The sequence below is a fragment of the Nicotiana sylvestris genome, chromosome 3 (assembly GCF_000393655.2).
Source record: "Nicotiana sylvestris chromosome 3, ASM39365v2, whole genome shotgun sequence".
Taxonomy (NCBI): domain Eukaryota; kingdom Viridiplantae; phylum Streptophyta; class Magnoliopsida; order Solanales; family Solanaceae; genus Nicotiana; species Nicotiana sylvestris.
Window position 1 is genome coordinate 81,564,584 of NC_091059.1, and position 144,179 is coordinate 81,708,762.

The window sequence follows — 144,179 nt, forward strand, 5'->3', positions numbered from 1 at the left end:
GGTCATGCCTAGTAGAGTCCTTCTTATCGGTGTGTAGTCGACCACATCTATAAGTTGGAGGCTGCTTGGGCATTTAGGAATAACACCCTTCTTTGATATTTTGGATTGTGCGGTACAACTTGTTATGAAACTATTCCCTCTCTAATTAGTGTATTGTCCTATCTTTCAGTAAATGGCACCTAAGAAGAAAGCGAGAACTGGCCAAGAAGCCAATGCCACCTCAGGAGTGGCTGATGATTCATTGCTTAACACTGTGGGTGAGGGTAGTCGCCCTACTATCACCCTGCCTGGTTCTTCTATTCCAGAGCAGACTATCCCAGTTCCTACACCTACGGAGGGTACTACTATCCCTCCCATTGATACTCCTATTCCACCTCCAACCCCAGCTTCTGGTTCTGGTATTTCTGATGGGGATCTTTGGGGAGCTATTCAGATGTTGACCCAGCTAGTGGCCTCTCAGGACCAGAGGTCAAATGTTGCGCCTAGTTCATCTAGCCAGCAAGGGGATTCCACCAGTTCCTGGGTGAACAAATTTCTTCAGTTATACCCTCCAGTATTTATGGGTGCCAATCCAGAAGAAGACCCTCAGGATTTTATTGATGAGATGCATAAGACCCTCAGGGTTATGCGTGCAACTGAGATAGAGGGAGTAGAGTTGGTTGCCTACCGTCTTAAAGGGGTGGCCTATTCTTGGTTTTAGTTGTGGGAAGATTCCCGTGAGGAGGGAAGCCCTCCGGCGAGGTGGAGCGAGTTTGATGCTGCCTTTATAAGTCATTTCCTGCCTGCTGAGACAAGGGCAGCCCGTGCAACAGAGTTTGAGAATCTGAAACAGGGTAGCAGAAGTGTGTGGGAGTACTATATAGAGTTTGCTTGCATGTCTAAATATGCTATTCATATGTTGCCCACAATGGAGGCCAGGGTGCGTCGGTTTGTTCAGGGCCTAAATCCTTTGACTATTAATGATGCTTCTACAGCTGCATTGAATTCTGACATAAATTATAGGAAGATGGTGGCATTTTCTCAGGCCACATAGAATCGTAAATTGAAGAATAGAATGGAGAGAGAGGGTAACAGAAATACTCGATCTACGGGCAACATGGGTGAGTCATTTGGTGGGGGAAGATCAACTTTCAGGGGAGGATAATCAAGGTTGTCCCAGTCTGTTGTATAGTCTTCAGCCACTGCACCGTCATCAGGGCCCAGCCAGCAGCAGTAGTGGAGTTGTTTCAGGCCCAGTCAAAGCAACAGAGGATCCTATCAGCAGGCTCAGTCAGGAGAGAGATCCCAGAAGCAGCAGAGGTCTCCATGCCCCAAGTGCGGGAAAATGCACTCAGAGGTTTGCTACTTGGAGTTACCCGTATGTTATGGATGCGGAATGAGGGGCCACATCTAGAGGCATTGTCATACATCCCGCCAGGGAGCGGATAGGGGCACAGCACAGTCATCCCGTCCAGCAGCTGCTACATCCTCAACCCCCTCTCTAGCTCGAGGTGCCCTAGCACCCGCAGGGCGTGGTGTAGCTAGGGGTGGTGCGCAGAGTTCAGTAGGACCTAGCCGGTTCTATGCTATGAGTGGTCGCCAGACTACAGAGGCTTCTCCAGATGTTGTTATAGGTATTCTGACTGTCCAATCTCATGATGTGTATGCACTTATTGACCCCGGTTCCACCTTGTCCTATGTTACCCCTTTTGTTGCTATGGAATTTGGGATAGAACCGGATCAGCTTCATGAGCCATTTTCTGTGTCTACTCTGGTGGGTGAGTCTATTACGGCTGCTCGAGTTTATAGAGGATGTGTTGTTACAGTACAGGGTAGGGATACCATGGCCGATTTTATTGAATTAGGGATGGTCGATTTTGATGTAATAATGGGAATGGATTGGCTTTATTCATGCTTTGCCAAACTTGATTGTCAGACTAGACCATAAGGCTTGAGTTTCCTAATGAGCCCGTTGTTGAGTGGAAGGGAGATAATGTAGTGCCTAAAGGTCGTTTTATTTCATACCTTAAGGCCACAAAGATGATCAAGAAGGGGTGTATCTATCATTTAGTTCGGGTTGCGGACACCAATGACGAGGCACCTAGCCTTGAGTCTGTATCAGTTGTGAATGAATTTCTGGATGTCTTTCCAGATGAGCTCCCTGGGATTCCGCCAGACAGGGAGATTGATTTTGGGATCGATGTGAAACCAGGCACGCAGTCTATATCAATTCCACCTTATAGAATGGCACCGGCAGAATTGAAAGAGCTAAAGGAACAATTCAAGGATTTGCTAGAAAAGGGTTTCATCCGGCCGAGTGTGTCACCGTGGGGTGCACCGGTCTTGTTTGTAAGAAAGAAAGATGGGTCGTTGCGGATGTGTATTGACTACCGGCAACTCAACAAGGTCACAATCAAAAATAAATATCCTCTACCAAGGATAGATAACTTGTTTGATCAATTGCAAGGTGCTTCGTGTTTCTCAAAAATTGACTTGCGGTCTGGGTATCATCAATTGACGATAAGGGAGCAGGATATTCCAAAAATAGCTTTCAGGACTCGGTATGAGCACTTTGAATTTATGGTAATGTCTTGTGGGCTAACAAATACCCCGGCAGCTTTCATGGATCTTATGAATCGAGTTTTCAAGCCTTTTCTAGACTCCTTTGTGATAGTATTCATTGATGATATTCTTGTATATTCCCGAAGTCGAGAATACCATGCTAACCATCTTAGGGCAGTTCTACAGACTCTTCAGCAACATCAACTGTATGCAAAAATTTTGAAATGCGAATTCTGGCTCGAATCTGTCGCATTCTTGGGTCATGTCGTCTCCAGGGAAGGAATTATGGTTGATCCTCAAAAGATTGCAGCAGTGAGGAATTTGCCCAGACCTACCACTCCAATAAAGATTCGCAGTTTCTTGGGTTTGGCTGGGTACTACAGGAGATTTGTGGAGGGGTTTTCTACTCTTGCCTCTCTATTGACTAAATTAACCTAGAAAGTAGTTAAATTCCAATGGTCTGATGCTTGTGAAAGGAGTTTCCAAGAATTGAAATCAAGACTAACTATAGCACCGGTATTAACCCTGCCAGAGGGTATAGAGGGATTTGTAGTGTATTGCGAGGGTTCAAGGATCGGGCTTGGGTGTGTGTTAATGCAACACATCAAGGTTATAGCCTATGCTTATAGGCAACTCAAGAACCATGAAAAGAGCTATCCAACCCATGACCTAGAGCTTGCGGTAGTGGTGTTTGCACTAAAGATTTGGCGACATTATTTGTATGGGGTGCATGTGGATGTATTTACGGACCATAAGAGCCTTCAATATATTTTCAAGTAGAAGGAGTTGAATCTCAGACAAAGAAGATGGCTAGAGTTACTCAAGGACTATGACATTGATATTCTTTATCACCCGAGAAAGGCCAATGTTTTGGCAGATGCTCTTAGTCAAAAATCCATGGGAAGTTTGGCTAATTTGGAGGCATATCAGAGGTCGTTGGCTAGGGAGGTTCACCAGTTGGCTAATTTGGGAGTTCGCCTTGCAGACTCTAATGAAGGAGGGGTAACCGTGCAGAATAGGGCTGAATCATCGCTCGTGGCAGAGGTTAAAGAGAAGCAATTCAATGATCTGTTGTTAGCACAACTGAAGGAGGAGATTCATAAACACAAGACAATAGCTTTTTCCTTTGGCATGAATGATGGTACCCTATGGTACCAAGATCGCCTATGTGTTCCGGATATTGACGGTCTTCGGGAGAGGATCATGGTAGAATCTCACACTTCCAGGTATTCCGTGCACCTAGGTTCTACGAAAATGTATCATGATCTCAGGGAAGTTTATCGGTGGATGACATGAAAAGGGATGTGGCGGACTTTGTGGCTAGATGTCCGAACTGTCAGCAAGTGAAGGCCGAACATCAAAGACCTGGTGGATTGGCTCAAAGCATAGAAATTCCAATGTGGAAATGGGAGATGATCAACATGGATTTTGTGGTAGGGTTGCTGCACATTCTGCACAAGTTCGACTCAATTTGGGTGATCATGGATCGACTCACGAAATTAGCACACTTCTTGCTAGTTAGATCTACTGACACAGCGGAACAGTATGCTCACTTGTATATCAAAGAAATAGTCAGGTTGCATGGCACTCCAGTCTCAATCATTTCAGATCGAGGGGCTCAGTTCACTACCAACCTTTGGAAGAAATTTCAGCAAGGGTTGGGTACGCAGGTAAATCTTCGCACAGCTTTCCATCCTCAAACCGCAGCGCAAGTAGAGGGGACTATTCACTTGCTTGAGGACATGTTGCGTGCTTGTACTCTTGATTTCAAAGGTAGTTAGGATGACCATTTGTCACTCATAGAATTTTCTTACAACAACAGCTTTCATGCTAGTATCCAGATGGCACCATTCGAGGCACTGTATGGTAGGAGATGTATGTCTCCCATTGGGTGGTTCGAGGCTGGAGAAGCAGAATTGATAGGGCCGGACCTTGTCCATCAGGCTATGGAGAAAGTCAATATTATTAAGGAGAGGTTGAAAACTGCTCAGAGTCGCCAAAAGTCTTATTCGAACATTCGTCGCAGAGATTTGGAGTTCAAAGAAGATGATTGGGTATTTTTGAAGGTTCCCCCCATGAAAGGCATCATGTGATTCAAGAAGAAAGGGAAACTAAGTTCGAGGTATGTTGGACCGTACAGAATCATTTAGAGGATTGGTCAGGTGGCATACAAGCTTGAGCTGCCACCTGAGATGTCGTTGGTACATCCGGTCTTCCACGTGTCTATGTTGAAGAAGGTAGTGGGAGATTCGTCTTCCATTGTGCCAATTGAAGCTATTGAGGTTAATGAAGAACTATCTTATGAAGAAATTCCAGTTGCCATTCTTGATAGGCAAGTCCGAAAATTGAGAAATAAGGAAATGCCTCCGTAAAAGTGTTATGGCAGAACCAGCAGGTTGAGGAAGCCACTTGGGAAGCCAAGGAAGAAATGAGAAAGAAGTACCCACATTTGTGTGAATACTCATGTAATAGCTTTTATGCATTTGGTTCCGATGAACTCTTATCTTTTGATTTGATCTATGTTAAACTATTCCATTTTGGTTATATATGTTGCCTATGCGGCCATGGTTTGTGTTGTACAAGTTATGTTATGTCTATGGAACATGTATATGCTGTTAGGATATGTATCTGGGGCCCTCTGACGGATGGATAGGCCTAGTTACAAAGGAAACTCTGGCGAAATTTTCAGAAAGGTAAGGACTTAGCCAAATTCGGGGCTGTTGATATATTTCATGATGTGAAAAAAAAATTGAAGTTACATAAGGATGGCTAATGAATGAACCTTGATCCTCATTCGAGGACGAATGATCCTAAGCGGGGGAGAATGTAAAGCCCCAAAATAATTTTGCTAAGTAATTTAAGATTTCGTGGTGCCAAGGTAGGCTAATTGTTTTATCTCGTGTGCAAATGAGGATTCATGATATAATGGATATCCATTGGATATGTTAATATTGTATAAGTTATATTATAAGTGATTTGGGGTCTAAGGAGAGGCCTAAGTCTAAGCCAAGTTGGAAAATTTCATAATGGACTAAAGTTGTGAATGAGTACGCACAAGACCTCACTTTGGACAATCATATCTCCAGTTATATAAGGTGTTGTGTGATTCACAACCTATCACATTAAAGCTCTTTGAGTCTAGTTTCCAATGCATCAAACCGTTTTCAATTGGAGGTGTATAAAGAAAGTTATGACCATTTTACCGGACCTGTGTCAGATGCGGGTCTGCGGCGCGATCGCGGGAAAACTGATAATTTCTGCCTCCGAGCGCGGCCAGATAGCAGTAAGAGCATGTCCACCACGTCCCGGGCGCGGTTTGACAGCGGTCGCACGCCTGACATCCTTATAAATACCCCAAGACCGGGTATGGAGAATCTCTAAGTCATTGTTTTTAGCTAGGGCTTTCTCTATCAAGGGGAATCCGTCCCATACTTCCCCCCTATGATCCAAGGTAATGTTTTTGGAGTATTTTGAGTTAATTACTACTCCTAAACACTTATATTAACAAGGATTGATCTTGAAAATCCATAGATTCCCATTCAAATCCCTAAATTGATCAAGAATACTACAAGTAGGGATTCTCAAGATTCTTACTACAAGAGGTATGTCTATCATCTCTAACTACTCTATGGTGATTATTTATGTATGATATATACGTTAAAACTCATGGGATGGTGATTGGAAGCCATAGGTGCCTAACCTAGGTTGTGTTGGTGTTGAAGGGATTGTAAGATGGGTTATCGAGGTATGATTCTTGGGTGTAATAGTATTATATATCCATGCATTTACAAATTAGGTTTGTGGGAAGATTGTTGGACATAAATTAGTAAATATTGGGTTGGGGAATGAAGGAAATCTTGTAAAAGAGATACGAAATCAAGATGCTCAACTAGTATTTGATAAAATGCTCAAATGAGTTGAAACCAGGAATGTCTTCCTAATTTGTGTTCAATTTTGTCATTTCTCAAGTAGATTGGGATTGCTAGAATTTCCGGAACATCGTAGTAACTTAATGAAAGATTAAACAAGGTATGTATGGCTAAAACCCCCTCCTCTTAGAAATTGAGCTTCCATGGTGCCCCTGTAAATGTTGTAAGTTCGAAACGCGATTGATGCAATGCTTGTTATGTTAAGTGAATTGATGTTGTGAAAATGTATGTGGTAAGTACTTATTTATGTGTTTAATGTGCTATTCTTGTAAATGGAAGATGTGTTGAGAACATGATGTGTGTGCTAAATGCCTAACTGTCATGCTAAGGTTACTTTGGAACTAATATGCCAAACTTGATGAATTTCCTTCTATGCTTATGACTTAAATTGCTTTTGTATATGCCTATGACTTTAAGTGGCAAGGTAAATGTTGAAAATGGGAACAATGTCAAACGTGAGTTATGAAATGTGGAAATTCTGGCCCCAAACGCCGGTAAACTAATACATTTGTCGCCAAAGATTGGTATGAGATGAATAACGAAAAATGGTAACGTCTCGGGGAGACGGCTTAGCCGATCGGGCCGTGATCGTACACTATGATATATATATATATATATATATATATACACACACATGGTGGTAATGTATTGATGATCGAAACTAAAAAGTGTGAATGAAATAATGGTAACGTCTCGGGGAGACGACTTAGCCGATCGGGCCGTGATCGGACTCCGCTCATAGAAGCAGTGGTAATATGGATAATGATGCAATAGTGTGGGATGCTCCAATCGAAAATTGCAAGAACTATGTGAAAATCGTGCGAACCTCCTCATATTGACGGCATGGTGCTTATTTGATACTTTGTTATCTATACGATTTCCTCTTTACTCTTATATGGTTGTTCTCTCTAATAGAATGGTGTTTAGTTATACATACTAGTACTATTCCATGATACTAATGTCCCTTTTGCCGGGGACGCTACATTTTTAAATAAATATAGGTGGCTCCATAGCGGATAGTGCCGATCGTGAGTAGTGGAGCATCCTTTTCTCAAAATCTTGGTGAGCCCCTTCCTCTTTCAAGGGGTCATGTTGTACACCTTTTGTTATAGATATCCATTTTGAGGTATAGCCAAGGACTTGTTGCCGGCATTGTTATCCCTGTCTTTGGTATCCCTAGAGGCTCCGTAGACGTTTGTGTGGGTTATGTACGGGTATTGGATAGGTCAATCAACCATGTTGTAAACTTGTACTCTTGCTTTCTTTTAAACTATAACTGTATGGAATCTTGGACACTTAACTATGATTTAGTGTTGTGAAATAAAATGAACTAAAATGTTGAATGTACTATCTTTCCTTGTCTAAATAAATGAAAGCATAGTTTCTTTATTTATATTGAGTTGGATGGGTAGTGTTTGATAAGGCTTGCTCAATTGGGTTCACTCGATTGAGCGTCGGTCGTGCCTCCCGAGGTTGGGTCGTGATGCTATGGGGGGAGTACCCTTCGCGAACGCGTCCAGGCCTCCCAAACGCGTAGATTTGATGGCCTGGGGAAGGGATTTTAAATTTACTCTACGCGAACGCGACCACCTGACCGCGAATGCGGCCACCTGACAGCGAACGCAAAGGCTCTAGGAGCTGAAGGTCCGCGAACGCGAGCCTTTGAGAGAGAACGCGATGGTCAGCTGGGCTTGACCCATCGCGAACGCGATGAAGGCCTGCCCAGTTATTTTAAAACAGTAGCAAAACGGGATTTCTTCAAAACACCATAATTTTTTCACTTAAACTTAAACTTGGGTGATTTTTGAAGGGAGATTTTACCACAAAACCATAGGTATGTATTCTTAGACTTGTTTTCTTCAATTTCCATTAACACCCATTAGATTTCTAGGCCTAAATCATGTTCTTAAGGGTAGAAGACTGGGATTTAGGTACAGTTAGGGCTTTTTGAATAATTGGAATTTAGACCTCATTTTGGGGTCGAATTCCAAAACTAATTACATATTCGAGGTCGTGGGTGAATGGGTGATCAGGTTTTGGTCCGAACCTCGTGTTTTGACCAAGGGGGTCCAGGGTCGCTTTTTCACTTTTTGGGGAAAAGGATAGAAAACCTATAATTAAGCATTGGGTATGAATTCTTTAGCATTTATTGATGTTGTTAAACCAATTTGGACTAGATACGAGTAATTTGGAGGCGAATTCTAAAGGAAAATCGATGTTTGAGGCATGAGTTGGCCGTGGAAGTTTGAGGTAAGTATTTGGTCTAACCTTAGCTTGAGGGATTAAGAGTTGTGTCTTATTTTCTATGTGTTAATTTTGGAGTACGACGTATAAGCATGGTGACGAGTATCTATATGACGGTGTCAAGCATGCCCGTGAGTCTTGTATTGTAATCGTTGTGACTCCATTATGGTTTATTCGTGCTTCATATGAGGATTATCATTATTGTTCCCTTGCTGGGATGTTGTTGAGATATTATTGTTCCCTTGCTGGGATGTTGTTATCATATTATTGTTCCCTTGCCGGGATGTTGTTGTTATATTATTGTTCCCTTGCCGTGATGTTGTTGTTATATTATTGTTCCCTTATTGGGATTCTTTTATGATTGGTGTTGACAAATGAAAAGGGAGCGGGTTGCACGCCTGCAACGGTACTACATGAAATGGGAGCGGGTTGCACGCCTGCAACGGTACTATATGAAATGGGAGTGGGTTGTACGCTTGCAACGATACTATATGAAATGGGAGCGGGTTGAATGCCTACAACGGTACTATATGAAAAGGGAGTGGGTTGCACGCCTGCAATGGTATCATATGAAATGGGATCAAGTTGCACGCCTACAAAGGTATTACATGTGTACTTGTTTCTTATTTCCTTATCTTTTGCTGGTGATTTATTTATGGCGTTTCTTACATTTCTCTACGGTTATTCTGTTGTTATCTGTTACTCCCCGCAGCATGTTTCCCCCGCCTAACATTAGCTATAATAATATGTTTTTATATCTACAGTATATGATTTAACTGCACAGGTTTATTTGGTAGTCTGGTCCTAGCCTTGTCACTACTTCGCCGAGGTTAGGCTAGGCACTTACCAGCACATGGGGTCAGTTGTGCTGATACTATACTCTGCACTGTGTGCAGATACTGATACCAGAGCATTTGGACTGCAGTGAGGGTGCTGTCTTCGGTCCACTCAAGCGACCCGAGGTAGTCCTGCAAACGTCTGCGTGCCTTGGCATCTCCTTCTATTATTTCTCTTTCTATTTTTACTTATTCAGAGACAGATTTGTGTATTTCCATTCAGACCTTATTTATAGTATTCTTAGATAATCCGTGACTTGTGACTTCAAATTCTAGGTAGTATTGTATTTCAGATTATGTGGAAAATGTTTGGTTAATGATTAAGTTTTCGTCTTCCGCATTTCTGGTTATTTAGTTTATTCCGCTGCTTAAATTACTTATTACTTTGAATTATTGAACATGCTTAATAAAAAGGGAAATGAATTTATAATACTCGGCTTGACTAGCTTAAATGAGTAGGCGCCATCACGATTCCCGAGGGTGGGAAATCCGGGTCGTGACAAGTTGGTATCAGAGCTCTATGTTACTTAGGTCTCACAATTCACGGACAAGCTTAGTAGAGTCTGAGGGATCGGTACGAAGACGTCTGTATTTATCCTAGAGGCTACAGAGTAAAGAAAAATTTCACTTCTATTCTTCCCTGTCGTGCGATTTTGTTCTCTCAATGCTAAATTGAAACCTCTACTCCTGTCCTTTCGCGAATGGCAAGGTCACGTACCGCTTCTTCAGCCGAGCAGTAGCACAGACTGGTGATAGATCAGCTACGTTTTCAGAGGCTTTGTGGAGGTTGGATAGGTTTCACCAAGCTCTTCACTACCACTTACAGCGGTGCATCTTCTGAGGATCCCCAGGGTTATTTAGACAGCTTTCATGAGGTTCTCAAGAACATGGGGATAGTGGAGACCAAAGGGGTCGACTTTGCTGCTTTTCGCTTATCTGGATCCTCCAAGACTTGGTGGAGAGATTATTGTTTGGCTAGACCAGTTGGGTCACCAGCTTTGACTTGGGATTAGTTTTCTCGGCTATTTCTGGAGAAGTTTCTTCATATCACTCAAAGGGAGAGCTATTAAAGGCAGTTTGAGCATCCTCAGTAGGGTTCTATGATTGTTACTCAGTACGAGACCAGATTTATTGACTTGGACCGTCATGCTCTTCTTATACTTCCCACTGAGAGAGAGACAGTGAGTGAGGAGGTTCATTGAGGGACTCATTCAGCATATTCGATTGCAGATGGCTAAGGAGATAGGGACTGAGATTTCTTTCCAAGAGGCGGCCAATGTGGCTAGGAGATTTGAGATAGTTCTATCGTGGGGGAGTAGTCAGGGGTCGGTCAAGAGGCATCGTCATTCGGGCAGATTCAGTGGTGCATTATCTGGAGGCAGAGATTCTTTTGGTAGGGGCCATCCTCCCAGGCCGTTTCAGTCAGCACTTCAGGCTTCTTATGGTGCCCCAGGTGGTTGTGGTTCTCACATTCACTATTCTAATCAGCAGTCCTATAGTGCATCACCAGCTCCTATCAGTACACCTCCGCTTCAGAGTTTTCAGTGTCCCTAGATCCAGTAGCCGAGGGTTTGTTTTACTTGTGGCAACACGAGGCATATTGCTAGATTTTGCCCTCGAGCACCGAGCAGTTCTCAGCACCAGGGTTCCCGTGACATGGATCAGGCACCGAGTGTCCCACCGACCGCTCAGCCAACTAGAGGTGGAGGTAGAGGTATTAGAGGTGGAGCTCAGGCCGCTAGAGGTAGAGGCCAGCCAGTAGCAGGCCGTCCCAGAGATGTAGTTCAGAGTGGTGGGGCCCAGCCCCGATGTTATGCTCTTCCATCTAGACCTGAGGCTGAGGCTTCCGATGCAATTATCACATGTACTGTTCTGGTTTATAGTAGGGATGCTTCAGTGCTATTTGATCCAGGGTCTACATACTCTTATATGTCATCTTATTTTGCACCGTATTTGATCATGCCTAGTGATTCTTTGAGTGCTCTTGTATATGTGTCTACACCGGTGGGTGATTCTGTTGTGGTAGATCGTGTTCATAGTTCTTGTATAGTTGTGATTGAGGGGTCTTAAGACCCGAGTAGACTTATTACTTGTGGACATGGTTGATTTTGATGTCATATTGGGGATGGACGGGTTATCACCTTACCACGCTATCTTGGACTATCATGCCAAGACTGTGACCTTAGCCTTGCCAGGTTCACCCCATTTAGAGTCGAGAGGGAATCCTGGTCATTCTACCCGTAGTGTTATCTCATAGATGAAGGCTCGGCGTATGGTCGAGAAGGGGTGTTTGGCCTATTCGGCATATGTTCGTGATTTTAGTGTTGAGGTTCTTTTATTGATTTTGTGCCTGTAGTTTGTGAGTTTCCTGAGGTATTTCCTTTAGACCTGCCAAGGATGCCTCCCGATAGGGATATTGACTTTTGCATTGATTTGGCTTCGGGCACTCAGCCCAATTCTATTCTACCGTATCGTATGGCCCCGCCTGAGTTGAAAGAATTGAAGGAGCAGTTGCAAGTCTTGCTTGATAAAGGCTTTCTTAGACCTAGTGTCTCGCCTTGGGGTACGCCGGTATTGTTTGTTAAGAAGAAGGACGGATCGATGAGGATGTGTATAGATTACCAACAGTTGAACAAGGTTACAACCAAGAATAAGTACCTATTGCCAAGGATTGATGATTTGTTTGATCAGCTTCAAGGTGACAAGGTATTTTCGAAGATTGACTTAAGATCTGGCTACCAGTAGTTGAGGATTAGGGCATCCGATGTCCCTAAGACAGCTTTCCGCACTCGTTACGGGCATTGTTATTTCTTGGTGATGTCATTTGGTTTGACAAATGCCCTAGCAGCTTTTATGTATTTGATGAACCTAGTGTTCAGACCTTACTTGGATTCATTTGTGATAGTCGTCATTGATGATATTTTGATTTATTCCCGCAGACGGGAGGAGCATGAGCAGCATCTGAGAGTTGTTCTTCAAACTTTGAGAGATAGTTAGTTGTATGCTAAGTTTTCGAAGTGCGAGTTTTGGTTGGGGTCAGTTGCTTTCTTAGGTCATATGGTTTCAGCAGAGGGTATTCAGTTAGATCCAAAGAAGATAGAGGCAGTCAAGGACTGGCCTAGACCCGTATCAGCTATAGAGATCTGGAGTTTCTTGGGTTTGGTAGGCTATTATCGTCGGTTTGTGGAGGGGTTTTCATCTATTGCAGCCCCGATGACTAGGTTGACCCAGAAGGGTGCCTAGTTCAGATGGTCGGACGAGTGTCACGCTTGCTTTCAGAAGCTCAAGACAGCTTTGACTTCGACACCAGTATTGGTTTTGCCCACAGGTTCAGGGCCATATACAGTTTATTGTGGTGCATCTCGTATTGGACTTGGTGCAGTGTTGATACAGGATGGCAAGGTCATTGCTTATGTTTCACGTCAGTTGAAGATTCATGAGAAGAACTACCCGGTCCATGATTTGGAGTTAGCAGCCATTGTTTACGCGTTGAAGATTTGGAGGCATTATCTGTATAGCGTGGCATGTGAGGCGTTCACGGATCATAAGAGTCCTACAGTATTTGTTCAAGTAGAAGGAGATAAATTTGAGGCAGAGAAGGTGGTTGGAGCTATTGAAAGACTATGATATCACCATCTTATATCATCCAGGGAAGGCCAATGTGGTGGCTGATGCTTTGAGCGAAGTCAGCCGATATGGGCAGTCTTGCGTATATTCCGGTCGGTGAGATACGTTTTGCTTTGGATGTTCAGGCTTTGGCCATTCAGTTCGTGAGGTTGGATGTTTCTAAGCCCAGCCGTGTATTAGCTTGCATAGTCGCTCATTCTCCTTTGTTGGAGCGTATCCGAGATCAGCAGTATGATGATCCTCATTTGTGTGTCCTTAGGGACACGGTGCAGCACGGTGGTGCCAAGAAGGTTACATTAGGAGATGATGGGGTTTTGAGGCTACATGGTCGAGTTTGTGTGCCAAATGTGGATGGACTTCGAGAGTTGATTTTAGAGGAGGCCCATACTTCCCGATACTCTATTCATCCGGGCGCCGCTAAGATGTATCAGGATTTGCGGCAGCATTATTGGTGGAGAAGGATGAAGAAGGATATTGTTGCGTAAGTGGCCCGGTGCTTGAATTGTCAGCGTGTAAAGTACGAGCATCAGAGACCTAGTGGTTTGTTTCATAGAATTGAGCTTCCTAAGTGGAAGTGGGAGCGTATCACTATGGACTTTGTTGTTGGACTCCCACAGACTCAGAGGAATTTCGATGCAGTGTGGGTTATTGTTGATAGGCTGACTAAGTTAGCGCATTTCATTCCTGTGGCACTCTCATATTTTCTGAGAGGTTAGCTGAGATCTATATCCGGGAGATTGTTCGTCTTCATGGGGTTCCCGTGTCTATCATTTCTATTCTAGGTAAGAAGTTTACCTCGCATTTCTGGAGAGCCGTTCAGCGTGAGTTGGGCACACGGGTCGAGTTGAGCACAACATTTCATTCTTAGACGAATGTGCAGTCTGAGTGTACTATTCAGATTTTGGAGGATATGCTCCGAGCTTGTGTCATTGACTTTAGAGGCTCGTAGGATCAATTTTTACCTTTAGCAGAGTTTGCCTAGAACAACAGTTACCAGTTGAGCATTCAGATGGATCCTTATGAGGCTTTATATGGTAGGCGGTGTCGGTCGCCAGTTGGATGGTTTGTGCCGGGAGAGGCTCGGTTGTTGGGTACAGATCTAGTACAGGATGCCTTGGACAAGGTCAGGATCATTCAGGATAGGCTTCGTACAGCTCAGTCCAGGCAAAAGAGTTATGCCGACCGTAAGGTTCGTGATGTGGCATTCATGGTTGGCGAGCGAGTGTTGCTTCAGGTGTTGTCTATAAAGGGCGTGATGAGATTTGGAAAGAAGGGTAAGCTTATCCCTAGGATCATTGTCCCCGTTTGAGATTCTTGATCGAGTGGGAGAGGTGGTGTACAGACTTGCGTTGCCGCCGAGCTTATCAGCCGTGCATTCAGTGCTTCGTGTGTCCATGTTCGGAAGTATTACGGTGATCCATCCCACGTGTTAGACTTCAGCACTGTCCAGTTGGACAAGGACTTGTCCTATGAGGAGGAGCTGGTAGCTATTCTAGACCGGTAGGTTCGTCAGTTGAGATCAAAGAGTTTCCCTTCTGTTCGTGTTCAGTGGGGAGGTCAGCATGCTGAGGCATCGACTTAGGAGTCCGAGTCCGATATGCGAAGTCGTTATCCCCATCTTTTCTCCGACTCAGGTATTTCCTTCTTATGTCCATTCGAGGACGAACAGTTGTTTTAGAGGTGGAGAATGTGATTATCCGAAAGGTCATCACTTATTTTAGAAATAAATTCTGTGTTCTGAGGCCTTAAAACCTCCTTTTTGTCTCACCTCGATTTGCATGCGCAGTCCGGGCATGTATCCGGAAAGCCATTATGTGAAAATCTATGAAAAATGATGAATTTTGCTTTTAAAATAAATTTAGGTTGACTTCGTTCAACATTTTGGGTAAACGGACTCGGACCCATGATTTGACAGTTCCGGAGGGTCTGTAGGAAAATGTGGGATTTAGGCATATGCCCGGAATCGAATTCCGATATCCCAAGCCCGAAAAATGAATTATTAAAGAAAATTATTTTCTAGAATATATATGAGTTTTTGGAAATTTGAATGTTTTTGAAATTGAAGGTATCGGGCTCGTATCTTGGTTTCGGAGCCCGGTACATGTGTTATATGGCGTTTAGATTGAGCCTGTAAAATTTGGTGAGAAATGGACTTGAAATGACCTGAAACAGACCCTCGTTTGTGAAATTTGAAACTTAAGTGTTCTTGAGATTTTTCTTTGATTTTGATACTAAATTCGTTATTAAAGGTGTTAATTTGGCGATTTGATTGCACGAATAAGTTCATATGATATTTTTGGGTTATTATGTATGTTTGGTTTGGAGCCCCGAAGGCTCGGGTGAGTTTTGGATAGGTTTTGGAAGGTTTTTAAACTTGGAAATGTTGCAGGTTTTCAGTCTATGGTGCAGAGAGATTTTGTTCTTCGCGTTCGTGTGGCTTCACTCACGAACGCGGAAGGCAATATTCCTCAGGTGCAAAATTGTTCTTCGCGAACGCGGAGCTTGGGATGCGAACGCGAGACTGTGGGGGGAGTACCCTTCGCGAACGCGTCCAGGCCTCGCGAACGCATAGGGTTAGTGGCCTAGAGGAGGGATTTTAAATTTACTCTGCGCGAACGCGGCCACCTGACCGCGAACGCGAAGGCTTTAGGAGCTGAAGTTCCACGAACGCGAGCCTTTGAGCGCGAACGTGATGGTCAGTTGGGCCTGACCCATCGCGAATGCGACAGGCCCATCCCGAATGCGATGAAGACCTACCCAGTTATTTTAAAACAGTAGCAAAACGGGATTTCTTCAAAACTTCATAACCTTTTTACTTAAACTCAAACTTGGGCGATTTTTGAAGGGGGATTTCACCACAAAACCATAGGTATGTATTCTTAGACTTGTTTTCTTCAATTTCCATTAACACCCATTAGATTTCTAGGCCTAATTCATGTTTTTAAGGGTAGAAGATTGGGGATTTGGATAGAGTTAGGGCTTTTCGAATAATTAGAATTTAGACCTCGTTTTGGGGTCGGATTCTGAAACTATTTACATATTCGGGCTCGTGGGTAAATGGGTAATCGGGTTTTGGTTCGAACCTCGTGTTTTAACCAAGCAGGCCCGGGGTCGATTTTTGACTTTTTGGGAAAAAGGGTAGAAAACCTATAATTAAGCATTGGGTATGAATTCTTTAGCATTTATTGATGTTGTTAAATCAATTTGGACTAGATACGAGTAATTTGGAGGCGAATTCTAAAGGAAAAGCGGTGTTTGAGGCTTGAGTTGGCCGTGGTTATTTGAGGTAAGTGTTTGGTCTAACCTTAGCTTGAGGGATTAGGAGTTGTGTCTTATTTTCTATGTGTTAATTGTGGAGTACGACGTATATATATGGTGACGAGTATCTATACGCCGGTGTCAAGCATGCCCGTGAGTCTTGTATTGTAATTGTTCTGAGTCCGTTGTGGTTTATTTGTGCTTCATATGAGGATTATCATTATTGTTCCCTTGCCGGGATGTTGTTGAAATATTATTGTTTCCTTGCCGAAATATTGTTGTCATATTATTATTCCATTACTGATATGTTGTTGTTATATTATTGTTCCCTTGCCGGGATGTTGTTTTTATATTATTGTCCCCTTGCCGAGATTCTTTTATGATTGGTGTTGACAAATGAAAAGGGAACGGGTTGCACGCTTGCAACGGTACTATATGAAATGGGAGCGGGTTGCATGCCTTCAACGGTACTATATGAAATGGGAGCGGGTTGCACGCCTGCAACGGTACTATATGAAATGGGATCGGGTTGCATGCCTGCAACGGTATCATATGAAATTGGATCGGGTTGCACGCCTGCAATGGTATTACATGTGTACTTATTTCTTATTTCCTTATCGTTTGCTGGTGATTGATTTATGGCGTTCCTTACATTTCTCTACTGTTATTCTATTGTTATTTGTTACTCCCCGCAGCATGTTTCCCCCGCCCAACTTTAATCACCCATATTTGCAACAAAATTTTGCATCCTTCGAAGACTTTTGCCCCTGATTTACATAAAGTCAACGCCAGATAAATATCTGAGACAATGATCGGGACAAGAGTGTGATTTTCCTTGGTGGTGAGGACCTGTACAACTTTCGCTGTGCGAATATCAATTGTTCGCTCTTTGTTTGGGAAGACCATGATTCCTAGAAAAGCCACCATGAAGGCGAAGCGACGATGAATCTGCCAGGTGTCTTTGTTTTGCTTGTTAGTAAGGCCTTTCTCATGAATTTCAAATCCATCTGGCTTTCCGAACCTTGAATACAAGAAGTTGAAAGAACAACATCCGTTGATGACATTGCTTTTCCTGATTTGATTACTGAAGTTCAGAAGACCGAAGAATTGATGTACCGAGGGAGCCTTTGTGAATATCAGGTTTTGATTCCTTAGACTTCCGTCAAAACCAACATATCCAGCTATCTCTTCTAATGTAAGAGTAAGCTCGAAATCAGAGAAACGAAAGACATTGTGAACAGGGTCCCAAAAAGTTACTAATGTCGCAATCAGATCATCACGTGGTTTAACTTTCATAATATCTGGGATATTTCCCAAATACTTAATGACCCATTTTTGACCATCTTCGCCTAACTCATACCACCACATTTGAAGCTGAAATAGAAACTCGTCTCTATTCGTGGACGGGGCGTTTTGTGTGGCGCTCATTTTGTATCTGAAATTTAATTTTAACAAAATTAAGACTCATTTTGAAAATATACACTCAAAATAAAAAAAAATCATTTTTATTTATTTAACACTTTTTTTTCAAGATTTAAAACTATTTTTGGGAATTTTCTAAAACAACCCATTTTATTCCTCGGCTCTCACAATGATTTCGATTAAGCTGGTTAACAAGCAAATCCGAGGCAAATGAATACACAGGTAGCAAGTAGGATGCATCAGGATAGTCTTTTCATTTTGGGTTCACCTGTCCTAGACAGTCCCAACCCCTGTGTTGAGTCTCCAAGGCCAAATGTATATGATGCAAATAGACGTTCCTACTAGGGATCCGGTACATGGCTGAGTTATTCTAGGTGAAAAACCTGAGGCATATTGTTCTAAACCTAGCTCACCCAAACGGACAGTTTGAGCCGAAGTGGGGGCAACGTACCGGGAGCGCGAAAGTCTACCCGGCCTAGTTACTTGTCCCAACTTCGTCTTATTTGGTATGACTTTTAACAGAAAGGTGGGTCACGCGCACGTGTGCACCATAAATTCAGAAGACTCAGAAAGAAGGGGGTTTCGCAGCAGTTGTATATGCACAATTCAAATAATATTAAAGCAGTAAAAATATCATTTAGCATATTGGGCATATATCATGTAAAAATCAGATAATAAATAAAGCCAACTATAACAGTTATTTTAAGTTCGAATTCTTAAACCCTGAACCAGTGGTTCTGGGTTACAGTTTTCAGTGGTATTATCCCCAGCAGAGTCGCCAGAGCTGTCGCACCTCCTTTTTTTCGCGCCCGTGGGGGCGCGTAGGGAGTTTTCTCCAATTTAAAGGACAGTTGAAACGGGATTTGTTTATTTGTTTCAGAGTCGCCACCTGGGAATTTTAAGGCGTCCCAAGTCACCGGTTTAATCCCTGAATCGAGGAGAATATGACTCTGTTTGTTATTCTGTGAACCAGAAATCCTGAGTAAGGAATTCTTTTAATTCGGGAGAAGGTGTTAGGCATTACCAAATTCCGTGGTTCTAGCACGGTCGCTTAACCATTTTTATATTTGGCTTAATAATCTTGATTTACTAAATACCCTTTTTCTTGTTACCTGATTTGATTACCGCCAATTATATAAACGAATCACGCGTACGTATATTCGTATTATATACCTTTTATAATTGTAGAGAATCATGCCACGCATACGTGTACACAAAAGGTTGATAATATTTTTTATGTTTTTATTATAAAAAAACCATACGTTCAAAATTAAAAATAAAATTAAGAACATCGTCGCCCTTGTATGATTAAACAATGAACTGCACATCTCGGGTTTTTAGGAAATTAATTTGCTATTCTCCGAAAAATCCCTTTTATTAAATATTCGCTCGAAGTTGCGCGAACGCATAATCCGAATTGCTTTTAGAAATATAATCAGGTTACGCGAACGTATCCCTAATCACAAAAATATTCTTCGATGGTAGTATAAATTTGTTTACAAATTGTTTATTACATCCATATTATTTTTATGTGAAAATCATGAGAAATCCCCATTTGAGATGCCCTTAAATTCTTTGAAAAGAATTCACAATTTATTAAATGTTGACCGCTGATTATATTTTTACGTGTGAATTATATTCTTCCGAGCCATTCAAATTTTAGGAGTAAAAATAAACAAAGTGTGATTAATACTACCATTTTTCTCGTAAATCCAATATATGTATACCCAAAAAGTGAATTGCATATGAAACTAAAAAATTGATTTATGAAAGGAAGAGATGTTTTCGAAGAATTTTCATTATTTTATTTGTAACGAATGCTATATTACATTCTTAAAATTGTTACAATTTATAAGCCTAATCTCCTTCCACATCACTTGTTCTTAATCCGATATGCATGATTATTTTAGTTAATTCTGCTTATGATTGAGTTTGGGATATACCTAATCGAAACGATTTTATTCTCAACCTATGCGAACTATTAGCAAACACTAACTTTACACATAAAAAAAAATTGTTGACTTATTGTTTACATTATTTTTTAAAGAAATGAGGTGATTGCATTCAAATAACTAGGCCATTTGTTATTAAGAAAAGAACTAATCTACCTGTTGTCTTTAATAAGACGATATCATATATAACATGAATATACCCCTACACCATTCACCATATTCCAACATTGTGAACCTAACGGATTTTATCAATGCATCTTTCGACTATTGATTATAAACATAACCATTATTACGCCATATATGAACAAAATGCAACCAACATCATCTAGCCTTAAACCACAACCAAATAATTAACAAAATATGCTAACAATGTATTTTCTTGACATTTCCATACTATTCTGTACCTAACTAACAACGTCACAAGACTTAATTAATGGCCAACTTTATGCCATGTTCCCTATCTTGACAATTCAGATATAACTATACTAATGAGATTTCGAAATGGATAACATTATTACAAAGCTTTTATACGAATTTCAAAATAAGATAATTAACTTATAGCCATCGTGTCGAACTCACTACTAGTTAACCAACATGAAACAAAGCTGAAATTTAAACTAACGAACTTAAATGTATAGAAGACAGAATTACAATTCGAGCTTCATTTATTTGTCATGTTGAAAGCTTTGCATGACATGAGTTTACAGATATGTACCTGGAAATGAAGGTAGAAGAAGTAAATTTCAGCAGTGACAGCAGTAACAAAATCAGCAGAAAATGCCAGTATTTCCACAGATTTGAGCAACAATACAGAACCCGAGAACCCAGACACAACGTAGAATGACTCTTTAAGAAATTTCAGACTTTAAACTCAACAATGGGATTTGAACAAATCCAGACAGATAAAACACAGTATTTCTGATTTTTCAAGACTTAGGAGAAGGCAAACTGACAATTTCAATCTCAGAAATTCAACCTTAACACTAGCTTCTATTGTAGAAATCTGTTTTTTCCTGCTTCTGATTTTTCTTTCTTTATTTCTGTTTTCTTTCTTTTTCTTGAATCAGATTTCTATTTCTGCTTCTGTGTGTTTTTTCCTCTCTTAATTTCTGTCTAGATTTTCTCTCTGTCTCTCTCTGTGTATATGTATTTCTGTGTGTAATAAAATCTCAGTGCTTTTTTCTCTCAAAAACTGCTCCTTCTTTATAAACAGATCCCTGTATTTATACAGGTCTGCCCCTTTTCCTTTCAGTGCTGCCTGGACCCCCTTCTTCTTTTAAAAAATCAGAAAGTCCCATTAAAATCTACTTTTACTTCTTTAAATCCCATTAAGTGATCTTATCCTGATTTTCAGCATTCCCATTACCCTTTGTTTCCCATTACTTCATTAAATAATAGTCATTATCAAACCACTATCAGTACACTACTATTATCACATTACTTTCAATGTTTCATTCCCAAAACACCCCTGAAATCCTACTGTTATTACTGCCTTTAATACAAAATCAGAATCTAGTACAAAACAGATTTAAAAATCTGTTCAAACTTAATTATCAACCTTATTTAAAACAGCTATAACCAATTCTCTTAAGTTCTGGACTGAATCTTAACTGAGAATGCAATTTTCTAACACAATTGTATCTAATAAACATTTGTGAAATTAAATTTAAACCTAACATCACAACATCATCACACAGAATTCAACAGAACAATTTAAACTGAATTTGAAATATGTATGAATGTAGGGGCATTGTCAGTATATTGACACTGCCTGAAACCAACTGCTCAGAAATTAATACACAAATGTTTGATAAACTTTCTGACTTATTAAACAAGAACCAACTAATTAGCAATAACTAATTAACTGATTACAACAACATGATAATAATCAATCAAAACAGGTGAGCAGGTTATTACAATGTATTATCATAAACGGGAATTCATAATGTAACTAATCGACGAACTTAATCGAGTCGATTACACACATTGTAAACAAACATAACCTACAGAAGCAATTCACTTATTTGATCAAATATACGGGTATGAGACAGAATCACAGAATTTAAATAAACAAAAATGTGAAAAATAAATTACACAAGCTACTGAAACAGGCAACAATATACACATAAGATACAAAAAGAAAAATAGGAAAAATACTTCGGAATCTTTAAATTATACGGACCTAAGCTTGACTTTGAATTCGGACCTTTTTTGAAATCAAACAGACCTTAGTCGAAGTATTTTCAACTGAAAATACTTCGACTAAGGTCGATTAGACCCCAATCTTCTATTTAATTCGGGCAAATTCCATGTTTTGAAATTTTTAGGGTTTCTGATTCTTGGATCTTAAATTCGAACACTTCTGGGCAGATTCGAAGGGAACCAAAGATGACACAAGGGTGAGGGAGGCCTAGGGGTCATTTGGTGTCAGTTTGGAATGAAACTGGGTGAGTTCATGTTTGGTTCGAACCTTCAAAAGAAGATTCGAAGAACTCTGAGGTGATTCGAGCCAAACCAACACCAGATCCATAGCTAGGGTAGTTAGGGGAAGCTACGGTGTTAATTTGGAGACCATCGGAGGTGGTTGAGTTTTCAGACCAACCTTCGATTTAAGATTCGAAGAGTTGAGGCTTGATTTGAAGGAAACTAATACTAGATCTGTGAAGAGGGAGTTGTGAGGAGTCGAGGGTGTTCAGGTGGTGACCGGCGGCGTTGTTGCCTCCGGGTTTCAGGCAATGGGGAATTAGGGCGGCTATGGTTAGGGGTGTGATTCCGGAGAGGACAATGAACAGTAGGGAGGGGGGGTGTTTAGTTAGGGGGTCGGGGTAGGGATTTGGACTTTATATAGGGGTGGGGTGGATTGATCTCATCCGTTGGATCAATTAAGATGCACGGTTGAGATCAATTCATTTAACCAAACGTTGTCGTTTGGTTAAAGGTCGGGGTCAGGCTGGATCGGGGCAAAGGGTCGGGTAAAGGGTTACGGGTAAGGGTGGTGAGATCTCAGCCGTTGGATTGATTTGATCCAACGCCCCTTGATGAAATATGACAAAACGTTGTCGTTTGGTTTGATTAAATTGGACCGGACATGGGGTGTTTGGATTGGGCTGAGGGGGTTTGATTTGTTTTGGGCCTGCCTTTTCAATTAATTGGCCCAGTCCGTTTTTGCCTATTATTTTCCACTCTTTTTAATTTCCAATTTAATTATTAAAATCCTAATTAAAATTATAAAAAAAAAATTAACTTTACAAGACATTAATCAACCTTTAACAACTATTAACACATAGACAAAACATTAATCACACAGTGAAACATTTAAAATAGAATAAATGCATATTTTTTGTGATTTTATTTTAATTAACTCTTAAATGCATAATTAAATCTTAATTATGCATGCAACACGTGTTTTTATTTTATTTTTTATTTTAACAAACAAAGTAGACATTTACGGACATAACACAAATATTTAATAAACGCCACTCAAATTCTAAAAATTGCACACTAAACAAAAAAATTGTTTTATTATTATTATTTTATTTTATTTTTTTATTTTGTTTTGGAGTAATTTTCGTGAGGCAAAAATCACGTGCTCACAGCTGCCCCTCTTTGTGCGGAAACTCAAAGAGTTTTCGTGCAAAGATAAAGTGAGCGGATACGAGCGATTTTTGCCCGTTCAAATACTCCGTGGGAAGCATTTTTTGAAAGATTTGACCGAACCTCTGCTTCAAAGGTTTCCTACATATCCTTGGCTATAAAGGAATCAGGTCAATGTAGTTCGGGAAGTTTTGGGTAGCTGGGACTACCGTGGGACTGTGATGTTACTGCTGTTTTGTGCTGCTTTTACTGCTTGCTGACCTCCTTATTACACCTTGCTTCAAAGGTAAAACAAAAGCTAAACTAGACTATGGTATATGAATTACAGAATCTTATCTAGATCATGCCCTTGCGTTTCTTGTTGTCTTGATGTCTTGGTGACTTTTGGGCATCTTTTGCTTCTGACTTGTTCCGCATTTCCTTTCATTGTGTCTCGTATTTCCTTTATTTGTTTGGGACTCTTGTTGTTTCTTGCTGGGGATTTGGTTGGACTCCTCTGCTTTATTGACTTTACGTGTGCTCCTTTCTCATATGGGCGGGCTTTTGACTTCATCCGTAATGTCAAACTACATTGCCATTCTGTTCTTCAGGTGGGCGCCTGACTGCTGATCCTTCAATTGTATCCCTTATTCTCCAGGTGGACGCCTGATTGCCTTTTCGATTCTTCATCCTCATTCTCCAGGTGGACGCCTGATTTCTTCTTTAATTCCTCATCCTCATTCTCCAGGTGGACGCCTGACTTCTTCTTAAATTCTTCATCCTCATTCTCCAGGTGGACGCCTGACTTCTTTTTAAATTTTTCATCCTCATTCTCCAGGTGGACGCCTGATTTCTTCTTAAATTCTTCATCCTCATTCTCCAGGTGGACGCCTGATTTCTTCTTTAATTCTTCATCCTCATTCTCCAGGTGGACGCCTGACTTCTTCTTAAATTTTTCATCCTCATTCTCCAGGTGGACGCCTGATTTCTTCTTTAATTCTTCATCCTCATTCTCCAGGTGGACGCCTGACTTCTTCTTAAATTCTTCATCCTCATTCTCCAGGTGGACGCCTGATTTCTTTTTTAATTCTTCATCCTCATTCTCCAGGTGGACGCCTGACTTCTTCTTAAATTCTTCATCCTCATTCTCCAGGTGGACGCCTGACTTCTTCTTAAATTTTTCATCCTCATTCTCCAAATTCTTCATCCTCATTCTCCAGGTGGACGCCTGACTTCTTCTTAAATTCTTCATCCTCATTCTCCAGGTGGACGTCTGACTTCTTCTTAAATTCTTCATCCTCATTCTCCAGGTGGACGCCTGACTTCTCCTTTAATTCTTCATCCTCATTCTCCAGGTGGACGCCTGATTTCTCCTTTAATTCTTCATCCTCATTCTCCAGGTGGACGCCTGATTTCTTCTTTAATTCTTCATCCTCATTCTCCAGGTGGACGCCTGATTTCTTCTTTATCTTTCTCATCCTCATTCTCCAGGTGGACGTCTGACTTCTTCTTAAATTCTTCATCCTCATTCTCCAGGTGGACGCCTGATTTCTTCTTAAATTCTTCATCCTCATTCTCCAGGTGGACGCCTGATTTCTTCTTAAATTCTTCATCCTCATTCTCCAGGTGGACGCCTGACTTCTTCTTTAATTCTTTCATCCTCATTCTCCAGGTGGACGCCTGATTTCTCCTTAATTTTTTCATCCTCATTCTCCAGGTGGACGCCTGATTTCTTCTTTAATTCTTTACCGGGTGTTTTCCTGACACAAATGTTGTTTTTGTCCCTGTTTCAAATCAAAGAAAACTTTGTTAGTTTAAAGCAGGGTGGTTAACTGAGTCATTCTTGCCAACGGTGGGGCTTCTCTTCGTCTTGTTTTATTGCCTTGGAATGGTTGAAAAGACTGTTTTGTCCTTGTAATTGATCCTTGACTATAAGATCCCCAACTGTATGTTTTCCTTCAAACCCTTTTAACCGTAATCATAGGTCTCTCCTGACATTGCTGATCCACTTTTGATTCCACTTTTCTTCCACCCATATCTTATTTTTTATCCTATTACCTCCTGTCCATCATGGCCGTATTTCTGTCCTATGCAACCCTGAATTTTGGTAGTATACCTTGACATTCCTTCTTATTTGTTTGGAATAAAACTCATCTCAAAAGCTTTAGAAGTAAGATTATTAGTGACGAAAACATGACGATTTCGAAAATCTAGAATGAAAAGAAAAATCCAAATTTGGATGACTATTGGAGAAAAAATAAAGGACTTATCTGATTGGAGTCACTGGCACCAATGATCATGGTATGCATTTTGGATTAATCAACCCAGTCTTTTTAGCCAACCTCTTTTCAATTGTTTCATTTTGTTTTTTCCAAATTTTCCACAAACCAATTTTCTTTTGCCAATTTACAAACCTTATTTGGGTCGTTGTATCTAAAAGAGTTTTCACCGGCAAACCTTCCTCATTTGTTCATGTTTTAATTCCTTTTCGCCTTATGGTGCCTGCGAAGGTTTTCACCAATAAGACTCTCTCATTTTACTTTCTCTCAACTTTCGTCGTCTCATGGTGCCCGTGTGGGTTTTCACCTACAAGACTCTCTCATTTTTACTTTCTTTTCTTGTTTGGACCAGAGTGTTAGGAACCATCTTCATTTGCTCGACTCGACATTTTTCTAAGATTTGTCGAAAGGTCTTTTTGGTATGGGGTTGGAATGGAAAGGTATCAAAAGTTAAACAGTTTTTATATGGGTTTAAAATTACAACTCTTGGAATCTTTTTCTTATTTCCAATACAATTCCTGTCCCAGTTTCTTGACTGGGGTCTCTTGATGTTTCTTTTTGTGCACATTATGCATATCGTGCACCTATGACCGAGCCGTGAGGCGCCTACGTATCCTTCTTTGAGGAATCAGGTCAAACGTAGTTCACTAAAATAATAGTGATTTTTTTTTTCATGTACTTGAGTTTTTTTTTTCATATTTGATTTCCATTGATTCCAAGAGAGGGTAGGAAAGAAACAAATGTGGCTCAAAGGGGAAGCAAAGGGTATAGTGTTTGGATAACAGAATAAATTGCCTTTTTCATTCCAATCTTCGAAATAATGCCAAATACAAACATTCAAAAAGTTATGCATAATATCTCTTTACTGCGTCAGAATTGATAGCCATGTCTATGCATTTTCCTTCGATATCTGTTAAACATAGTGTATCATTCGATAATACTCTGGTCACAATGAATGGTCCTTGCCAATTCGGGGCAAATTTGCCTTTTGCCTCAACCTGATGTGGAAGAATACATTTCAGCACATGTTGACCCACTTCAAACTTCCGGGGACGCACCTTTTTGTTGTATGCCCTTGCTATTCTTCTTTGATACAATTGGCCATGACATACTGCGGCCAATCGTTTTTCATCAATCAAGTTTAACTGTTCCAGACGGGTTTTGACCCATTCATCATCATCAATCTTTGCCTCGGGGATGATCCGAAGGGAAGGAATTTCAACTTCTGTAGGAATTACTGCCTCAGTGCCATATACCAACAAATAAGGAGTTGCTCCTACTGAAGTGCGAACAGTAGTGCGATATCCCAACAACGCAAATGGTAATTTTTCGTACCATTGCCTTGAACCTTCTACCATTTTCCGAAGTATTTTCTTTATGTTTTTGTTGGCTGCCTCGACTGCTCCATTCGCCTTGGGCCGATATGGGGTAGAGTTGCGATGTGTAATCTTAAACTGTTGACATACTTCCTTCATTAAGTTACTATTAAGATTAGCACCGTTATCTGTGATGATCACCTTTGGGATTCCGAATCGACATATGATATTTGAGTGGACAAAATCGACCACAACTTTCTTGGTCACTGATTTGAATGTTTTGGCCTCAACCCATTTGGTAAAATAATCAATGGCTACTAGAATGAACCTGTGCCCATTGGATGCTGCCGGCTCAATTGGTCCAATCACATCCATGCCCCAGGCGACGAAGGGCCATGGTGCCGACATTGTATGCAACTCGGATGGTGGAGAATGAATTAAATCCCCGTGTATCTGGCATTGATGACACTTGCGCACAAAACTGATACAATCTCGCTCCATGGTAAGCCAATAGTAACCAGCTCGGAGAATTTTCTTTGCCAATACATATCCACTCATGTGGGGTCCGCAAACTCCCGCATGCACTTCAGACATGACGGCCGTAGCTTGTCTGGCATCTATGCATCTTAACAATCCAAGGTCTGGTGTTCTTTTATACAAAACTCCTCCGCTCAAGAAGAATCCATTTGCCAATCGCCTAATGGTTCTCTTTTGATCCCCTGTGGCTTGTGCTGGATATATCCCCATTCTGATATATTCCTTGATGTCGTGGAACCATGGTTCACCGTCAAATTCCTCTTCAACCATATTGCAGTAAGCGTGCTGATCGTGGACTTGAATATGTAGTGGATCCACATAAGCTTTGTCCGGATGGTGCAACATTGATGCCAGGGTAGCCAATGCATCGGCAACCTCATTATGGATCCTTGGAATATGTCAGAACTCCACTGATTGAAACCGCTGACAAAGATCATGTAGACATTGTCGGTATGGTATGAGCTTCAAGTCTCGGGTTTCCCATTCTCCTTGAATTTGATGTACCAGAAGATCTGAATCTCCCATGACTAAGATTTCTTGGATACCCATGTCTGCGGCTAGCCTTAACCCCAAAATACAAGCTTCATATTCAGCCATATTATTGGTGCAATAAAATCGTAGTTGAGCCGTAACAGGATAGTGATGCCCTGTTTCAGAAATGATTACAGCTCCTATCCCGACTCCTTTCATGTTAGCGGCCCCATCAAAGAAAAGTTTCCAGCCAGGTTTTTCAATTTGCTCCATCTCATCGATATGTATTATTTCTTCATCGGGAAAATAGGTTTTCAATGGCTCGTACTCCTCGTCGACCGGGTTTTCAGCAAAATGATCGGCCAGTGCTTGGGCTTTCATTGCAGTCCGAGTCACATAGATGATGTCAAATTCTATGAGCAATATCTGCCACTTTGCAAGTCTTCCTGTGGGCATAGGCTTTTGAAAAATATATTTCAACGGATCCAAACGCGAAATGAGGTAAGTAGTGTAGGACGACAAATAGTGTTTCAACTTCTGAGCTACCCACGTTAGGGCGCAACATGTCTTCTCCAGATGAGTATACTTAACCTCATAAGCTGTGAATTTCTTGCTAATGTAGTAGATGGCCTGTTCTTTTCTACCGGTGAGGTCATGTTTCCCCAATACACAACCAAATGAAATTTCCAAGACCGTCAAGTAAAGAATCAGAGGTCTTCCTGGCTCCGGCGGGACCAGCACTAGTGGGTTCGACAGGTATCCTTTTATCTTATCAAACGCCTCTTGACACTCATCGGTCCATTTGACCGTAGCATCCTTTTTCAACAATTTGAAAATAGGCTCACAGGTTGTCGTAAGCTGAGCAATAAACCTGCTGATGTAATTCAACTTTCCAAATAAACTCATTACTTCAGTTTTGTTCCTTGGAGGTGGCAATTCTTGGATGGCTTTGATTTTTGACGGGTCTAGCTCGATGCCTCGCCGACTGACTATGAATCCCAGCAACTTTCCAGATGGAACTCCAAATGCGTATTTGGCAGGGTTAAGCTTGAGGTTGTACCTGCGAAGTCTTAAGAAGAATTTCCTCAAATCCCCAACGTGGTCGGCCTGATGCCTTGATTTTATGATCACATCGTCCACGTATACCTCAATCTCCTTGTGTATCATATCATGAAACACTGTGGTCATTGCTCTCATGTAAGTTGCTCCGGCGTTCTTCAAACCGAATGGCATTACCCGGTAGCAATAAGTTCCCCATGGTGTGATGAATACAGTCTTTTCTGCTTCTTCTTCATCCATTAGAATTTGATGATACCCGGCATAACAATCCACGAAAGATCCTATCTCATGCTTGGCGCAATTATCGATCAAAATATGGATATTGGGCAATGGGAAATTATCCTTTGGACTTGCTTTGTTGAGATTGTGGTAGTCGACGCATACTCTAATTTTGCCGTCTTTCTTTGGTACAGGAACGATATTAGCTAACCAAATAGGATATCGAGTGACTCGAATGACCTTTGCTTCCAACTGTTTGGTGATTTCTTCCTTAATTTTCACACTCATATCAGGCTTGAATTTTCTCAGCCTCTGCTTGACAGGAGGCACCATTGGATCGGTGGGCAATTTGTGAACCACTAAATCAGTGCTCAAGCCCGGCATGTCGTCATATGACCATGCAAAAACATCTTTGAATTCTATGAGTGCTTTAATTAACTCTTCTCGGATCCTTGGTTCGAGATGGACACTTATTTTAGTTTCCCGGATATTATTCGTGTCCCCTATATTGATGTCCTCGGTATCACTCAGGTTAGGTTTGGTTTTTTCCTCAAAGTGAATTAACTCTTTACTAATCTCTTCAAAAGCCTCATCTTCATTCATATTCTGATTCATAATCACAATATATTTCTTGAATTATTATTTCGGAACCAGATTGATTTTTAAGACTGGGCTGAGGATTCCTCATGCATGCCATATCACTAGAGCCAGCGTAAAAAGAACTGTAGAAAAAAGAAGAAAAGGAAAAGAAAACTATCAGGAATGATAATGAAAAAGGAAACTGTATTTTATTGGATGATGAAAGATAACAAGGTTTGCACACTTCAAACAAACTGTAAGATAAGCATTGGGATTACAACCCTGAGGTAACCCAAACAAACTGAAAGAAAATCAAAATAAACTACCAAGACTCCTTTCGAATGGGGAGAGGAGTGGCTTTCCAATTATTAAGCTTTGTTTCTGGCCCAACGAATTGAACTTCTGCGTTGCTACAACCTTCCCCGCTTTCCACCATATTCACGTCGTCAAACAATTTCTCGAATCTTTCAATTAATTCCTCCTCAGGATTGACCAGGGATTTAGGAATTGTTGTTATCGGGCGATTTTTAGCACCAGTCTTGACAAAAGACTTTGATAGATGTGGGACTGGTTTTGGAAGAACCCATGCTTTTTGTTTCAGCTTTCTGGCCTTTCTCACGTCGGTGACAGTGGGTATGAATCCCAAACCAAATGTTCCCCAGTTCTCGGGGAGAGATACTGGTTGTATGATTCCTTGCAAAGATGAACCCAGACCTTTGCCGGGTATAAAACCATTTTTTAACATTTCATAGGCTACCATGACTGATGCAGAGGTTATCTTTGGATTCGGAATGTACTTCCCCTCTGGAATTTTCTCTACCGACACTGTATCGGACACTTGGTATACCCATGGTCCCTGGTCATTTTCTATTCCCTCGACCGGTACAATGGCACTGCTGTGAGCATTTAAACTTTCTTCCCCATGCACAACTATTTCTTGATGATCCCATTCAAACTTGACCGCCTGGTGTAGTGTTGACGGGACTGCTTTAGCAGCATGGATCCATGGTCGACCCAACAACAAATTATAAGAAACAGTTATGTCCAGTACTTGAAACTCCATCGTGAATTCAACCAGCCCTATTGTCAGTTCCAACACTATGTCGCCAGATGAATTTCTGCTTCCACCGTCAAACCCCCGTACGCAAATGCTATTCTTCTGGATCCTCTCCTCTTTGATTTTCAATTTGCTTAAAGTGGAGAGAGGGCAGATGTTTGCACTTGACCCGTTGTCAACCAATACCTGGGTTACTACGGGGTTTTCACATTTCACGGTGAGGTAAAGAGCTCTATTGTGCTCAGTCCCTTCCACAGGCAATTCACCATCAGAAAATGCAATTCTGTTCGCCTCAAAGATTCTGTTGGCTATTCTTCCCAAATGATTTACAGAGATTTTATCAGGAACGTGAGCCTCATTCATGATTTTCATCAAAGCCAGACGGTGCTCCTCTGAATGGATCAGTAATGATAATAATGAAATTTGAGCGGGCGTCTTCTTCAGTTGATCCACAACAGAATAGTCATGGAGCTTCATTTTTCTTAATAATTCTTCCGCTTCTTCTTCCGTCACAGCTTTCTTTATTGGTGTTGGATTATTTTTAGTTTTTCTTAACTCTTCGGGAGTAAAACATCTTCCCGAACGAGTCAAGCCTTGCACCTCACAGACTTCTTCCTTGACTTCTTTTCCCTTGTACATTACAGTCACCCGTTCATAGTTCCATGGAATGGCCTTGTTGTTGATCACTGGTAGCTGGGTTACAGGTTTGATAATAACCCGATCTGTACGGGCTCCTTCCACGAATACAATGGGTTTGCTGGCAACCCCTGGTACTATCACTTTCGGCCTTTCTTGCTTTGTGGCTACTTTGCTCGAAGATCCCTTCTCGACTACCACAAATGGTTCATCACTATTTCTGTTCTGCTTAGGTACCTACTTCTCCTCTGTTAACTGCTTATCCGGCTTGGCTTCATGAGACCTGATCATCATGACGGTTTGTGACGGCTTCTTTGTCTCCCCATCAACCTGTACTATTTCTATCATATTAGCCTCCTGATGGGCTGGCATTGGATTTCTGTTGATATTGGGAGCTTCGGGGGTTTGAACCTCGATTTTATTAGTATCAATCAGCTCTTGTATTGCATTTTTTAAATGCCAGCATTTTTCCGTATCATGGCCTGGTGTACCGGAACAATACTCACAGCTAATGGTGTAGTCCAGATTCTTTGGAGGAGGATTGGGTAGCTTGGATTGTATTGGTCTTAGCATGTCCAGCTGTCTCAGCCTGTGGAACAGACTAGTGTAGGATTCTCCCAATGGAGTGTAGGTTTTCTTTTTCTATTCCCTTTCTCCCCTGAATGTTGGCCTAGGCCTGAAACCTGGTCCGGGATAGGCTCGTGGGTAAGTACCTGGTATGACAGGAGCACGCCAGTTAGCGTGTGCAGGTGGATGATTGTATGCTTGTGTATGGTTGATGGAAAAATGAGGTTCCGAAGGGTGATAGTAGTGTTGAGATGAATTGTGGTGGTGAGTTGATTGGTGAGGTCGATGTTGATTATAGTAAGGAGGTGAACCTCTGGATCCCGACCAAATTCCTGAATCAACTACCGCTGCTTCCTCCCTCTTCTTTCTTCCGATTCCTCCTACCCCGCCTTGAATAGCTTGAGTAGTCGCCTTAATAGCCGAATAGCTCATGATTTTATTTGTCTTGAGGCCTTCTTCCACCATACCTCCCATCTTCACTACTTCGTTGAATGATTTTCCTACCGCTGAAACCAAATGGGCATAGTAAGTTGGTTCCAAGGCTTGAAGGAAGTAGTCTACCATTTCACTCTCCTTCATAGGAGGATCCACTCTTGCTGCCTGTTCTCTCCACCGGAAGCCATACTCTCTGAAACTTTCATTGTGTTTTTTCTCAAATTTTGTCAAAGATAGTCGATCTGGGATGATTTCCAGATTGTATTGGAAATGGTATGCAAATGCCTGTGCCAGGTCATCCCAGGTGTACCATCTCCCATGGTCCTGGCGTGTATACCACTCCAAAGCTGATCCGCTTAAACTTTGACTGAAGTAAGCCATTAATAATTCGTCCTTTCCCCCAGCTCCTCGCATCTTGCTGCATAAACCCCTTAAGTGGGCTACTGGGTCGCCGTGCCCATTGTATAGGTCAAATTTAGGCATTTTGAAGCCAACTGGCAATTGTACATTTGGGAACAAACACAAATCCTTGTATGCTACACTGACTTGCCCACCTAACCCTCGCATGTCTCGGAACGATTGTTCTAGGCTTTTAACCTTCCTGAACATCTCTTCTTGTTCTGCATTTTTGGCTGGCTTGTCAATTTCGGTTGGGAGGTCAAAACGAGGAGTAGTTGAATGAATTTCGGAGGCTTTGAGGGTGGGTTCCGGGGGTAATATTGGTTGTCCTGGGCCTGGAATGTAGGCTCACTAGGAGATTTGTGGGGTGTAGCTGTGGGAGGTGTCACAAAGACAGGAGTTACAGGTGGAGGAAAGTATGGAACTGGTTTAGGAGGGGGAGACTGCGGTATCTGAGAGGTGGTGCCTCGGTAGTGTTGGTAGATGGGGAAATTTGGGGATAATTCAGTGGTAAGATTATCCTGAGTTTGGGCCATTGATAGAGCAGGGTTAGTTGGGTAAGATGGGGGTGACTGCCCTATAGACCAGGCCCGGTACATCTCAGCCATTTGCTGCTTGAGTTTAAACATCTCTTCTTTCATTTTCCCAACATCCATCTCCTCTAGCTCAATACCTGTGTCAACATCTGGGATAGACATACTTTCGGGTATTGGTCCTTTTGATCTCGTGTGATAATGATAATATGCCAGTATACTCTTTAGAGAAACTAACTGCTTGAATTCTGGAAATGAGCAAACTTGTTAGTTTTGAGAGTTTAACACATATATAATTACACGTTGAGATGCAATGCTCCTAGACAAATAACCCATTTCTATTATGCATTTGCTCAGCTGCTTGCGTCATCCCAGCTTTTCTTGGTCTTTTATTGTTGTCCATCTCTTATTTTATTTTCTTATATATATTTTTTATTGTATTGTGGTCGAATCTTATAGAGATTGCCTACGTATCATGCCCCCGCATGAATCAGACCTTGCGTAGTTCGTACATAAGGCAAACATTTTTATTTATTCTTGAAAATAATACCAAGATGGAACCGACATTACATTTTAAAACCTTATAAGAAAATGGTTTGAAACACACACACCCAAATCAAAATAAAAGACACAATTCTTAACATCTCTTATCATGCTCCACTTTCCACTTTTGTTGTCAATTATTGGATTATCTGCTCAATGTGGGGCTTGACCTGGATGACCTCCCAGCGTACGATACATCCTTTCTAACTCCATTGCCAGATGATGGGAAAAAATAGGTGCATGTTCTGTAAACCTTTCATAATCCATTCCTTGGCAGTTTACATAACTTTGAGAGGTGTAGACCGCCAGGTCGTGGATTTGTGCCCTGAAATCTTGGAGACGTTGGTCTTGATTCTGTAATTGCTGCTGGCGAGTGGTGGCTATATCTCTGATACGGTCCTCACAATCTAAAGCTGACTCTAACTGAGCTCGTAGTCTGGCCAGATCGAGTCTTGCCTATGCCCTTTCTCTGTCGATGTCCACATGTTGATGTTCTCTGTTGTATCTTCTCGCCTCTTCCAATTGTGCACGAAGTTGGTCTTCTGAATGTATCCAATGGTCTTTTTCCTTCTTGAATTGTGCCCTGTCTTCTTCGGATTGCCTTACTTGGCGTTCCTTATTAGATCTGGCTTCTTCGTTTAATTGTTGGATTCTTTCTTTAGCTTTGCTCAATGCCATTTCGTTTTTTGCAAGAATGGAATCATAATCTTGCATTCTTTCAAAAAGATTGGCGATGGATTTTTGATCCTTCCAACTCCTCATTGGTGTTTCAGAAGCTTTTTTCATTTTTTGAAATCGAGCGTGAAGATTTTCATTCTCACAAGCTAAACTCTTCTTCTCGCCTTCGGCTTCTTGTGCTTGCAAATCTTTCTCCAGACTGAGGCTCCTCAGATTTTCCTTTAGGGCATGGATAGTTGCTTTGTACCCTTTTTCCTTTTCTCCCCAAATCAACCGCTCTTGGATTTTATCATTAAAGGTTTGAACATGGGGTCTTTTTGTTGGCCTTCTTAGCTCGGGTTCTGGTACATCATCCACGCGAGACCGTTTCTCAAACCACCTTGCATATCCTGGATTTATCTCGCCCCTTGTAGTGTCTGGGACTTGAGTATCACTTTTCAAGTATCGACATCCATTCCACATCTGCTGAATTAGAGCCTCGGGAATAGTGGCTTCAGGGTGTAATTCGATTACTTGCATACTCAAATCTTCATCATCAGGAACTACTTGGTATCTCCCTAGTTGTCTGAGAACTCTTAGTGGCGCATATGGCTGGATGCTTCTCAATCCCAATAGTAGCAAATAACTATTTGAGGTTGACATGTGTATCACTTCCTTCATCGGGAGCCATCCCAAAGTCCACTCAATTTGATTCGCCGTTAAAGCCCTTAGATGAGATACCCAGGCTTCTATCCCTTCTGGGGACTTATAATCTTTTATTCTTTCCTCATAACTCTCGATGAAATTATCATTGCTTGGCCCATACTGTATGATCTTGGGCTGATGTTGGAGATGTTCAATCACCCACATTTGCAACAAAATTTTGCATCCTTCGAAGACTTTTGCCCCTGATTTACATAAAGTCAACGCCCGATAAATATCTGAGAGAATGATCGGGACAAGAGTGTGATTTTCCTTGGTGGTGAGGACCTGTACAACTTTCGCTATGCGAATATCAAATGTTCGCTCTTTGTTTGGGAAGACCATGATTCCTAGAAAAGCCACCATGAAGGCGAAGCGACGATGAATCTGCCAGGTGTCTTTGTTTTGCTTGTTAGTAAGGCCTTTCTCATGAATTTCAAATCCATCTGGCTTTCCGAACCTTGAATACAAGAAGTTGAAAGAACAACATCCGTTGATGACATTGCTTTTCCTGATTTGATTACTGATGTTCAGAAGACCGAAGAATCGATGTACCGAGGGAGCCTTTGTGAATATCAGGTTTTGATTTCTTAGACTTCCGTCAAAACCAGCATATCCAGCTATCTCTTCTAATGTAGGAGTAAGCTCGAAATCAGAGAAACGAAAGACATTGTGAACAGGGTCCCAAAAAGTTACTAACGCCGCAATCAGATCATCACGTGGTTTAACTTTCATAATATCTAGGATATTTCCCAAATACTTAATGACCCATTTTTGACCATCTTCGCCTAACTCATACCACCACATTTGAAGCTGAAATAGAAACTCGTCTCTATTCGTGGACGGAGGGTTTTGTGTGGTGCTCATTTTGTATCTGAAATTTAATTTTAACAAAATTAAGACTCATTTTGAAAATATACACTCAAAATAAAAAAAATCATTTTTATTTATTTAACACTTTTATTTTCAAGATTTAAAACTATTTTTGGGAATTTTCTAAAACAACCCATTTTATTCCTCGGCTCTCACAATGATTTCGATTAAGCTGGTTAACAAGCAAATCCGAGGCAAATGAATGCACAGGTAGCAAGTAGGATGCATCAGGATAGTCTTTTCATTTTGGGTTCACCTGTCCTAGATAGACCCAACCCCTGTGTTGAGTCTCCAAGGCCAAATGTATATGATGCAAATAGACGTTCCTACTAGGGATCCGGTACATGGCTGAGTTATTCTAGGTGAAAAACCTGAGGCATATTGTTCTAAACCTGGCTCACCCAAACAGACAGTTTGAGCCGAAGTGGGGGCAACGTACCGGGAGCGCGAAAGTCTACCCGGCCTAGTTACTTGTCCCAACTTCGTCTTATTTGGTATGACTTTTAACAGAAAGGTGGGCCACGCGCACGTGTGCACCATAAATTCAGAAGACTCGGAAAGAAGGGGGTTTCGCAGCAGTTGTATATGCACAATTCAAATAATATTAAAGCAGTAAAAATATCATTTAGCATATTAGGCATATATCAAGTAAAAATCAGATAATAAATAAAGCCAACTATAACAGTTATTTTTAGCTCGAATTCTTAAACCCTGAACCAGTGGTTCTGGGTTACAGTTTTCAGTGGTATTATCCCCAGCAGAGTCGCCAGAGCTGTCGCACCTCCTTTTTTTCGCGCCCGCGGGGGCGCGTAGGGAGTTTTCTCCAATTTAAAGGACAGTCGAAACGGGATTTGTTTATTTGTTTCAGAGTCACCACCTGGGAATTTTAAGGCGTCCCAAGTCACCGGTTTAATCCCTGAATCGAGGAGAATATGACTCTGTTTGTTATTCTGTGAACCAGAAATCCTGAGTAAGGAATTCTGTTAATTCGGGAGAAGGTGTTAGGAATTCCCAAATTCCGTGGTTCTAGCACGGTCGCTTAACCATTTTTATATTTGGCTTAAAAATCTTGATTTACTAAATACCCTTTTTCTTGTTACCTGATTTTATTACCGCCAATTATATAAACGAATCACACGTACGTATATTCGTATTATATACCTTTTATAATTGTAGAGAATCATGCCACGCATACGTGTACACAAAAGGTTGATAATATTTTTTATATTTTTATTATAAAAAAAACCATACGTTCAAAATTAAAAATAAAATTAAGAACATTGTCGCCCTTGTATGATTAAACAATGAACTGCACATCTCGGGTTTTTAGGAAATTAATTTGCTATTCTCCGAAAAATCTCTTTTATTAAATATTCGCTCGAAGTTGCGCGAACTCATAATCCGAATTGCTTTTAGAAATATAATCAGGTTACGCGAACGTATCCCTAATCACAAAAATATTCTTGATGGTATTATAAATTTGTTTACAAATTGTTTATTACATCCATATTATTTTTATGTGAAAATCATGAGCAATCCCCATTTGAGATGCCCTTAAATTCTTTGAAAAGAATTCACAATTTATTAAATGTTGACCGCTGATTATATTTTTACGTGTGAATTATATTCTTCCGAGCCATTCAAATTTTAGGAGTAAAAATAAACAAAGTGTGATTAATACTACCATTTTTCTCGTAAATCCAATATATGTATACCCAAAAAGTGAATTGCATATGAAACTAAAAAAAATTGATTTATGAAAGGAAGAGATGTTTTCGAAGAATTTTCATTATTTTATTTGTAACGAATGCTATATTACATTCTTAAAATTGTTACAATTTATAAGCCTAATCTCCTTCCACATCACTTGTTCTTAATCCGATATGCATGATTATTTTAGTTAATTCTGCTTATGATTGAGTTTGGGATATACCTAATCGAAACGATTTTATTCTCAACCTATGCGAACTATTAGCAAACACTAACTTTACACATAAAAAAAATTGTTGACTTATTGTTTACATTATTTTTTAAAGAAATGAGGTGATTGCATTCAAATAACTAGGCCATTTGTTATTAAGAAAAGAACTAATCTACCTGTTGTCTTTAATAAGACGATATCATATATAACATGAATATACCCCTACACCATTCACCATATTCCAACATTGTGAACCTAACGGATTTTATCAATGCATCTTTCGACTATTGATTATAAACATAACCATTATTACGCCATATATGAACAAAATGCAACCAACATCATCTAGCCTTAAACCACAACCAAATAATTAACAAAATATGCTAACAATGTATTTTCTTGACATTTCCATACTATTCTGTACCTAACTAACAACGTCACAAGACTTAATTAATGGCCAACTTTATGCCATGTTCCCTATCTTGACAATTCAGATATAACTATACTAATGAGATTTCGAAATGGATAACATTATTACAAAGCTTTTATACGAATTTCAAAATAAGATAATTAACTTATAGCCATCGTGTCGAACTCACTACTAGTTAACCAACATGAAACAAAGCTGAAATTTAAACTAACGAACTTAAATGTATAGAAGACAGAATTACAATTCGAGCTTCATTTATTTGTCATGTTGAAAGCTTTGCATGACATGAGTTTACAGATATGTACCTGGAAATGAAGGTAGAAGAAGTAAATTTCAGCAGTGACAGCAGTAACAAAATCAGCAGAAAATGCCAATATTTCCACAGATTTGAGCAACAATACAGAACCCGAGAACCCAGACACAACGTAGAATGACTCTTTAAGAAATTTCAGACTTTAAACTCAACAATGGGATTTGAACAAATCCAGACAGATAAAACACAGTATTTCTGATTTTTCAAGACTTAGGAGAAGGCAAACTGACAATTTCAATCTCAGAAATTCAACCTTAACACTAGCTTCTATTGTAGAAATCTGTTTTTTCCTGCTTCTGATTTTTCTTCTTTATTTCTGTTTTCTTTCTTTTTCTTGAATCAGATTTCTATTTCTGCTTCTGTGTGTTTTTTCCTCTCTTAATTTCTGTCCAGATTTTCTCTCTGTCTCTCTCTGTGTATATGTATTTTTGTGTGTAATAAAATCTCAGTGCTTTTTTCTCTCAAAAACTGCCCCTTCTTTATAAACAGATCCCTGTATTTATACAGGTCTGCCCCTTTTCCTTTCAGTGCTGCCTGGACCCCCTTCTTCTTTTAAAAAATCAGAAAGTCCCATTAAAATCTTCTTTTACTACTTTAAATCTCATTAAGTGATCTTATCCTGATTTTCAGCATTCTCATTACCCTTTGTTTCCCATTACTTCATTAAATAATAGCCATTATCAAACCACTATCAGTACACTACTATTATCACATTACTTTCACTGTTTCATTCCCAAAACACCCCTGAAATCCTACTGTTATTACTGCCCTTAATACAAAATCAGAATCTAGTACAAAACAGATTTAAAAATCTGTTCAAACTTAATTATCAACCTGATTTAAAACAGCTATAACCAATTCTCTTAAGTTCTGGACTGAATCTTAACTGAGAATGCAATTTTCTAACACAATTGTATCTAATCAACATTTGTGAAATTGAATTTAAACCTAACATCACAACAACATCACACAGAATTCAACAGAACAATTTAAACTGAATTTGAAATATGTATGAATGCAGGGGCATTGTCAGTATATTGACACTGCCTGAAACCAACTGCTCAGAAATTAATACACAAATGTTTGATAAACTTTCTGACTTATTAAACAAGAACCAACTAATTAGCAAGAACTAATTAACTGATTACAACAACATGATAATAGTCAATCAAAACAGGTGAGCAGGTTATTACAATGTATTATCATAAACGGGAATTCATAATGTAACTAATCGACGAACTTAATCGAGTCGATTACACACATTGTAAACAAACATAACCAACAGAAGCAATTCACTTATTTGATCAAATATACGGGTATGAGACAGAATCACAGAATTTAAATAAACAAAAATGTGAAAAATAAATTACACAAGCTACTGAAACAGGCAACAATATACACATAAGATACAAAAAGAAAAATAGGAAAAGTACCTCGGAATCTTTAAATTATACGGACCTAAGCTTGACTTTGAATTCGGACCTTTTTTGAAATCAAACAGACCTTAGTCGAAGTATTTTCAACTGAAAATACTTCGACTAAGGTCGATTAAACCCCAATCTTCTATTTAATTCGGGCAAATTCCATGTTTTGAAATTTTTAGGGTTTCTGATTCTTGGATCTTAAATTCGAACACTTCTGGGAAGATTCGAAGGGAACCAAAGATGACACAAGGGTGAGGGAGGCCTAGGGGTCATTTGGTGTCAGTTTGGAATGAAACTGGGTGAGTTCATGTTTGGTTCGAACCTTCAAAAGAAGATTCGAAGAACTCTGAGGTGATTCGAGCCAAACCAACACCAGATCCATAGCTAGGGTAGTTAGGGGAAGCTACGGTGTTAATTTGGAGACCATCGGAGGTGGTTGAGTTTTCAGACCAACCTTCGATTTAAGATTCGAAGAGTTGAGGCCTGATTTGAAGGAAACTAATACTAGATCTGTGAAGAGGGGGTTGTGAGGAGTCGAGGGTGTTCAGGTGGTGACCGGCGGCGTTGTTGCCGCCGGGTTTCAGGCAATGGGGAATTAGGGCGGCTAGGGTTAGGGGTGTGATTCCGGAGAGGACGATGAACAGTACGGAGGGGGGTGTTTAGTTAGGGGGCCGGGGTAGGGATTTGGACTTTATATAGGGGTGGGGTGGATTGATCTCATCCGTTGGATCAATTAAGATGCACGTTTGAGATCAATTCATTTAACCAAACGTTGTCGTTTGGTTAAAGGTCGGGGTCAGGCTGGATCGGGGCAAAGGGTCGAGTAAAGGGTTACGGGTAAGGGTGGTGAGATCTCAGCCGTTGGATTGATTTGATCCAACGGCCCTTGATGAAATATGACAAAAAGTTGTCGTTTGGTTTGATTAAATTGGGCCGGACATGGGGTGTTTGGATTGGGCTGAGGGGGTTTGATTTGTTTTGGGCCTGCCTTTTCAATTAATTGGCCCAGTCCGTTTTTGCCTATTATTTTCCACTCTTTTTAATTTCCAATTTAATTATTAAAATCCTAATTAAAATTATAAAAACAAAAATTAACTTTACAAGACATTAATCAACCTTTAACAACTATTAACACATAGACAAAACATTAATCACACAGTGAAACATTTAAAATAGAATAAATGCATATTTTTTGTGATTTTATTTTAATTAACTCTTAAATGCATAATTAAATCCTAATTGTGCATGCAACACGTGTTTTTATTTTATTTTTCATTTTAACAAACAAAGTAGACATTTACGGACATAACACAAATATTTAATAAACGCCACTCAAATTCTAAAAATTGCACACTAAACAAAAAAATTGTTTTATTATTATTTTTTTATTTTATTTTTTTATTTTGTTTTGGAGTAATTTTCGTGAGGCAAAAATCACGTGCTCACAACTGCACAGGTTTATTTGGTAGTTTGGTCCTAGCCTCGTCGCTACTTTGCCAAGGTTAGGCTAGGCACTTATCAGCACAACACATGGGGTCGGTTGTGCTGATACTACACTCTGCACTGTGTGCAGATACTGATACCGAAGCGTTTGGACCGCAGTGAGGGTGCTGTCTTCGGTCCACTCAGGCGACCCGAGGTGGTCCTGCACACGTCCGCGGGCCTTGGCGTCTCCTTCTATCATTTTCTCTTTTTGTTTATACTTATTCAGAGACAGATTTGTGTATTTCCATTCAGACCTTATTTGTAGTATTCTTATATAGTTCGTGACTTGTGACACCAACTTATGGGTAGTATTGTATTTCAGATTATGTGGCAAATGTTCGGTTAATGATTAAGAGTTTTCGTCTTCCGTATTTCTGGTTATTTAGTTTATTCCGCTACTTAAATTACTTATTATTTTGAATTATTGAACATGCTTAATAAAACGGGTAATGAATTTATAATACTCGGCTTGCCTAGCTTTCACGAGTAGGCACCATCACGATTCCGAGGGTGGGAAATCCGGGTCGTGACACGCTCCTAAGTCGAAAATCATCTAACAAAGCTATCAGAACCATCAGAATTCACATCCGAGAACTTTTACACATAAGTCAACATCCGGTTGACGTTTTCAACTTAAACTTTCAAATAAGAGACTAAGTATCTCATTTCACTCCATGACCATTCCGAACGCAGAACAACTAACACGATATGATGAAATACAGTTGAACAATACATAAAGAAGCTGAAACGGGAAGAAAGAGACTGTAACTCATGAAATGACCAGGCGGGTCATTATATTACTATTCCCAACTCCAACGTCAAAGGTAGTAAAAATCAGTTTTGCCTTCTTTTTGTTTCATTTTTCTCCTACTTTGATTTTAACTCCAGTTCTAATTACTTTAATCACCGGTTGTTTTCAAGTGTGCAAAGTGTTACTTATTTATATTCATTCCTTTGTATTCCAACTGTACGGTCTTCGTTCGTTTCTCTATCATCGTTCTTTATTATTATTATTATTTTTCTAATGATAGTTAATCTTTAATTTTAGTAGAAAGAGATTTTCTTAAATTATTTTTATGCGTAATTCTTGATAAATTTAATATTTAAAACATTTGAAGGTATTTTAGTAAACTTATCAGTTACATACAGTCAATCCAAACATCAAAATATTATTTAATAATAACAAATAATATAATATATCCAAACATTATATTTATAAAAGAATACAATACAATATAATATATTATGAAATGATGAATAACAATGATCCAAATAGTGTAATCCATTTCTCTTACCCATGTTCTTTGTAGATTTTCACTATTGGTTCTGGACCACATTATTCTAGAGCGTTCTGTCTTCTCCACATGCTTTTTGAATTTCTTCGATTTGTGTGTTCGATCTCTTTTCTGACAAGGTTTAATCTGGTGACTCTACAAAACGTACATGAATATATACGGTGTTTATTATTAAAGTTATCATTTTATTTAATAACAAGAAAACAGAGAAAGAAAGACACAATAAAACAGGAAAGAGAGCCTTGCTAAAATTGGTCTTAGTTTCTTGAAAAACAAAGTGAAAAAAGTATATCAATTTCTAAACGTCTACTGTTCCATATCCTGGATTTTTTTTAAAGGAAATTTGTTTTTAATTTTTTATCTTCAACTGCATAAGGCATAAAGCTCACCAAGTGAACTAGCTCTCAATCTCGATGTTCTCTTTATTTACTTTTGAATCTTTTTCTTTTCCTCTCAAATTTAGTGGACGAGAAAACAGGTGTTTTCATCATTTGAGGATAGATTATTATAGCAAAGAAATGAAGACAACTAAAAAAACACACCTACTTGAAAAAGCAAAAATCCAAGTTAATTGTTTCCACTTTCTATGACTGAACTTGACCTAACATTTAGTCCACCGTTTTCGCGCGTCTTAAAAATTAGGTAAAACTAATAATGGAAGAGATATTCTTCATTATCCTAATTTATGTGATATAATTATTTTATAGTTTATCTAAAAAAGCATATAAAAGTACTCTCGAAAATAAGATAATTCCTAATAAAAGTAGGTTATCAATAGCCGTTATACATGAGATAAAACAAAAAATAGAAATCATTTGGCAAACAACTTGTCAATGGCGGCTGAAATAATTAAGTCGTGTCGGCATTTTTTACTTAACAAATTACTCAATAAAAGCCACTCATCTCCACAATAAAAGTAGAGGCGACTCAATAAATATTGTGGCTTAAAGTCGAACTTAAATAAGAGGTTAAATTTTTTGTTAAACCTCCACATATATTTTTGTTTACGGACCTTTTAAAGTTCTTAAAATGCATAGTTATTAATAATTTTTTTATAATCGTATTTTCTAATATAATCATTTTCAAATTAATAATATAATCAATCTATTATGTTTTTCTTGAAACATTATTGATCTTAAGTAAAATCTTGTCAAATTTATTATCAAAAATCTTTTCCTTTTTATTAGGTTTCATTATCATCTAGCTCAACTAGATTAGTGATATTTGTCTAAAGAAATCTCTTTAATATATTTATATTTGATTTTTTTTTATAGTTTTTAAAAATTTAGAGGATCGCTCCTTTTTAGAGTAATTCATACTTTCTTGCTGATAATTAAAATTCTCATAAATAAACAGGGCTATAAATAACTATAAAGTAAAAAATATAAGAAAACGGAGTCTAGATTGAAAACATAGAAAATAAAATATAATTCCTGAAGTTTATAACTCGACGCCAAAACACGATTTCACTGCTTCAATTTGCTTGTTGTAATGCTTACAAATAATAGTAAAAAAAAAAAAACATATAGTAATTTATTTTGTTCAATGCATTTCATGAAAGATTGCATATAGGTGTTCGTAGCACGCAACGGAAGACAATAACAATTCTAGGTAGATCTTTTCGTGTTTAAAATTTATTTACATGTCAATAGATCGGATCTAAGACGTAACTGGTGACGAGATCTCGTTTCAAATTCTTCGATAGTGCGAAGCCTCTATGCGTATCCACACCGAGACCGAGCATTGCTATCAACTCTTTGATCAATGAAACTCGCGAACAAATTGAACGAAAAATATTGTGTTGAAATTTTCTCAAAAATCTCAACTCAATGTTAGAAGAACAAGAAACATTTTTCTTGTAATTGTATTTTCTCTCTTGGCTTTGTATTGTACTCTCACTTTCACAAAGTAGTTTTCTTCTCAAAAATTAATAATACAGAAAATTTTCTCCATCATCCTTTATATAGTAATAATTTACTTAGGGTAAAAGTTTATTCCAAAATAAACTTCATGGAATTTTTCTAAAAAGAAAGCGTAAACATTCTTAGGAAGTTTGAATCTGCCGAATTTTTACATGGACTTTTCCATGAAGTCTAACGTGAAAGTTGGATTGTAATAGTGACAAATCCAATTCAATATTGAATTTTCCTTATAAGTCATTAATTATATTTTGCTAAAAACAAAGTTCAAATCCCATAACAAATAGATTTCGTGTTGTAGAAGTCTCTTATGGGATTTACAATCAAATTTCAAATTGGATACTTTATTAATATTTATATATCTCCTATATATAAATAAATATCAATTATGATTACTTAATATATATCATATATATTCAACCAAGAGATAATTTTATTTTCTATTCTAAATAGAAAACTTTAATTTATTCACCATATTAATTATATTGTCTGTGCTAGCAAAGAATATAATAATATTTTATTTGGACTAATAACTAAATTTATTTGACTAATTAAATTCTTTAATTTAATTATCAAATACTAAAGTAATTAATCCTTTAGCAAAGATCAGAACACTCGTTAGTGTGCGACCCCATAGGTTCAATACTAAGCCGGCAGTAAATTGACCACATCAATATACTAATCAAGGGTGGCGTCTATCAACACTCCTTAACGACCGGATAGCATGAAGTATACAATTTACTCTCAAGGACCAGTAGAAGAATAATGTAGTAATTCCTTCTGTCTTTATAGCTCTGGATCACCCTAGGATATGGTTCAACTGTCATATCCTAATAGGCGACCAACTATGTGCTCATGTCAAATATAATCGACCACTGAATGACCTAAGAAACTCATTTCTTCTTTCATTCAATTGCCTTGGCCAAGGTCTTAGTTTGGTCGTTTATAATTCATGACAACATGGAGCTTAAACTCATTACCAAGAGTTGATAGATTCCATCTTGATCCATCACTAATTCTACAAGTATTTAATCATACCCAATATCCTTTCAACTATCGCCCTAGGGCCATAGGTGTCTGGTATCAAAGCACAATAAATAACTTATCAATTACTATGACGATCTCAGGTCAAAGGAAACTCTTACATCACATTCTTCAAGAGAATATCCTATTGACAGTTTATGGTAATTCTAACCATTAGGAATTATCCAATGAGTCAGTTCAATGACCATATCTCTATATGCATCATCTATTTATGTAATTTAGTTAATGAGATCTACTAATCTTTATCCCATAAAGACGATCACATAAATATTGATCTAACTGGATTACTAATGTTCAAATTAGTAATCCTACGATCAAGAACAAATTTAGATTAAATTGTAAAAGACTTTGCTCTCATTATCATGATCTCTATCACGATGACAAGTCTCAAAATTTAATCAAGGACCTTATCAAGTTAATCAAACAATTAAAAATAACTATGATAAAAGAATATCTAATGCCATATATTTTTATATCAAATAACGTTCATAAAAATATGTTCAAATCATCAAATATGATATTGGATCTAGGACATATTTGCTATATCCCTAACAATCTCCCACTTGCACTAGAGTCAATCGCTCTTGTACTTCATTCCCAATTTTCACTTGTGCTTGTCAAACTCCTTTGCGCCAAGAGTTTAGTGAATGGGTCTGCAGCATTTTCTTTTCCATCAATCTTTTGAATCTCAACGTCTCCACGTTCAATGATCTCTCTTATCAAGTGATATCTTTCGCAGAACGTGTTTGGACTTTTGGTGTGATCTTGGTTCATTTGCTTGAGCAATGGCTCCAGTATTGTCACACAACAGTGGAACCGCACCTTTTATTGAAGGAACCACAACAAGTTTAGTTAATAACTTTTTCATCCATACAACTTCCTTAGCAGCTTCACTAGCTGCTATATATTCTACTTCAGTCACTGAATCAGCTACTGTAGCTTGTTTGGAACTTTTCCAACTCACTGCACCACCATTTAAGGTGAATACATAACCAGAAATAGATTTGCTATCATCTCTATCTGAAGAAAAACTTGCATCAGTATAACCTTCAAGTTTCAACTCAGAATCTCCATAAATGAGGAATTGGTCTTTAGTCCTTCTTAAGTACTTAAGAATGGTCTTCACCACCTTCCAATGTTCCTCGCCAGGATTTGCCTGATATCTGCTAGTCACTCCAAGTGCATAAGCCACATCAGGACGTATACATGTCATGGTATACATGATAGCTCCCACAGCACTAGCGTATGGGATCCTACTCATGTGTTCTCTCTCTTCAGGTGTTTTAGGACAATCCTCTCTACTGAGAGTAATTCCAGTGCCTGTCGGTAGATGGCCTCTTTTGGAATTATCCATGGTATACCTCTTTAAGATGGTATCAATGTACAAAGACTGGGAAAGTCCAAGCAGCTTCCTAGATCTATCTCTATAGATCTTTATTCCTAATATATAAGTTGTTTCTCCCAAGTCTTTCATGGAGAACTGTTCAGATAGCCAAATCTTGGTACTTTGCAATGCCGGTATGTCATTCCCTATGAGCAATTTATCATCAACATACAACACTAAGAATATAATTGTGCTCCCACTAACCTTTTTGTACACACAAGGTTCTTCTTCGCATCTAAAAAAATTGAACTTTTCAATTATCTTGTAAAAGCGAATATTCCAACTTCGAGAAGCTTGCTTTAGTCCATAAATGGATCTTTGTAGCTTGCAAATTTTATTATGATCAGATGAAGATGTGAAACCTTCAGGTTGTGTCATGTACACATCCTCTTCTAGCTCACCATTAAGGAAAGTTGTTTTCACATCCATTTGCTATATTTCATAATCAGAACTTTGTATACTCTCTTCATAGGTCATAGGGTTATCATTATTATGACCACTCTCATTTGATACATCTTCTTGTACCATTACATTTAATCTAGTTGGTACATGACGTTCTCGTATAGACCTTCTAAGAGGTTCTTGTACAACTTGTTCACCTTGTGTTGGATTTGGTTGTTGTTCAATTTGATTTAGAACTGGTTCATTAACCTGTTCTTGAACTACATTTAGTTCTTGAACCTTAACCGTTGAAGATGATAACTTCCTTGTCAACTTCAAAACATCCAATTAAGGTTCTTCAACTTGTGTCTCATGATCTTGATTTTGTGTGGATTCATTAGTTTCTTGAACTTCATCAAGTTACATTTCTCCACTATAATTTCCTTCCAAAAGAAATTCCATTTCCAAAAAGGTAGCTCCTATAGCCACAAACGCTTTATGGTCAAAAGGGTGATAGAAATAATATCCCATTGTTTCTTTGGGATACCCAATGAACCTACTTTTATCAGATCTTGAGTCAAGTTTATCAGATTGCAGTCTCTTAACATAAGCTAGACAACCCCAAACTTTAATATGTTTAAGGTTAGTCTTACACTCTTTCCATATCTCATATAGTGTTGTAGAGACCGACTTAGTGGGAACTTTATAAAGTAAGTATGTTGCTGCTTCTAAAGCATATCCCTATAAATTTATTGGACGATCAGTGAACCGCATCATAGATCTCACCATATCTAATAAGGTTCGATTTCTCCTTTCAGACACACCATTGTATTGTGGTATTCCTGGAAGTGTCCACTGTGAGAGAATCCCATTCTCTTTGAGATATCTGGTAAAATCTTCACTAAGATATTCTCCACCTCTATCAGACCTTAGTACTTTGATACTTTTACCAGTCTGCTTCTCAACTTCACTACGGAACCTTTTGAACATTTCAAAAGATTCAGACTTGTGTTTCATAAGATACACAAATCCATATCTTGACATATCATCAGTGAAGGTGATGAAGTAAGAATATCCACCTCTAGCTTGAATTTTCATGGGCCCACAAACATCTGTATGAATTAGTCCCAATAATTCAGAAGCTCTTTCTCCACTTCCAGTAAATGGAGATTTGGTCATTTTTCCTTTGAGACAAGATTCACAAGTTGGATATGATTCAAAATCATATTTGTCAAGGTACCCTTCCTTGTACAACTTGTTAATTCTTTTCTCTCCAATATAACCAAACCGACAATGCCAAAGATATGTATGATTTACTTGATCATCTCTTTTTCTCTTAAGACTTGAAACATGCATAATTGAATTAGCATTCACATTAGGTAAGACATAAACATCATGTTGTAGATAGCCATTCACATATAAATTATCGCTATAATAAATAGAGCAAATACCATTGCCTATATTAATGCGAAACCTCGTTTGTATAGAATAGAAGCTGAAATTATGTTCGAAACAAATTTAGGAACGTAATAACAATCATCCAACATAAGTACTTTTCCTGTAGGCATTATTAAATAAATTGATCCTACAGCTACGGCTGCAACTTTTGCACCATTTCCAACTTGTAGATTAACTTCTCCTTTCTTTAGCCTCCTACTTATCTTGAACCCTTGCAACATATTACAGATGTTATAACCATTGCCAGTACCTAATACCCATAGTGAACAATTAGTAGTAGCTAAAGAAACATTGAAAATATTTTTTATTAATGTCTCACCTTGTTTCTTGTCCTTTAGAGTTGTCAGATACTCCTTGCAGTTTATCTTCCAATGCCCTTTCTTCTTACAGTGAAAACATTCAACATCATATACTGACTGCAAGATCAAATCTTCAGAAAGCTTTTTACCAAGCTTGTACCCCAACTTCTCATGTTCTTTGGTAAGAACAATCATATGATTGACAAGAGGTCCAACTGGAGAGTTTTCAATGTCCAACTGTGTATCAGCTATCTTCTTAAGATATTAAATGATTTGAGTTGGATCCATATTCTGATGTTTTCTTCTAGAGTTCAGAACTATCAGAAGCGAGAATGATGTGTTTAATAGCAAGGCATTCTTCCAAGTGTTTCTGATAAACCTTAGTGCCTTGAACATCATTCTCTGGTGGGACTATCTTTGCAGGCTTATCGATCACATCAATGAGCTTTTTATGCATGAGAACAATTCTCAAATTTCTATACCAGTCATCAAAGTTTGGTCCTACCAACTTGTTGGTCTCAAGTATTTCACGTAATGATATAACAGATATATTGAGAAATCTAAAATATACAAAAGAAAAGGCAATGATATAAGAACATATTTGTATATATCATAAAGACATGGACTTTTATCTAAATGATATTTTCACTAATTATTTTAAATTATTTACCCTCATTATAGTTTACGAAATCTTTATTTCTATTAGTGGAGTAAAGAAATCCTTTAACAATATGTATGAGCCCCTTGGAAGTCAAGTCATTTCTCACATATATTTTAAAGGTAGGTACTCTTACCAATTGTATCCCCATACAATTTCTTTAAATAGCTCTATGTCAAATAGTCCTCTGGTAGTCAGGTCGATCCTATTGGCATAGTTGAGTTCAACCATCATGATAGCAAAGAACTTATTAAATTTTATACTCCCCCGGGTGGTCCAGGCGTCTAGTGTAAAATTGAATAATTCTTTCAATCCATGCATCTAATGCAATAAATAATTTTAACATATTCTCGAACTATAAGTCTCCTGGTAATCAGGCCGCTCCTTATAAACAAGAAATAAATAAAATTATTTACCTTGATGGATAGCTCTATAATAAAATATCTTATATTTTATTATTTAAGAACTCAAATTTTAGTAAGAGGGAATTGATACTAAAACAGTTTTTAATAACATAAAGATCAAATCTTTTATAGCATATGAATTTAGTTCACATTGTCTACATGCTTAGTCCTAATTTGATTTACATCACATGTAATAAATAATTCAAAATTATGTAACGAACAAGCATGTGACATAAAAACGAAATTCAACATCTTCTAACATGTTTATCTAATATATCACATAAAAATAATTCATGCCAGAAAACTATTATTAATTAACATCTCATGAACTAATAACAATTAAAATAACAGTAGAATCCAATAACCTATTATAGATTACAATCATATCTAATACAAAAATTTCAAATTCAAGTTACGAACTATCTCAAGAGTTTAACTTATATGTATATATATTTTATTCACAATAAAATTATATCAATCCATATGCATTCAAACAATTTGACTATTGCATAATACACATGTATTATGGTTTGAACTCTTCAAATATAATCTTAAAATATTTCGTAAATAAATTTTAGATACAATAAACCACGGTTCTGATACCACTGAAAGATTGCGCATAGGTGTTCGTAGCACACAACGGAAGATAATAACAATCCTAGGTAGATCTTTTCGTGTTTAAAATTTATTTACATGTCAATAGATCGGATCTAAGACGTACCTGGTGAAGAAAGTCTCGTTTCAAATTCTTCGATAGTGCGAAGACTATATGCGTATCCACACCGAGACTGATCCTTGCTATCAACTCTTTGATCAATGAAACCCGCGAACAAATTGAACGAAAAAAATTGTGTTGAAATTTTCTCAAAAATCTCAACTCAATGTTAGAAGAACAAGAAACATTTTTCTTGTAATTGTATTTTCTCTGTTGGCTTTGTATTGTACTCTCACTTTTACAAAGTGGTTTTCTTCTCAAAAATTAATAATATGGAAAAAAATTTCCATCACCCTTTATATAATAATGATTTACTTAGGGTAAAAGTTTATTCCAAAATAAACTTGATGGGATTTTTCTAAAAAGAAATCGGAAACATTCTCAGGAAGTTTGAACCTGCCGAATATTTACATGGACTTTTCCATGAAGTCCAACGTGAAAGCTGGATTGTAATAGTGCCAAATCCAATTCAATATTGGATTTTCCTTATAAGTCATTAATTATATTTTGCTAAAAACAAAGTTCAAATCCCATAACAAATAGATTTCGTGTTGTAGACGTCTCTTATGGGATTTACAATTCAATTTCAAATTGGATACTTTATTAATATTTATATATCTCCTATATAAAAATAAATATCAATTATGACTACGTAATATATATCATATATATTCAACCAAGAGATAATTTAATTTTCTATTCTAAATAGAAAACTTTAATTTGTTCACCATATTAATTATATCGTCTGTGCTAGCAAAGAATATAATAATATTTCATTTGGACTAATAACTAAATTTATTTGACTAATTAAATTCTTTAATTTAATTATCAAATACTAAAGTAATTAATCCTTTAGCAAAGATCAGAACACTCGTTAGTGTGCGACCCCATAGGTTCAATACTAAGCCGGTAGTAAATTGACCACATCAATATAATAATCGAGGGTGGCGTCTAGCAACACTCCTTAACGACCGGATAGCATGAAGTATACAATTTACTCTCAAGAACCAGTAGAAGAATAATGTAGTAATTCCTTCTGTCTTTATAGCTCTGGATCACCCTAGGATATGGTTCAACTGTCAAATCCTATAGGCGACCAACTATGTGTTCATGTCAAATATAATCGACCATTGAATGACCTAAGAAACTCATTTCTTCTTTCATTCAATTGCCCTGGCCAAGGTCTTAGTTTGGTCGTTTATAATTCATGACAACATGGAGCTTAAACTCATTACCAAGAGTTGATAGATTCCATCTTGATCCATCACTAATTCTACAAGTATTTAATCATACCCAATATCCTTTCAACTATCGCCCTAGGGCCATAGGTGTCTGGTATCAAAGCACAATAAATAAATTAACAATTACTATGATGATCTCAGGTCAAAATAAACTCTTACATCACATTCTTCAAGAGAATATCCTATTGACAGTTTATGGTAATTCTAACCATTAGGAATTATCCAATGAGTCGGTTCAATGACCATATCTCTATATGCATCATCTATCTATGTAATTTAGTTAATGAGATCAACTAATCTTTATCCCATAAAGACGATCACATAAAAATTGATCTAACTGGATTACTAATGTTCAAATTAGTAATCCTACGATCAAGAACAAATTTAGATTAAATTGTAAAAGACTTTGCTCTCATTATCATGATCTCTATCACGATGACAAGTCTCAAAATTTAATCAAGGACCTTATCAAGTTAATCAAACAATTAAAAATAACTATGATAAAAGAATATCTAATGCCATATATTTTATATCAAATAACGTTCATAAAAATATATTCAAATCATCAAATATGATATTGGATCTATGTCATATCTACTGTATCTCTAACAATTATCAAATATGATATTGGATATAGGACATATCTACTATATCCCTAACACTTCAGACCTTGTATCGACAAAACTTACTTGGAGAGAAGATTAAAGCAGTGAAAGTACACATTTTTTTGTGAGAAAGAAAGATAGATAAGCATAATTTGGATTATATTCCAATATTAAATGTAAATACCCCCCCAAAAAAAATTTACATTCAGGTGTAAGATAAATTTAAGGGGAGTTTTTAGCATTACCTAATTTTTCAATAGGCAGACCAGACGGTCTGACTCAGACCAATTACAAACTCAGAATAGTAGTATTAAGTACCGTTTTAAAAGGAAAAGGCAATCTATACATTTACTACTACTCCAGTCATTATTAGGAAATGAGCCCCCCAAAGCGTTGACCTTACTCCCCTACCCCTTCAGCCTGCCCTGCATAAAATAACCAAGTTGATAAACACATCTCCACTGAGGAGAAAAAAAATAGACACATCTCCAGCACCAAGACATGGAGAATTCCTGGGTAGTTTTAGCCTTAACAGGCCTTCTTACATTAGTTTTTCTCTCAAAGTTTCTTCATAGTCCTCGTCGTAAACAAAATCTTCCACCAGGTCCAAAACCATGGCCTATTGTTGGCAATATACATCTTCTTGGTTCCACCCCTCACAGATCCCTTCACGAACTTGCAAAAAGATACGGAGATTTAATGCTACTAAAGTTCGGTTCGCGCAATGTCCTTATTGTATCCTCCCCAGATATGGCTAGAGAATTCTTGAAAACAAATGATGCCATTTGGGCTTCTCGCCCTGAGCTTGCCGCTGGTAAATATACTGCTTATAATTATTGCGACATGACATGGGCACGTTATGGACCCTTTTGGAGACAAGCAAGGAGGATCTATCTCAACGAGATTTTCAATCCTAAACGTTTGGATTCATTTGAGTACATTCGCATAGAGGAAAGGCATAATTTGATTTCACGTCTTTTTGCTCTCTCTGGGAAGCCAATTCTTCTTAGAGACCATTTAACTCGGTACACTCTTACAAGTATAAGTAGAACAGTATTGAGTGGAAAATATTTTAGCGAGTCACCTGGTCAAAATTCAATGATAACTTTGAAACAATTGCAGGATATGCTTGATAAGTGGTTTTTGCTTAATGGTGTGATCAATATTGGGGACTGGATACCTTGGCTTGCTTTCTTGGATTTGCAGGGTTATGTCAAGCAAATGAAGGAGTTGCATAGGAACTTCGACAAATTTCATAACTTTGTGCTAGATGATCACAAGGCTAATAGGGGAGAGAAGAACTTTGTGCCAAGAGACATGGTCGATGTTTTGCTGCAGCAAGCTGAGGATCCTAATCTTGAGGTCAAACTCACCAATGATTGTGTCAAGGGTCTAATGCAGGTACTCCTTTTTTTTTTTAATATTTATTTTTTTAAGATCGTGCTTTATAAAATGTCATATTCAACGTGTAACTTTAAACTTCTAATTTATCCTTAATGACAAAATTTATAACCACAGAAATTTCGATTAGATGTTTAAGTTTACAAGTTAAAAAGCTCTCGTTCATTCTTAAACGCTATTTCCAATCAAACATCTCTGCAAAAAATAGGGTGGAGGATTAATTACGTTATATATAATAGTTATAAGAAAATACAAAAAGGAGGTTTATGCGGTGATTACCTCCTGATTGAAATGAACAGACAATCCCATTATGATCAGCCATCTAAATTAAAATTATTTATGTTCAAATGGCTTTTAGCTACTCCTATTGGCTCTAATATTCTTATAAAACAGCTTAACACCCATTTAGTTAGATCAATTTTTATAGAAAAAATGCGTAAATGAGTACTGACTGTACATTGCAATGATGTAAACTTTGTTAGGGAGGATGCTTAAATTACAAAATATAATCATTGATATCATAATAAAATAAGTAGCTAATTGTGAAAAACTGTTAATTTAGAATTCACCTAGACATGAGAGGGGAGGAGAATTTTTATCTTGCCCGATTTTCGCCGTTTGAAGAACTAGTTCTTCAATCTGTATATTTTAGAACCAAACAGTAGAAATTAAAGAATACAAATAATTTACATGGAAAACCTCCTTACTAAAGAGAAGTATAAATCATGACCTATTCATACGATTTTCCTCAAATTTTACTAAACAACACGAGTAGTTTTTAGGTTACAGTTCAATAACCAAAGGTATTTTAAACTCTAGTACCTTAACTTCTGCAACAATAACATCAACAAACCCAGTATAATCTCACAAGTGAAATCTGAGAAGAATAGTGTGTATGTAATTCTACCACTACCTTAAAAAGGTAGAGAGCCTGTTTCCAATAGACTCTCGGCTCTAGTATCTTAACTCATACAATCAACTTAATTGTAGCTAAACTTTCATGGCTATAAACTCTAGTCTAGAAACATCTCCAAAATTATTTACCTATAACAATACTTCTCATGAATAAACGAATAGGTTGTAATTTACGAACAATAAATCAAGACTCAACAACTTAAGAATTAGACAGCTCATATTTAGACAAAGTTCTTTAGTTGTGTGGCTTAAATCCTTGAAAGCACCTCCTTACTATGATTGCTATTTGCCAAGAGTGATTTGTAGTGTTTGTGCGAAAATAGTGTTAGCCTCAAAAGTAGCAACTTGATGCTTTATATAGGCATGAAGTTGAGTCGAATACTTTTCTAATTTTTGAACCAAAACGCATAAATAATTGGTTAAGGAAAATAATCCCAATAGGACTTGGCTTCCTTAAATAATCCCAACTTCAGACACTTTTTCCTTTTATGCAAGTGCATCAATTAAGTGAATTTTGGTTGACCACGATTCATCAACGTATATCTAGGGACATGGTTCTTTGATAACTTCTTGGCAAGTCATTAAACCTATTTGTTAAAGCAACAAATAGCTTCAAGGTACCTAGTGTCACAAGCGTATTTTCTGTCCGTCGAAATCAGCCTACACGGTAGCCAAATCCCGCGCTTGACTTCATCCTTCTCATAACACTTAGTCAAAATTACAGCAACTATGGACTTAGATTATTTTTAGTCAACTTTCAACGTAGTAAGTTTAGGAACGATTTAGGCTAGGAAATTTAAGTAAAGGCAACCGAAATATATAAGAACACAAGGCACAATATACATGAAACTCTTTTCCCAACTTTGTATTTAACTCGAGCATACAAAGAAACTCAACTCAAAGTACAGCCGTGTACAAAAGAAGATCACTCTCTTGACCCTCAAATTTTTCTCTCAAAGACTTAGGAACTCTTTCCTAACTCTAAAACATGCACTCTACACGTTTTTCTCTCTTCTACCAAGCATAAGGATTCTGCCCATTTATAAAATATGAGACAGCCCCTTTGCCTTACACTTGTCGCACTTAGGCATAGACACTTGTCCCAAAAGCCCACTATTTTAGCCTAGTGTAGTTGACATCCCCCAACTACTAGGATCATGTAAAATCATGCTAAAAATAATGCAAACATGGCCAAAAATATGCTAACACCATCCGTCAGCTTTTTAGCAAAAACCAACTGCTGCCCATGTGCACAGCATGTGTCGTAACCGCCCTTGACTTGGTCAATCTGAAGCTTGCTGCCCATTTTCGTGCCTTGGCTTGAATCAAGCGCCAATGCCTTGTACTCAGCTGCATTGTAGCCACATTTTGCCTATACCATTGCCCACGAACATGGCCCTTTGCCGCGCCCCAATGCCATGACAAGTCTGTCTCACACACTGCCTTCCGTTGCACTTTAGCATGCCTTTGCCACTTCATTTTTGCCGTGCCTTGGCATCACTGCCTAATGCTTTGATGCCTTTTCCATGGTCAAGTGTCACCCTCAGCCCGCAAATCATTATCAAGCCCTTGCCAAGCAGCTTCGCCTCTGTCAAAACCTTGGCCATCACTTGCCCGTTTCCCTTTTTGCCTTGGTGCTACTCGTTCACCTTAGCTTGGAAACACTCTTGCTGCCCATGACAACACTCTCGTTGTCAGGTCAAGCTCAAAGTGGCGGAGGTCTAATAAACCACCCACACCCTTTGAAACTCCATGTTCTCATCAATGTTAGCTCAATTTATGAGTCCTAAGGGGTTGAAACACAATGCCAATTAGTCTCCCTTCTCTTCAACCACAATTGCATTCACTCCAACCACTTGTTTGTCGCTGGCCATTGCCTCTAATGCAGCTCTCATGTCCACATCAGTCATAGCATTTAACATTGCCTTCTTCGGGCAGTCCCTTACTCGATGTGGCCCATCACAAATGAAACAACCATGAATTTACTGCCCTTCTCCTTGCTCTTTGAAGTTCCAGCCTCTTGCCTTCCCCTTATCTTCATTAGCATTGTTATTTTCACATTTCTTCCGTTCCTTTGCCTTGTCCTTCTTTCCGTCGTTGGACTTTGAAGCAAAAGTCTCATCAATCAAGTGAAAATTGCCCAATGCATCAGCCGCATCCATATCACTTGCGAGGTTTTGAATATTCTGCCTATGTAACTCTAATTGTGTCCACTATTGCAGCCCGCTCATGAAGTTGTGCAATTTGTCGTCTTCCGACAAATTGCTGATGCTTAACATTAAAGAAGGGAACTCTTTGACATATTCTCTAACTGATCGGGTTTGTCTCAACATTTTCAGTTTGTCCCTAGCAATCCAAGACGTATTGCTAGGAATGAACTGTTCCTTCAATTCTTTTTTAAGCCCTCCCACGACTCAATCTTTGGTCTGCCCAAATTTTCATTTTTAGCCACACGAGTGCATCACCACAACTTAGCATCTTCACTCAAATACATGCTAGTCAAAGTTACTTTCTCCTTTTTGTCTTGCACACGAATAGCATGAAAGTACTTCTCCATACCCCAAAGAAAATTCTCCAATTCACATGCAGTCCTTGCACCCCCAAATGCCATAGGTTTAGGAATTTTTATCTTGAGACAATCAGCACCACGTTGAGGAGCATCCTCGCCCACAGAACGTCGCAGCACCACTATCTCACTTTTAAGATCCACATTCTCTTGACATAGCCTTGCCAATTTTGCCTTAAGGTATGCAAGCCTTGTCACTAGAGTATGAATTTATTCACCTTCAGGAACATTTCCAACCAATACCTCCAATTTCATTAGCCTTTCCCACAATTCGTTGTTACCATCGGCCATGTTCTCAAACAAGACCACAAAATATGCCACTGCCCGTCGTGTCTCCGTAATGAATCTACTCCACTCTGATACCAGTTGTCACAAGTGTGTTTTCTATCTGCAGAAACTAGCCTGCGCGGCAGCCAAGTCCCGGGCTTGACTTCAGCCTACTCGCAACACTTAGCCAAAATTACAACAACTTTGGACTTAGGTTATTTTTAGGCAACTTTCAACGTAGTAAGTTTAGGAACGATTAAGGCTATGAAATTTAATTAAAGGCAATAGAAATATAGAGAACACAAGGCACAATATATAGGAAACTCTTTTCCCAACTTTATATTTAACTCGAGCATACAAAGAAACTCAACTCAAAGTACAGCCGTGTACAAAAGAATTTCACTCTCTTGACCCTTTATTTTTTCTCTTAAAGACTTAGGAACTCTTTCCGAACTATAAAATATGCATTCTACATGTTTTTCTCTCTTTAAGCGTAATAATTCTGTCCATTTATAAAATTTGAGACAATCCCTTTTCCTTACACTTGTCGTACTTAGGCTTAGACACTTATCCCACACAACCCACTATTTTAGCCTAGTGTAATTAACTTCCCCCGACTACTAGGATCATGTAAGATCGTGCTAAAAATAATGTAAACATGTCCAAAGACGTGATAATACCATCTACCAGCTTTTTAGCAAAAGCCAACTGTTGTCCATGTGCACAACATGTGCCGTAACCGCCCTTGACATGGTCAATCTGAAGCTTGTTGCCCATTTTCGTGCCTTGGCTTGAATCAGATGCCAATGCCTTGTACTCACCTGCATTGAAGCCACATTTTGCCTATGCCATTGCCCACGAACATCGCCCTTTGTCGCACCCCAATGCCATGACAAGTTTGTCTCGTGCACTACTTTCCGTTGCACTTTAGCCTGCCCTGGCCACTTTGTTTTTGCCTTGTCTTTGCATCACTGCCTCATGCCTTTGCCATGATCAAGTATCATCCTCAGGCCACATCTCATTGTCAAGCCCTTGCCAAGTTGCTTCGCCTCCGTCAAAGCATTGGCCATCACTTGCCCGTTTCCCTTTTTGCTTTGGTGCTACTCATGCACCTTAGCTTGGCAATACTCTTCCTGCCCCATGACAACACTCTCGTTGTCAAGTCAAGCTCAAAGTGGCAGAGGTCTAACAAACTACCCATACCCTTTGAAACTCGACGTCCTCGTCAATGTTAGCTCAATTTATGAGTCCTAAGAGGTTGACAAGCAATGCCCTTTGGCCTCCCTTCTCTTCAGCCAATATTGCATTCACACCAACCACTTGTTTGTCGTTGGCCATTGCCTCCAATACAGCTCTCTTGTCCATAGCAGTCATAGCATTTAACACTGCCTTCTTCGGGCAGTCCCTTGCTCGATGTGGCCCATCACAAATGAAACAGCCACTGAATTTACTGCCCTTCTTCTTACTCTTTGAATTTCCAGCCTCTTGCCTTCCCTTCCCCTTATCTTCATTAGCATTGTTATTTTCACATTTCTTTTACTCTTTTGCCTTGTCCTTCTTTCCGTCGTTGGACTTTGAAGCAGAAGTCTCATCAATCAAGTGAAAATTGACCAATGCATCATCCGCAGCCACATCACTTGCGAGGTTTTGAATATTCTACCTATGCAACTCCAATTGTGCCGACTATTGCAGCTCGCTCATGAAGTTGTGCAATTTGTCTTCTTCCGACAAATTGCTAAAGCTCAACATTAAAGAAGTGAACTCTTTGACATATGCTCTAACTAATTCGGTTTGTCTCAACTTTTTCAGTTTGTCCCTAGCAATCCAAGAAATATTGCTAGAAAGGAACTGATCCTTCAATTCTTTTTTAAACCGCTCCCACGACTCAATCTTTGGCCTTCCCAAACTTTCATTTATAGCCACACGAGTGCGCCACCACAACTTAACATCTTCACTCAAATACATGCTAGTCAAGGTTACTTTCTCTATTTCGTCTTGCACACGAATAACATGAAAGTACTTCTCCATACCCCAAAGAAAATTCTCCAATTCACGAGTACTCCTTGCACCCACAAATTCCATAGGTTTAGGAATTTTTACCTTGAGACGATCAACACCACGTTGAGGAGCATCCTCGCCCACAGCACGTCGCAGTACCACTGTCTCACTTTTAAGATCCTCATTCTCTTGACATAGCCTTGCCAATTCTGCCTCAAGGTAGGCAAGCCATGTCACGAGAGTCTGAATTTATTCACCTTCAGGAATATTTCCAACCAATGCCTCCAGTTTCGTTAGCCTTTCCCTCAATTTGTTGTTACCACTGGCCATGTTCTCAAACAAGACCACGAAATATGCCACTGCCCGTCGTGTCTCCGTCATGAACTTGCTTCACACTAATACCAGTTGTCACAAGCGTGTTTTTTGTCTGCCGAAACCAGACTGCGCGGCAGCCAAGTCCCAGGCTTGACTTCAGCCTACTCGCAACACTTAGCCAAAATTACAGCAAGTTTGGACTTTGATTATTTTTAGGCAACTTTCAACGTAGGTTGTTTAGGAATGATTAAGGCTACGAAATTTAAGTAGGCAACAGAAATATAGAGAACACAAGGCATAATATATAAGAAACTCTTTTCCCAACTTTATATTTAACTCGAGCATACAAAGAAACTCAACTCAAAGTACAACCGTGTACAAAAGAATTTCACTCTCTTGACCCTTGGAGTTTTCTCTTAAAGACTTAGGAACTCTTTCCGAACTCTAAAACATGCACTCCACATGTTTTTCTCTCTTCTACCAAGCATAAAGATTATGTCCACTTATAAAATTTGAGACAACCCCTTTGTCTTACACTTGTCGTACTTAGACTTAGACACTTGTCCCACACACCACTATTTTAGCCTAGTGAGTTGACATCCCCCAACTACTAGGATCATGTAATATCGTTCTAAAAATAATGTAAACATGGCCAAAAGACGTGCTAAAACCATCTGCCAGCTTTTTAGCAAAAGCCAGCTGCTGCCCTTGTGCACAATATGTGTCGTAACCGCTCTTGACTTGGTCAATCTGAAGCTTGCTGCCCATTTTCATGCCTTGGCTTGAATCAGATGCCAATGCCTTGTACTCAGCTGCATTGTAGCCATATTTTTCCTATGCCATTGCCTATGAACATGGCCTTTTGTCGCGCCCCAATGCCATGACAAGTCTATCCCGTGCACTTTCTTTCTGTTGCACTTTAGCCTGCCCTGGCCACTTTGTTTTTGCCTTGCCTTGGCATCACTGCCTCATGCCTTTGCCATGATCAAGTATCATCCTCAACCCACATCTCATTATCAAGCCCTTGCCAAGCTGCTTCGCCTTTGTCAAAGCATTGGCCATCACTTGCCCGTTTCCCTTTTTACCTTGGTGCTACTCGTGCACCTTAGCTTGGCAATACTCTTGCTGCCCCATGACAATATTCTCGTTGTCAAGTCAAGCTCAAAGTGGCAGAGGTCTAACACCTAGTTTGTTAATCACTATTTGTTAATCATCAAAACAAATTTAAACTTAAACCAATAAATTTTTCCCTTTTTGATGATGACAAGCTTATGTACAACTCAACATAAGAACCAAATTATTTCTGCACTTTTCTGCATAAATCTTTTGAACACAGTCAAAATAGTCAACCCAAAAGAAATCTTTTTAAGTAGGAATCCAATTTATTGATCAACATTATGTGAACATCCTTAATTCCTCCTTTTCGACATCATCGAAAAATAAAGCATCAGTTATTTGAGGCAAAGGTAAAGATTAAGCATCATGGCCACTTGGACTGCACTAATGTACATAAGTCAAGAGGTAAAATAATTATTCTAAGGATATTAGCCATATCAAAGATTTACAATCCAAAAATGTAATTTTTCTTAATTTATGCATCATATTAAGCTTCTTAGGCCCAAACCAAAAAAAAAAAATCTTACAAGAACATAATTTAAATGCCACAAAAAGAAAGATCAAACCAGTAGAGTAAAAAAGTTAGATATTCAAACAAAGCTTGACTAGGTTTGGACTGGGCTAGGAGGGACTAAGGACCAGGTTCATTGACTGGAAGAGGGTTGCTTCTACATATGCTCTAGAAGCTTGTGAAAGTGAACATTAGTAGCGACTAATTGTTCCCTTCTCATCTCTTCCTTCAACTGCTTGTTCTCCTTTGTAGAAGAGGTTGGCTCAACCATCAACAATTCAATCTCCTTGTTGAGTTTTTTATTTTTTTCCTCAAGATTTTTCAAGTTATTGAGTATCTAAGTAATCTGACTGTTGCTTTGTGGACCGGGTTTTCTTGGAACACATTCATACTGAAAAAATTCACAATCCTCCCGTATTTTTATATCAAACATGTCCTTACTGGTTCCTTTCTATCTAGAAGTTACATGAACCTTGTAGTCAAACACCAAAGAGAGCACGAACCCATAAGGCAAAGCATGCACCTCTTTCAAAGGATCATCCACCTTAGACATGTGCTTGATCATCATGGAAGGCAGATTAAGTGGCTTGTTTTGATCAAGGACTTACATCACTGCTAAATTCATATAAGTAGCCTCGTGCCTTCTCTCATACCAGGGAAGCACACATTTGTTCGCATACTTAAAGAGCAGTTTGTGAATTTCCCTCATCTCAAACTTAAACAATTTTCGTGCTTTCTTAGTCTCTCTCTTTATCATCTTCTTTATCTACAACTTTTGGCGATTCTCTTTTGACATAGGTGCCAAACACTTCAACAGGAACCTTCAGATTTTCTTCCAAAGTAGCAGCATCAAACACTAGGTCAACTTTCTTCACAGTTGTGGTCATAGTAGTTTCATCCACTAGAATGAGGTTAATATAGAATATCCAAGACTTTATCTTCCCATACCATATGAGGTGGATGGAGGAACTAGTGTGCCTATTCCTGGAATTCTAACTTCTCCAATAGTTCTTTCATAACAACTTCAGGGTCAGTTACCCTTGCTATTCAGATTCATAGCGAACCAAACCACCTTTCTTTCCCCATAGTTGCCACCTTCTCCTCAGTTTTTCTTTTCTTTCTCAAACTTGATTTTGGCTCATCAAGATTCGTCTCTTTCTTCTTCTTGCGAGTTGTTTTCTTTTTCACTTCTTCTTTTCGATAGTATCATATGGACTAACCCTCCTTTTTCTCTGCGGAGGAACTCCTCTTTGTCTTCCTCTTCTTCAGCCTTAAGATCTATATGCTTTATATCCGGTTCATTGCGCAACCTGAATTTCGCTTTTCTTGCCTCCTCCTTTTGTTTGCCTCCTCAATCTTTTCCATAGCTACTTTTCTCTTACTCCTCATCTTAGGAGTCCTTCCCTCAATGATCATAGCTTTGACAATATTTTTGGGCAAATCTTTCAATTTCTTTTTCGCTCCAGAAATACCTTCACCTACAACCTTTACTTAAAATTTTTCTACCTTCTCCGACAAGATCATCATCATCCTCAACTTCTTTATTTACTTTCTCTCTATCCTTCTTTTCACCTTCATCAACCTTAGCCGAATTAGAAAACATTATTCCCAGATAACTAGATTTTTCGTCCACAACATTTAATAAACCAGGTTCTTTGTTTCCTATTTTCTCTCCACTCTCACCAAACTCTTATCAGTGAGAAAAAGTTTTCTATTTTACCAGTCATGTGTCCGGAGCAAGCATTATCTAAGTACCACAATTTGTTTCTCTCTCACCTTAACCTGTAAAATAATTTAGAGATTATATTTATGAACCCGTATTGGCTTGGATCTCTTTTTTTGAGTAAAAGGATGAATCTTATTCCTCTTAGCCCAACCTGACAATCTACATTTTTTAAGGAAGAACTAGATTTAACGATTTTCCTTTTCTCAACAAACTTAACATTCTTATAAGTTCTTGAAACTTAGCTTTACATGAATTCTTAAAGTGTGAATTATGCAAAGCCTATTATCAAGAACAGACACGTATTTACTTCTGGGATTATAGAGAGTCTTAGCTTTTATATACCATATTCCTTAACGATTATCATTTTGGTCTTCATGCGATGATGTTAACATCTCCAGAACTGGTCCACCGATGTGTTCTATCTAAATCATACTTAGACTTATTTAGATTATCTTGGAATAACCTACTTTCTTACATTTAGCTGAAAAATCATTCTTTTCCTTATTCAGTTCATTCTCAAGATTCTCATGAATAGTACAAGCTATGTCTTTTCCTTTAGTAGGTGCATCAAGAATCTTTTTCCCCCTTTACAAAATTAACTTCTCATGATCTAATGCAAGAACCTGGTTCATTAATTCTTTAACACTCTTTTTCAGGTTTTCCTCATTTAACTTTAATCCTTTGTGATCAAGTTTAAGATAGGGATATGCATTCATCAATTGTTCCTTTTCATCACATATAGTATGATATGCATCAATTATATCCTGAGATAAGGAAGCCAGTTTTTCTTAGAGTATAGATCTTTTTCTTTAATCTTCAGAAAACTTACCTCAAATTATTCTTTTTCCACTTCTGAGTCAGAGTTTGCCATTAATGCAAGAATATTTTTATCATATGAGTTCGAGTCATCCATGGCCATCAAGGATAGATCTTTATTTTCTCTTTTATCATCAGATTCACCATTAGAGAAATTATCCATTGCAGCTAAAGCTTTTTGCACAATCTTAATTGTTGCTCTCTTTTGGAGCTTACGCTCAGGGACTTGATCCATCTTTTGCTCTTTTATTTTATCATGATTATTCTTCTCCCACTCGGTCTCCCACATTGGATAATTCCTAATAAAGTAATCAAGACTATCATACTCATAGCACGCCTCAGAGTTGTTCTGCTTTGAAGCCTTTGCTTTGGAGGTGCTACCCTTTTTCGAAAAATGACGATCCTTTTAGATAGCACGTGGAATGTACGAGTCAGTAGTGCCATATGATCGTAATCAGTTTCTAGCTTTTTAGTGGTCTTGAGAACCAAAATCTTGTATTTTCAAGGTTCAGCCAACTCATGATTATTATATTTCTTCAACTCATAGGTTTTTAAATTTTCAATAAAATCGTCAATGGTGAACCTCTTCAGATCTCTTGCTTCTGAAATTGCGTTCACCTTGCTTTCCCAAGACGGAGGCAGAATGCTCAGAATTTTTCATACTAGTTTATTTATAGGGATGACTTTTTTCAAGAGAGCTTAACTCATTAGTGATCAGAGTGAAACGAGTATGCTTTCTTGGATAGTTTCACCCTCTTTCATATTGAAGAGTTCATGTTGTGTCATGATAATATCGATTTTGGACTATTTAACTTGGTCCGCCTCTTCATGAGCAGTTTGCAGTGCATCCCAAATATACGCTGCATTCGTATTAGCTGAGATTTGATTGTACTCATCTGGACCAATCTCACAGATTAAGATCTTTTTAGTTTTGGCATTTTTCTCAATATCTTTCTTGTCCTTTCATTGTATTCCTTCCTAGTCTTAGGAGTAGTTCTCTCTTGTTATTAGTTATGTATCCTTGATTTTCACCATCCATAATACTTCCGTTAAACAATGGTAATCATGTGGTTGATTGCCCTTATTAAACACCTGGCAGTACTACCATCTTGGATTCTTTTAAGGTGTTATCCTTACGTTCTGGTGATAATTGTTAATTTAAAGAGCACCTAGATACAAGATGGGGGAGATGAATTGCGTTTTGCCCCATTTTTGCCTATTGAAGAACCATATTTTTGAATCTGTATATTCTAAAATGAAACAGAAAGTACACTGCAAAAATTAATGAGCACAAGTAACTTTACGCTAATAACCTCTTTGCTCCGGAGAGTAAAAATCATGACTTATTAGTGTAGAATTTTCCTCAAGCTTCACTAAAAAACAAGTGCAATTATAAGGTTACAACTCAATAACCAAAGAGGGTATAAAATCTAGTACCTTAACCTTTGCAATCAACTACTATGGACTCTAGCCTAGAAAGCAACTCAAAATCTCCAAAATTATTTACCTAAGATAATACTTCTCAAAAGCAGAATAGGCTATAATTATTAAATCTCTCGTCAAATCTTGTGCTTAAAGTACTCTATTAAAAAATATTTTGGCTTTCTTTGATATTTTGGTTTATAATTTGATGATAGGACTTATTGGCTGGCGGCACGGACACCTCAGCAACAACCGTTGAATGGGCTTTTTATGAACTTCTTAGACAACCTAAGATTATGAAGAAAGCACAAGAGCTAAGCCTTGTCATTTCACAGGACAGATGGGTTCAAGAAAAAGATTACACTCAACTCCCTTACATTGAGTCAATCATCAAGGAAACATTAAGGCTTCACCCAGTAAGCACCATGCTTCCACCGCGCATTGCCTTGGAGGATTGTCATGTAGCAGGCTATGACATACCTAAAGGTACAATTTTAATTGTGAACACTTGGAGTATTGGAAGAAATTCACAGCATTGGGAGTCACCAGAAGAATTCCTTCCGGAGAGGTTTGAAGGGAAGAATATTGATGTCACAGGACAACATTTTGCGCTCTTGCCATTTGGCGCGGGCCGGAGAAAGTGCCCAGGATACAGTCTTGGGATTCGTATAATTAGGGCAACTTTAGCTAACTTGTTGCATGGATTCAACTGGAGATTGCCTAATGGTATGAGTCCAGAAGACATTAGCATGGAAGAGATTTATGGGCTAACTACACACCCCAAAGTCGCACTTGACGTGATGATGGAGCCTCGACTTCCCAACCATCTTTACAAATAGTGGATAATTAAAACCATTAAAATCATTTTGTTATATGCATGTCTCATATTTGTAGCGGTCAAAATGTTTGTTTTCTATCATGGATGATCAGTGCGAGGTTGGGAATTTCAAGTCATTAACGTGTGAAAATATTTTAAATTTATAAATGGTTTCGTGATTTTTAACGTCAAAACAATACCAGAAAGATTTATATTGCAAATGAATTTTACTGATACAAGTACGGACAACAGAAGACTTTAAATCATAGAAAGAGGTTTTGACTGAAATACAAGAACTTAAAACTCAAGTATTGGAACTCTAATCATTGTTCAATTCTCTAACAAACAACCCAATCGGACATAGGAGAGAGAGAGAATTAAAACAAGAAATCTTACCCTTTTGGAGACATCCAAACCTTGGTTCAATGTAGAATAAAAAGAGACAATCCCCAAAGTTTTCTGATATCCGCAACTTTAATTTCTAGAAAGTGAAAAGGTTAAATTCCCCAAGCCTTCTTTGACCCAAATATGAAAAAATTCTTGGATATTCTTTGAATTGCTTTAATACGCTGCACGAAATAAACCCAAAGTCCATATGACAGTGCAAGCAGGCCTTTGTAATAGGCTTTGTTTCCTCGATAACTTAATTGATGTTCAAAGACTGAAACTTGGCTTGTTCATTTCGCATTTTAATCTCGAAGTAATTGGATCAAATTGTATTAATATTTTATCTTTCTTCTTCATTAAGAGAGAAAAGACTTCTCAAAAGCAAAGAGTTTGTAAAAGATGCGGAGCAAGAAAAGCTACTAAGACATTTTTGACCTAAGCGATTTGAATTGATGATTGACAAAGGAACACATGCATGAACCAGCTCCATGGATAGTGTATATAGGTGACAGACAGAATCAAGCAAAACGCATGCACGTGAAAGAGATAAGTATAAGTGGTTATTTCTGATAATCCCTGGACAAAAATGTTGCATAATTAATAAGGAACATGACTCCTTAATTGAAGAAACTCTATCCAAGATAAGAGAAGGATTAGAAGTTGAAGTTGACTAGAACTCTTCTGCCAAGGAAGAGTAAAGCATTAGAACTCTAGTTAATCCTTATTCTACTAACTCTATAAATATCAGTTGTGTTCTCTTTTACAGGAAACTCACAAATACAAAAGTGAAAGCACGAATTGAGAGCAAAATAGCAAGGCATTTTGTGAGCAATTCCTGTGAGATTCAAGAGTGTGATCCTCAAGCTACATGAACTAGATCCATAAAGATTTATATGTATCTTTCTTTATTTTTAGTTTAAAGTATAGTAGGCATTTTGAGTTGTACCTTTAAGCTTTCATAGAAGCAAATTATACTAGGTACATGACTTATATTATTCAAGTTAGAGTTAACTTGAAGCAGTCGTAACAGTCTGTGGCGTGTTGCTACACAGGTTAGAGATAATCATTAGGCTCTCAAGAGGTTGTAAACTCGACTTGTATTGTTCAAGTTAGAGTTAACTTGAAGTAGTCGCAACAGCTTGTAGCTGGTTGCTACAAGGGTTATAGGTAATCCTTAGATTTGCAAGAGTTTTTAAACTTTGTTGTTGGCTCAGATTTGTAGTGAAAATCCCCAAAGTTTTCTGATATCCGCAACTTTAATTTTTATAAGTGATAAGGTTAACTTCCCCAATCCTTCTTTGACCCAAATATGAAAAAATTCTTGGAAATTTTTTGTATTATACTCAAACAGAAAATTGAAAAATAATTGGAAATGGGACAACAATGGAGTTTTATTAATATTTGGATGAATTACAGTAATAACTCTCAAATGAATTACAGTAATAACTGTCGCGCCCCCTTTTTCCTCGCGGAGTCCGGGTTTCGATATTCATTGGGAACAACTCGTTTCCTTTTGGGAGTTGGGTATTTGAAGAGTCGCCACCTAACGGATTAAGGTGCGTTAGGGAACCTAGGGAAATTAACTCATATAACTAGTTTGCATTACCAGAGATTAGGGTAAAGGCTCGAAATAACCTCGAGGGAAAGGTGTGAGGCACCCCTCGTGGTCCACAATGGTTGGTGCCAGCCGAACTCAGTTATGTGAATTAGTCATTTAATAGGTAAGTAGTCTAAGCACACATATGTAAATAAAGGAAGTTTAGGCAGTCTAAGCACACATATGTAAATAAAGAAAACTTAGGCAGTCTAAGCACACATATGTAATTAAAGGAAGGGAAGTCCTAAGTTGGTTAGCCTATAGGATCATATCTGTACAATACCCGATAAGCCTTCCTCAAATAGAGGGGTTACATGTTGTATTAGCGCACAAGTCATCATATCCTTTTACTATCCATTACCCTCCCCTTAGCGGTTATATAAGCGATTTTTAATTAACAACTCTAAGCGTGGTTTACCCGTCCCTTCCTTGTGGTCCTGGATGAGTTTAGGACCTCTAATTTTAGGCAGTTCCAGACTTTCTTAAGGTGTCTAAAGGGTAAAATCTAAGCAGCAACAAAAAAATAAAGGACTATCAAATAGAGAAACAATTAAGGGGGCTCATATTTACCTCCACACATAAATAAATAAGTAGCACGTCTTAAGCACAGATTTCAAGTAATTTTAGAGAAGTCCGAGCATCACAAACATAGAATATATAGCATTGTTTTAAAGTGAGGTGATATAAACCTAATCAGTTTGCCTACTGATTTTAAAACCTGTTTGATGTTTTAAACATCAATACCACACAAGAGGAGGGGGGGGGGTGATTTGTGAGGTACCCAATTTTCGCTTAACTGAACTATAGAAGGACCTGATTCTTCTATGTGTTCCAACTACTACTATTTGCAAAATAATGAATAAAGAAAATAAAGAACACAAAGATTTTTATGTGGGAAACACCTGGCTCAAAAAGTGAAAAAACCACGACCTACTACTCAATAGGATTTTCCCAAACTTCCACTAAAATCACTGAGCCAAAACAACATTTACAAAACTCTTTGTAAACCTAAGGATTAACTCTAATCCCGTTGTGGCACACAACCTCAACTGTTGCGACAACTTCAAGTTAACTATAACTTGAACACTCTAAGTACCTAATACATTGCTTCTATGAAAGCTGAAAGGTACAATGTAAAATCACCTACTACAATTGAACTAGAATAAAAGATAGACACTTGGAACTGGTTCTTCTATCTCGTTCAAGTGGCTTCAGGATTGCACACTCGAATCACACATAAATTGCTTGCAAAATCTCCTTGCTCTTCTGCTCTCAATTTAAGTTTAACTTCTGCTTATGTGCATTACCTATAAAAGAGAACAACACTAATATTTTATAGGTTAGTAATTAGAGATTGACTAGGATACAGATGCTACTCTTCTATCGTAGAAGAGTTAAAGGTGATCTCAAACTCTAACACTATCTTCTTCATAAACTGTGTTCTCTTCATGTAAGGAGTCTTTCTCTCCTTATCCAATATGCAACCTTTTCGATCAGATCAGGAGATACTGCTTCTTAATAAGTTAGATTTATCTCCTTCACGTGCATGTCGCGCCCCCTTTTTCTCGTGAAATCGGTTTTATGACATTTGGAAGGACAACTCGTTCCTTTTGGGAACTAGGTTTGAATTTTGAAGAGCCGCCACCTAATGATTTAAGGTGCATTAGAACACCAAAATAATTTGATTTGAATAACCAGAGATAGGGTAAGGGCTTGAAATTATTCTACGGGAAAGGTGTTAGGCACCCCTCAGAATCCACTAGTATGGTTCCCGGCAAGACAATTATAGTGAATTTGGTGCAATTAACATGTAGACAAATAAGGCTCAAATAAGAGGGGATTTCACATAATGGTTTGAACGTAAACAAAGTTTGAAGGAACGAATAGAAAAGCTGATTTTTTTAAAAAGAAATAATTGAAATGCTAAAGAACAAAGAGGGGGGGGGGTCCTAGGTTTATTAAAAATATGGATCACCCCATACAATGTCCGGTAATCACTCCTCAATGAGGGGCTATACGTGACATTATCGCGGGGTCATCATATCAATATCTACCCTTCCCACCCCGTTAAGGTATTAAAGAGCGGATTGGTATCGATTACTTATTGCATGCTATTACCCGTCCCATTCGTATCAGTCCCGGAGGCACTTAGGACTACTAATCCTAACAGGGAGGGATGTTAGGCTTATTTGGAGTTGCAAAGGTAAAAATTCTAAAGCGACATACAAAACACATATGCAAGTTTGGGGGGAAACATATAAACAAACAAAGGCTCATGTATACCTCCTCAAAACACATAAAATAGCATGTCTTCCACGTACTGTTTAGGTCAGATTTAAAAACATTAAAGACGAGGGAGATGAGATTGTTGAGGAATTTTTAATTTATTGCATAACTCAGATAAGAAGTCCAAATCAGGCATGCCTACTGGTTGTAATAATTAACAGAAGCAGATTCAGTTTCAATTATTGCTCTAAGGATTGCCTAAGTGTTTTGACGGGGTTCTATAGGCAATAAATCGATTTAAAAATATCTAAAAATAAGGAAAAATAATAAAACGTTTGAATATGCTTACATATGCATATATATGCTATTTTGAAGGTATTTTTCATATGAAAAACATACTTGAAAAAATTGGGTATCAACAGCTGCCCCTCTTTACCTGAGAAGGATAAAAGAGTTGTCGGGTAAAGATATGATGGCCAATTTTGACCGAACGAAATGGTTTGAGGAGACTTAGGTCGTGCTCTGGTTTATGAACTGCTTGCATATCCCTGGTTCTATAGGAATCAGGCTATATGTAGTTCAGGATCCGTCAACATAGTATGCCAATGGAGACTTTCAAGAAAGGACGCAGTATTTAGGACGGGGCGAATGGTTGAAGTCTAATAGGGCTGCGGGAATTGGAGCAGAATCACTCCTGCCGAAATAGCCGTTACTCGCCGTTCACCTGCAAATAAGTAACGCAAGCATATATTGTGCGTAAATTTAAACATGATGCGAATTCCTATCGGACCATGAATGTTTGTCTTCAGACGGTTAGTATGACGTCCTTAGACCATAATGTCCTGGGCCATGAAGCGTGTAATAAAGGATTCGCAGGCCATGAAATAATGCTCTCGGGCTATGAGAATGATGCCTTTGAATAATGATATGCAAAAGAAAAAAAAGGGGTCCTTAGACCATGGCATGGTGTTTTCGAGCTATGAAAATGGTACCTCCGAACAATGACGCCCTCGAACAGTTTGGCGATCTTTCAGCCTATGAGATGCAGAGTTTGGCAATCTTTCAGCCTATGCAATGCAGAAGGTGGCGATCTTTCAGCCATGCAAATGTAAAGGTGGCGATCTTTCAGCCATGCAAATATAGAGGCGACAATCTTTCAGCCATGCAAATGCGGTATGGAGGTATAACTTAACCTCGGAAGGCAGAATGGTAGCCTTATGAAATGTAGAAATGCAGATGGTGATAGAGCTTAGTCTCGGAAGGCAGAATGGTAGCCTTATGCAATGCAGAAATGCAAACGGAGACAAAGCTTAGTCTCAAAAGGCAGAATGGTAGCCTTATGCAATGCAGGAATGCAGATGGAGACAGAGCTTGGTCTCGGAAGGCAGAATGGTAGCCTTATGAAAAAAGTAAAAATAGCAAATGGTAATAAGGCTTTCTTAGCAGATAGTAGATTGCGATATTGTGACTGCTGGGGACATCGTGACATATGGAACGCCACTGGTGTGTATGGATAGTGAATGTTGGTAAGTGTAACAGTTCTAAGAGCTGTATTCCTGAATAGTGTTTGTCTCGTGAGTGTATTGTATGTATGATGATTTCGTAACCCAAGTGCCTGCATCCAAAGAAAAATCATGAGTTTTTTAAAGGGGGGAGGTTAGTTCGTATCCCCGCTGGCTTTGCTCGACCTGCTCGGCTTTGATCTAGTGATACTGTATGTATCATTGGGGTAGCGTTTCTAAACAAGGCACGCATGATTTAGTAAAAGAATAAAATAATTACATAATTAAGAATAATTTTCTTTAGATGAACTGACGACTATGACGTGGTTCAGGACATTGAAATCTCTCTTGCTACGGAATTTTGAGGGTCCTCCTCAAAATTCTGCCCCAGTTTACTGGGTTGCTGCTTCTGACTGCTGCCAGCGATAAATGGCTGAAATCAACTTCGGAATTTTGAGGGTCCTCCTCAAAATTCTGCTCCAGTTTCCAATCGCAGGGGGAAATGAAATTTTTATTGAATTGTGACCAAACCCATAGGGCTGCCTACGTATCCCCTCTTAAATGGGAATCAGGTCAGGCATAGTACAATTTACATCATATAGGAAAGCATAAGATTACACATAGTAATGCTTGACTGCATCTGAATTGATCGGCTTTGGCCAGACTTCTCCGTCCATTTCTGCAAGTATGAGGGCTCCTTTTGTCAGGATCTGGTGAACCATGTATGGACCCTACCAGTTGAGAGAGAACTTCCCTTTGGCTTCATCTTGATGTGGGAAAATTTTCTTTAATACTAGCTGCCCCGGTATGAACTGTCTCGGCTTGACTCTTTTGTTGAAGGCTCTGGACATCCTGTTCTGATAAAGCTGACCGTGGAAAACTGCATTCATTCTCTTTCCATCTATAAGAGCTAGCTGCTTTAGTCCATAAATGGATCTTTGTAGCTTGCAAATTTTATTATGATCAGATGAAGATGTGAAACCTTCAGGTTGTGTCATGTACACATCCTCTTCTAGCTCACCATTAAGGAAAGTTGTTTTCACATCCATTTGCTATAATTCATAATCAGAACTTTGTATACTCTCTTCATAGGTCTTAGGGTTATCATTATTATGACCACTCTCATTTGATACATCTTCTTGTACCATTACATTTAATCTAGTTGGTACATGACGTTCTCGTGTAGACCTTCTAAGAGGTTCTTGTACAACTTGTTCACCTTGTGTTGGATTTGGTTGTTGTTCAATTTGATTTAGAACTGGTTCATTAACCTGTTCTTGAACTACATTTAGTTCTTGAACCTTAACCGTTGAAGATGGTAACTTCCTTGTCAACTTCAAAACATCCAATTAAGGTTCTTCAACTTGTGTCTCATGATCTTGATTTTGTGTGGATTCATTAGTTTCTTGAACTTCATCAAGTTACATTTCTCCACTATAATTTCCTTCCAAAAGAAATTCCATTTCCAAAAAGGTAGCTCCTATAGCCACAAACGCTTTATGGTCAAAAGGGTGATAGAAATAATATCCCATTGTTTCTTTGGGATACCCAATGAACCTACTTTTATCAGATCTTGAGTCAAGTTTATCAGATTGCAGTCTCTTAACATAAGCTAGACAACCCCAAACTTTAATATGTTTAAGGTTAGTCTTACACTCTTTCCATATCTCATATAGTGTTGTAGAGACCGACTTAGTGGGAACTTTATAAAGTAAGTATGTTGCTGCTTCTAAAGCATATCCCTATAAATTTATTGGACGATCAGTGAACCGCATCATAGATCTCACCATATCTAATAAGGTTCGATTTCTCCTTTCAGACACACCATTGTATTGTGGTGTTCCTGGAAGTGTCCACTGTGAGAGAATCCCATTCTCTTTGAGATATCTGGTAAAATCTTCACTAAGATATTCTCCACCTCTATCAGACCTTAGTACTTTGATACTTTTACCAGTCTGCTTCTCAACTTCACTACGGAACCTTTTGAACATTTCAAAAGATTCAGACTTGTGTTTCATAAGATACACAAATCCATATCTTGACATATCATCAGTGAAGGTGATGAAGTAAGAATATCCACCTCTAGCTTGAATTTTCATGGGCCCACAAACATCTGTATGAATTAGTCCCAATAATTCAGAAGCTCTTTCTCCACTTCCAGTAAATGGAGATTTGGTCATTTTTCCTTTGAGACAAGATTCACAAGTTGGATATGATTCAAAATCATATTTGTCAAGGTACCCTTCCTTGTACAACTTGTTAATTCTTTTCTCTCCAATATAACCAAACCGACAATGCCAAAGATATGTATGATTTACTTGATCATCTCTTTTTCTCTTAAGACTTGAAACATGCATAATTGAATTAGCATTCACATTAGGTAAGACATAAACATCATGTTGTAGATAGCCATTCACATATAAATTATCGCTATAATAAATAGAGCAAATACCATTGCATATATTAATGCGAAACCTCGTTTGTATAGAATAGAAGCTGAAATTATGTTCGAAACAAATTTAGGAACGTAATAACAATCATCCAACATAAGTACTTTTCCCGTAGGCATTATTAAATAAATTGATCCTACAGCTACGGCTGCAACTTTTGCACCATTTCCAACTTGTAGATTAACTTCTCCTTTCTTTAGCCTCCTACTTATCTTGAACCCTTGCAACATATTACAGATGTTATAACCATTGCCAGTACCTAATACCCACAGTGAACAATTAGTAGTAGCTAAAGAAACATTGAAAATATTTTTTATTAATGTCTCACCTTGTTTCTTGTCCTTTAGAGTTGTCAGATACTCCTTGCAGTTTATCTTCCAATGCCCTTTCTTCTTACAGTGAAAACATTCAACATCATATACTGACTGCAAGATCAAATCTTCAGAAAGCTTTTTACCAAGCTTGTACCCCAACTTCTCATGTTCTTTGGTAAGAACAATCATATGATTGACAAGAGGTCCAACTGGAGAGTTTTCAATGTCCAACTATGTATCAGCTATCTTCTTAAGATATTAAATGATTGGAGTTGGATCCATATTATGATGTTTTCTTCTAGAGTTCAGAACTAATAGAAGCGAGAATGATGTGTTTAATAGCAAGGCATTCTTCCAAGTGTTTCTGATAAACCTTGGTGCCTTGAACATCATTCTCTGGTGGGACTATCTTTGCAGGCTTATCGATCACATCAATGAGCTTTTTATGCATGAGAACAATTCTCAAATTTCTATTCCAGTCATCAAAGTTTGGTCCTACCAACTTGTTGGTCTCAAGTATTTCAAGTAGTGATATAACAGATATATTGAGAAATCTAAAATATACAAAAGAAGAGGCAATGATATAAGAACATATTTGCATATATCATAAAGACATGGACTTTTATCTAAATGATATTTCCACTAATTATTTTAAATTATTTACCCTCATTATAGTTTACGAAATCTTTATTTCTATTAGTGGAGTAAAGAAATCCTTTAACAATATGTATGAGCCCCTTGGAAGTCAAGTCGTTTCTCACATATATTTTAAATGTAGGTACTCTTACCAATTGTATCCCCATACAATTTCCTTAAATAGCTCTATGTCAAATAGTCCCCTGGTAGTCAGGTCGATCCTATTGGCATAGTTGAGTTCAACCATCATGATAGCAAAGAACTTATTAAATTTTATACTCCCCCGGGTGGTCCAGGCGTCTAGTGTAAAATTGAATAATTCTTTCAATCCATGCATCTAATGCAATAAATAATTTTAACATATTCTCGAACTATAAGTCTCCTGGTAATCAGGCCGCTCCTTATAAACAAGAAATAAATAAAATTATTTACCTTGATGGATAGCTCTATAATAAAATATCTTATATTTTATTATTTAAGAACTCAAATTTTAGTAAGAGGGAATTGATACTAAAACAGTTTTTAATAACATAAAGATCAAATCTTTTATAGCATATGAATTTAGTTCACATTGTCTACATGCTTAGTCCTAATTTGATTTACATCACATGTAATAAATAATTCAAAATTATGTAACGAACAAGCATGTGACATAAAAACGAAATTCAACATCTTCTAACATGTTTATCTTATATATCACATAAAAATAATTCATGCCAGAAAACTATTATTAATTAACATCTCATGAACTAATAACAATTAAAATAACAGTAGAATCCAATAACCTATTATAGATTACAATCATATCTAATACAAAAATTTCAAATTCAAGTTACGAACTATCTCAAGAGTTTAACTTATATGTATATATATTTTATTCACAATAAAATTATATCAATCCATATGCATTCAAACAATTTGACTATTGCATAATACACATGTATTATGGTTTGAACTCTTCAAATATAATCTTAAAATATTTCGTAAATAAATTTTAGATACAATAAACCACGGTTCTGATACCACTGAAAGATTGCGCATAGGTGTTCGTAGTACACAACGGAAGATAATAACAATCCTAGGTAGATCTTTTCGTGTTTAAAATTTATTTACATGTCAATAGATCGGATCTAAGACGTACCTGGTGAAGAAAGTCTCGTTTCAAATTCTTCGATAGTGCGAAGACTATATGCGTATCCACACCGAGACTGATCCTTGCTATCAACTCTTTGATCAATGAAACCCGCGAACAAATTGAACGAAAAAAATTGTGTTGAAATTTTCTCAAAAATCTCAACTCAATGTTAGAAGAACAAGAAACATTTTTCTTGTAATTGTATTTTTTCTGTTGGCTTTGTATTGTACTCTCACTTTTACAAAGTGGTTTTCTTCTCAAAAATTAATAATATGGAAAATTTTCTCCATCACCCTTTATATAATAATGATTTACTTAGGATAAAAGTTTATTCCAAAATAAACTTGATGGGATTTTTCTAAAAAGAAATCGGAAACATTCTCAGGAAGTTTGAACCTGCCGAATATTTACATGGACTTTTCCATGAAGTCCAACGTGAAAGCTGGATTGTAATAGTGCCAAATCCAATTCAATATTGGATTTTCCTTATAAGTCATTAATTATATTTTGCTAAAAACAAAGTTCAAATCCCATAACAAATAGATTTCGTGTTGTAGACGTCTCTTATGGGATTTACAATTCAATTTCAAATTGGATACTTTATTAATATTTATATATCTCCTATATAAAAATAAATATCAATTATGACTACGTAATATATATCATATATATTCAACCAAGAGATAATTTAATTTTCTATTCTAAATAGAAAACTTTAATTTGTTCACCATATTAATTATATCGTCTGTGCTAGCAAAGAATATAATAATATTTCATTTGGACTAATAACTAAATTTATTTGACTAATTAAATTCTTTAATTTAATTATCAAATACTAAAGTAATTAATCCTTTAGCAAAGATCAGAACACTCGTTAGTGTGCGACCCCATAGGTTCAATACTAAGCCGGTAGTAAATTGACCACATCAATATACTAATCGAGGGTGGCGTCTAGCAACACTCCTTAACGACCGGATAGCATGAAGTATACAATTTACTCTCAAGAACCAGTAGAAGAATAATGTAGTAATTCCTTCTGTCTTTATAGCTCTGGATCACCCTAGGATATGGTTCAACTGTCAAATCCTATAGGCGACCAACTATGTGTTCATGTCAAATATAATCGACCATTGAATGACCTAAGAAACTCATTTCTTCTTTCATTCAATTGCCCTGGCCAAGGTCTTAGTTTGGTCATTTATAATTCATGACAACATGGAGCTTAAACTCATTACCAAGAGTTGACAGATTCCATCTTGATCCATCACTAATTCTACAAGTAGTTAATCATACCCAATATCCTTTCAACTATCGCCCTAGGGCCATAGGTGTCTGGTATCAAAGCACAATAAATAACTTAACAATTACTATGACGATCTCAGGTCAAAATAAACTCTTACATCACATTCTTCAAGAGAATATCCTATTGACAGTTTATGGTAATTCTAACCATTAGGAATTATCCAATGAGTCGGTTCAATGACCATATCTCTATATGCATCATCTATCTATGTAATTTAGTTAATGAGATCAACTAATCTTTATCCCATAAAGACGATCACATAAAAATTGATCTAACTGGATTACTAATGTTCAAATTAGTAATCCTACGATCAAGAACAAATTTAGATTAAATTGTAAAAAACTTTGCTCTCATTATCATGATCTCTATCACGATGACAAGTCTCAAAATTTAATCAAGGACCTTATCAAGTTAATCAAACAATTAAAAATAACTATGATAAAAGAATATCTAATGCCATATATTTTATATCAAATAACGTTCATAAAAATATGTTCAAATCATCAAATATGATATTGGATCTATGTCATATCTACTGTATCTCTAACAATTATCAAATATGATATTGGATATAGGGCATATCTACTATATCCCTAACACTTCAGACCTTGTATTGACAAAACTTACTTGGAGAGAAGATTAAAGCAGTGAAAGTACACATTTTTTTGTGAGAAAGAAAGATAGATAAGCATAATTTGGATTATATTCCAATATTAAATGTAAATACCCCCCCAAAAAAAATTTACATTCAGGTGTAAGATAAATTTAAGGGGAGTTTTTAGCATTACCTAATTTTTCAATAGGCAGACCAGACGGTCTGACTCAGACCAATTACAAACTCAGAATAGTAGTATTAAGTACCGTTTTAAAAGGAAAAGGCAATCTATACATTTACTACTACTCCAGTCATTATTAGGAAATGAGCCCCCCAAAGCGTTGACCTTACTCCCCTACCCCTTCAGCCTGCCCTGCATAAAATAACCAAGTTGATAAACACATCTCCACTGAGGAGAAAAAAAATAGACACATCTCCAGCACCAAGACATGGAGAATTCCTGGGTAGTTTTAGCCTTAACAGGCCTTCTTACATTAGTTTTTCTCTCAAAGTTTCTTCATAGTCCTCGTCGTAAACAAAATCTTCCACCAGGTCCAAAACCATGGCCTATTGTTGGCAATATACATCTTCTTGGTTCCACCCCTCACAGATCCCTTCACGAACTTGCAAAAAGATACGGAGATTTAATGCTACTAAAGTTCGGTTCGCGCAATGTCCTTATTTTATCCTCCCCAGATATGGCTAGAGAATTCTTGAAAACAAATGATGCCATTTGGGCTTCTCGCCCTGAGCTTGCCGCTGGTAAATATACTGCTTATAATTATTGCGACATGACATGGGCACGTTATGGACCCTTTTGGAGACAAGCAAGGAGGATCTATCTCAACGAGATTTTCAATCCTAAACGTTTGGATTCATTTGAGTACATTCGCATAGAGGAAAGGCATAATTTGATTTCACGTCTTTTTGCTCTCTCTGGGAAGCCAATTCTTCTTAGAGACCATTTAACTCGGTACACTCTTACAAGTATAAGTAGAACAGTATTGAGTGGAAAATATTTTAGCGAGTCACCTGGTCAAAATTCAATGATAACTTTGAAACAATTGCAGGATATGCTTGATAAGTGGTTTTTGCTTAATGGTGTGATCAATATTGGGGACTGGATACCTTGGCTTGCTTTCTTGGATTTGCAGGGTTATGTCAAGCAAATGAAGGAGTTGCATAGGAACTTCGACAAATTTCATAACTTTGTGCTAGATGATCACAAGGCTAATAGGGGAGAGAAGAACTTTGTGCCAAGAGACATGGTCGATGTTTTGCTGCAGCAAGCTGAGGATCCTAATCTTGAGGTCAAACTCACCAATGATTGTGTCAAGGGTCTAATGCAGGTACTCCTTTTTTTTTTTTAATATTTATTTTTTTAAGATCGTGCTTTATAAAATGTCATATTCAACGTGTAACTTTAAACTTCTAATTTATCCTTAATGACAAAATTTATAACCACAGAAATTTCGATTAGATGTTTAAGTTTACAAGTTAAAAAGCTCTCGTTCATTCTTAAACGCTATTTCCAATCAAACATCTCTGCAAAAAATAGGGTGGAGGATTAATTACGTTATATATAATAGTTATAAAAAAATACAAAAAGGAGGTTTATGCGGTGATTACCTCCTGATTGAAATGAACAGACAATCCCATTATGATCAGCCATCTAAATTAAAATTATTTATGTTCAAATGGCTTTTAGCTACTCCTATTGGCTCTAATATTCTTATAAAACAGCTTAACACCCATTTAGTTAGATCAATTTTTATAGAAAAAATGCGTAAATGAGTACTGACTGTACATTGCAATGATGTAAACTTTGTTAGGGAGGATGCTTAAATTACAAAATATAATCATTGATATCATAATAAAATAAGTAGCTAATTGTGAAAAACTGTTAATTTAGAATTCACCTAGACATGAGAGGGGAGGAGAATTTTTATCTTGCCCGATTTTCGCCGTTTGAAGAACTAGTTCTTCAATCTGTATATTTTAGAACCAAACAGTAGAAATTAAAGAATACAAATAATTTACATGGAAAACCTCCTTACTAAAGAGAAGTATAAATCATGACCTATTCATAGGATTTTCCTCAAATTTTACTAAACAACACGAGTAGTTTTTAGGTTACAGTTCAATAACCAAAGGTATTTTAAACTCTAGTACCTTAACTCCTGCAACAATAACATCAACAAACCCAGTATAATCTCACAAGTGAAATCTGAGAAGAATAGTGTGTATGTAATTCTACCACTACCTTAAAAAGGTAGAAAGCCTGTTTCCAATAGACTCTCGGCTCTAGTATCTTAACTCATACAATCAACTTAATTGTAGCTAAACTTTCATGGCTATAAACTCTAGTCTAGAAACATCTCCAAAATTATTTACCTATAACAATACTTCTCATGAATAAACGAATAGGTTGTAATTTACGAACAATAAATCAAGACTCAACAACTTAAGAATTAGACAGCTCATATTTAGACAAAGTTCTTTAGTTGTGTGGCTTAAATCCTTGAAAGCACCTCCTTACTATGATTGCTATTTGCCAAGAGTGATTTGTAGTGTTTGTGCGAAAATAGTGTTAGCCTCAAAAGCAGCAACTTGATGCTTTATATAGGCATGAAGTTGAGTCGAATACTTTTCTAATTTTTGAACCAAAACGCAGAAATAATTTGTTAAGGAAAATAATCCCAATAGGACTTGGCTTCCTTAAATAATCCCAACTTCAGACACTTTTTCCTTTTATGCAAGTGCATCAATTAAGTGAATTTTGGTTGACCACGATTCATCAACGTATATCTAGGGACATGGTTCTTTGATAACTTCTTGGCAAGTCATTAATCCTATTTGTTAAAGCAACAAATAGCTTCAAGGTACCTAGTGTCACAAGCGTATTTTCTGTCCGTCGAAATCAGCCTACACGGTAGCCAAATCCCGCGCTTGACTTCATCCTTCTCATAACACTTAGTCAAAATTACAGCAACTTTGGACTTAGATTATTTTTAGTCAACTTTCAACGTAGTAAGTTTAGGAACGATTTAGGCTAGGAAATTTAAGTAAAGGCAACCGAAATATATAAGAACACAAGGCACAATATACATGAAACTCTTTTCCCAACTTTGTATTTAACTCGAGCATACAAAGAAACTCAACTCAAAGTACAGCCGTGTACAAAAGAAGATCACTCTCTTGACCCTCAAAATTTTCTCTCAAAGACTTAGGAACTCTTTCCTAACTCTAAAACATGCACTCTACACGTTTTTCTCTCTTCTACCAAGCATAAGGATTCTGCCCATTTATAAAATATGAGACAGCCCCTTTGCCTTACACTTGTCGCACTTAGGCTTAGACACTTGTCCCAAAAGCCCACTATTTTAGCCTAGTGTAGTTAACATCCCCCAACTACTAGGATCATGTAAAATCATGCTAAAAATAATGCAAACATGGCCAAAAATATGCTAACACCATCCGTCAGCTTTTTAGCAAAAGCCAACTGCTGCCCATGTGCACAGCATGTGCACATGCTGTGCCCCAATGCCATGACAAGTCTGTCTCACGCACTGCTTTCCGTTGCACTTTAGCATGCCTTTGCCACTTCATTTTTGCCTTGCCTTGGCATCACTGCCTAATGTTTTGATGCCTTTTCCATGGTCAAGTGTCACCCTCAGCCCGCAAATCATTGTCAAGACCTTGCCAAGCAGCTTCGCCTCTGTCAAAACCTTGGCCATCACTTGCCCGTTTCCCTTTTTGCCTTGGTGCTACTCGTTCACCTTAGCTTGGCAACACTCTTGCTGCCCATGACAACACTCTCGTTGTCAGGTCAAGCTCAAAGTGGCGGAGGTCTAATAAACCACCCACATCCTTTGAAACTCCATGTTCTCATCAATGTTAGCTCAATTTATGAGTCCTAAGGGGTTGAAACACAATGCCCCTTAGTCTCCCTTCTCTTCAACCACAATTGCATTCACTCCAACCACTTGTTTGTCGCTGGCCATTGCCTCTAATGCAGCTCTCATGTCCACATCAGTCATAGCATTTAACATTGCCTTCTTCGGGCAGTCCCTTACTCGATGTGGCCCATCACAAATGAAACAACCACTGAATTTACTGCCCTTCTCCTTGCTCTTTGAAGTTCCAGCCTCTTGCCTTCCCCTTATCTTCATTAGCATTGTTATTTTCACATTTCTTCCGTTCCTTTGCCTTGTCCTTCTTTCCGTCGTTGGACTTTGAAGCAAAAGTCTCATCAATCAAGTGAAAATTCCCAATGCATCAGCCGCATCCATATCACTTGCGAGGTTTTGAATATTCTGCCTATGTAACTCTAATTGTGTCCACTATTGCAGCCCGCTCATGAAGTTGTGCAATTTGTCGTCTTCCGACAAATTGCTGATGCTCAACATTAAAGAAGGGAACTCTTTGACATATTCTCTAACTGATCGGGTTTGTCTCAACATTTTCAGTTTGTCCCTAGCAATCCAAGACGTTTTGCTAGGAATGAACTGTTCCTTCAATTCTTTTTCAAGCCCTCCCACGACTCAATCTTTGGTCTGCCCAAATTTTCATTTTTAGCCACACGAGTGCATCACCACAACTTAGCATCTTCACTCAAATACATGCTAGTCAAAGTTACTTTCTCCTTTTTGTCTTGCACACGAATAGCATGAAAGTACTTCTCCATACCCCAAAGAAAATTCTCCAATTCACATGCAGTCCTTGCACCCCCAAATGCCATAGGTTTAGGAATTTTTATCTTGAGACAATCAGCACCACGTTGAGGAGCATCCTCGCCCACAGAATGTCGCAGCACCACTATCTCACTTTTAAGATCCACATTCTCTTGACATAGCCTTGCCAATTCTGCCTCAAGGTATGCAAGCCTTGTCACGAGAGTATGAATTTATTCACCTTCAGGAACATTTCCAACCAATACCTCCAATTTCATTAGCCTTTCCCACAATTCGTTGTTACCACCGGCCATGTTCTCAAACAAGACCACAAAATATGCCACTGCCCGTCGTGTCTCCGTAATGAATCTACTCCACTCTGATACCAGTTGTCACAAGTGTGTTTTCTATCTGCAGAAACCAGCCTGCGCGACAGCCAAGTCCCGGGCTTGACTTCAGCCTACTCGCAACACTTAGCCAAAATTACAACAACTTTGGACTTAGATTATTTTTAGGCAACTTTCAACGTAGTAAGTTTAGGAACGATTAAGGATATGAAATTTAATTAAAGGCAATAGAAATATAGAGAACACAAGGCACAATATATAGGAAACTCTTTTCCCAACTTTATATTTAACTCGAGCATACAAAGAAACTCAACTCAAAGTACAGCCGTGTACAAAAGAATTTCACTCTCTTGACCCTTAGATTTTTCTCTTAAAGACTTAGGAACTCTTTCCGAACTATAAAATATGCATTCTACATGTTTTTTCTCTCTTTAAGCATAATAATTCTGTCCATTTATAAAATTTGAGACAATCCCTTTGCCTTACACTTGTCGTACTTAGGCTTAGACACTTATCCCACACAACCCACTATTTTAGCCTAGTGTAATTAACTTCCCCCGACTACTAGGATCATGTAAAATCGTGCTAAAAATAATGTAAACATGGCCAAAGACGTGATAATACCATCTGCCTGCTTTTTAGCAAAAGCCAACTACTGTCCATGTGCACAACATGTGCCGTAACCGCCCTTGACATGGTCAATCTGAAGCTTGTTGCCCATTTTCGTGCCTTGGCTTGAATCAGATGCCAATGCCTTGTACTCACCTGCATTGAAGCCACATTTTTCCTATGCCATTGCCCACGAACATGGCCCTTTGTCGCACCCCAATGCCATGACAAGTTTGTCCCGTGCACTACTTTCCGTTGCACTTTAGCCTGCCCTGGCCACTTTGTTTTTGCCTTGCCTTTGCATCACTGCCTCATGCCTTTGCCATGATCAAGTATCATCCTCAGGCCACATCTCATTGTCAAGACCTTGCCAAGTTGCTTCGCCTCCGTCAAAGCATTGGCCATTACTTGCCCGTTTCCCTTTTTGCTTTGGTGCTACTCATGCACCTTAGCTTGGCAATACTCTTCCTGCCCCATGACAACACTCTCGTTGTCAAGTCAAGCTCAAAGTGGTGGAGGTCTAACAAACTACCCATACCCTTTGAAACTCGACGTCCTCGTCAATGTTAGCTCAATTTATGAGTCCTAAGAGGTTGACAAGCAATGCCCCTTGGCCTCCCTTCTCTTCAGCCAATATTGCATTCACACCAACCACTTGTTTGTCGTTGGCCATTGCCTCCAATGCAACTCTCTTGTCCATAGCAGTCATAGCATTTAACACTGACTTTTTCGGGCAGTCCCTTGCTCGATGTGGCCCATCACAAATGAAACAGCCACTGAATTTACTGCTCTTCTCCTTACTCTTTGAATTTCCAGCCTCTTGCCTTCCATTCCCCTTATCTTCATTAGCATTGTTATTTTCACATTTCTTTTACTCTTTTGCCTTGTCCTTCTTTCCGTTGTTGGACTTTGAAGCAGAAGTCTCATCAATCAAGTGAAAATTGACCAATGCATCAGCCGCAGCCACATCACTTGCGAGGTTTTGAATATTCTACCTATGCAACTCCAATTGTGCCGACTATTGCAGCTCGCTCATGAAGTTGTGCAATTTGTCTTCTTCCGACAAATTGCTAAAGCTCAACATTAAAGAAGTGAACTCTTTGACATATGCTCTAACTAATTCGGTTTGTCTCAACTTTTTCAGTTTGTCCCTAGCAATCCAAGAAATATTGCTAGAAAGGAACTGATCCTTCAATTCTTTTTTAAACCGCTCCCACGACTCAATCTTTGGCCTGCCCAAACTTTCATTTATAGCCACACGAGTGCGCCACCACAACTTAACATCTTCACTCAAATACATGCTAGTCAAGGTTACTTTCTCTATTTCGTCTTGCACACGAATAACATGAAAGTACTTCTCCATACCCCAAAGAAAATTCTCCAATTCATGAGTACTCCTTGCACCCACAAATTCCATAGGTTTAGGAATTTTTACCTTGAGACGATCAACACCACGTTGAGGAGCATCCTCGCCCACAGCACGTCGCAGTACCACTGTCTCACTTTTAAGATCCGCATTCTCTTGACATAGCCTTGCCAATTCTGCCTCAAGGTAGGCAAGCCATGTCACGAGAGTCTGAATTTATTCACCTTCAGGAATATTTCCAACCAATGCCTCCAGTTTCGTTAGCCTTTCCCTCAATTTGTTGTTACCACTGGCCATGTTCTCAAACAAGACCACGAAATATGCCACTGCCCGTCGTGTCTCCGTCATGAACTTGCGACACTAATACCAGTTGTCACAAGCGTGTTTTTTGTCTGCCGAAACCAGACTGCGCGGCAGCCAAGTCACAGGCTTGACTTCAGCCTACTCGCAACACTTAGCCAAAATTACAGCAAGTTTGGACTTTGATTATTTTTAGGCAACTTTCAACGTAGGTTGTTTAGGAATGATTAAGGCTACGAAATTTAAGTAAAGGCAACAGAAATATAGAGAACACAAGGCATAATATATAAGAAACTCTTTTCCCAACTTTATATTTAACTCGAGCATACAAAGAAACTCAACTCAAAGTACAGCCGTGTACAAAAGAATTTCACTCTCTTGACCCTTGGAGTTTTCTCTTAAAGACTTAGGAACTCTTTCCGAACTCTAAAACATGCACTCCACATGTTTTTCTCTCTTCTACCAAGCATAAAGATTATGTCCACTTATAAAATTTGAGACAACCCCTTTGTCTTACACTTGTCGTACTTAGACTTAGACACTTGTCCCACACACCACTATTTTAGCCTAGTGAGTTGACATCCCCCAACTACTAGGATCATGTAATATCGTTCTAAAAATAATGTAAACATGGCCAAAAGACGTGCTAAAACCATCTGCCAGCTTTTTAGCAAAAGCCAGCTGCTGCCCTTGTGCACAATATGTGTCGTAACCGCTCTTGACTTGGTCAATCTGAAGCTTGCTGCCCATTTTCATGCCTTGGCTTGAATCAGATGCCAATGCCTTGTACTCAGCTGCATTGTAGCCATATTTTTCCTATGCCATTGCCTATGAACATGGCCTTTTGTCGCGCCCCAATGCCATGACAAGTCTATCCCGTGCACTTTCTTTCTGTTGCACTTTAGCCTGCCCTGGCCACTTTGTTTTTGCCTTGCCTTGGCATCACTGCCTCATGCCTTTGCCATGATCAAGTATCATCCTCAACCCACATCTCATTATCAAGCCCTTGCCAAGCTGCTTCGCCTTTGTCAAAGCATTGGCCATCACTTGCCCGTTTCCCTTTTTACCTTGGTGCTACTCGTGCACCTTAGCTTGACAATACTCTTGCTGCCCCATGACAATATTCTCGTTGTCAAGTCAAGCTCAAAGTGGCAGAGGTCTAACACCTAGTTTGTTAATCACTATTTGTTAATCATCAAAACAAATTTAAACTTAAACCAATAAATTTTTCCCTTTTTGATGATGACAAGCTTATGTACAACTCAACATAAGAACCAAATTGTTTCTGCACTTTTCTGCATAAATCTTTTGAACACAGTCAAAATAGTCAACCCAAAAGAAATCTTTTTTAAGCAGGAATCCAATTTATTGATCAACATTATGTGAACATCCTTAATTCCTCCTTTTCGACATCATCGAAAAATAAAGCATCAGTTATTTGAGGCAAAGGTAAAGATTAAGCATCATGGCCACTTGGACTGCACTAATGTACATAAGTCAAGAGGTAAAATAATTATTCTAAGGATATTAGCCATATCAAAGATTTACAACCCAAAAATGTAATTTTTTTTAATTTATGCATCATATTAAGCTTCTTAGGCCCAAACCAACAAAAAAAATCTTACAAGAACATAATTTAAATGCCACAAAAAGAAAGATCAAACCAGTAGAGTAAAAAAGTTAGATATTCAAACAAAGCTTGACTAGGTTTGGACTGGGCTAGGAGGGACTAAGGACCAGGTTCATTGACTGGAAGAGGGTTGCTTCTACATATGCTCTAGAAGCTTGTGAAAGTGAACATTAGTAGCGACTAATTGTTCCCTTCTCATCTCTTCCTTCAACTGCTTGTTCTCCTTTGTAGAAGAGGTTGGCTCAACCATCAACAATTCAATCTCCTTGTTGAGTTTTTTATTTTTTTCCTCAAGATTTTTCAAGTTATTGAGTATCTAAGTAATCTGACTGTTGCTTTGTGGACCGGGTTTTCTTGGAACACATTCATACTGAAAAAATTTACAATCCTCCCGTATTTTTATATCAAACATGTCCTTACTGGTTCCTTTCTATCTAGAAGTTACATGAACCTTGTAGTCAAACACCAAAGAGAGCACGAACCCATAAGGCAAAGCATGCACCTCTTTCAAAGAATCAGCCACCTTAGACATATGCTTGATCATCATGGAAGGCAGATTAAGTGGCTTGTTTTGATCAAGGACTTACATCACTGCTAAATTCATATAAGTAGCCTCGTGCCTTCTCTCATATCAGGGAAGCACACATTTGTTCGCATACTTAAAGAGCAGTTTGTGAATTTCCCTCATCTCAAACTTAAACAATTTTCGTGCTTTCTTAGTCTCTCTCTTTATCATCTTCTTTATCTACAACTTTTGGCGATTCTCTTTTGACATAGGTGTCAAACACTTCAACAGGAACCTTCAGATTTTCTTCCAAAGTAGCAGCATCAAACACTAGGTCAACTTTCTTCACAGTTGTGGTCATAGTAGTTTCATCCACTAGAATGAGGTTAATATAGAATATCCAAGACTTTATCTTCCCATACCATAGGAGGTGGATGGAGGAACTAGTGTGCCTATTCCTAGAATTCTAACTTCTCCAATAGTTCTTTCATAACAACTTCAGGGTCAGTTACCCTTGCTCTTCAGATTCATAGCGAACCAAACCACCTTTCTTTCCCCATAGTTGCCACCTTCTCCTCAGTTTTTCTTTTCTTTCTCAAACTTGATTTTGGCTCATCAAGATTCGTCTCTTTCTTCTTCTTGCGAGTTGTTTTCTTTTTCACTTCTTCTTTTCGATAGTATCATATGGACTAACCCTCCTTTTTCTCTGCGGAGGAACCTCCTCTTTGTCTTCCTCTTCTTCAGCCTTACGATCTATATGCTTTATATCCGGTTCATTGCGCAACCTGAATTTCTCTTTTCTTGCCTCCTCCTTTTGTTTGCCTCCTCAATCTCTTCCATAGCTACTTTTCTCTTACTCCTCATCTTAGGAGTCCTTCCCTCAATGATCATAGCTTTGACAATATTTTTGGGCAAATCTTTCAATTTCTTTTTCGCTCCAGAAATACCTTCACCTACAACCTTTACTTAAAATTTTTATACCTTCTCCGACAAGATCATCATCATCCTCAACTTCTTTATTTACTTTCTCTCTATCCTTCTTTTCACCTTCATCAAACTTAGCCGAATTAGAAAACATTATTCCCAGAGAACTAGATTTTTCGTCCACAACATTTAATGAACCAGGTTCTTTGTTTCCTATTTTCTCTCCACTCTCACCAAACTCTTATCAGTGAGAGAAAGTTTTATATTTTACCAGTCATGTGTCCGGAGCAAGCATTATCTAAATACCACAATTTGTTGCTCTCTCACCTTAACTTGTAAAATAATTTAGAGGTTAGATTTATGAACCCGTATTGGCTTGGATCTCTTTTTTTGAGTAAAAGGATGAATCTTATTCCTCTTAGCCCAACCTGACAATCTACATTTTTTAAGGAAGAACTAGATTTAACGATTTTCCTTTTCTCAACAAACTTAACATTCTTATAAGTTCTTGAAACTTAGCTTTACATGAATTCTTAAAGTGTGAATTATGCAAAGCCTATTATCAAGAACAGACACGTATTTACTTCTGGGATTATAGAGAGTCTTAGCTTTTATATACCATATTCCTTAACGATTATCATTTTGGTCTTCATGCGATGATGTTAACATCTCCAGAATTGGTCCACCGATGTGTTCTATCTAAATCATACTTAGACTTATTTAGATTCTCTTGGAATAACCTACTTTCTTACATTTAGCTGAAAAATCATTCTTTTCCTTATTCAGTTCATTCTCAAGATTCTCATGAATAGTACAAGCTATGTCTTTTCCTTTAGTAGGTGCATCAAGAATCTTTTTCCCCTTTACAAAATTAACTTCTCATGATCTAATGCAAGAACCTGGTTCATTAATTCTTTAACACTCTTTTTCAGGTTTTCCTCATTTAACTTTAATCCTTTGTGATCAAGTTTAAGATAGGGATATGCATTCATCAATTGTTCCTTTTCATCACATATAGTATGATATGCATCAATTATATCCTGAGATAAGGAAGCCAGTTTTTCTTAGAGTATAGATCTTTTTCTTTAATCTTCAGAAAACTTACCTCAAATTATTCTTTTTCCACTTCTGAGTCAGACTTTGCCATTAATGCAAGAATATTTTTATCATATAAGTTCGAGTCATCCATGGCCATCAAGGATAGATCTTTATTTTCTCTTTTATCATCAGATTCACCATTAGAGAAATTATCCATTGCAGCTAAAGCTTTTTGCACAATCTTAATTGTTGCTCTCTTTTGGAGCTTACGCTCAGGGACTTGATCCATCTTTTGCTCTTTTATTTTATCATGATTATTCTTCTCCCACTCGGTCTCCCACATTGGATAATTCCTAATAAAGTAATCAAGACTATCATACTCATAGTACGCCTCGGAGTTGTTCTGCTTTGAAGCCTTTGCTTTGGAGGTGCTACCCTTTTTCGAAAAATGACGATCCTTTTAGATAGCACGTGGAATGTACGAGTCAGTAGTGCCATATGATCGTAATCAGTTTCTAGCTTTTTAGTGGTCTTGAGAACCAAAATCTTGTATTTTCAAGGTTCAGCCAACTCATGATTATTATATTTCTTCAACTCATAGGTTTTTAAATTTTCAATAAAATCGTCAATGGTGAACCTCTTCAGATCTCTTGCTTCTGAAATTGCGTTCACCTTGCTTTCCCAAGACGGAGGCAGAATGCTCAGAATTTTTCATACTAGTTTATTTATAGGGATGACTTTTTTCAAGAGAGCTTAACTCATTAGTGATCAGAGTGAAGCGAGTATGCTTTCTTGGATAGTTTCACCCTCTTTCATATTGAAGAGTTCATGTTGTGTCATGAGAATATCGATTTTGGACTATTTAACTTGGTCCGCCTCTTCATGAGCAGTTTGCAGTGCATCCCAAATATACGCTGCATTCGTATTAGCTGAGATTTGATTGTACTCATCTAGACCAATCTCACAGATTAAGATCTTTTTAGTTTTGGCATTTTTCTCAATATCTTTCTTGTCCTTTCATTGTATTCCTTCCTAGTCTTAGGAGTAGTTCTCTCTTGTTATTAGTTATGTATCCTTGATTTTCACCATCCATAATACTTCCGTTAAACAATGGTAATCATGTGGTTGATTGCCCTTATTAAACACCTGGCAGTACTACCATCTTGGATTCTTTTAAGGTGTTATCCTTACGTTCTGGTGATAATTGTTAATTTAAAGAGCACCTAGATACAAGATGGGGGAGATGAATTGCGTTTTGCCCCATTTTTGCCTATTGAAGAACCATATTTTTGAATCTGTATATTCTAAAATGAAACAGAAAGTACACTGCAAAAATTAATGAGCACAAGTAACTTTACGCTAATAACCTCTTTGCTCCGGAGAGTAAAAATCATGACCTATTAGTGTAGAATTTTCCTCAAGCTTCACTAAAAACAAGTGCAATTATAAGGTTACAACTCAATAACCAAAGAGGGTATAAAATCTAGTACCTTAACCTTTGCAATCAACTACTATGGACTCTAGCCTAGAAAGCAACTCAAAATCTCCAAAATTATTTACCTAAGATAATACTTCTCAAAAGCAGAATAGGCTATAATTATTAAATCTCTCGTCAAATCTTGTGCTTAAAGTACTCCATTAAAAAATATTTTGGCTTTCTTTGATATTTTGGTTTATAATTTGATGATAGGACTTATTGGCTGGCGGCACGGACACCTCAGCAACAACCGTTGAATGGGCTTTTTATGAACTTCTTAGACAACCTAAGATTATGAAGAAAGCACAACAAGAGCTAGACCTTGTCATTTCACAGGACAGATGGGTTCAAGAAAAAGATTACACTCAACTCCCTTACATTGAGTCAGTCATCAAGGAAACATTGAGGCTTCACCCAGTAAGCACCATGCTTCCACCGCGCATTGCCTTGGAGGATTGTCATGTAGCAGGCTATGACATACCTAAAGGTACAATTTTAATTGTGAACACTTGGAGTATTGGAAGAAATTCACAGCATTGGGAGTCACCAGAAGAATTCCTTCCGGAGAGGTTTGAAGGGAAGAATATTGATGTCACAGGACAACATTTTACGCTCTTGCCATTTGGCGCGGGCCGGAGAAAGTGCCCAGGATACAGCCTTGGGATTCGTATAATTAGGGCAACTTTAGCTAACTTGTTGCATGGATTCAACTGGAGATTGCCTAATGGTATGAGTCCAGAAGACATTAGCATGGAAGAGATTTATGGGCTAATTACACACCCCAAAGTCGCACTTGACGTGATGATGGAGCCTCGACTTCCCAACCATCTTTACAAATAGTGGATAATTAAAACCATTAAAATCGTTTTGTTATATGCATGTCTCATATTTGTAGTGGTCAAAATGTTTGTTTTTTATCATGGATGTTCAGTGCGAGGTTGGGAATTTCAAGTCATTAACGTGTGAAAATATTTTAAATTTATAAATGGTTTCGTGATTTTTAACGTTAAAACAATACCAGAAAGATTTATAGTGCAAATGAATTTTACTGATACAAGTACGGACAACAGAAGACTTTAAATCATAGAAAGAGGTTTTGACTGAAATACAAGAACTTAAAACTCAAGTATTGGAACTCTGATCATTGTTCAATTCTCTAACAAACAACCCAATCGGACATAAGAGAGAGAGAGAATTAAAACAAGAAATCTTACCCTTTTGGAGACATCCAAACCTTGGTTCAATGTAGAATAAAAAGAGACAATCCCCAAAGTTTTCTGATATCCGCAACTTTAATTTCTAGAAAGTGAAAAGGTTAAATTCCCCAAGCCTTCTTTGACACAAATATGAAAAAATTCTTGGATATTCTTTGAATTGCTTTAATACGCTGCACGAAATAAACCCAAAGTCCATATGACAGTGCAAGCAGGCCTTTGTAATAGGCTTTGTTTCCTCGATAACTTAATTGATGTTCAAAGACTGAAACTTGGATTGTTCATTTCGCATTTTAATCTCGAAGTAATTGGATCAAATTGTATTAATATTTTATCTTTCTTCTTCATTAAGAGAGAAAAGACTTCTCAAAAGCAAAGAGTTTGTAAAAGATGCGGAGCAAGAAAAGCTACTAAGACATTTTTGACCTAAGCGATTTGAATTGATGATTGACAAAGGAACACATGCATGAACCAGCTCCATGGATAGTGTATATAGGTGACAGACAGAATCAAGCAAAACGCATGCACGTGAAAGAGATAAGTATAAGTGGTTATTTCTGATAATCCCTGGACAAAAATGTTGCATAATTAATAAGGAACATGACTCCTTAATTGAAGAGAACTCTATCCAAGATAAGGGAAGGATTAGAAGTTGAAGTTGACTAGAACTCTTCTGCCAAGGAAGAGTAAAGCATTAGAACTCTAGTTAATCCTTATTATACTAACTCTATAAATATCAGTTGTGTTCTCTTTTACAGGCAACTCACAAATACAAAAGTGAAAGCACGAATTGAGAGCAAAATAGCAAGGCATTTTGTGAGCAATTCCTGTGAGATTCAAGAGTGTGATCCTCAAGCTACATGAACCAGCTCCATAAAGATTTATATGTATCTTTCTTTATTTTTAGTTTAAAGTATAGTAGGCATTTTGAGTTGTACCTTTAAGCTTTCATAGAAGTAAATTATACTAGGTACATGACTTATATTATTCAAGTTAGAGTTAACTTGAAGCAGTCGTAATAGTCTGTGGCGTGTTGCTACGCAGGTTAGAGATAATCATTAGACTTGCAAGAGGTTGTAAACTCGACTTGTATTGTTCAAGTTAGAGTTAACTTGAAGTAGTCGCAACAGCTTGTAGATGGTTGCTACAAGGGTTATAGGTAATCCTTAGATTTGCAAGAGTTTTTAAACTTTGTTGTTGGCTCAGATTTGTAGTGAAAATCCCCAAAGTTTTCTGATATCCGCAACTTTAATTTTTATAAGTGATAAGGCTAACTTCCCCAATCCTTCTTTGACCCAAATATGAAAAAATTCTTGGAATTTTTTTGTATTATACTCAAACAGAAAATTGAAAAATAATTGGAAATGGGACAACAATGGAGTTTTATTAATATTTGGATGAATTACAGTAATAACTCTCAAATGAATTACAGTAATAACTGTCGCGCCCCCTTTTTCCTCGCGGAGTTCGGGTTTCGATATTCATTGGGAACAACTCGTTTCCTTTTGGGAGTTGGGTATTTGAAGAGTCGCCACCTAACGGATTAAGGTGCGTTAGGGCACCTAGGGCAATTAACTCATATAACTAGTTTGCATTACCAGAGATTAGGGTAAAGGCTCGAAATAACCTCGAGGGAAAGGTGTGAGGCACCCCTCGTGGTCCACAATGGTGGGTGCCAGCCGAACTCAGTTATGTGAATTAGTCATTTAATAGGTAAGCAGTCTAAGCACACATATGTAAATAAAGGAAGTTTAGGCAGTCTAAGCACACATATGTAAATAAAGAAAACTTAGGCAGTCTAAGCACACATATGTAAATAAAGGAAGGGAAGTCCTAAGTTGGTTAGCCTATAGGATCATATTTGTACAATACCCGATAAGCCTTCCTCAAATAGAGGGGTTACATGTGGTATTAGCGCACAAGTCATCATATCCTTTTACTATCCATTACCCTCCCCTTAGCGGTTATATAAGCGATTTTTAATTAACAGCTCTAAGCGTGGTTTACCCGTCCCTTCCTTGTGGTCCTGGATGAGTTTAGGACCTCTAATTTTAGGCAGTTCCAGACTTTCTTAAGGTGTCTAAAGGGTAAAATCTAAGCAGCAACAAAAAAATAAAGGACTATCAAATAGAGAAACAATTAAGGGGGCTCATATTTACCTCCACACATAAATAAATAAGTAGCACGTCTTAAGCACAGATTTCAAGTAATTTTAGAGAAGTCCGAGCATCACAAACATAGAATATATAGCATTGTTTTAAAGTGAGGTGATATAAACCTAATCAGTTTGCCTACTGATTTTAAAACCTGTTTGATGTTTTAAACATCAATACCACACAAGAGGAGGGGGGGGGGTGATTTGTGAGGTACCCAATTTTCGCTTAACTGAACTATAGAAGGACCTGATTCTTCTATGTGTTCCAACTACTACTATTTGCAAAATAATGAATAAAGAAAATAAAGAACACAAAGATTTTTATGTGGGAAACACCTGGCTCAAAAAGTGAAAAAACCACGACCTACTACTCAATAGGATTTTCCCAAGCTTCCACTAAAATCACTGAGCCAAAACAATATTTACAAAACTCTTTGTAAACCTAAGGATTAACTCTAATCCCGTTGTGGCACACAGCCTCAACTATTGCGACAACTTCAAGTTAACTATAACTTGAACACTCTAAGTACCTAATACATTGCTTCTATGAAAGCTGAAAGGTACAATGTAAAATCACCTATTACAATTGAACTAGAATAAAAGATAGATACTTGGAACTGGTTCTTCTATCTCATTCAAGTGGCTTCAGGATTGCACACTCGAATCACACATAAATTGCTTGCAAAATCTCCTTGCTCTTCTGCTCTCAATTTAAGTTTAACTTCTGCTTATGTGCATTACCTATAAAAGAGAACAACACTAATATTTTATAGGTTAGTAATTAGAGATTGACTAGGATACAGATGCTACTCTTCTATCGTAGAAGAGTTAAAGGTGATCTCAAACTCTAACACTATCTTCTTCATAAACTGTGTTCTCTTCATGTAAGGAGTCTTTCTCTCCTTATCCAATATGCAACCTTTTCGATCAGATCAGGAGATACTGCTTCTTAATAAGTTAGATTTATCTCCTTCACGTGCATGTCGCGCCCCCTTTTTCTCGCGAAATCGGTTTTATGACATTTGGAAGGACAACTCGTTCCTTTTGGGAACTAGGCTTGAATTTTGAAGAGCCGCCACCTAATGATTTAAGGTGCATTAGAACACCAAAATAGTTTGATTTGAATAACCAGAGATAGGGTAAGGGCTTGAAATTATTCTACGGGGAAGGTGTTAGGCACCCCTCAGAATCCACTAGTATGGTTCCCGGCAAGACAATTATAGTGAATTTGGTGCAATTAACATGTAGACAAATAAGGCTCAAATAAGAGGGGATTTCACATAATGGTTTGAACGTAAACAAAGTTTGAAGGAACGAATAGAAAAGCTGATTTTTTAAGAAGAAATAATTGAAATGCTAAAGAACAAAGAGAGAGGGGGGGGGGGTCCTACGTTTATTAAAAATATGGATCACGCCATACAATGTCCGGTAATCACTCCTCAATGAGGGGCTATACGTGACATTATCGCGTGGTCATCATATCAATATCTACCCTTCCCACCCCGTTAAGGTATTAAAGAGCGGATTGGTCTCGATTACTTATTGCATGCTATTACCCGTCCCATTCGTATCAGTCCCGGAGGCACTTAGGACTACTAATCCTAACAGGGAGGGATGTTAAGCTTATTTGGAGTTTCAAAGGTAAAAATTCTAAAGCGACATACAAAACACATATGCAAGTTTGGGGGGAAACATATAAACAAACAAAGGCTCATGTATACCTCCTCAAAACACATAAAATATCATGTCTTCCACGTACTGTTTAGGTCTGATTTAAAAACATTAAAGACGAGGGAGATGAGATTGTTGAGGAATTTTTAATTTATTGCATAACTCAGATAAGAAGTCCGAATCAGGCATGCCTGCTGGTTGTAATAATTAACAGAAGCAGATTCAGTTTCAATTATTGCTCTAAGGATTGCCTAAGTGTTTTGACGGGGTTCTATAGGCAATAAATCGATTTAAAAATATCTAAAAATAAGGAAAAATAATAAAACGTTTGAATATGCTTACATATGCATATATATGCTATTTTGAAGGCATTTTTCATATGAAAAATATACTTGAAAAAATTGGGTATCAACAGCTGCCCCTCTTTACCTGAGAAGGATAAAAGAGTTGTCGGGTAAAGATATGATGGCCAATTTTGACCGAACGAAATGGTTTGAGGAGACTTAGGTCGTGCTCTGGTTTATGAACTGCTTACATATCCCTGGTTCTATAGGAATCAGGCTATATGTAGTTCAGGATCCGTCGGCATAGTATGCCAATGGAGACTTTCAAGAACGGACGCAGTATTTAGGACGGGGCGAATGGTTGGAGTCTAATAGGGCTGCGGGAATTGGAGCAGAATCGCTCCTGCCGAGATAGCCGTTACTCGCCGGTCACCTGCAAATAAGTAACGCAAGCGTATATTGTGCGTAAATTTAAACATGATGCGAATTCCTGTCGGACCATGAATGTTTGTCTTCAGACGGTTAGTATGACGTCCTTAGACCATAATGTCCTGGGCCATGAAGCGTGTAATAAAGGATTCGCAGGCCATGAAATAATGCTCTCGGGCTATGAGAATGATGCCTTTGAATAATGATATGCAAAAGAAAAAAAAGGGGTCCTTAGGCCATGGCATGGTATTTTCGAGCTATGAAAATGGTACCTCCGAACAATGACGCCCTCGAACAGTTTGTCGATCTTTCAGCCTATGAGATGCAGAGTTTGGCAATCTTTCAGCCTATGCAATGCAGAAGGTGGCGATCTTTCAGCCATGCAAATGTAAATGTGGCGATCTTTCAGCCATGCAAATATAGAGGCGACAATCTTTCAGCCATGCAAATGCGGTATGGAGGTATAACCTAACCTCGGAAGGCAGAATGGTAGCCTTATGAAATGTAGAAATGCAGATGGTGATAGAGCTTAGTCTCGAAAGGCAGAATGGTAGCCTTATGCAATGCAGAAATGCAAACGGAGACAAAGCTTAGTCTCGAAAGGCAGAATGGTAGCCTTATGCAATGCAGGAATGCAGATGGAGACAGAGCTTGGTCTCGGAAGGCAGAATGGTAGCCTTATGCAAAAAGTAAAAATAGCAAATGGTAATAAGGCTTTCTTAGCCGATAGCAGATTGCGATATTGTGACTGCTGGGGACATCGTGACATATGGAACGCCACTGGTGTGTATGGATAGTGAATGTCGGTAAGTGTAACAGTTCTGAGAGCTGTATTCCTGAATAGTGTTTGTCTCGTGAGTGTATTGTATGTATGATGCTTTCTTAACCCAAGTGTCTGCATCCAAAGAAAAATCATGAGCTTTTTAAAGGGGGGAGGTTAGTTCGTATCCCCGCTGGCTTTGCTCGTCCTGCTCGGCTTTGATCTAGTGATACTGTATGTATCATTGGGGTAGCATTTCTAAACAAGGCACGCATGATTTAGTAAAAGAATAAAATAATTACATAATTAAGAATAATTTTCTTTAGATGAACTGACGACTGTGACGTGGTTCAGGACATTGAAATCTTTCTTGCTATGGAATTTTGAGGGTCCTCCTCAAAATTCTGCCCCAGTTTACTGGGTTGCTGCTTCTGACTGCTGCCAGCGATAATTGGCTGAAATCAACTTCGGAATTTTGAGGGTCCTCCTCAAAATTCTGCTCCAGTTTCCAATCGCAGGGGGAAATGAAATTTTTTATTGAATTGTGACCAAACCCATAGGGCTGCCTACGTATCCCCTCTTAAATGGGAATCAGGTCAGGCATAGTACAATTTACATCATATAGGAAAGCATAAGATTACACATAGTAATGCTTGACTGCATCTGAATTGATCGGCTTTGGCCAGACTTCTCCGTCCATTTCTGCAAGTATGAGGGCTCCTTTTGTCAGGATCTGGTGAACCATGTATGGACCCTACCAGTTGAGAGAGAACTTCCCTTTGGCTTCATCTTGATGCGGGAAAATTTTCTTTAACACTAGCTGCCCCGGTATGAACTGTCTCGGCTTGACTCTTTTGTTGAAGGCTCTGGACATCCTGTTCTGATAAAGCTGACCGTGGAAAACTGCATTCATTCTCTTTCCATCTATAAGAGCTAGCTGCTCATAACGAATCTTTACCCATTCTGCATCGTCGAGCTCTGCTTCCTGTATGATTCTTAATGAAGAAATTTCCACCTCGGCAGGAATGACGACTTCTGTACCATAAACCAACATATGGGGGGTTGCCCCGGCTGATCTACAGACTGTGGTGCAATACCCCAATAGAGAAAATGATAGATTCTCGTGCCACTTTTTATGCTTCTTTATCATTTTCCTTAGTATCTTCTTGATATTCTTGTTGGCGGCCTCTGCAGCTCCATTTATCTGTGACCTATAGGCTGTGGAATTCTTGTGTTTGATTTTGAAGGTTTCACACATAGCTTTCATCAAGTCACTATTGAGGTTGGAGCCATTATCAGTGATGATTGACTCTGGAATTCCGAATCGACAAACAATGCGGTCGCGACAAAGTCTGCCACGACTTTCTTAGTCACCGCTATGTAAGATGCTACTTCTACCCATTTGGTGAAATAGTCGATGGCTTCTAGGATGAACCTGTGTCCATTGGAAGCAGCAGGCTCGATTGGTCCAATAACATCCATTCCCCAAGCGGCGAACTGCCATGGTGAGCTTGTTGCATTAAGCTCATTCGGAGGTACCTTTATCATTTCTGCATGTATCTGGCAGCGATGGCATTTTCGGACATACTAGATGCAGTCCATCTCCATAGTCATCCAAAAGTAACCAGCACGGAGTATCTTCTTTGCTAAGACAAAGCCATTCATATGTGGACCGTAGGTCCCAGCGTAAATTTCTTCTAGTAGCCTGGATGCTTTCTTTACGTCGACATACCTTAGTAATCCCAAATCAAGAGTCCTCGTATATAGGATTCCTCCGCTATGAAAGAAATCATTGGGCAACCTTCGAAGTGTGCATTTCTGAGTAGGATTTGCAAGTTCTTAGTATTCGCCTTTTGCCAAATATTCCTTGATATCATGAGACCAATGCTTTCCGTCTGCTTCTTCTTCAACATGGGCACAATAAGTTGGCTGATCATGGATCTTTACTGGAATGGGATCAATGAAGTTCTTGTCTGGATTTTGTATCATGAATGATAGGGTAGACAATGCATCGGCGAAATCATTCCAGACTCTGGGAACATGTTGGAATTCTGTCTTTGTGAACCTTTTTCTCAATTCCTGTACATGATTCAAATACAAGAGTATCTTGGAGTTCTTAGTTGCCCACTCTTCTCGGACCTGATGTATAAGCAAGTCTAAATCTCCAATCACTAGCAATTCTTGAATGTTTATGTCGATGGCCATCTTGAGCCCTAAGATGCAACCTTCGTATTCGGCCATGTTGTTGGTGCACGGGAATCTGAGTTTGGGAGACACCGAGTAAAGTTGACCAGTTTCCGATACTAGGACTGCTCCTATGCCAACTCCTTTGAAATTTGCTGCTCCATCGAAAAATATTCTCCAACCATCATAGGATTCTACAATGTCTTCTCTTATGAATGATACCTCTTCGTCGGGAAAATACGTTTTCAGGGGTTCGTACTCGCCATCCACGGGATTTTCAGCAAGGTGATCTGCTAGTGCCTGTCCCTTTATTGCCTTCTGAGTCACGTAGACAATGTCAAATTCACTCAATAGGATTTTCCACTTGGCTAGCTTGCTAGTGGGCATGAGCTTCTAAAAGATGTACTTCAAAGGATCCATCCTTGATATGAGATATGTAGTGTAAGCACAGAAGTAGTGCCTCAGCTTCTGAGCTACCCAAGTCAAAGCACAACAGGTGCACTCTAAAAGAGAATACCGAGCCTCGTACGAGGTGAACTTCTTGTTGAGATAATAGATGTCCTGCTCCTTCCTCCCCGTCTCATCATGCTGCACTAGGACGCAACCGAAAGCTCCATCCAATACTGTAAGGTAGAGTAATATAGGTCTTCCTAGCTCGGGCGGGACCAAAACCGAGGGTGTTGACAAGTACTCCTTGATTCTGTCGAAAGCTTTTTGGCAGTCATCAGTCCATTTGGTAGCGGCATCTTTCTTTAACATCTTAAAGATTGGCTCACAGATAATTGTAGACTGTGCTATGAACCGGCTGATGTAATTGAGTCTCCCCAAGAAACTCATCACATCCTTCTTGTTCTTTGGCGGTGGCAATTCTTGAATAGCTTTGACCTTTGTGGATCTAGTTATATTCCTCGGCAACTCACAATAAACACAAGTAGTTTTCTGGCAGGAACCCCAAATGCACATTTTGCAGGATTCCATTTCATATTGTACCTTCACAGTCTGTTAAAAAACTTCCTCAAATCTTCCAAGTTATCAGTGGCTTTCTGGGACTTGATAATAACATCATCTACGTACACCTCTATCTCCTTATGTATCATATCATGGAAAATGGTAGTCATGGCCCTCATGTAGGTGGCCCTAGCATTCTTTAACCCAAACGACATCATCTTGTCACAGTACATTCCCCACGGCATAATGAAAGTCATTTTCTCAGCATTTTTTTCATCCATCTAGATCTGATGATACCCAGCGAAACAATCTACAAATGATTGCAACTTATGCTTTGCGCAATTGTTAATCATGATGTGTATGTTTGGCAAGGGGAAGTCGTCTTTCGGACTGGCCCGGTTGAGATCCCGATAGTCAACATAGACTTTGACCTTCCCATCCTTCTTTGGTACTGGCATGATGTTGGCTAACCATGTCGGGTATTCTACTACCCTGAGAACCTTTGCTTTGACCTTCTTAGTGACCTCTTCCTTGATTTTCAGACTCATATCGGGCTTGCATTTCTTGAGCTTTCGCTTTACCGACGGACATGTTGGATCAGTTGGAAGTTTGTGAGCCACAATAGACGTACTTAGACCAGTCATGTCATCATACGACCCGACGAATATATTCTCATATTCCCTTAGAAATTCCGTGTATTCCTTCTTTTCTAACGGTGATAAGTGGACACTAATTCATGTTTCTTTGACGTTTTCTGCATCTCCCAGGTTAACAACTTCTTTTTCGACCAGGTTGGACTTAAGCCTGTTCTCAAAGCTCTCAACTTCCTTAACAATCTCTTCTGGTATGTCATCCTCCTCTGAATCTATGTTTGTTTGTTGCGTTGTCTCGTTGAATGTCATAGTCATTGGTTCATCAAGATAAGTAATAGTAATGATGTATAAGTAAAGTAATGTGAGAAAACAATAGTAATAAGTGACGATTTGTAAGAAAAGTCAAAATGCTTTGATAAATTGCATAATTGTTTTGAACACTGGCGATCTTATTGCAGGAATTGAAAACATGCGAGAGAAAAATAACAATCTTTTAGTAAATCAAAACAGTGCTTGTTTTAGCCTTGCTACCCGAGGCTCATCAGGCTCTGGTTGTCCTGATGGTCCAGTCATTGAGGCGGGCCCCTCTACTTACGGCCCGTATGGAAGGGCCTTTCTCCCCCTCCTCCTTGAGAATAATACAACAATCCATGTCATTATCCTATAAGAACAAGTTTCTCACAGCTACCAATGCTTCTTCTTCTTCTGACCCATAGATAACATCGGCCGGTTGGAAAGTCTGCTCCAAGTGTGGTATTGGCTGCTCCAGCGGATAGTAAGTACCGCGCCATGGTGGCGCCCAGCTATTGAATTCTTCCCAGGTGTACTCATATCCCAGACTGAAAGTGGTGCCATGATTCTTGAGTTTTATAGGCTTAGTGATTCCTGGGAGGTTCTTGCTAAGCCCCTTGCTAGGTTCGTACCCACTCCAATTCAGTATACTCTTGATCTTGTTATCCCACCATTTGTATTTGTCAACAACATTCACCCATTCAATGTGACGGTAAGTCTCTCTACCTAGCTTCTTTCTCTCTTCGATTGATGGAACGGTCTAGTAACTGTATATGGGGTTGCTACTGTCGCCGTGAATGATCACCTCCTGGAGATTCCATTCAAACTTTTCCGCCTGATGCAGTGTCGATGCTACAGCCCCAGCAGCATGAATCCATGGCCGTCCCAACAACAGATTGTAAGATGCTGGCACGTCTATCACTTGGAAATCAACATCGAACCAAGTTGGTCCCATTTGTAAGCACAGACTAATTTCCCATATGGTGGACCTTTGGGAACCATCGAAAGCTTTCACGTTGATAGCTCCGTCCTCTATCTCATGCAGTCCCTTACCCAATTTCTTGAGTGTTAATAGTGGACAAATATTGAGACTAGAACCCCCGTCGATCAAGATCCTATTGATAAAGTAGTCCTCGCATTGCATAGTGATGTGCAGTGCCTTGTTGTGACCCAACCCTTCAGGCGGTAGCTCATCCTCATGAAAAGTAATTTTGTGACTTTCCAATACCTGTCCAACCATGTTGGCCCTTTCTCTGCCAATAGTGTTGCTTGGCACATATGCTTTACTTAGCACCGTCAACAGAGCATTCTTGTGTGCCTCAGAATTTCGTAGCAAAGCAAGTATGGAGATTTGCGCCGATTTTTCGTTCAACTGGTCGATGATCGAGTATTCCTTGGCCTGCATCTTTCTCCAAAGATCGTCTGGACCCATCTCAATGATGGGAGACCGATTGGAGGCCTGCTTGCTTGACTCAGTTAGGTGTTCCGGGGTATAGACCCTACCAGTTCTTGTTATACCCTGTGTGGTAATAGTTTCCTCGAACCTAACCTTGCCTTTCCTCCTTGCCTCAGCTGTATAGTCCCATGGTATAGCCTTTTGTGTGGAATGGTGTCATGGTCGACATCTCCACTGGGATCGACACTGCTATCTCTACTCTGAATGGAGCATGGGCCTTGGGTGGAAAAACTGCAACTTCGAATGGCATAGGTGTGTTCGCTGGAGAAACAAATTTGACCTCAATTGGCGCTGGTATCTTTGCAGATGACGTGGTTTCAAACTCAAGTGGCACAAACATATTTATCTCAGTGTTCCCCGAGGGCTGAATCTATGATCACTTTGAAAGTAATTATCGGCTTCTTTGGGTCATCACCTTCTGTGATCGACCGGATAGACCCCTCTGGATCCTAATCATCCTCTATTTCAATCATGTGAACGCCTCCACCCTTATGGTCTGGTAGAGGGTTGTTGCGGACATTCGGAGCGGGTTCCTTTGCCACAATAATTTGGTTGTCAATCAGAGCGTGGATCTTGTCTTTTAGAGAACGACATTCGTCGATGGTGTGTCCCTTCATGCCGGAATGGTATGTATAGGATTTGTTTGGATTAACCCATTGGGAAGGGTTCTCAGGGGTTATAGCAGGGACAGGGGTGACATAACCAGCAACTTGTGTCTCTCATATAACTAGTCAATTGGTTCGGCAATGGCTGTATACTGTTTAGGAGGTCTGCGGTCAAAATTTGGTCGAGGTCTAAGAACGTTTCAGCATGTAGGAGGTGATTGATGGTGGGATGATTGATCATTGTAGGCTGGGTAAACATGTGCGGGTCGGGAATATCTGGGTGAAGTAGGTTGATATATGAGTGGTGGAGATGATTGATAAGTGGGTGGTGGAGTTTGGTAAGAGGGTGAGGGTGCTTGGTAGTTTGGAGTAGGCTGATATGTGAGTGAAGGCATTGGATAGGTTTGGTATTTGATGGGAGATTTGGTTCTTTGTGCCACATTATGGCTCCTACGTCCCTTTTCTTAGACACACCACCGGATTGTAAGGCCTTATTTGTAGCTTTCAAGGCCTCAAGGCTAGTAACCATACCACTGTTGATGCCTTATTCAATCTTTTCACCCAACTTGATAATGTCAGAAAATTTGTGGCTCTCAATCATCATCAGTCTTTCATAATACTGTGGGTCCTGAGCCCGGACAAAGAATTTGTTCATCTGTTCCTCTTTTAAGACAGTTCTGACCTTAGAAGTTCGGACCTTCAGCGAGTAGCATACTCGTGAAATGTTTTTGTAGGTTTCTTCTTTAGATTCTGAATGTAGAATACATCTGGCACATTGTCCGTGTTGAACCTGAACTTATCCATAAAATCGGATTCCATGCCTACCCAACTTGACCACTTCTTCGGATCTTGGCTAAGGTACCAAGATAGAGAATCTCCTTTCAGACTCCTCATGAAAAGCTTCATGTGGATTCTCTCGTCTTTCCCTCCTCCAACCAGCTTGTCATAGTACGTTCTAAAATGGACTCTCGGATCCCCTGTACCATCAAATATCTCGAACTTAAAAGGTTTGTACCCATCGGGCAGTTCGACATCGGGTTGTATGCAAATATCTTCGTAGTTTAGCCCTTCAATTCCCTTGTTTCCTTCAATGCCTTGAATCCGGCTAGTCAATTTCTTAAGTTCTTCGGCTAGATTCTTAATGAGTGAGTCTTTATCATCAGACTCGGGTGTACTTGAGATGGGTTGGGTGGAGTGTCACATGGTCTCCACATAGATAGGGGTGTTGTGATGGGTGTGGAAGTGGTCATTTGTGGAGTTTTGGGGTTCCGGGATGAGCAGTGGGGTATTGTTGGAAGTATGGAAGGTGTTGTAGTGGTGGTGAGGAGCAGGAGGGTTTTGTGGCTTTGGGATATTTTGTGGAGGTGTGGGGTTCTGAGCATTTGGGAAATTGACATTGGGAGTGGTGAGGGAAAATGACAAGTTTGCCAGATTCCGAACCTGATCAAGTTCTTCATGGAATTTCAGCAGCTTTTGTTCAAGTTGGGATGCATTTTCCTTAGGAACCAGAGTACCATGACCATGAGTGACATCTACCCGTTCAGTTGAGTTCTCCTTTCTGGCATTGTTCAAATCTTCCATTTTTACTTTGTTCTTATTTTTGACAAGACTAAGAGGAGGAATGGGTGGAGGGCCCCTGGATCTCGTGAGATAAGATGATGTTGCCAGAATGCACGAACTAGCCTTTGGGGAGGGGAATAGATAAACAAAAAGTAAAAACAAAAAGGTAACAAGTTAGTGTGGATCATAAAATATGTTGCGATATTTAAACACATAATGTGGAATGTAAAACGTGTCCTAATTTGGGGACCTCTTTGTGCCCGAGGTAGGCCTAACGACAAATTGATTTGGAGAACATAGGATGCTAAATACCTTATTTTATTAACAAAAATAGACGGATCCCAAATCGACACTAAATAACAAGAAATAAAATGTCATTAATGGCCATTGACCTTATTAAATTTCATAAAGCAAAAGAAAACTCCTTTCTATTTAGTCCCAGAAGGACCTTCCCCAGATTCGGCATCCTTGGCTCCGCCGAATAGCTTTCCCAGCTCGCGAAGTCCCAGCAATAGATAGGCTCTGGCTAGGTGTCCGCGCTTGTTTCCTTCTACACTTTGTCAATCTTCGATTCTTTTGAGGAATTTCCTTCTAGCTCCACTATGCCCCGCTCCAAGTATCCCAGTCACGTGTTGGCGCTGACAGACATGTCTTTCCACTCCTCTATCAGCTTTTGGTTGGCTTCTTGTATCTCACGGTGCTTGCTTTCGCACTCCCGAATCCTCTTGCACAGTTGATTGTATTTGACCCGTGCCTCTGCCCTTTCATCTACGATCCTGTGGCCCCTAGCGAGCCCTGGCTGGCCCAGACCATCGTGATTATCCTCCAACTAGTGTGGTACCTGTCTGGCTCGATAGTACCTCTCCCCATGACGATCTTGCAGTGCCACATATGCTGAGCTTGACACTTGTAAGGACTGTCAACAACCTGGAAGTCAGCCCGGAAATGACTCTTCTTGTCGACCCTGGGTATAACCTGCTTCCTACTGGCTTGCCTCATAACACGGAGAGGGACATAGGGCATATTCCTCTCAGATTGATCAGTATCAGAAATGGTGCATCCCTGGATCGGGCGATGAACTCCTCGGTAGGGAACCACTAGAACATCCATTGTACCCGGTCCTCGGTTAGATTATCAAATAACTCCACCTATCCTCTGGCATCTTCTGGCTTGGCGAACATGTTGGGCATGTAATTCATTCGCTTCGGATGATGGAAAGTGATATAGTCATCCCAGTCTCTTTGCTGAATCTCCTGTCAGAACTCACCCTTTTGGAGATGCTCCATGAGCCAAAGCTGGAGTAGCAAATTTCAACCCTTGATGTGTTTGGTCCCTCGTTGATACTTCTGCAAGGCGCGGTATATTTCTGCAATGATCATGGGCACAATACTAAATGGTTGCCCACCAATGCCCTCCATCGGAGTTTTAGTTACCATAGCCAGCCTGGTATGGATTCTTGCTTTCTTCATTGGAAACACTATCAACCCCAGGAAACAAAACATGAATACAAATACCCTTCGGTGAATATGCCCTAGTAACGCAATGGCAAATTCGTCAGGATAGGTACGATAGGACTTGCTGTGACCATACCTCTCTTAAAAATAATCAAACGGGATATAGGACTCTTTCAGACATGTCAGTTCTAGATTTTTCTTCCAACCTATCATTTTGAGGAAGCCCCTGCCCTTGCGGTTCCTGGGCATTAACAAACCTGGAGTTTCCCATGGTATACCGGCCAATCCTCCTATTTCTTCTAGCAAGGGCGTCATTTTAGTGTCCCCGAAGCGGAACACAGATCTCTCACAATCCCAGTACAAAGTGGCAGCTTCTATGATCTTGTTGTTGGGTTGGATTTCCAGGAGAGAAGGTAGGTTGCCCAGATATTTGCGAACAAGGGTTTGATCACTAAAGTGAAGATCCTCCCACCATCTTAACAATTTTGGGTGGACGTTGGTGACCATGCTGAATCTGGGGATTTCGTGCCTCATATTTTTGCAAGACAAAAAGGGTTAGGCCCTTACCCCTACCGGACTCGACTATTTAATATCAACAATTGGCATAAAAACATTTAGTTCTCCAAATTAATGCACAGAACATGGTAGTGTCCGTTTGGGTTTTGGGGAAACCCAGTGGACTTTGGACAAGGCTCTCTTAAAGAGTCATTATGCGTACAACATAACTGACTCGGCTAGGTTTGACCATAATGCATGCATGTTTAAACAGAGTAAGGTTTCTATGGGGTTTTAGACTGGTACCCTTGAGCGGACAACTCAAGGGGGAAAGGCACGGAACCATCGACTACACCGTTGATCGACGGGTTTTATCACAAATACGCCTTTTCCGGATTTAGGGGTGAAGATAATATCGGAAGAGCACAACCACTCATTATAAGCGTTGCTATAGGATTTGTTTGGAACGAGTGGAATATGATGTTGAGCATGATTATGAAACAATTAAAGGCATATTGTCATGTATTTGCACATTTAAGAAAGTAGTAAATACAACAATTTCATAATTTAAAGCGGTAATGAAGGAAAGTAGTAAGGGAAATAAACAAAAAGACAAGTCAGTTTTGAAATCGAAAAGGAAATTGAATTCTTAAAAGAAATAAACAAATAATTGCGCATAAAGAAGCATAAATTCACAATAATAGTCTGAAATGGTAAAAGCCTAAAAAATCTCCAGCAGAGTCGCCACGCAGTCGCGCCCCCTTTTTCTCGCGAAATCGGGTTTATGACATTTGGAAGGACAACTCGTTCCTTTTGGGAACTGGGTTTGAATTTTGAAGAGTTGCCACCTAATAATTTAAGGTACATAAGGACACCAAAAGAGTTTGATTTGAATAACCAGAGATAGGGTAAGGGCTTGAAATTATTCTAAGGGGAAGGTGTTAGGCACCCCTCAGAATCTACTAGTGTGGTTACCGGCTAGACAATTATTGTGAATTTGGTGCAATTAACATGTAGACAAATAAGGCTCAAATAAGCGGGGATTTCACATAATGGTTTGAAAGTAAATAAAGTTTGAAGGAACAAATAGAAAAGCTGATTTTTTTAAAAAGAAAGAATTAAAATGCTAAAGAATAAAGAGAGGGGGGGGGTCCTAGGTTTAGGGGATTGGTTTCAGTTCCTCCTTGATCAGTTCCCCCTGTCAGGTTGCCCTGGATGGAAGAACATGTTCCATCACATGTTACTTCTTTTGGTACCACTTTAGTTTGAGCTGAGACTTCACTCAAATCTTTTACCAGCCCAATAGCTTCTGTTTACCATGAAAATGGTAACAACAATTAAATTTGTAAATGGGATTCTAAAAATGCGTGATCTATTCCCAAGCTAGTTGTTAGAGCAGTTGATGCTAATAATATGGAATCTAACGATCAAAAACAAGCTAAAACGAGGTGATAATCGAACCATAGGGCCTGATGCCCAGGTATAGGTCTGATCGAAGAAGGACCTTGGGATCGACGTTGGGGTCAAGCTCAAGCTATCGGGGACAGTCGGGGATGGGATAATAGTTGAAGATATAATTAAACAAGGCTCTTTATGGCCAATACTAAGATATATGATGAAGAACAATTAAGAAAGCGATGAATATCGAGGTAACCTCAGGCCAGTGAGAACGAACAAACTTAGAAAGAAGAGAGAGAGAGAGAGAGAGAGAGAGAGAGAGAGAGAGAGAGATTGTTGCACTTGTGGAGAAATGGAGCAACATCAGTCCCTTACAAGGAAGCATGAGTCCCCTTTATATAGGAGGGGAACTCGGTTGCAAGTACATGGGCATTAATTACAAAGTATGGAGATGGGATGGCTTGACATGACGCCTCAACATAGGCTCTGGATAGGCCGGCCCTATTAGACTTAGCCGTGTACCTTGGGAGCTTCCCCCTTTGTCCTAGCTTTGATCTCCATTTTTTCCTAAGTCGGGCCTTGACGAGCCTCGAGGTCGGGAACTCGGTCATGGCCTCCCGCCCTCGGGGTCTCAAGGCATTCTTCCGAAGTGACTTGACAATAAGAAATCAAGTCCTCTGATTTTGCCGCGTGCAGATCGTCTCCGCGTTTCCCATAACAAAGTGATGGGAAACGTTTTTTGACTCCTCGAGCTCCTTACAGCGACGTCATTCCGATGATGCGACTCCTGGCGCGAGCTTTGTGGTGGCTGGGGCATCCACGGGCTCATGCATTTTCGACTTCATTCAATGCACTCCTGATTCCCGCTCTCCAAGGTGAAGGTACCGTCGTCGGTTCATTTTTCAAGGATGCATTAACTACATCCGTCGGTTAATCTTTCGAAGCTTTGATGACCATGTTGTAACCCCCAATAAATGGGGATGTTCTGGCATTGTCTTTCTTATCCGAGTGCCTTTGTTGGCTTGCTTGACTATTCCCTCTTACCATCTTCTTCTACCTTTGAACATTATGCTTGGGGTTCATGGCCTCAAGGCCGTTTGGCGGAGCTTCCTTAGACTGTGTTGTGGCCTTATGACCGGGCTTCCCTTCATCGAGCATAACCATGATATCCTGCTACTACCGTGGTTGTTAACATGTTCAATGTGGCTACTGCTGTTGTCCCAAGATGATGATGGACGGGGAGTCGGTTTCCCCCTCATGTAGACAATCATTCTAATTATGCACCGCTGCTCACTCTCCTACCCATGCCTAGTGTGGCACTTCATCCCAAGGGTTTTTTCTTTCCCAAAGGATAAAGTGGAACTACCGGCCGTTAAGACTGGGGCCCGCCAAATCATCAACCTTTGGCTTCGGCGGGCCATGTCTCTTTTCTCTGCCTCCTTTGTGTCCCATCCTTTTACTCTTCTTCATCTCCTCCGGTAGGAATCCCTTGGGTGATTGAGCTGGGAACCTATGGGAGGTGGAGGTCGAAGGAATCACCCTCGAGGATGCGTACTCGAGGATGCTGATATCGAAGATGGATCTTCGAGGGCGGACAGGGCGCCCAGGTTTCATCACATGTACATCCTTTTGTTCCTCTACTTTCGGTGTAGAATTCTGTAGGCTTTTGTAATTGTATGTAACGACCCCTCGAGGGCTGCTTATACACAAATTTAAATGAATAAGAATACATTTTATTGACTTCTGTTTTGCTCATTTCTGTATGCTCTCATGCCCTTCGAGGCCCTTCGAATGCCTTCTTTTATTTGTTAACTGGCAATATCTGACTTAGCGCAAACGTTCTTTCTGATCCTCTACTGATCGACATAGCTCTCTTTCAAACCCATCGTCGTACTTCAGACCAATCCTTGATTGATCTAATAGGCCCGGGCTACCGAGTCCCTCCGAGTCGTATGGAGATAAAGCGTCGATTCCAGGGCCTTCGGGAATGTTATCCTGAATGATGGTCAGTTTCGGGAACCCGGAGGTCCCTTTTGATTCTGATGTAGATAGCCCTTTTTAAAACATATAGGATAGACTTTTGCTGAGGAGTTGCCTGTACTCAGGTGCTGCCTCGGACCTTCGTGGAGCTTTTGCGATCGGAGCTTCTTGTGTTTAGTCCTCTTTTTAGAAAGAGGGAGCCATGAGACCATGCACTTGCCTTGTGTCATGGCGTCGAAAGCTTCCCGAAGTCCGACTTCTCCTTGGCGGGGATCCTCGGGGTAGAGCGTTATATCGAGATTGGAGATAATACAGACAATTTCCCGAACATGGGCTTCTCGTCGAAGAATGCTTTCGGGATGGGGTATGACCCGGTCGATCTGCATCGAGGCTGTAGGTTTCTCGGGGCTCACTCTGTGTAGGCTAGTCATCGCTGCTTGTTGCATATATATGGGGAGGCTTTGACTTCTTCACAAGACCTCACTATTTTTTGATAGCCGCTTTTCCGCTTTGGCACAGGGTACTTCATCTCTTCAGGCGCAAAAAGTATTGGCGCACGCCCTTACTTTGACTTGTTAGTTTTACCATAATCATGGAAACCACTTCGAGGCCGGTCCGGTAGGGAACGTGGAGTGTTGCTCCCGGCGCTCAGGAACCGAGGGAGTCCGCTCTAAAGATGGCATCTTTGATATGAGAGGAACATCTGGAGATGGTGAGGAAATACTGTGGATGGAGCGAGGGGGTAGCGCTGCAGGTGCTTCCCCCGGATGAGAGTATTACGGACTCTGCTGATGGATTGTTGAGCATGTACCTATATCCTTTCGCTTTTGGTTCCCTTGATGGGGTTGTGCTTGACTTTCGCTCGAAGTATTGGGTTACTTTGGCGCAGATACATCCGTCGTTTTGGCGGGTGGTGCTGATGATGAGGTTCTTTACGGAGAAAGCTGGGCTTGAATTTACGCTTAACCATCTCGTCAGGCTATACCGGCCCTTTCATCATCAGGGCCTGCTAACCTTGAGGTGCCGTTCGTCCACGCCCTTTGTAGTTGACAACGAAGAGGACGGGGGTCGAGAGTGGGCTGGTTGGTCTATTCGGGTCTGGACGGTTGACATTATCCCCGTGGAGCTTTTGCCATTTCCCAAAGGGTAGAATTATGCACGTGAGTGGAGCGTCCGGTGCTTTTTCAGATTTTGCCTATAGAGAAAATCGGTTGAGTAATAATGTTGTCTCCCTTGTTGCAGCAGCTTCATGGATGCCAGGCAAAGTCCTTGACCTGCCCGGTTGGGTCCGGATGCTGGTGACCTATTTATCATGCGATGAGTGTCGGTGGCGAGCTGTATTCCGTGCCATATGGGGAGTGAAATACCAAGGTATGTACGCACACTACATTTGCGTTGGCTTCGTATATTTGAAGTAACGTTTTACCCTTTCATTTGTATTGGATTCACCTCTTGCAGATATCGGGCGGTTCCTTGGGATGAGGCAATGCTCTTCCGAAAAGGGGAAAGAGTCGTCGGCCTTCGAGCCGAGGGACGATGGACATAAATGGGATCGGCATCTGCGGTGTGATGGAGCTTTTAGTATTGCTGATCAGGCCTGTGTTTCTGAGGAGAGGGCATCATCTAAGTTTGCGGCTCCCGGAGTACATGATTTTCGGTCGGCGGTTCCTGTGAGTGAACATATTGTGCCAGAGGTCGGTTTTCCTAGGGCCGAAGAGGTAGGATCAATAGGAGTGTGTTCCAACTTTGAAGAAGTTCGTCGGCTTCACTTTTTGGTGAGTATGGGCGCAATTCCCCTATATTCCGTGTCCTTCTCCCTTTATTGAACTTTCCTTGTGCAGGCCTGTGATGGGCTATGTCCGAGCTACTCCGTTGAGGGGCCAAGATTCAGAAAATTTGGGGCAAGGGCGAATCCCTTAGGCTCCTTAGCGAGAAGAAGGAAATTGAGTTGCAGCATTGGCGATATGAGGTGTACCAGAGCTCAAATTATGAAAACTATTTGACGGAGCAGGTAAATTCCTGCAGCTCGTGCTTTGCTCCTCTTGGACCTCAAGGTTAACCCCCTTTTTGTTATATTAGCTGCAAAAAAGGACGGAGGCCCTGGAGTACCTCAAGGGCGACGCCGACCGCGTCAGAATTGCCTATGAAGAGCTAAGGGCTCAGATGCATACTCAAGCTTTAGAGGAGGCAGGAGCCTCGGCTAAGGTCCCCTCCTTCGAATCCCAACTCCACTTGACTCGTGATAATGCCAAAGTTCAAGCGGATATGATCGGGAAACTTGAATCTGATCTCTCGAAGATAATGGCTGAAATAATTGATGCCCAGGCTGAAGCGGAACTAGGCCGAACCAAGGCTGATCAGGAGATGGCGATTTGTACGAAAGACGCTGCGGACTCTCAAGCCAAGTTGAAGCGAGCCCTCGACCGGGAGAAGAGGATCGAAGAATATGTTCGTTGCCGATCCCGAAGAGAAGTACTCGAGGAGATTGGTGCGAGAGGCTTCCTTCTATCAGAGGAATTGGCTCAAGCAAAGGAGGACAAGCGCGACGCGCGGTCTCTTCTTGATGACAAGGAAAAGAGTGAACCCGGCAAGCTGTATCCTTTTAGAGCGGAGCGTAGACTTAGCCATTTTGTCGCTTTGCTTTTAATATATGTAGAGCATGTTCGTAGATGGAGAATGCGCCCTTTTTTGTGCATGTAATACAAGAAGAAACTTGAAGCTTTATTTTTTATGTACCTCTTTTCTGTTATTTCTTTTGACCAGGCAGGCTGGTTTCGGTGTTTGGCGGGATCCTCGTTGGTCCGAACTGATCGGAAAGGCCCGAGGCTCTTAAGTGCGATCCCTGACATGAGCTGGTGTTGGGGCCTCTTGGCTTTGCCTAACTATTTAGGCTTAGTCTCCGAGTTGGGCTTCAGCTCGAGCCTTCTTGCCCTTAAATCTTTTATGCCCGTGCAGGTAGGTAGTAATTGCTCTCATTTCTTGCCCTTGGGCATTTGCTGTTTAGACTGTTTTGGGTCCAGTCTCCGAGTCGCATCGCGATTCGAGCTTTAATTGACCCTCAAGTTCTTTCCTGCCTGCATGGGCGGATGACGATGGCCTTTTGTGCTTCGAGTCGAAGTGACCTTGCAGGTGGGTGGCCCAGAGTCTCTCGGCTGGCGATAATGGCATTTATGCTGTGCCCTTGGGCATGTTGCAATTTAACTATTTCGGGTCTAGTCTCCGAGTCGCGTTGCGATTCGATCTTGAATTAACCCTTAAGTTGTCAATTTTTTAGCTGGCGATAATGGCTCTTGTGCTGTTTGGTCGTAGAGACTTTTTAATATGTGGCCCGGAGGCTTGCTTAGTTAACTATTTTGGATTTGGTTTCCGAATCGGGTTACGATTCGAGCTCATTTTAATCCTCAAGTTGTCAATCTTTTAGCTGGCGACAATGGCTCTTACACTGTTTGGTCGTAGAGACCTTTTAATATATGGACCAGAGGCTTGCTTAGCTGGCGACAATGGCTCTTACGCTATTTTTGCCCGTGAGATTTTTGTAGGCTTTGTTTTCCACTCGTTAAGGTCTTTTGAAAGATTTTTGCCTGACCCGTCGTCGGTTTTGGAGAACCTCGATTTCAAGTCATTATCGGTGATATTTAAACACCTCAGAAGGTTCATAGCTCGTAGGCTGAGTAAGTCAAAGCCTTGTAATTTGGAGCTGACATGGTCGAAGCTCATTTTTTCATGTTGAGGGAAGCTTGTTTTAACCGGTTCTTTCCGAAGTATATTTGAAGTAGTGGCCTGCGATTTTTGTTTAGTGATCGTCGGGCGTCCCCGAGTAGCATTAGTATGGCTGTATTAGCCGTTTTGACCGTAGTCATATGTGTTTAGCCGTAGCCATTTTTGATTCTGAGTGACAGTTCAGGCATCTCAACCGAGGGTATGCCTTTTCAGGATTCTTACAAATGCGACGTATAGCCTAAACTTCGGAATTTTCATGCATGTTGAGGTCTTACAGTTTTTGTTGCAATGTAGAATAGATCTGGTCACACCGAGTCTGCCCGCTAGGGGTCTTACAGTTTCGGGTTTTCCAGTGCATGGCGATTGGCGATGAACGACAGTCTCCAAGTCATTGAATTTGTTTAAGCGTGAAGACTGCTTTTTGTGAGCTCGGAGTTGCCTTGTAGGGGCTTTATGAGCCCGGAGTTCCGACCCTAGGTTCGTGCGGGTGCTGAATTACTGACACTAAGTCTCCAAGTATCTCGGGATGCATCTGGCGAAAGGGTCCCTGGACGGAATACACTGTGATTTCCTTGGTCGGAGAATGGGGTGCTGGAAGACATCATTCGATCCACCATCGTAATATAATTTTTTGTGATGAGTTGACCTATATCGGGTCAAAGCCAATCGCTTGGAGGTTTGTCGTACCTAAACTCTTTTTGTGATTTCAGAGCCTCGAGCCAGAGGCCGTTTGGGGCATTTGAACTACTGGCATCCTTTCCCAAGTTCTTCGGGGCGATTCTGACGAAAGGATTTGTTATCTGTTCGGAGAAGTATTTCCCTTCCCCTTTTCTTTTTTGACAAAAGGCATTTTTTGATTGCTCGATACAATAGTACATGTTTTTGCCATCAGGGCCTGACTATATCGGCTATCTGGTCCGACACATCATTTTCCCATAGGAAAACCTCATTTGGCATTTTTCAAAACTCCTTCGAGCAGGCAGTTTTCCGGGGGGAATGCCCCTCGCCCATTCAAAGTCGGCCGCTGGGATAGTCTTGAATATTTTTGCGGAGTTCCCCCTTGACCTGCTTGCAGACATTGCCTCATTAAAAACCTTGCCGGTAAAAACCCTTCTTCTGGGATAAAAACTCGGTCGAAGGAAAAAAGTGCAATGGGTGCGCCTTTGGGGCCTCGAGGTCTTGCAATAGCACTATCATCCTGGCAGCTCTGATCGGGTGCCTACACGAAGGTTAATTCTGAATAATATAATAAAAAAAGAATGGGTGTACCTTGAAACGAGGTATGCCGGCGATGCGGCATGGATCTTTACTCTGTTTTGTCAAGTTCAACCGAGGGCGAGACTTGGTTTGCTCATTGTTTCATTCGGGGGTGGAGGCATGAGCGTTGGTACTGCGTCGTGTATAGCGAAATTTCCCTTTTTGCATGTTGTTCCCCGTAGACAGTTTTGTCCCCGTCCTTTGTCGGGAATTTTATTGCCTTGCTGAGGGTGGATGGTACTGCTCTCATGCAGTGTATCCAAGGTCCTCCAAATAAGGCATTATGCCTCATATCTCCCTTGATGACATGGAATTTGGTGTCTTGGGTTGTGCCGGCCACGGTAACCGGAAGGACTATTTCTCCTTTCGTTGTTTCGCTCGCCATGTTGAATCCATTGAGGATTCAGGTGGCGGGCACAATTTGTTTGAGCAGCCCAAGTCGTTCCATTACCCTCGACCTGATGATATTGGCCGAGCTACCTGGATCTACGAGTACATGTTTTATCTGAAAAGAATTTACAAGAAACGAATTTACCAGGGCATTGTTGTGGGGTTGAGACAGGGCCTCGGTGTCCTCTTCGCTGAACGTGAAGGCATCTTCGGGGATATATCCTTGAGTCCGTTTTTCTCTGGTGATGGATATTTTTGCCCTTCTCATTACGGGTTCCTGCGGGGCATCAGCGCCGCCCATGATCATGCGGATGACATGTTGTGGCTCGTTTACCTCATTTTTCTTGGTTGCTTCCCTCTCTCAAAATTAATTTTTGGCCCGATCGCTGAGGAATTCCCGGAGGTGACCTTTGTTGAGCAGTCGAGCCACTTCCTCCGGTAGCTGATGGCAATCCTCGGTCCTGTGACCGTGCGTGTTGTGAAACTTGCATACTAAGTTGTAATTTCTCTGCGAAGGGTCTGACTGTATTGGTTTGGGCCACATGGCATATCTGATCTTGCTGATGGCGAACACGATATATTAAACGTTGATGTAGAAGTTGTATTCCGATAAGTGGGGTGCGTTTGTTGGCACTATGTTTCGATCAAACCTGGTTCTGTTGGCGAGCCCTCGAGGGTACTGTCCTCAATCCATCCTTTGATCGATGCGAGGTAGGTTGCACCTTGGGGCATTCCTTCTGTCTTCGAGGTATGGTTGGTACCTTTCTTTGTTTGGTTTCGACTCTTTTACCAGGAGTCTGTTTGGGCACACTGAGCCCGAAGGGGCTCCCAGTTGGTCATCTTCGGCCCTGATCTTTGACTGGTACCAGTTGTGGACGTCTGACCAGGTCATGACCGGATATTCGATTAGGTTCTGCTTCAGCTATTTTGAGGCTACCGAGCTTTATTCGTCCAGGCCTTGGGTGAAGGCCTATACTGCCCAATTGTTGAAGACTGGCGGCATCTCCATCTGGAAGCGAGACACAAATTCCCACAGCATCTCGTTCTCTCTCTGCTTAATTTAGAAAACGTAAGACTTCCTTGTTGCTAGCTTGATGGCTCCAGCATGTGCATTTACGAAGGAGTCTGCCAATATGGAGAATGAATCTATGGAGTTGGGAGCCAAGTTGTGATACCACATCATGGCCCCCTTCTAAACAGTTTCTCTGAATTTTTTTAGCAATACAAACTCGATCTCGTCATTTTTTATATTGTTACCTTTTACTGCGTAGTTATAGGCAGTATCATGTTCGTTGGGGTCGGTGGTACCATTGTACTTGGGGAGTTCCGGCATTCTGAACTTTTTAGGAATGGGCTTTCGGTCCGCTTCCTCTGCGAATGGCCTCTGTATGAACTTCTTCGAATCCAAACCTTTTAGGACCGGGGGTGTTCCCTGGATTTGATCCACCCTAGAGTTGTAGGTCTCGACCTTTTTATTGTTGGCTGCAATCATCTTTTCACCTAACTCGATCCTTTTAGTGAGGTCCTCGAGCATCATCACTATGGCGGGGTCAGCTACTGACCCGTTATTGCTTGATCTTTCGGGTACTTGATCGGCGGGGGGAGCTACCTCCGGTACTGTTGTGCTGGGAGTTCTCGGATGGCTTTGCAACTGAGCAAGGGCCAGTTGTTGTGCCTGCAACATTTAAAAAATAACATGAAGACTAACTTCCTATTCTTCCTGGGAAGGGGTTTTTTGAGCTTCCTGTCGGTCACTGTGTCGTATGCTCTTATTGGTGTGAGAAGTTTCGTCGACTTGCTGTGCGTCCTGTGAGTCTGCATCTGCCAGAATCGGTCCGGGCACGTTATCTGGATTCTGTAGTGGTGCTCTAACGACCGGGACAACCATGCCATTTTCCCCGTATTTCTTGAGGTTGTCGTTCTCGAGACATTTTGACCTGAAATCAAAAGATCTTAGACAAGAAAAAGTTTGAAAGATAATGTGCGTTTGTGTAATGAAACTAGCAAGAAAATAATCACTATTGTTTTTAGTCCCACGATGGACGCCAAACTATTTACCGTGAGGTAACAACAATTAAATTTGTAAATGGGAATCAAAAAATACGTGATCTATTCCCGAGCTAGTTGTTAGACCAGTTGATGCTAATAATATGGAATCTAACTATGAAAAGCAAGCTAAAACGAGGTGATAATCGAACCATAGGGCCTGCTGCCCAGGTATAGTTCTGATCGACGAAGGACCTCGGGGTCGACGTCGGGGTCAAGCTCAAGCTATTAGGGATAGTCGGGGATGGGATAACAGTTGAAAATATAATTAAACAAGGCTCTTTATGGCCAATACTAAGCTATATAATGAAGAACATGTAAGAAAGCGATGAATATCGAGGTACCCTCGGGCCAATGAGAACGAACAAACTTAGAAAGAAAAGAGAGAGAGAGAGAGATTATTGCACTTGCGGAGAAATGGAGCAACATCAGTCCCTTACAAGGTAGCGTGAGTCCCCTTTATATAGGAGGGGAACTCGACTGCAAGTACATGGGCGTTAATTACAAAGTATGGAGATGGGATGGCTTGACGTGAAGCCTTAGCATAGGCTCTGGATAGGCCGGCCCTATTAGACTTAGCCATGTGCCTTAGGAGCTTCCCTCTTTGTCCTGGCTTCGATCTCCATTTTTTCCTAAGTCAAGCCTTGACGAATCCCGAGGCCGGGAACTCGGTCATGGCCTCCCTCCCTCGGGGTCTCGAGGCGTTCTTCTGAAGTGACTTGACAGAAAGAAATCAAGTCCTGTGATTTTGCCGCGTACAGCTTCATCTTCATGTTCCTGTCTTTCAGAAAGAATGTTAGTTTCATCAAAAACGACATGTACATTTTCTTCTACACATAAAGTTCTTTTATTGAACACTTTATAAGCTTTTCTATGTGAAGAATATGCCAATAATACTCCCTCCTTACTTTTGGGATCAAACTCACCTAGGGAGTCCTTTCCATTATTATGCACAAAGCATTTGCATCCAAATGCCCTAAGATGGGATATATTTGGTTTTCTCCCTTTAAGTAACTCATAGGGAGTCTCCTCTATAAGAGGTCTAGTCATGCATCTATTAATGATATAACATGCAATGTTTACAACCTCTGTCTAGAAGTTATGGGCAGTTTACTAGAAAGAAGCATAGTCCTAGCCATATCTTCAAGAGTCCTGTTCTTTCTTTCAACTACTCCATTTTGTTGAGGAGTCATAGGGGCAGAGAAATTATGATCTATACCATGCTCATCACAAAATTCAACAAACTTAGCATTTTCAAATTCAGTTCCATGGTTAGATCTGATTGAAGCAAGTTGATTACCTAGTTATTTCAGAGTTTTTCTAACAAAGGCAGTAAACATGTCAAATACTTGATCCTTAGATGTTAAGAATAGTACCCAGGTAAACCTAGAATAATCATCAACCAGTACCATCACATATTTCTTACCACCTCTGCTCAATGTTCTCATTGGACTACAGAGATTCATATGAACCAGTTCCAATGTCCTGGTTGTGCTTACCATTTTCTTGCTTGTAAAGGATGATCTTACCTACTTCCCCTTTGCACAGGCCTCACAAACTTTGTCTTCCTTGAATTTGATGTTAGGTAACCCTATCACCAAGTCCTTGGAGACTAATTTGTTGAGTTGATTCAGATTTGCATGACCAAGTCTCTTGTGCCACAGGAGGGGATCATTGTCCAACACACTCAAGCAAGTGAGTTCATTTCCTGAAAGAGTGGAAAAATCTACAATGTAAATATTGTTAACTCTTTTCCCTGCAAAACAATCTTGTCAGTGGTAAGATTAATCATAAAGAATTTGGTAGAGGTAAATGCTACAAGGTTACCTCTGTCACACAGTTGTGATACACTGATTAGGCTATATTTCAAGCCATCTATCAAGTAGATATTCTCAATGGAGTGTGAGTCTGTCTTACCTACCTTTCCAACCCAATAATCTCAGCTTTCTTCCCATTTCCAAAGGAGACATTACCTCCTTCTAAGTCATCAAGTGAAAGGAACTGGTTCTTGCTTCTAGTCATATGTTTTGAGCAGCCCCTATCCATGTACCATATTTGGCTACTTCCCTTCACTTGGACCTGCAAAAAGAAATCAGGGGTTAGTCTTAGGAACCCAAACTAGTTTGGGTCTCTTTCTATAGGCAAAGGGATAAATTAAGTTCCTTTTGGCCCACCCAAGCAGCCTATTTTTCTCTTTAACAAAGGTTTTGTTCTTTTGGATGGCCTTTTCTTTTGCATTACATTTATTTTTGTAATGACCAGTCTTGACACAGTGTGTGCAGATTTTGTTTTCAGGAAGAGCGAGGTACTTTCTTTTGGGGTCCCACTTAGGTGCTTGGGCCCCATAGTCAAGTCCTTTATTGTTGCTACTATGATGTTCTTGTAGCCAGGATAGTGCATCAGAAGCCTTATTCCATTTGCAAGTTCTGTCTAGTTCATGCTTTACCTTCCCTAGGTCTTCTTTTAAAACTCTTATCTGTTCATCTTTCCTATACAACTCATCCTTCATTTTTCCTAGGTTTTCTTCTAAGGTGAGATGTGTGTGATTAGCTTTTTTCTAACCTGTTCGTAATTTCAGTTTTAAATTTTCAGACCTAATTTTTAGGACACTGGTGTCGAGTTCAAGAACCTGGTTCTTCAACTCAGTATTTTTACTTTCACTCTTATTAGCCCTAGATTCTAGATTTTTGCACTTGGCTTTTAAGATCACACACTCCCTAGACAACTGTTCCTTCTCATTGTTAATTATCTCAGACTCATCGATGAAGTCTAGCAATAGTTCAGATAACCTTTCCTTAGATAGAAATTTAATCTTGTCTCTGAGATGAAGCACACTTACCTCTTATTCATCATCTGATTCTCCGATGGCCATAAGTGTTTGTTCATCTCCAGCTTCATCTTCTGAATCCTCATCTGATATTTCTCCCCAAGCAGCAACCATAGCCTTTGTTGATCCTTTGCTCCTTTTGGGTTGAACCTATTCCTTCTTTCTGTTCCTTCGTTCAGCCCTTTCCTTCTTCCATTTAATTTCCCACTGAGGACAGTGCTTGATCATGTGATCAGTCTTGCCACATTTGTAGAAACCCTCATTGGTCTGTTTCTTAGGAGCCCTTGGTTTGTTGAAGGTTGTACCTCTTGAAAAACCCTTTCCTCTCATTAGGTACTTTTTGAAATCCCTTGTGATCATGGCCATTTCATCATCCTCCAAATCTGCTCCTTCAGCTATTCTGAGATCCAGACTCCTTTCCTTCTTGGGTGCATCTATTTTCATGATTTACCTTCTCAATTCATAGGTAGTGAGGTTTCTGATCTCGCATTTGTGAGTTATGGGTCGCATTTGTGACTACCGCTTTTGCGGACATTGAATCGCATTTGGGAAAAAGGCTGGGGCTGGCAGGTTTCGCATTTGCGAAGCCATTCTCGTAAATGCGAAAAACATCTGGGCCGGGAAAGTTCGCATTTGCGAAGTTTTGGGCCACTTTTGTAAAGGCCCTTCACATTTGCGAAGATTTTTATCGCAATTGCAATGGTGACAGGGTAAGTCCAGGATTCGCTTTTACAAAGATTTCTTCGCTTTTGTGAGTTCTCATTTGCGAACCCAGTGCCGCAAATGTGACATCTGCAGCCTGCTAAAAGCTGGGTATTTTGAGTTTTTGCTTCACGTTTCATATTTTTGAACCATAGAGTCGAGGTGAGGCGATTTTGTGAAGAGATTTTCATACCAAGTCATTGGGTAAATACCTTTAATCAATTCCCAACTATATTTTGTGATTACATCTTAGATTTAACATCTAATTCAAGAGAAACTAAAGGATAATTTGGGGAAAATTATAAAATCTTTCAAAAATGTAAAATAATGATTTGAAGGACCAAATGGTATCGAAATTTAATAATTTTGTATGGGTGAACTCGTATCGGAATGAGTATTTAGTTTTTGTAAATTTTGTTGGATTTCGAGGTGTGGGCCCGATGAGATGACTTTTGTTGACTTTTTGCAAATTGTATAAGAATCATAGCTTTGCTAATTGAAATTGTTTTCTCTTGCATTGTTTGATGTATTCAAGTCGTTTTTGGCTAGATTGAGCCAAACGTTGATGAATTGGTAAACGAAAAGCTAAATTGAGTAGGAATTGACCGGATTGAGGTAAGTATTTTGCCTAACCTTGTGTGGGGGACTCCCCCTTAGGATTTAAGTCTTCTATGCTAATTGTAGGCCGTGCACGCGAGGTGACGAGTGTGTGCTCGGACTTATTTGTGGAAAATTTGCCTTTAGGGTTATTAGGTCCTTATGTTCATTAAATGGGAAGTTTTCCGATATGATTGAGTTTCCTAATTTCTTGTTTTACCTCTATATGCTCCATACAACATTGTTAGCTTTCCTCTAACTCTTACTTGTTACTTGGCCCTGATTTGCCTTAATTGAAGTGATTGTCCTCCTTATTGTTTTGTTATTTCTTAATTGTGAATTCCTTTATGACCCCGTGCATATATGCTATGTTTCCAAATTGTTGTGGTTGCCTTTGTAGTTATCACGTGCCTTACATGTCTTGTTGTTTTTGTAAAGGTTGTTGTGCTTCTTGATTTTTCCGTGATTCTCTTGTTGCCGTGAACTCATACTCTTGGTGGTAGAAATTCTTGTAGTTGGTTAGTTGAATTGTTGTTGTTGATTTAAACTATGCCTGGTTGTTGATATGTTAAGGAGGAATAAGTGATAATTGATATTGTCTAGTGGGATCAGGTTGTACGCCGCAACAAGGAGTAATAAGGGTGGACAGGTGGGATCGGGTTACACGCCGCAACATGAGGAATAATGGTGATATATATTAAGGAGTAATAAGGGTGGACTGGGGGGATCGGGCTACACGCCGCAACAAGAAGTAATAAGGATGAATGATCATGTTGTTACTGTATTTACCTTGAAAATGGTAATTACAATTAGATTTGATTTTAATCTGATGATTGGGTGAATGTGAGGAATATGATAGAGTTTCTTGCAAAATTTCACGAGCTAACTAAAAAAGTTTCAGGTTCACGTTATGTCACTTGCAATTCTCATTTTGTGGATGTATCTGAACTTTATTGTCATTTGAAAATAGGTTTAGTTAGTGAGGATGAACATTTGAGAAAAATTGCTGAGCGAATGCAAGAAAAGTTCAAGAAGTATTGGGGTGAGCCTGAAAAGATGAATAAAATGATTTTTATCGCTTCTGTCTTGGATCCACGTAACAAATTTATGATGAGTGGTAAACATCTTCATGTGAGATGCATGGCTCATATACTAAATCTAATTATGCAAGATGGTTTGAAAGAACTTGATGCTTCTGTCACACGTGTTAGAAATACTGTGAGGTATGTGAGATCTTCGCCTGCAAGGACCTTAAAGTTTAAATAGTGTTGTGCACATGTAAAGGAAGAATGTACCAAAATATTGTGTTTGGATGTTCCTACTAAGGGGAATTCCACCTATTTTATGTTGGATACGACACAAAACTTTGATAAGGCATGTGACAAGTTTCATCTTTTTGAAGATGGATTTTCTGCTCATCAATGTTCTCATCTTTGTGAAGATGGTAGTAGTGCAGGTCCTCTTGAATCTGATGATTGGGTGAATATGAGGAATATGATAGAGTTTCTTGCAAAATTTCACGAGCTAACTAAAAAGGTTTCAGGTTCACGTTATGTCACTTGCAATTCTCATTTTGTGGATGTATCTGAACTTTATTGTCATTTGAAAATAGGTTTAGTTAGTGAGGATGAACATTTGAGAAAAATTGCTGAGCGAATGCAAGAAAAGTTCAAGAAGTATTGGGGTGAGCCTGAAAAGATGAATAAAATGATTTTTATCGCTTCTGTCTTGGATCCACGTAACAAATTTATGATGAGTGGTAAACATCTTCATGTGAGATGCATGGCTCATATACTAAATCTAATTATGCAAGATGGTTTGAAAGAACTTGATGCTTCTGTCACACATGTTAGAAATACTGTGAGGTATGTGAGATCTTCGCCTGCAAGGACCTTAAAGTTTAAATAGTGTTGTGCACATGTAAAGGAAGAATGTACCAAAACATTGTGTTTGGATGTTCCTACTAAGGGGAATTCCACCTATTTTATGTTGGATACGGCACAAAACTTTGATAAGGCATGTGTCAAGTTTCATCTTTTTGAAGATGGATTTTCTGCTCATCAATGTTCTCATCTTTGTGAAGATGGTAGTAGTGCAGGTCCTCTTGAATCTGATGATTGGGTGAATGTGAGGAATATGATAGAGTTTCTTGCAAAATTTCACGAGCTAACTAAAAAAGTTTCAGGTTCACGTTATGTCACTTGCAATTCTCATTTTGTGGATGTATCTGAACTTTATTGTCATTTGAAAATAGGTTTAGTTAGTGAGGATGAACATTTGAGAAAAATTGCTGAGCGAATGCAAGAAAAGTTCAAGAAGTATTGGGGTGAGCCTGAAAAGATGAATAAAATGATTTTTATCACTTCTGTCTTGGATCCACGTAACAAATTTATGATGAGTGGTAAACATCTTCATGTGAGATGCATGGCTCATATACTAAATCTAATTATGCAAGATGGTTTGAAAGAACTTGATGCTTCTGTCACACGTGTTAGAAATACTGTGAGGTATGTGAGATCTTCGCCTGCAAGGACCTTAAAGTTTAAATAGTGTTGTGCACATGTAAAGGAAGAATGTACCAAAACATTGTGTTTGGATGTTCCTACTAAGGGGAATTCCACCTATTTTATGTTGGATACGACACAAAACTTTGATAAGGCATGTGACAAGTTTCATCTTTTTGAAGATGGATTTTCTTCTCATCAATGTTCTCATCTTTGTGAAGATGGTAGTAGTGCAGGTCCTCTTGAATCTGATGATTGGGTGAATGTGAAGAATATGATAGAGTTTCTTGCAAAATTTCACGAGCTAACTAAAAAAGTTTCAGGTTCACGTTATGTCACTTGCAATTCTCATTTTGTGGATGTATCTGAACTTTATTGTCATTTGAAAATATGTTTAGTTAGTGAGGATGAACATTTGAGAAATATTACTGAGCGAATGCAAGAAAAGTTCAAGAAGTGTTGGGGTGAGCCTGAAAAGATGAATAAAATGATTTTTATCGCTTCTGTCTTGGATCCACGTAATAAATTTGTGATGAGTGGTAAACATCTTCATGTGAGATGCATGGCTCATATACTAAATCTAATTGTGCAAGATGGTTTGAAAGAACTTGATGCTTCTATCACACGTGTTAGAAATACTGTGAGGTATGTGAGATTTTCGCCTGCAAGGACCTTCAAGTTTAAATAGTGTTGTGCACATGTAAAGGAAGAATGTACCAAAACATTGTGTTTGGATGTTCCTACTAATTGTAATTCCACCTATTTGATGTTGGATACGGCACAAAACTTTGAAAAGGCCTGTGACAAGTTTCATCTTTTTTAAGATGGAATTTCTGCTCATCAATGTTCTCATCTTTGTGAAAATGGTAGTAGTGCAAGTCCTCTTGAATCTGATGATTGGGTAAATGTGAGGAATGTGATAGAGTTTCTTATAAGATTTCACGAGCTAACTAAAAAAGTTTCAAGTTCACGTTATCTCACTTGAAATTCTCATTTTGTGGATGTATCTGAACTTTATTGTCATTTGAAAATATGTTTAATTAGTGAGGATGAACATTTGAGAAAAATTGTTGAGTGAATGCAAGAAAAGTTCAAGAAGTATTGGGGTGAGACTGAAAAGATGAATAAAATGATTTTTATCGCTTCTGACTTGGATCCACGTAAGAAATTTGTGATGAGTGGTAAACATCTTCATGTGAGATGCATGGATCATATACTAAATCTAATTGTGCAAGATGGTTTGAAAGAACTTGATGATTCTGTCACACGTGTTAGAAATACTGTGAGGTTTGTGAGATCTTCGCCTGTAAGGACCTTAAAGTTTAAATAGTGTTGTGCACATGTAAAGGAAGAATGTACCGAAACATTGTGTTTGGATGTTCCTACTAAGTGTAATTCCACCTATTTTATGTTGGATACGATTCAAAACTTTGAAAAGGCCTGTGAAAAGTTTCATTTTTTTTGAAGATGGATTTTCTGCTCATCAATGTTCTCATCTTTGTGAAGATGGTAGTAGTGTAGGTGCTATTAAATCTGATGATTGGGTGAATGTGAGGAATGTGATAGAGTTTCTTGCAGGATTTCACGAGCTAACGAAAAAAGTTTCAGGTTCACGTTTTGTCACTTGCAATTCTCATTTTGTGGATGTATCTAAACTTTATTGTCATTTGAAAATATGTTTAGTTAGTGAGGATGAACATTTGAGAAAAATTGCTGAGCAAATGCAAGAAAAGTTCAAGAAGTATTGGGGTGAGCCTGAAAAGATGAATAAAATGATTTTTATCGCTTCTGTCTTGGATCCACGTAACAAATTTGTGATGAGTGGTAAATATCTTCATGTGAGATGCATGGATCATATACTAAATCTAATTGTGCAAGATGGTTTGAAAGAACTTGATGATTCTGTCACACGTGTTAGAAATACTGTGAGGTATGTGAGATCTTCGCTTGTAAGGACCTTAAAGTTTAAATAGTGTTGTGCACATGTAAAGGAAGAATGTACCGAAACATTGTGTTTGGATGTTCCTACTAAGTGTAATTCCACCTATTTTGTGTTGGATACGGCAAATAACTTTGAAAAGGCATGTGACAAGTTTCATCTTTTTGAAGATGGATTTTCTTCTCATCAATGTTCTCATCTTTGTGAAGATGGTAGTAGTGCAGGTCCTCTTGAATCTGATGATTGGGTGAATGTGAGGAATGTGATAGAGTTTCTTGCAAGATTTCACGAGCTAACTAAAAAAGTTTCAGGTTCACGTTATGTCACTTGCAATTCTCATTTTGTGGATGTATCTGAACTTTATTGTCATTTGAAAATATGTTTAGTTAGTGAGGATGAACATTTGAGAAAAATTACTGAGCGAATGCAAGAAAAGTTCAAGAAGTATTGGGGTGAGCCTGAAAAGATGAATAAAATGATTTTTATCGCTCCTGTCTTGGATCAACATAACAAATTTATGACGAGTGGTAAACATCTTCATGTGAGATGCATGACTCATATACTAAATCTAATTGTGCAAGATGGTTTGAAAGAACTCGATGCTTCTGTCACAGGTGTTAGAAATATTGTGAGGTATGTGAGATCTTCGCCTGCAAGGACCTTAAAGTTTAAATAGTGTTGTGCACATGTAAAGGCAGAATGTACCAAAACATTGTGTTTGGATTTTCCTACTAAGTGAAATTCCACCTATTTGATGTTGGATACGACACAAAACTTTGAAAAGGCCTGTGACAAGTTTAATCTTTTTGAAGATGGATTTTTTGCTCATCAATGTTCTCATCTTTGTGAAGATGGTAGTAGTGCAGGTCCTCTTGAATCTGATGATTGGGTGAATGTGAGGAATGTGATAGAGTTTCTTGCTGGATTTCACGAGCTAACTAAAAAAGTTTCAGGTTCACGTTATATCACTTGCAATTCTCATTTTGTGGATGTATCTAAACTTTATTGTCATTTGAAAATATGTTTAGTTAGTGAGGATGAACATTTGAGAAAAATTGTTGAGCGAATGCAAGAAAAGTTCAAGAAGTTTTGGGGTGAGCCTAGAAAGATGAATAAAATGATTTTTATCGCTTCTGTCTTGGATCCACGTAACAAATTTATGACGAGTGGTAAACATCTTCATGTGAGATGCATGACTCATATACTAAATCTAATTGTGCAAGATGGTTTGAAAGAACTTGATTCTTCTGTCACATGTGTTAGAAATATTGTGAGGTAGGTGAGATCTTCGCCTGCAAGGACCTTAAAGTTTATATAGTGTTGTGCACATGTAAAGGCAGAATGTACCAAAACATTGTGTTTGGATTTTCTTACTAAGTGGAATTCCACCTATTTGATGTTGGATACGGCACAAAACTTTGAAAAGGCCTGTGACAAGTTTAATCTTTTTGAAGATGGATTTTCTGCTCATCAATGTTCTAATCTTTGTGAAGATGGTAGTAGTGCAGGTCCTCTTGAATCTGATGATTGGGTGAATGTGAGGAATGTGATAGAGTTTCTTGTAAGATTTCACGAGCTAACTAAAAAAGTTTCAGGTTCACGTTATGTCACTTGCAATTCTCATTTTGTGGAAGTATCTGTACTTTATTGTCATTTGAAAATATGTTTAGTTAGTGAGGATGAACATTTGAGAAAAATTGCTGAGCGAATGCAAGAAAAGATCAAGAAGTATTGGGGTGAGCCTGAAAAGATGAATAAAATGATTTTTATCGCTTCTGTCTTGGATCCACGTAATAAATTTGTGATGAGTGGTAAACATCTTCATGTGAGATGCATGGCTCATATACTAAATCTAATTGTGCAAGATGGTTTGAAAGAACTTGATGCTTCTATCACACGTGTTAGAAATACTGTGAGGTATGTGAGATTTTCGCCTGCAAGGACCTTCAAGTTTAAATAGTGTTGTGCACATGTAAAGGAAGAATGTACCAAAACATTGTGTTTGGATGTTCCTACTAAGTGTAATTCCACCTATTTGATGTTGGATACGGCACAAAACTTTGAAAAGGCCTGTGACAAGTTTCATCTTTTTGAAGATGGATTTTCTGCTCATCAATGTTCTTATCTTTGTGAAGATGGTAGTAGTGCAGGTCCTCTTGAATCTGATGATTGGGTGAATGTGAGGAATGTGATAGAGTTTCTTGTAATATTTCACGAGCTAACTAAAAAAGTTTCAGGTTCACGTTATGTCACTTGCAATTCTCATTTTGTGGAAGTATCTGAACTTTATTGTCATTTGACAATATGTTTAGTTAGTGAGGATGAACATTTGAGAAAAATTGCTGAGCGAATGCAAGAAAAGATCAAGAAGTATTGGGGTGAGCCTGAAAAGATGAATAAAATGATGTTTATCGCTTCTGTCTTGGATCCACGTAACAAATTTGTGATGAGTGGTAAACATCTTCATGTGAGATGCATGGCTCATATACTAAATCTAATTGTGCAAGATGGTTTGAAAGAACTTGATGCTTCTGTCACAGGTGTTAGAAATATTGTGAGGTATGTGAGATCTTCGCCTGCAAGGACCTTAAAGTTTAAATAGTGTTGTGCACATGTAAAGGCAGAATGTACCAAAACATTGTGTTTGGGTTTCCTACTAAGTGGAATTCCACTTATTTGAGGTTGGATACAGCACAAAACTTTGAAAAGGCCTGTGACAAGTTTCATCTTTTTTAAGATGGATTTTCTGCTCACCAATGTTTTCATCTTTGTGAAGATGGTAGTAGTGCAGGTCCTCTTGAATCTGATGATTGTGTGAATGTGAGGAATGTGATAGAGTTTCTTGCAGGATTTCACGAGCTAACTAAAAAGGTTTCAGGTTCACGTTATGTCACTTGCAATTCTTATTTTGTGGATGTATCTAAACTTTATTCTCATTTGAAAATATGTTTAGTTAGTGAGGATGAACATTTGAGAAAAAATTGTTGAGCGAATGCAAGAAAAGTTTAAGAAGTATTGGGGTGAGCCTGAAAAGATGAATAAAATGATTTTTATCGCTTCTCTCTTGGATCCACGTAACAAATTTGTGATGAGTGGTAAACATCTTCATGTGAGATGCATGGCTCATATACTAAATCTAATTGTGCAATATGGTTTGAAAGAACTTGATGCTTCTATCACACGTGTTAGAAATACTTTGAGGTATGTGAGATCTTCGCCTGCAAGGACCTTCAAGTTTAAATAGTGTTGTGCACATGTAAAGGAAGAATGTACCAAAATATTGTGTTTGGATGTTCCTACTAAGTGTAATTCCACCTATTTGATGTTGGATACGGCACAAAACTTTGAAAAGGCCTGTAACAAGTTTCATCTTTTTGAAGATGGATTTTCTGCTCATCAATGTTCTCATCTTTGTGAAGATGGTAGTAGTGTAGGTGCTCTTGAATCTGATGATTGGGTGAATGTGAGGAATGTGATAGAGTTTCTTGCAGGATTTCACGAGCTAACTAAAAAAGTTTCAAGTTCACGTTATGTCACTTGCAATTCTCACTTTGTGGATGTATCTGAACTTTATTGTCATTTGAAAATATGTTTAGTTAGTGAGGATGAACATTTGAAAAAAATTGTTGAGCGAATGCAAGAAAAGTTCAAGAAGTATTGGGGTGAGCCTGGAAAAATGAATAAAATATTTTTTATCGCTTCTGTCTTGGATCCACGTAACAAATTTGTGATGAGTGGTAATCATCTTCATGTGAGATGCATGGCTCATATACTAAATCTAATTGTGTAAGATGGTTTGGAAGAACTTGATGCTTCTGTCACACGTGTTAGAAATATTGTGAGGTTTGCGAGATCTTCGCCTGTAAGGACCTTAAAGTTTAAATAGTGTTGTGCACATGTAAAGGCAGAATGTACCAAAACATTGTGTTTGGATTTCCTACTAAGTGGAATTCCACTTATTTGTTGTTGGATACGGCACAAAACTTTGAAAAGGCCTGTGACAAGTTTCATCTTCTTGAATATGGATTTTCTGCTCATCAATGTTCTCATCTTTGTGAAGATGGTAGTAGTGTAGGTCCTCTAGAATCTGATGATTGGGTGAATGTGAGGAATGTGATAGAGTTTCTTGCAGGATTTCCCGAGCTAACTAAAAAGGTTTCAGGTTCACGTTATGTCACTTGCAATTCTCACTTTGTGGATGTATCTGAACTTTATTGTCATTTGAAAATATGTTTAGTTAGTGAGGATGAACATTTGAGAAAAGTTGTTGAGCGAATGAAAGAAAAGTTCAAGAAGTATTGGGGTGAGCCTGAAAAAATGAATAAAATGATTTTTATCGCTTCTGTCTTGGATCCACGTAACAAATTTGTGATGAGTGGTAAACATCTTCATGTGAGATGCATGGCTCATATACTAAATCTAATTGTGCAAGATGGTTTGAAAGAACTTGATGCTTCTGTCACACGTGTTAGAAATATTGTGAGGTATGTGAGATCTTGGCCTGCAAGTACCTTAAAGTTTAAATAGTGTTGTGCACATGTAAAGGAAGAATGTACCAAAACATTGTGTTTGGATTTTCCTACTAAGTGGAATTCCACCTATTTGATGTTGGATACGGCACAAAACTTTGAAAAGGCCTGTGACAAGTTTCATCTTCTTGAAGATGGATTTTCTGCTCATCAATGTTCTCATCTTTGTGAAGATGGTAGTAGTGTAGGTCCTCTTGAATCTGATGATTGGGTGAATGTGAGGAATGTGATAGAGTTTCTTGCAAGATTTTATGAGCTAACTAAAAAAGTTTCAGGTTCACGTTATGTCACTTGCAATTCTCATTTTGTGGATGTGTCTAAACTTTATTGTCATTTGAAAATTTGTTTAGTTAGTGAGGATGAACATTTGAGAAAAATTGTTGAGCGAATGCAAGAAAAGTTCAAGAAGTATTTGGGTGAGCCTGAAAAAAATGAATAAAATGATTTTTATCGCTTCTGTCTTGGATCCATGTAACAAATTTGTGATGAGTGGTAAACATCTTCATGAGAGATGCATGGCTCATATACTAAATCTAATTGTGCTATATGGTTTGAAAGAACTTGATGCTTCTGTCACAGGTGTTAGAAATATTGTGAGGTATGTGAGATCTTCGCCTGCAAGGACCTTAAAGTTTAAATAGTGTTGTGCAAATGTAAAGGCAGAGTGTACCAAAACATTGTGTTTGGATTTCCTACTAAGTGGAATTCCACCTATTTGATGTTGGATACGGCACAAAACTTTGAAAAGGCCTGTGACAAGTTTCATCTTTTTAAGATGGATTTTCTGCTCATCAATGTTCTCATCTTTGTGAAAATGGTAGAAGTGCAGGTACTCTTGAATCTGATGATTGGGTGAATGTGAGGAGTGTGATAGAGTTTCTAGTAAGATTTCACGAGCTAACTAAAAAAGTTTCAAGTTCACGTTATGTCACTTGCAATTCTCATTTTGTGGATGTATCTGAACTTTATTGTCATTTGAAAATATGTTTAGTTAGTGAGGATGAACATTTGAGAAAAATTGCTGAGCGAATGCAAGAAAAGATCAAGAAGTATTGGGGTGAGCCTGAAAAGATGAATAAAATGATTTTTATCGCTTCTGTCTTGGATCCACGTAATAAATTTGTGATGAGTGGTAAACATCTTCATGTGAGATGCATGGCTCATATACTAAATCTAATTGTGCAAGATGGTTTGAAAGAACTTGATGCTTCTATCACACGTGTTAGAAATACTGTGAGGTATGTGAGATTTTCGCCTGCAAGGACCTTCAAGTTTAAATAGTGTTGTGCACATGTAAAGGAAGAATGTACCAAAACATTGTGTTTGGATGTTCCTACTAAGTGTAATTCCACCTATTTGATGTTGGATACGGCACAAAACTTTGAAAAGGCCTGTGACAAGTTTCATCTTTTTGAAGATGGATTTTCTGCTCATCAATGTTCTTATCTTTGTGAAGATGGTAGTAGTGCAGGTCCTCTTGAATCTGATGATTGGGTGAATGTGAGGAATGTGATAGAGTTTCTTGTAATATTTCACGAGCTAACTAAAAAAGTTTCAGGTTCACGTTATGTCACTTGCAATTCTCATTTTGTGGAAGTATCTGAACTTTATTGTCATTTGACAATATGTTTAGTTAGTGAGGATGAACATTTGAGAAAAATTGCTGAGCGAATGCAAGAAAAGATCAAGAAGTATTGGGGTGAGCCTGAAAAGATGAATAAAATGATGTTTATCGCTTCTGTCTTGGATCCACGTAACAAATTTGTGATGAGTGGTAAACATCTTCATGTGAGATGCATGGCTCATATACTAAATCTAATTGTGCAAGATGGTTTGAAAGAACTTGATGCTTCTGTCACAGGTGTTAGAAATATTGTGAGGTATGTGAGATCTTCGCCTGCAAGGACCTTAAAGTTTAAATAGTGTTGTGCACATGTAAAGGCAGAATGTACCAAAACATTGTGTTTGGGTTTCCTACTAAGTGGAATTCCACTTATTTGAGGTTGGATACAACACAAAACTTTGAAAAGGCCTGTGACAAGTTTCATCTTCTTGAAGATGGATTTTCTGCTCACCAATGTTTTCATCTTTGTGAAGATGGTAGTAGTGCAGGTCCTCTTGAATCTGATGATTGTGTGAATGTGAGGAATGTGATAGAGTTTCTTGCAGGATTTCACGAGCTAACTAAAAAGGTTTCAGGTTCACGTTATGTCACTTGCAATTCTTATTTTGTGGATGTATCTAAACTTTATTCTCATTTGAAAATATGTTTAGTTAGTGAGGATGAACATTTGAGAAAAAATTGTTGAGCGAATGCAAGAAAAGTTTAAGAAGTATTGGGGTGAGCCTGAAAAGATGAATAAAATGATTTTTATCGCTTCTCTCTTGGATCCACGTAACAAATTTGTGATGAGTGGTAAACATCTTCATGTGAGATGCATGGCTCATATACTAAATCTAATTGTGCAATATGGTTTGAAAGAACTTGATGCTTCTATCACACGTGTTAGAAATACTGTGAGGTATGTGAGATCTTCGCCTGCAAGGACCTTCAAGTTTAAATAGTGTTGTGCACATGTAAAGGAAGAATGTACCAAAATATTGTGTTTGGATGTTCCTACTAAGTGTAATTCCACCTATTTGATGTTGGATACGACACAAAACTTTGAAAAGGCCTGTAACAAGTTTCATCTTTTTGAAGATGGATTTTCTGCTCATCAATGTTCTCATCTTTGTGAAGATGGTAGTAGTGTAGGTGCTCTTGAATCTGATGATTGGGTGAATGTGAGGAATGTGATAGAGTTTCTTGCAGGATTTCACGAGCTAACTAAAAAAGTTTCAAGTTCACGTTATGTCACTTGCAATTCTCACTTTGTGGATGTATCTGAACTTTATTGTCATTTGAAAATATGTTTAGTTAGTGAGGATGAACATTTGAAAAAAATTGTTGAGCGAATGCAAGAAAAGTTCAAGAAGTATTGGGGTGAGCCTGGAAAAATGAATAAAATATTTTTTATCGCTTCTGTCTTGGATCCACGTAACAAATTTGTGATGAGTGGTAATCATCTTCATGTGAGATGCATGGCTCATATACTAAATCTAATTGTGTAAGATGGTTTGGAAGAACTTGATGCTTCTGTCACACGTGTTTGAAATATTGTGAGGTTTGCGAGATCTTCGCCTGTAAGGACCTTAAAGTTTAAATAGTGTTGTGCACATGTAAAGGCAGAATGTACCAAAACATTGTGTTTGGATTTCCTACTAAGTGGAATTCCACTTATTTGATGTTGGATACGGCACAAAACTTTGAAAAGGCCTGTGACAAGTTTCATCTTCTTGAATATGGATTTTCTGCTCATCAATGTTCTCATCTTTGTGAAGATGGTAGTAGTGTAGGTCCTCTAGAATCTGATGATTGGGTGAATGTGAGGAATGTGATAGAGTTTCTTGCAGGATTTCCCGAGCTAACTAAAAAGGTTTCAGGTTCACGTTATGTCACTTGCAATTCTCACTTTGTGGATGTATCTGAACTTTATTGTCATTTGAAAATATGTTTAGTTAGTGAGGATGAACATTTGAGAAAAGTTGTTGAGCGAATGAAAGAAAAGTTCAAGAAGTATTGGGGTGAGCCTGAAAAAATGAATAAAATGATTTTTATCGCTTCTGTCTTGGATCCACGTAACAAATTTGTGATGAGTGGTAAACATCTTCATGTGAGATGCATGGCTCATATACTAAATCTAATTGTGCAAGATGGTTTGAAAGAACTTGATGCTTCTGTCACACGTGTTAGAAATATTGTGAGGTATGTGAGATCTTGGCCTGCAAGTACCTTAAAGTTTAAATAGTGTTGTGCACATGTAAAGGAAGAATGTACCAAAACATTGTGTTTGGATTTTCCTACTAAGTGGAATTCCACCTATTTGATGTTGGATACGGCACAAAACTTTGAAAAGGCCTGTGACAAGTTTCATCTTCTTGAAGATGGATTTTCTGCTCATCAATGTTCTCATCTTTGTGAAGATGGTAGTAGTGTAGGTCCTCTTGAATCTGATGATTGGGTGAATGTGAGGAATGTGATAGAGTTTCTTGCAAGATTTTATGAGCTAACTAAAAAAGTTTCAGGTTCACGTTATGTCACTTGCAATTCTCATTTTGTGGATGTGTCTAAACTTTATTGTCATTTGAAAATTTGTTTAGTTAGTGAGGATGAACATTTGAGAAAAATTGTTGAGCGAATGCAAGAAAAGTTCAAGAAGTATTTGGGTGAGCCTGAAAAAAATGAATAAAATGATTTTTATCGCTTCTGTCTTGGATCCATGTAACAAATTTGTGATGAGTGGTAAACATCTTCATGAGAGATGCATGGCTCATATACTAAATCTAATTGTGCTATATGGTTTGAAAGAACTTGATGCTTCTGTCACAGGTGTTAGAAATATTGTGAGGTATGTGAGATCTTCGCCTGCAAGGACCTTAAAGTTTAAATAGTGTTGTGCAAATGTAAAGGCAGAGTGTACCAAAACATTGTGTTTGGATTTCCTACTAAGTGGAATTCCACCTATTTGATGTTGGATACGGCACAAAACTTTGAAAAGGCCTGTGACAAGTTTCATCTTTTTAAGATGGATTTTCTGCTCATCAATGTTCTCATCTTTGTGAAAATGGTAGAAGTGCAGGTACTCTTGAATCTGATGATTGGGTGAATGTGAGGAGTGTGATAGAGTTTCTAGTAAGATTTCACGAGCTAACTAAAAAAGTTTCAAGTTCACGTTATGTCACTTGCAATTCTCATTTTGTGGATGTATCTGAACTTTATTGTCATTTGAAAATATGTTTAGTTAGTGAGGATGAATATTTGAGAAAAATTTTTGAGCGAATGCAAGAAAAGTTCAAGAAGTATTGGGGTGAGCCTGAAAAGATGAATAAAATGATTTTTATCGCTTCTCTCTTGGATCCACGTAACAAATTTTTGATGAGTGGTAAACATCTTCATGTGAGATGCATGGCTCATATACTAAATCTAATTGTGCAAGATGGTTTGAAAGAACTTGATGCTTCTGTCACACGTGTTAGAAATATTGTAAGGTATGTAAGATCTTCACCTACAAGGACCTTAAAGTTTAAATAGTTTTGTGCACATGTAAAGGCAGAATGTACCAAAACATTGTGTTTGGATGTTCCAACTAAGTGGAATTCCACCTATTTGATGTTGGATACGGCATAAAACTTTGAAAAGGTTTATGACAAGTTTCATCTTTTTTAAAATGGATTTTCTGCTCATCAATGTTCTCATCTTTGTGAAGATGGTAGTAGTGTAGGTCCTCTTTAATTTGATGATTGGGTGAATGTGAGGAATGTGATAGAGTTTATTGCAAGATTTCACGAGCTAACTAAAAAAGTTTCAGGTTCACGTTATTTCACTTGCAATTCTTATTTTGTGGATGTGTCTGAACTTTATTGTCATTTGAAAATATGTTTAGTTAGTGAGGATGAACATTTGAGAAAAATTGCTGAGCGAATGCAAGAAAAGTTCAAGAAGTATTGGGGTGAGCCTGAAAAGTTGAATAAAATAATTTTTATCGCTTCTGTCTTGGATCCACGTAACAAATTTATGATGAGTGGTAAACATCTTCATGTGAGATGCATGGCTCTTATACTAAATCTAGTTGTGCAAGATGGTTTGAAAGAACTTGACGCTTCTGTCACACGTGTTAGAAATATTGTGAGGTATGTGAGATCTTTGCCTGCAAAGACCTTAAAGTTTAAATAGTGTTGTGCACATGTAAATGCAGAATGTACCAAAACATTGTGTTTGGATTTTTCTACTAAGTGGAATTCTACCTATTTGATGTTGGATACGGCACAAAACTTTGAAAAGGCCTGTGACAAGTTTCATCTTTTTGAAGATGGATTTTCTGAGCATCAATGTTCTCATCTTTGTGAAGATGGTAATAGTGTAGGTCCTCTTGAATCTGATGATTGGGTGAATATGAGGAATGTGATAGAGTTTCTTGCAAGATTTCACAAGCTAACTAAAAAAGTTTCAGGTTCACGTTATGTCACTTGCAATTCTCATTTTGTGGATGTATCTGAACTTTATTGTCATTTGAGAATATGTTTAGTTAGTGAGGATGAACATTTGAGAAATATTGTCGAGCGAATGCAAGAAAAGTTAAAGAAGTATTGGGGTGAGCCGGAAAAGTTGAATAAAATAATTTTTATCGCTTATGTCTTGGATCCACGTAACAAATTTGAATATTTCGAGGGATCACTTGAAGAACTTTTTGGGGAGGAAAGAGGGAAGAAAATAATTGTTGAGGTGTATGCATATATGAATTCTTTGTTTTGAGAGTATCTAAAAAAGTATTCAACTGGATCTTGTCCTCAATCTCCATCTATTTCTGCTTTATCTAATAATACATCTAACACATCTAGTAGGAGTGGTATAACTGCATCATTAATATGGACGAAGCTTCACTTGAAGAAACAAAAGGAAAACAATAGAAGTGGGGGTGCTAAATCGGAGTTGGATAAATACATTAGTGAAGAATAAGAGCCGTTTAGTGAAGAATTTTATATCTTAAGTTGGTGGAAAATGCATGCTCCTAAATTTCCTATTCTTTCGGAGTTGGCTCATGATATGTTGGCCATTCCAATTTCTAGTGGCATCGGAATGTGCGTTTAGAACCGGTGGCCGTATTCTTGAATCATTTAGGAGGTCATTTACTCCTAAATGTGTGCAAGCTATTGTTTATGTTCAAGATTGGCTTAGAGAAGAGAAGAATCCTATAAGTGTTGAAGAAGACTTGAAGTATCTTGAGGAGCTCGAGCTTGGTAAGCTTTAATATTTTGTGTGTAGTTTAGTTCAAAATAATATATCATACTGGTTTTGTTTGTATGACATATTTGGTCAAATTATCTTTAGATATTGAAAATAATGGAAGCACTACTAGCATTGTTTGAACTTTGATGTATAGTTGCAACTTACAACTGAGTGGTAAGTTCAATACTCTATTTGTTTGGTGATATACTTTTGTAGTTTTGTTTTATTATCATCAAAAAATAATATTCTAATTTATGATTTATATATTTTATAGGTTCAATCATGCCCCGTGCTCCTAAAGTACGCTCTCATATTTGGGAACACTTTGAGGTGAAAGAAGATAATAGAGAAGTTCGCAAAGTAGAGTGCAAGTATTGTGTTCGAGTCTATAATGTTCATCCAAAGAGGGATGAAACATTTGGTTTAAGGAAGCACAATAGGGCTTCTCCTACATCTTCATTTAGTCCTTGAATAATCTCTTGATGTCTCGTTGTAGGCATTGTTATAAACACTAACATGATAGGGGTTATAAATGAATTCTTATGACTCAGCTCTATCACACAATCTAGACAGAAAGAAAGGTATTCATCCTATATGTCATGTAGCCTCCTGTTTTTAAGCATGGTGCACAACATACCCATAAACAATACTCTACTAGATACATCTTGTAGACTTTCTAGGACACAACCTTATCTAATACAAAGTTTGTCACTCCCCAACCTTGCGAGGTGCAACTGGCACACAATGCTCGAAGGCCCGTGCGAACCGACAATCATTCTATTGCTTTCTCAATCATAAAATCTGGGCAAAGGCCTCCAAGTTCTTGTTACACCCCAGGTTTTCGTGCGTAAAAGTACTCCATAAGTAAAATGATGAAAGTCTGAAAATGAGATATTATATTTCGTATTTTCGTACATTAAAGCATCGTCGTACAATAAATGTTCATCGTAAGATTAATCGACGCAAATTCGGGAATGAGATTTATGCTGAGATTATAAGTAATACGCTATTTATATCAAGCAATAAATAAGTTCTATGAAGGATAAAGGGGTACACGAATTAAAGAAAAGGAGTTTTGTTAAAAGTGGCCAATTTGGAATAAAATACGAGTCGAGCGATAATATCCGATAATTATAAACTAGTACCATACAAGGTACCATATGACCACGGTATTGTAATATATATAAAGTATACATGATGTATTTTAAAAATAAATAGAATTGTAAGTAATTTCTTATAATTTTTAAATTATGCGGATAATAGATTTATTATCGGGTAAGGAAACATTGTCCGGTTAACCAATAAGTGGATAAATTAACAAAATTCCCCAAGGAGAAACGTGGCAGACCCCCTCCATTTTTATAAGGTGAGTCATCATTAACCTTTACAAGTGTCTAAAGATTCTTAATCTAAAAAGTCTTAGTAAGACTTATCAATCTTCCCATAACAAAAGTTGTATCAAAATGCCTTAAGAAGAAAAGCTTCAAGATAATGATCTGCCAAAACGTTGAAAGCAAAGCTCCATTTTCAAATAACAAGATTCATTTTGGTGACTTCAAATTCCTTTCATTTGAATACCAAGGAAACCTTTTACATTCTGTACATGTGACCACAACGTGAAGGAGCAAAAATGTCACACAAATTTATTCCTTAACCAAACGTTCCATTCAAAAAAAAAACGTTAAAGGCAGAGTAAATTGTTTGAAATTTCAAGTTTAAGTTTCGTCCATATTTCGCAGAAGCCGATTCGTTCAAATAATTCTGGGAACAAGTATGTTAAGGCTATCCCTTCTTTCTTTTGGCATGATCCATACGATATGAACGAAACGTGCAAATGCACAAATTCCATAAGTGACTCTATTCATAGAAGTAATAGAAATATCTATATTCTTTAATTCCCATGTGTCATAATATTTTATCATCTGTTCATGGGTCTCCGGTAAATACGAAAAGTTGAAAATATGTTACTTTATGATATTGGTCAAGAGGCAAAGTGGTCTTATGACCTTCCGAATAATTTTATTGACGTACTTTTCATGCATTGCATTCATGTGCATTGACCCATGACCAGATGGCGTTATATACGCGTACATATGTAAATATATGTATATGGGATATGAGAAATGTTTACGGCGTTATATACGCACCACCACCTGATCAGCTGGGATATGATGATGATGTTGCCCATAGTGGCCGAAAAATGATTCAAACGGCGTTATATACGCATATATATGTTAATATGATTCAAACGGTGTTATATACGCATATATATGTATGTGTATATGTATATGGGATATGGGAAAGGTTATGGCGTTATATACGCACCACCACCTGATGTGCTTGTATACGATGATGATTTTGCCCGTAGTGGCCGATATGATATGATGGGATGCCCTTAGAGGCTGATGATGTTATGCAACATGTACCTATGCACGACATGGCATTCATACACATACGCATGATGCTAAAAGTAATTTATGATTTACAAAGTTATTCAAACATACAGGTTAAGTCATGTACTCTATATGTCTTCCATGTCTCTTATGTGTTTATTTATGTGCCTTACATACCCAGTACATTATTCGTACTGACGTCCCTTTTGCCTGGGACACTGCGTTTCATACCCGCAGGTCCCGATAGACAGGTCGAGATCCCTCCATGTAGGCTATCAGCTCAGCGGAAGATGTAGGAGCGCTCCATTTGCTTCGGAGTTGCTTATTTGTTTAGTATGAGTTAGACATATATTATTTGGTATGGCGGGACTCTGTCTCGACCTTTGTGATATTTATGTATTCTTAGAGGCTTGTAGACATATGTCATGTACGTAGAAGATTGTATGGCCTTGTCGGCCTATGTTTTGAGTTTATAAATGATTATGTTGGCCTATTAGGCCTGTATGTCACGTGTATATGATGATGTAATAAGAAAGATACGTTACATTAGTACTCGGTTGAGTAAGGTACCGGGTGCCCGTCGCGGCCCACCGGTTTGTGTTGTGACAAAAGTAGTATCAGAGCAGTTCTATCCTAGGAAGTCTACAAGCCGTGTCTAGTAGAGTCTTGTTTATGGGTGTGTCGTGCACCACACTTATAAGCAGGAGGCTACTGGGCATTTAGGATTGTCACTCTTTCTTATTACTCTAGATTGTGTGGTAGAGCTCAGTTGTAAGAATTCAAATTCCTAACTTCTATTTTTATTCGTAATAAGACGATGCCTACGTTCAAAAAGATGATCGATAAGAGATATAGTTATGGAAGTGTTGATTTAGAGGAACTCGACTTTGTATCATGCTTATGATAAGTAAATATGAGGTCTTCAGTAGATCATGTGCGTATTGAAATATGTAAGCCTTTTGATAAAGAGCCTTAAGGCAATAATGCCTATCCACCTTTATGGTAAAGGAGAATGAGAGATTAAAAGGATAAATACAAGTTTCAATAAGCAAAAGAAGCAAGATGAAGAAGGGTACGAGGCGCCCAGTTAATGAAGGTTAACAACGTTTATGATTGAGGTAGAGGAACATAAGCTTTTTGAGTTATATTCAATACTAACAGAGGTAAATATAATGGGCCACACCCATCTCAGTTATACCATATTGGGGGCTAACAGATGTAGATTAAGAAAAGGACATGATATCATGATCCGGATAGGGTTAGAGTGGCCCAAAATAGTGAATGGATTGTTTGCTTTAGTTGACATTTCTGAAGGATATTACAAATGCGCTAATAGATCTCCTCGTGAGACACCTAGATGGTGCACCCTAAAATATTAAAGCTAGATATGAGCACTGGAAGCCTTAAAGGAATAAATATTACCTTAGTGTGGCTCCCGCCCCCAGCAAAGAAAGAATGTTAGGCAACTGGAAGAGCCAAAGGATGGAGCAAGTGGAGCCAAAAGCAAAAGAATATTTTGTTCAAGTTTTTAGATTAAAGCAGTGGACATAGATAATTAGCGGGAGATGAGAAGGAAGTTAATAAAGTATTATGAGTAAGATGTGATACACGGATGACAACGGTGGGTCAAAAAAAATGATGATAGTATTACAGAATTTACAGTCAAGTAAAGGAACAGACAAAAGATGACAGGCCTTGAGACAATAAAAGAATATAGGCCATAAAGTCATATCCTCATTTCGAGAAATAAGTTTGTGACTCCAACGCGACTAACGGATGGGAAAGTTAATCCCCAGAGTAGCAGAAACTAGTATGGACTGGTAAACAAACTAAATATAAATTAAGGACTGAATGATTCGAAAGTACTCGGCATCATGGTAATTTCAGATTTTGTTCCGACGGTAATAGAATGGACCACAGAAGAAGATTCATGATGAATTTCGAGAATGTTCATTCAGGGAGACGCTTCCCTAGAGCAAGCAATGTGAGCAAACGTAAGCTTAAGAAACTGTATGTGCCAGTTATGCTAAGTGTCACCCTCGCGAGTACGGATATTTGTCATCCTTGGTACAGAAGGATTACCGCAAGGAGAGTAAGGATCATTGATGTTGAGAAACGACATCAAAGATGAAGAGATAAAACATCTACAGGTAGATCCTCATGGCTTCAGCTTTTAGTACACCCCTAAAGGGGGGAATATGGAGTGATGTGGCATTAAGTCATAGTTAAGTGGTTCTAGTGACTATGGAATATTAAAGGAAGAATGTGATAAATGAAAGAGGAATGAGATGACACTTATCCAAATTTTACAGATACGCTCCGATTCAAGAATATTGTGCAAGCACGACGTCAAAAAAAAGAAGTGAAAATTCCTGCTCGAGCTGTTATTAATAAATAAAGAGTTAGTGCGAGACATAAGTTAAGACAAAGGAAATAACCCAAGAAAGATTACGAGGAATATTGGTATGAGAATGGGCCAACAAGTAGTTAGTAATTGGTTAGTAAGATCCCAGTTATGTCAAAACAAGAGGTTACAGACGAGTCATCAGATCGTGTATGATACACATAGTAGAACCTAACATGGAGAATTCAGCTTCGAAGAATGTCATTTTAATACTTGAGATATATTCAAACAAGTGTTGGGGTAGTTGAAGGTACCATATAAGTGTTACAGGGATAAAAGAAAGTGTCACTGGGAAGGCTGTCAAAATATTAGTTCAGAAGCAACCATACAAGTACAAGGGCATGGAAGTAAGCAACTACAGATGATTATAGGCAAGTAAGGACATCAAAAAGGCCCGTAATTAGCTCACAGCTTTGTGAGAGTCAAGGGTTCTCCCTAAGTACTACAACGAAAGACTAGCTGAG

At 38.8% G+C, this 144,179-nt stretch overlaps 2 protein-coding genes across 2 annotated transcripts; both read left to right on the forward strand.

Moving 5' to 3' along the window:
- The first annotated feature begins 53,597 nt into the window (after positions 1–53,597).
- On the forward strand, positions 53,598–67,267 carry LOC104235993 (trimethyltridecatetraene synthase-like). The gene is made up of 2 exons (XM_070168556.1): positions 53,598–54,621; positions 66,489–67,267. Exons 1-2 carry the CDS (start codon positions 53,722–53,724, stop codon positions 67,110–67,112), a joined length of 1,524 nt encoding a protein of 507 aa, XP_070024657.1. The 5' UTR covers positions 53,598–53,721; the 3' UTR covers positions 67,113–67,267.
- Positions 67,268–79,560: 12,293 nt separating this feature from the next.
- Positions 79,561–93,059, forward strand: LOC104230047 (trimethyltridecatetraene synthase-like). Its single transcript, XM_070168557.1, has 2 exons — positions 79,561–80,584; positions 92,318–93,059. The coding sequence occupies exons 1-2, from the start codon at positions 79,685–79,687 to the stop codon at positions 92,942–92,944; spliced, it is 1,527 nt and encodes a 508-aa protein (XP_070024658.1). The 5' UTR covers positions 79,561–79,684; the 3' UTR covers positions 92,945–93,059.
- The last annotated feature ends 51,120 nt before the right edge of the window (positions 93,060–144,179 follow it).

What these genes read in the sequence shown, in the direction of transcription:
- LOC104235993 (XM_070168556.1), top strand. Translation starts at nt 53,722, where the DNA reads ATGGAGAATTCCTGGGTAGTTTTAGCCTTAACAGGCCTTCTTACATTA. An exon ending in GTGTCAAGGGTCTAATGCAG is followed by an intron (nt 54,622 to 66,488) that starts GTACTCCTTTTT and finishes ATTTGATGATAG; the next exon opens with GACTTATTGGCTGGCGGCAC.
- LOC104230047 (XM_070168557.1), top strand. Translation starts at nt 79,685, where the DNA reads ATGGAGAATTCCTGGGTAGTTTTAGCCTTAACAGGCCTTCTTACATTA. An exon ending in GTGTCAAGGGTCTAATGCAG is followed by an intron (nt 80,585 to 92,317) that starts GTACTCCTTTTT and finishes ATTTGATGATAG; the next exon opens with GACTTATTGGCTGGCGGCAC.